The 144179-nt window shown below is 35.8% G+C and overlaps 7 protein-coding genes across 22 annotated transcripts in view; 6 read left to right on the top strand and 1 right to left on the bottom strand.

Annotated features, from left to right (window-relative positions):
• The window catches only part of dlgap4b (discs, large (Drosophila) homolog-associated protein 4b), a 172799-nt gene extending 151467 nt beyond the window's left edge, over window positions 1-21332 (top strand). For all 7 annotated transcript variants that reach the window (XM_058777887.1, XM_058777890.1, XM_058777888.1 and 4 more), the window contains 6 exons: window positions 7993-8381; window positions 9251-9342; window positions 10522-11033; window positions 15083-15174; window positions 15838-15993; window positions 17708-21332. In XM_058777887.1, the coding sequence (XP_058633870.1) occupies window positions 7993-8381; window positions 9251-9342; window positions 10522-11033; window positions 15083-15174; window positions 15838-15993; window positions 17708-17926 (1460 nt within the window). In that variant the 3' untranslated portion in view covers window positions 17927-21332. The remainder of the gene's footprint in view (window positions 1-7992; window positions 8382-9250; window positions 9343-10521; window positions 11034-15082; window positions 15175-15837; window positions 15994-17707) is intronic.
• A 1532-nt stretch (window positions 21333-22864) lies between these two features.
• LOC131541958 (homeobox protein TGIF2) lies at window positions 22865-31452 on the top strand. 6 transcript variants are annotated; one of them, XM_058778053.1, is made up of 3 exons: window positions 22865-22953; window positions 25273-25535; window positions 27855-31452. In XM_058778053.1, the coding sequence occupies exons 2-3, from the start codon at window positions 25314-25316 to the stop codon at window positions 28695-28697; spliced, it is 1065 nt and encodes a 354-aa protein (XP_058634036.1). In that variant the 5' UTR covers window positions 22865-22953; window positions 25273-25313; the 3' UTR covers window positions 28698-31452. The 6 variants fall into 6 exon arrangements, with proteins under 6 accessions (XP_058634036.1, XP_058634033.1, XP_058634037.1 ...); XM_058778050.1 differs by having other exon boundaries at window positions 22877-23176; XM_058778054.1 differs by lacking the exon at window positions 22865-22953 and adding an exon at window positions 23319-23642.
• myl9b (myosin, light chain 9b, regulatory) lies at window positions 30993-40398 on the bottom strand. Its single transcript, XM_058778055.1, has 4 exons — window positions 40245-40398; window positions 35913-36114; window positions 32768-32929; window positions 30993-31783 (listed from the first exon to the last, which is right to left on the bottom strand). Exons 2-4 carry the CDS (start codon window positions 36094-36096, stop codon window positions 31608-31610), a joined length of 522 nt encoding a protein of 173 aa, XP_058634038.1. The 5' UTR covers window positions 36097-36114; window positions 40245-40398; the 3' UTR covers window positions 30993-31607.
• Window positions 40399-45707: 5309 nt separating this feature from the next.
• On the top strand, window positions 45708-66411 carry zgc:123305. The gene is given in 22 exon segments (XM_058778048.1): window positions 45708-45728; window positions 48071-48271; window positions 50346-50441; window positions 50528-50708; window positions 50711-50759; window positions 52439-52546; window positions 52663-52768; window positions 56997-57137; window positions 57237-57759; window positions 57857-57950; window positions 59447-59640; window positions 60368-60461; window positions 60809-60878; window positions 60958-61050; window positions 61223-61296; window positions 61945-62074; window positions 62906-63054; window positions 63139-63225; window positions 64122-64274; window positions 64375-64489; window positions 64579-64682; window positions 65580-66411. Coding segments are annotated over 21 exon segments (2898 nt in total). The 5' UTR covers window positions 45708-45728; window positions 48071-48079; the 3' UTR covers window positions 65725-66411.
• A 4452-nt stretch (window positions 66412-70863) lies between these two features.
• On the top strand, window positions 70864-87065 carry LOC131542736 (transmembrane protein adipocyte-associated 1 homolog). Of its 4 annotated transcripts, XM_058779681.1 has the most exons (12): window positions 70864-70983; window positions 71069-71136; window positions 76681-76858; window positions 79462-79594; window positions 79706-79792; window positions 81619-81691; window positions 82316-82395; window positions 83049-83159; window positions 83254-83314; window positions 83406-83508; window positions 84567-84647; window positions 85943-87065. In XM_058779681.1, exons 3-12 carry the CDS (start codon window positions 76695-76697, stop codon window positions 86184-86186), a joined length of 1137 nt encoding a protein of 378 aa, XP_058635664.1. In that variant the 5' UTR covers window positions 70864-70983; window positions 71069-71136; window positions 76681-76694; the 3' UTR covers window positions 86187-87065. The 4 variants fall into 4 exon arrangements, with proteins under 4 accessions (XP_058635664.1, XP_058635662.1, XP_058635665.1 ...); XM_058779682.1 differs by lacking the exon at window positions 70864-70983 and having other exon boundaries at window positions 70995-71136; XM_058779680.1 differs by lacking the exons at window positions 70864-70983; window positions 71069-71136 and adding an exon at window positions 75597-75927 and having other exon boundaries at window positions 85943-87063.
• Window positions 87066-88544: 1479 nt separating this feature from the next.
• On the top strand, window positions 88545-110014 carry chchd6b (coiled-coil-helix-coiled-coil-helix domain containing 6b). 2 transcript variants are annotated; one of them, XM_058780338.1, is made up of 9 exons: window positions 88545-88772; window positions 89319-89418; window positions 89496-89544; window positions 90004-90130; window positions 91044-91064; window positions 92694-92777; window positions 99682-99752; window positions 100561-100696; window positions 109836-110014. In XM_058780338.1, the coding sequence occupies exons 1-9, from the start codon at window positions 88689-88691 to the stop codon at window positions 109857-109859; spliced, it is 696 nt and encodes a 231-aa protein (XP_058636321.1). In that variant the 5' UTR covers window positions 88545-88688; the 3' UTR covers window positions 109860-110014. The 2 variants fall into 2 exon arrangements, with proteins under 2 accessions (XP_058636321.1, XP_058636322.1); XM_058780339.1 differs by lacking the exon at window positions 91044-91064 and having other exon boundaries at window positions 88546-88772; window positions 109836-110011.
• A 14593-nt stretch (window positions 110015-124607) lies between these two features.
• The window catches only part of plxna1b (plexin A1b), a 134813-nt gene continuing 115241 nt past the window's right edge, over window positions 124608-144179 (top strand). The window contains exon 1 of the mRNA XM_058777992.1: window positions 124608-124817. The gene's annotated coding sequence lies outside the window, so the exon portion shown is untranslated. The remainder of the gene's footprint in view (window positions 124818-144179) is intronic.

The following is a 144179-nucleotide window of genomic DNA, read 5'->3' as shown; positions in this document are numbered from 1 at the left end:
GTCTCAAGAAGCGCTGGGAGGAAAATAAGCTCATTTTAAGGAGTAGTTCACCGCAAAATGAAAATTCTGTCATTATTTGCTCATCCTCATGACCTTCTGAATCCATATACTGCGAAAGGGGAATCTTCACAGCAGCTTTTGTAAAATAAACAAAAACACCGGAAAATAACCTTAAAACTTTTAGTTTTTAGATAAATCAAACTTTTAAAGGGATAGTTCACCCAAAAAATTAAAGTTCTGTCATCATTTACTCTTTTAATCGTTTTTCCAAACCTGTGTGAGTTTCTTTTCTCTGCTGAACATAAAAGAAGATGTTTTGTAGATAATTTGCTGGCAGCTATTATAACTTCCATGGTTTAAAAAAAAAAAATGTAAATACTGTGGAAGTCAAGAAGGAAATTCATACAGTTTTGGATCCACATGAGTGTGATTTTGGTTGTACTATCCCTTCAACCTCTCATAATCTTTTAGTCATAGTATTCTGCTAATATTTAATAGTCGACTAGGTTTTGAAGCTGCTTCTGAGGTGAGGAACACACACATAGATGAACCGTCAGCGCAATAAACAAAGTGTCAGCAGCACAAAGGCCTGTAATTAGGGCTTTTATTAGTTATCAACCTTCATCACACCCAGAATTAGTGAACTAACTAACACACCCATGTCCTAGAATGTGAAATGCCAAAATAATGTGAGATTTCTCAGGTCAGAAGGTTTGGGCTCTCCATCTGCTCATTTTCACTTCAGTTATTGGTAACCTCAAGGAGGTTATAAACGCTTTATGAAAGAGTTTTAAAACACAGAAAGCTGGATGAAGGGCCGTTCCTGTTGCTAATCATTTGACTAGTCCAAATTCTTGCCTGGATTATGGGAATAATTACATTTAATGTGCATTGTGTTTATCAAGTCTTCAATATGTTGCAGCTGAACATATTTAATGAACTCTAACTAAAAAGTACCAAATGATGATTCTTCCTCACTATAAAGTTTCCACATATTAACTCGGAAGGCTTATCTGTTCAAGACTTGAAGATTAGATCAGTGTAGATGTGTAGATGTAGTTTCCTAGAGATTTTGACAAACGTGTTGACAGTTTCTACCATATATCTTTCACTGACCTGTAGTTTGCTTCCTCATATTATCAGATGGGTGTTTTTTTGTGTGTTGCTCTTGTTCCCCCCGAGGCTCATCATCATATATATGATCGTAGTAGAGACAAACATTCCTCATTCCCATTGTGCAAAAATGTGGCGAATTTAAGCACGCAATGTGTTATTTGGGCAAAATAGATGTTAGATGTGAGACTGCTGATGTATTTTGACAGGATGGTGATGACACTTTTTATCTGTCTGATCATCTGACACTCGAGATGTGTGTATTTGTGTAGTAGAGCCAAGGAAGCAAAAGTGAGTAAAAATCTAAATAAATTGGAATGGGTGGACGAAACACCTGTGATTGTGCATCGGTTGAGCTTTATGATGCATTTAATCTACATCTACAACATATCAGCTACAGTTTGGCTCATGAACTGTAGCTTTGCTGTTATTGTGTCATGCAACATTATCAAATTTGTCACATCGCATCTGCTTTATCACGCATTATGCCAAAAAACATCTTAACCATGCTAAATGTTCTAATGGTTTTTGTTCGTCATGGGAAAGTTTCCATATTTTGCACATTTCCCACACTAAAGGCCAAATCCACATAATGACCCAATCCTTACAGATTCCAGTGGCGTTGGTCACCGCACCGCTCCGATTTAGAGCTCATATTCCACCGACGGTTCATTCCACTTGAGTAAGCAACTAAAACAATGACCCTGATTGTCATTTGTACGTTTTTACATCAGTTGCATTTATAAGCATTATTCTACATTAAGCTTCTTATTTCTGTCTTACAGGCTTTGTTGTTTGCTGTATTATTAGTCAGGATTTTTCCTAATGATTTCCAAAGAACAGTAAAAGCATCTAGAATATTATTCAGCCAAACATAACAAGCTCATTTGGAGAGATTGTTTTGAGGAATAGATGTCATAATGCATTGCGGATTAAAATGTTTTTCCCCTCGTAAAGAACATGTTTGATCTAGTTTCTTTGTACAGTAAAATAAAATAATGGAAGTGAACTGAGCTACATCAATGTTTAAAGACTTTCTGATGTGGCATTCAGTTTGCATTGAACAAACCTCAGATTAGAAGCTCTGCGGCTGTTGAGGTTATTAATGCCAAGATGCTGCATTAGCAGTAGATGCTTATTACCACAATACACCTGCCATATTGGAAAGGTCAAGATCCATGAACATGAATTAACAGCAACAGTCCCGTGCATCAGATTTTCATAAGATTTGGTTTGTCATAAACGTCACATATTGAAAATCCATGCGAAATCAAACAAGAGTTGGTGAAACGCTCTAGTAAAATAATATGGGGAAAACCTTGACATCGTAATGAAACAAAGCATGCTTATGAGGTCACATGACTGTCCCAAACATGACCTCTCCAACAATAGGCTCCGTCTAGACCTGGAATGCGACTGAGAGGAATTCTGCAGCATGTATGTCACAGACATGAGCGGAATGTTGGAGTGATGATGTAACAGTGGTGTTTTGTCTTCTGGCGCTACGCAACAGTAAGAATCACCTTCTGAATCACATATTAATACTCTGACACATACTCATACTTTGACAGGATTTATGTAATTACAAGATGACTAACATGAGCTGTTCACATCCTCAGACTCGTTTCTATGGCAATGTTCATCAAAACACTAAAATGAGTCATGTGTGGCTTTATTGATGACAGCGGAACACTTAATCGCTCATTAATACGTCTTAATGCTCTCGCAAAATACTGAAGAAGACGTGCATCAGGTTATTGGCTAATAAACATTTATTTACAAACATATGTACATTATCTATCTATCTATCTATCTATCTATCTATCTATCTATCTACGCTGTAAAAAGTGATGTTGACTTAAAATTAAGTAAATATATATTTTTTTTAAAGTTAAGTGAACTTGACAATTCACTTAACTTATTTTTTTAATTATCATTTACTTAAAAATTTTAAGGCAACAGGTTTACTCAATTTTTTTTAAGTTAAGTCAACTTATCACTTTTTACAGTGTATCTGTCTGCCTATCTATCTATAATTATTTTTTTTGCATTAACATAATTATCATGATAATTAAGCACATTGTTCCAAAAATAAAAAATAAAATCATTAATGCACTTGGATATTTTACTTTTACACTTTTTTGTAATTGTCATTTTTCTCAATGTTTTTATATTCTTATAAAAGTAATATAGTATTTTTACTTAATGCAAAATTGTATTTCTGTAGTTTCAAAATAATGTGTATTTATTGTGATTTTTACAGTTGAAATATGACTTGAGTTGCATTTTCTTAAAAGCGTTGTAAGCCTAAATAGATCTTGGAGACATTTGGTGTCAAATGCAAGGAATTGCAGTTGTTTTTACATGTTAATGGTTAAGTGAGTTTTTCGTTCCTTTTTTTCAACATTTATTTATTTAAAATAATTTTATTTTATTTCATTTTAAAAGTTTGACAAAGATTTATTTCTAGTCTGAAACTTTGACATAACACAGCATAAGAGGAATTAGTAATGGCTAATGGGATCGATCTGCACGTCCTAATTGAAAACTATCATCATAGAGAGCTTTCCATCCGAAGTGATTTCTGCTTAATGTACTTTGCTTCTAGAATAAGGTTTTGAGTTGGGTTTCGCACAAAGAACCGGTCATTAACAAGATCCTCTCTGCTTTAGAGTTGTTCAGTGAGTTATTAACCTTCCCTCATGGCTCAGTAAATGTCTCGTTTCATTCACAATGCAATTCATTCGCGCAAGCAGGCCTCTGCTTTTCAGAAACCCGGGATTTCTAGCCTAATGAATGATTTATGCAGAAGCGTAGAGTCTTTCCACAGGCGATCTAGGATGCTGACACAGACATTACAGCAGCTGCTCCAAACAGACCCGTAAAAATAAACCAGCTGCATCTAATGCGGATTTCATTATGGCCCCCTTACTGTTGAATTCCAGCGAATGAAACCTTTCTGAAATGCTCTTTCAGACAGTCTGTGAAGGCACAGATGTGAATACTGAAGAGAACGAAGGATTATTGCGATCATGGCCACACCTGAATAATAAAGTCATCATTAGTCAGACTGGATGGCTCACACACACCGCACCAGTGTTGACTCAGCTAATGTCACAGTCGCTTCACTATTTCACTATTTAAGATGTGAAGGCATCACTATAAAGAGAGTTTTAGATGTGCGAATGGACACTTCTGAATTGAAATTTGGTGGATTTTAAGGTGTTTGTCTCTAAAAGCTGAAAAGCAAATTTAACCGTCACAACAAAAATGTAGGAATTGACGCTGCTTTGTAACGTCTGGATCATTTGAGACCAGAAAACATCTGATATTGAGTAAGTTTGAGGAATCAAGCTCTTAGATATTAAGGCACGCAAACAGATATTTGTTGGTGGCCTTTAGCTTGTCATGTTACATTCCCGCCTTAATCACAAACACACATCGACCAATCAATGTTTGCAGAAGATCTTTCCACCTGACAATTAATAAATATGATATGTATGTTGAGAAAACACGTCTGTCATTTGCTTTTTGCTTCACGAGATATTTATTGTCCTCTGGTTTTCTATGTCATCAAATGGTCCCGATTCACATATACTGTCCATCCTAAATAGTATTCAAAATTAGAATTAGTGTGTCCCAAATTGTAGTATGTCGAAGTGCAGATCCATGCTAATATTGCCCACAATCTATGAGCAAAAAAATCGCTCGTAGGACGAGGATTCAATTAGAATTACAAACACAAATAAAAAGTGTTAAAAACTACAAATATGGCAGATATGTGAGGCCGATGGTTAAACAGGGGTTTAGATAAAGGGGTTTGAGTAATCAATAATCAGTATCTAAAGTGGCAGTGTAAATGGTGACCGGATGCATTAGGGACAGAGCGGTTCGTTGAAGATGCAATTATGACGAAGTACAGTATCTCCCAAAGCTACTCACTCAGAAGTATGTACTTCTTCCGCACTTTTAGGGCGTAATATAAGTAAGCGAATTGGGATGCAGCAATTGCATTTAACATCATTTTTTCCAACGCAGAGAAAAACAATTGCCAGTCGCAACCCATTTTACCTATGTAATTTGTGTCAGTTCAGAGGAAACAGGAAATTCAATGATAAATAATTTGAAATGTGTTTCATTGGGAAATAATGAACGTGAGCCAGACGGATTGCACATAAGATAATATCTACATTTAATAATTGGCATTTGGTTAAAATGATCCAATAACCCACTAGGCAAAGTTGTTTTAATAATATTAATAATGACAATTTGTTACATTTATATAGCGCTTTTCCGGGTACTCAGAGTGCTTTACATAGAAAGGGGAATCTCCTCAACCACCAGTTTTAGAGAGAGTGTGAGTTATTTTGATTGGAGTTTTTTTAGAAGAACTTGCCCTGATGATTCATTCGCAGAAACACCAAGTTGCATCTCTAAATTTATCCCCTTTAACACAGTAAATAAACAATCTGACCTCAGCAATCGACTAGCCAACCATCTTCCCCTTCATACATTCAGGAACTGATGCTGACTCATCCGTTTTAACATGTAGATCAGCTTTTGTCCGTATGTTTGCGAATGTCTTTGAGAGTTTGCGCTGGGCTTATGAGCTGTCATGAGAGCTCTTTTAACATGTACAGCTGCACTAAATGTGTTTGGAGTCTCAGTATGGCTTTGTCGTTTTAGGAAAGGAAAGTTTTTAAGAATATTATGCTGGATCTGAATTTTTGTGTTTAGTGGCAGCATGTAGTTTCTGCGTAATGTTTGAGTATGAAACATACATATACGGCTCTGACGCTCAGATTTACGACACACAGGATTCCTGTGGGCTTGTTATGTTTGCCATCGTTTCCGTCTGCCAACTCCACCCGAGTGCTGCGGCGCTGTGAACTCACACTGAGACACACACACACACTGGGGTAACAACGGACATATATTGGGCAAAATAAAATCTTTCTCTTCTCTGCATTTCTCCTCTTCTTTAGCTTGCTTCCTAATCTAGTTGTCTGATAAACCAGGCATCGTATATTACGAATATTGTTGGTGGATTGCTTTTGTTACTCTTTTGTAATTCACTTTTTAGAAATGCATCTGCTAAATGCATAATGTAAATGTAATCCACTTTATTTCTCTCTCTGTCTTGATTTATATCCAGTAACCCATTAAAAACGGCTGATAGATTAATGAAGTCAAATACTCTTATGCACTCAAATGCAGCATAATCTGTGCATCAGATATTTTAGTGTGTTTGTGAATCTTTCTTTACTGATATTTTGTTACCTAATGCAGTGACATGCAGAGATTTTAGCGTGGCTTTGGAGTCCAGATACATTTCGGGGCCGCTGTGGGCTGGAAAAACAACTGTGTTGTTGGAAAGAAAGGTCGCAGGCTGTGTTGACGTCAGAGTCACTGCCATCATAAACATGGACAAAACACACACACACACACACACACGGACACATATACACGCTGAGAGCTGTGAGGATGAGACCAGACTACAGCTGAGAATTAGTGCTAGTTGTTAATAGTACATAGATTTATTGTTGTTGTTGCCAACAGCCTTTGATTTTGCTCATCGATCTTTGCCTTTGCAAGTCTGTGTGTTTGAGTCAGCTTTAATATTCAGTTTTATAAATGTATATACTCTTGTCTGAATTTGAATTTATAATTATGAATTTACAGTGAATTGAAATATATTTTTAATCTTTACGTTACTGTTAATAGCACTAGTGAATAATTATTTAACCTTTTACAGGAGCAACTTGCATAGCATCAAAATAAATCTGTTATCATTTAGATAGCAAGACATCAATATTATTTAAAAAAAAAAAAATAATAATAATTGGTTGTATATATTACATTGTAGTTGTTTTTAAGATATTCATGTATATTATGTATTCATTGTTGTAGCCTAACAATCATTTAATTATTGTGTCAAACAGGACTGTGCATATCAATTATGGAAAAAATAATTTGGGGAAAGAAATTCTATTCATATGTGTATTCTGACAATTAATTTGAATTTATTATGATTTTATATGTATTTTAAATTTTCTAAGTCACTTTTAATAGTACTAAATTAATGACCCTTTTATGGAGATTTTGATGCATCAAAACAAAGATGAAAATACATTTGTGAACATTTAAAACAAATTTAAAAGTCATACATATTTAATAATAATTATTAAGTAATGTATTTCAAATATTATTTAAATAATAATAATTATATATGTATTTATATATGCTATGCTGTTATATATTAAGATATAAGATATAATATTTAGTTACATATATTTAATTATAGTTTAGTTATGTTATATTAAGATATAACATATACATACATATATACATATAGATATACATACATACACATATATATATATATATATGTATGTATGTATGTGTGTGTATGTATATGAAGAGTTCATTTGCAAAAACAGATAACTCCGTTTTTAACAATTCTCAAAAATCATGTTTTTTTTTTATTTTGCCTTCCAATTAATCTCAGTGAAACTGCAGTTGGGTTTTTGTGTGTGTGTGTGTTAAGATATATTAAGCTGTATAAGAGGAATATATTCATTATGTATGTTATACATTCATTGCTGTAGTGTAGTCTATTAATCATTAAGTTATTATGATGTTAAACAGGGCAGGGTTGTGCATATAAATTACGGGAAAAATAGTCTCACTGTCTCCAGATATCAGTATCGGTTAAAAAAAATAAATAAATAAAGAGTGTGTGTGTACTTGCATACATTCAAATATACATCACGTCAACCACCGAAGTGATTTCATGTCTTGCATACTAAGTTTGAATGACGTGTCAAATATCTTTTCATCACTCTAATGTTTTATGTTTGTTTTTCTCCGTGTCTGCAGTCTCCACATGTATGACCTCCTGTAAGAAGGTGGCTCCGCCTCCTGTTCCCCCTCGCACCACCTCCAAACCCTTCATCTCCGTCACCGTGCAGAGCAGCACCGAGTCCGCGCAGGACTTCTACCCCGACCACCACGACCGCAAGAGCGAGGCCAACAGCCAATCAGGACGCAGCAACTCCTCCGACAGCCTCGACAGCCTGGCCAAAGGGTCACGACCCCAGCTTCCTGTAGCACCGCCCCGTGAACCCCAGATCCCGGCGGCCGTGGTCATCTCTCCCAACCCGCTCCGAGAGTCCCATCATGAGCAGGTGAAGGGGGAGGCGCTCGCTGCGAACAAACCCCCTGTAGACCCCGTCCCGAGACGGAAACTCTCCTCCATTGGGATTCAAGTGAGTTTATTGAGCTCAGGCTGTCACACTCTTCAATATGAGTGGATTTTAGTGTTGCAGACCTTCTTTAAAGGGGTCAAATGACTAGGGTTGTGTATCGTTTGAATTTTATCGATTCCAATGTGGTTAAATAAGAATTAGATGCATTTAGATATCAAACATATTTATTCTGTGTCTCTTTTTGCAAAACATTTAATTGCTGCTGAATACCATGAACATAAAAATCAGCCGGCTTCATAAAAACTGGGCTCGATTAAGAGCTGTTTGTGTGCAAAATGGAGCTCCATGATTTTGGATAAATTGAGACTTTTTTTTAATGGAGGTTGTAGTTCTCTCACAATTCTGAAGAAAAAAAATATGAGTAAAAATCTCATGGAATTTATTAATAGATTTTCGATTCCCAACCATACTCATGACGATGCTAAAAAAATAACATTATTTAGTGTATTGGTGTAATGCAATGTGTTTACGTGGTTTCAGGTTCAAAAAACACATTATTTTCCACATACCATATATTATTATTGCTCCTCTCTGCAACGCTTTTCTGAAACACACAGCGTCTCCACGACAACAATACTAGAGCGAGAATAAAAGTTATGCCTTCTTTCTTTGCGTGAACATTTGGGTGGTGTTATGCAAATCTTACGTAGACATGTGGGGAGTGTTTGAATGAGCCGTTTTACGAAGGCATGGACGAGTCTTAACTTTTATAAAGAATATCTCTTTGGGTTTCAGACTTTAGTCTTTGCAACTTCACGGATCTTATCTATGCACAAACAGCTCGTAACACTCCGAAGACGAAGGAAAACTTGAAATCGCATCATATGACCCCTTTAAGTTGAGTGCTGATATTTCACTGCTGTTTGCAGGTCGACTGTATTCAGGAAATCCAGGCTAAAGTAGAGACGCCACCGCTGGCCAGATTCCAGTCGATCGGAGTTCAAGTGGAGGACGGCTGGACGTGAGTTTGTTTCACTTCCTGTTTCTTGCTCACTGTATAATAAACCTTGTCTCAGAAACAGAACTCAACTGTAAACAGCCACTTTTTCAGCAGCCTTGGCTTGGTACTGGAAGTATTTTTCCTCATTCAGTTTTTCTAGATTCATCAGTAAAGAGAGTCTTGAACCAAACCAACCAGCTCTGTTTTGAAAAATCAGTTATTATATAGATATGTTTTTTACAAGAAAATAATACTTTTATTCACCAAGGAAGCATTAAATTGACCAGAATGACAGTAAAGACATTTATAATTAAATTATAATATAAACAGAAGTTTTCTATTTCAAATAAATGCTGTTCTTTTGAACTTGCTATTCATCAAAAAATCCTGAAAGAAATGGATCTCAGTTTCCACAAAAATATTAAACAAATGGTGTTTAACAAGCTTTGTCATCACAGAAATAAATTATATTTTAAAATATATTCAAATAGAAAAGAGTTATTTCAAATTGTAATAATACTTCACAATATTACTGATTTTACTGTATTTTTAATCAAATAAATGCTTCTTTTTTTTTCAAAACATTTTTTGAACGATTAAATGATTTTGAACAATATTAAAATAATATTTTCATAACTGCATTTCAAATTATTTTTTTATTGTTACATTTAATTTAATTATCTAAAACATTAATTAAATCATTTTAAATATTTGTTTGTCAAGTTAAAAAGTTTTTTATATTAATAAATTAAATCCTTAATTTTTTAAAGTTTATTTATATTAATAAATGAATTCCTTAATTTTTTAAGTGGCATTCTTAGTGTAGTAGACTGAAAGCATTAGAGAATCAGCTCAACATCTTTTAAAGGAATGCTCTGTCCCGCTTGATTAAACTCTGTCTTTAATTTTGTCTCAGTGTATCGGATGTCAAACACAGATCTGCACGCAGTTCATGCCAACATCACTGGCCTGTGAAGATGCCAGAATCCCGAGCCAAGCTGTACTCGCTCGATAGGGCATATATTTTCATGCTCCAGCTCAAATATGGCCTAGTTTCTGCTTGTTTAGTGCAGCGTTCAACAGAATCTAATGGGAGACTGTGTGTAGTTTAGAATGTCTGGAGTTGGACACGTAATTGATATGATAAGTGACCTAATTTGACTGTGTGTGTGTGTGTGTGTGTGTGTGTGTGTGTGTTAGTTTCAGCCGCTCCAGTAGTATGGCCTCTCGGCAAGAGACGGACTCAGACACACAAGATCTCTCGCTCACGTCACTGACGTTCCTGTCTAACTCCAAACACACCGAGAAGAAAGTCATGGTCAACAGCGCCAGCCAGTCGGTGGACTCACCTCCGCAGCTGTCCCTCGACAACGGTAACCATGACAACGACGTGGCGGTGACGACCAGTGGCCCCTCCCGACAGATCCTGACCAATCGCTCGACCACGCAGAGCAGCTCCTCGTCCTTCTCCGAGAGTCTGGATCCGGCCCTCGACCCGTCATCCCTCCCGCCGCCCGACCCCTGGCTGGAGAGCGGGAACGGGACGGGGAACGGGGGCCCCGCCCAACCGCTGACGGGGGCCACAGGGGCCACGGCGTGCCGGCGGGACGGTCACTGGTTCCTGAAGCTCCTGCAGGCCGAGACGGGTCGGATGGAGGGATGGTGCAATCAGATGGAGAAAGAGACCAAAGAGCACCAGCTCTCAGAGGAGGGTAAGACCGCATATCTGGTCCTTGGTGTGTTCTGATGGACTAGAGATCGTAGGGTGGCCCTCCAAAATTTAAAGACCCTAAATGGTCTCACATATGTGACCCTGGACCACAAAACCAGTCATTAGGGTCATTTTTTTTTAAATTGAGATTTAACAGTCATCTGAAAGCTGAATAAATAAGTTTTCCATTGATGCATGGTTTGTTAGGATCGGACCAAGGATATTATAGTTTTGAATTTTTAAATTAGTTTTTATTTTAATATAGTTTTCAAATTTCCTATAATTTCAGTTTAGTTTTAGTTAGTTTCATTAATGGTTTTGTTAGTTTTAGTTTAGTTTTTATTTTGTGAACACATTTCTATTTAGTTTTATATATTTTAGTTTCAGTTTTAGTTTTAGTAATTATAGTTTAACAGATGGACACTTCCAGTGTAGACCAAACAAGACATATAATTTTAGCAAATTTGAATGTTTGCAGTTTACAGTTAACTCTTGTGCAAACCTCTTAATAATGAAAATAAAATTATTCTTTACAATTCAACAAAAAACAAAAATATGCAATTTATATGTATACAATTTATTAATTCACATTCATGTTCATATTCATTCATATTAAAGATGTAATCTTGTTTAATATGCCAATAGTTTACAAACAACAAGCTAATCAAGGTTTTCAGAGTTACTAGACAGCATCAGGCAGTTGAGGTTTTATCAGGGTTTGAGCTAAATTCTGCAGATTAATGGCCCTCCAGTGCTGGATTTGAGGAAACATGCCCTGCGTCCCAATGTGCATACTATCCACCCTATATGCCCTAAATAGTATTAAAAATGACTAATATCAGATAGACTTTAGCATGGACAGTGTGCACATTGGGACGCAGGCATGTTCTTTGCAATCGTCATTGAAACTCTGTAAACTTAATTTTTGTCCATCTGTGTTTTCAATGCATTAATGTGTTGGATTTTTTGCGCATACGAGCCACCGGTGCACGCTACTGTATGTTCCATCTCCCTCTATGAACGTGCACAATAAGAAGAAACAATCTAAAATGCTTTGAAACCTCATACTACTCAAAAATAAATGCGATCTGGTGATTTAAATGATGTTTGCACTTTACTTTGACAAGCCGATCCAGCACGCACGCGCTTTCAACGCAATCAATCTAAAGCCCCTTTTACACGGCCAGCGGTGGAAACACAGCGCGGCTATCGCTTTCTCTTATTTTGGATGTGTTTTATACAGTCAAGGCGGTGCTCGTGTCATGGATTCAAGGCGGACGTTACCATAGTAATCACAAAGCGTGACAAAATGACTCTTCAAAGCTCATCCAAAACTTTTAATTCTGTGTCTGTTAACTCACTCTCATGTTGTTCTCGCACGTCAAGCATGCTTTTAAACGTTCGTGTGCTGTAAGGTGTGCATTATTATTATAGTTATTTCCCATTTCATAGCCCGCGTCTAGTTTTTTAAATGCAAAAACGCATTCTCTGTGAATAGCCGCTTAGGACGCAGCTCACGCGCATGAAGCGCCATCTGTTTCCCTAAACAACCACAGGTCCGACTTTCAGGCACAGAATGGGAGCTTATTAAATCACGAACACGATTATTTATTTTTGCTAATTATTATTTTATTTTCGTTAGTTTTTCCGTTACTGTTGTTAGTTTCGTTTAGTTTTAGTTTTTCATTTATTTAGAAATTTTAATTTTATTTTAGTTTACGAAAATGTTTTTTGACCAATAGTTTTAGTCTTAGTTTCAGTTTTCGTTTACGAAAATAACCTTGGATCGGACAATATTTTGCCGAGATACAACTATTTGAGAATCTAGAAACTGAGGGTTTAAAATAATCAAAATATTCTGGTAAAATCGACTTTTAAAGTTGTCCAAATGAAGTTCTTAGCAATGCATATTACTAATCAAAAATTAAGTTTTTATATATTTATGGTAGGAAATTTACAAAATATCTTCTTGGAACATAAACTTTACTTAATATCCTAATGATTTTTGTCATAAAAGAAAAATCAATCATTTTGACCCATACAATGTATTGTTGGCTATTGCTGCAAATATACCCCAGCGACTTATGACTGGTTTTGTGCTCAGGGTCACATGTATGTGATGTGTTTCTTTCTGTGTGTGTGTGTGTGTGTGTGTGTGTGTGTGTCATACTGTATATCAAACCAGCAAATAGAAAGGTGTTTATTCCGATGAAGTGCTCTAATCTACATGATTAATACAAATCAGTGTGTTTACATCTGAGAAAGCTGTGAAGATGCACACACATAATCACACACACTGGCCTAGACGCATCCATTTATTCCCATCCTATTGTTTTTATGCTGCGGTAATTATATTTGCTTTATTTAGAAACCTTTTAGATTTTAATTATTTAGTCAGGCATACAGTGCTAATAAAATATAAATATTACATAAAAAAAACGTACAAAACCTGAAAAAAAAAATGAACTAATTAGAAATGTTGCCTTGGCAACTAAATAAATAAAGCTACATATATATATGTAAGGGATGTAACGATATCAAAATCTCACGATACGATTATGTCCACGTTATGATATTTATTGCAATATTAAAAAAAATAAAATAAAAAAAGACAAATGAAGAATGTACATTTTAAAGTTGAATTATTCTATCTAATGCATTTTGAGAGTTCACAATTAAGAGCTCCAACCCATGTTTCTTAACTAAGAAAACTTAAGTCAGAAAAAAAATCAGTGAATTGACTTGTGCCTGAACTTTAAAGGGGACGCAACCCTCTTTTTATTTGTGATATACTGTCTCAGTCTAAATTACATTCACGCCGGTGTTTTAGGAAGCCAAACAAATTAGAATATAATAATAATGACAGTAATAGCCATATATTGTAAAACAACTGCACTGTAAAATAAATGCAAATTAATATTTCATAGGTATATTATTTTTGCTTTACATTACAGTAGTGAAATTACAATACTTTCCTAATTTCTACACTCGAAAGAGACCGTTTGAATTTGCACTGCATTTAAATTCATGCTGTGCTTTTAAGCTTTTATTCTGAAGGAAAACTCCAGCTTCAGTGAAAACGTGCTTACAAAAACCTGTCTCCCACTACAAATCTAGTGAAATGCTGTGATCGTCTGCCGTGAAAATAAAGCCTAACTGGTGGCCGTTGCGTTCACAAACGCATGCTAAACTCACAGCACGTGCAATAAACGAGTTCACTGCATTCATTCAGTGTGAACGGAGCCGTTCTGAGGCTGATCGTTCATGAGCTGATCGTCTACAAAGTGCGCTTCGCTTTAATTCTAATTTAATTCTTATATATATATATATATATATATATATATATATATATATATATATATATATGTATATATGTGTGTGTGTCAAAAGCACAATTAGAATTAAAACTATTATACTAAATATTGTACTGTATTAATATTCTAAATGTTAGATCAAGAACCTAATAAAAATGACAAAAGCACATAACAAAATGAATAAAACTTAAGCTAAAATTAAAAAGGAATGTATTAATATACTAAATATTAGATGAAAACTTAAAAGACTGATTGAAAAATCAGTTTACGTTGAAGTACTATAATTACTAAAACTGAAAAATGAATTCAAGCTAAATAGAAGTATTAAAGAATTAAAATGACTAAAACATAAAAAGACTAAAAATAGAAATAAGAGCTAATTCAAAATATTAACAAATACAATAGCAGCATATAAAATGACTCCAGTAACACTGCTGTGGTGTGTTTTGAGGTGTTTTTGTTAGGGTTAGGGTTAGATCTAATTAGTTAGACCTTTTGAAGTGGCACACAGGCTTTGATTTCTCTAAATGAATGAAACAAAGTGCCTCATTAATTAGGTTAATTACATGTGTTCTGAGCAGCTCTGGTGTTTCCACCATTCTTCACAGTCTCTGTTTGTCTGTTCGCCTGGTTCAGTTCATTAGTTTTCCTCGGCTCTTTCTGCTAAACGCTTACAGATCTCTGCTCTCTCTCTCTCTCTCTGTGTCTCTCTCTCTCTCTCTCTCTCTGTCTGTAGTTTTGGGGAAGGTCCGTAGCGCGGTGGGCTGCGCTCAGCTCCTCATGTCTCAGAAGTTCCAGCAGTTCAGAGGCCTGTGTGAACAAAACCTGGTAGGTCAATCACAGCAGTTCAAGCTCAAAATGCTCCTGTGTTGTTTATTTAGTCAGTGAAACAAAAATGATTTATTTTCAGCGTTTCATTTGCTGAGACAGAAGTACACAGCATACGGAGCAAAATAAATTTGTGTATGTTATTCGCAAAACTGCTGCTATCTTCAGTTTAGTGCAACAATTTATGTAAGAGTGATTTTACACACAATATACACAAATTCATTCTGCTTGTGTTCATTAAAGTGACAGTTCTCCCAAAAATGCAACTTCTGTCATCATTTACTCACCCTAGTTGTTCCAAACCTGTATGAGTTTCTTTCTTCTGTTGAGCATGAAAGAAGACGTTTTGAAGAATGTCGGTACCCCATAGACGTGTATAGTATGAAAAAATAATAAATACTATGAAACTCAACAGGTTGCACACATTCCTCAGAATCTCTCTCGTGAGGCTCTTTGAAAGTGCTGTGTTTTTGTACGTCAACTCAAATACAGCATCCGTTCTGACTGAAGTTCAGCATTAGTTATCAAATCAGCTTCTCAGAATCAGAAAACGCCAAGAGCAACAGAACTACTTTTCTTGAGACGTGTCGCCCCCTTGTGGACAACTGAAGATAAACTTGTGTGAAATGCTATTCCGTATCAATTTTTTCCCTGTCTGTTCAGAATGTGAACGCAAACCCGAGACCCACGGCTCAAGATCTGGCTGGGTTTTGGGATCTTCTTCAGCTCTCAATAGAAGACATCAGCCTCAAGTTTGATGAGCTTTATCATCTCAAATCAAACGACTGGAAGCTGCAAGGAGACTCGCCGGAGAAGCAGGTACAAACACAGCTAATGAAATAAATATAGAAATAAATGCCATGCAGATGATAAATTGTAAATATACTAGACATTCAAATCAGAACAGTATTGTTTATAGTATTTGTTAGTATTTGGAATTAGCTTTTATTTTTATATTTTCAGTTTTTAGACATTTTGTTTTGTTTTTAATATTCCTGTTTAGCTCAAATTCATTGCTTTAGTAATTATAATACGTCAACTTTAACCAAAATAAAAATGCTACTTAAATATAAGTTTAGGTTTTAGTAATTTTGTCCTGTGCTTGTGACTTTTTTATATATATATATAGATATATTTCTGTTTAGCTTTAATTTACTCTAACTGTCAAAAGCTTAGAATCATTAAGATATTTTAATGTTTTTGAAGGAAGTCTCTTCAGCAAGGCTGCATTTATTTGACAAAAAATGCAGCAACAATAATTTAAGTATTATTGTGGAATATTATTGCTATTTAAAAGAATGGTTTTCTACTGTAATGTAGGTTCAAATGTAATTTATTTCTGTGATGCGCAGCTGTATTTTCAGCATCATTACTCCAGTCTTCAGTGTCACATGATCTTCAGAAATCATTCTAATATTCTGATTGACGGTGTAATTATTGTCAATTATTATTGCTACTCAGTTATTAATAATAGTTGTTTTTGCTGCTCGGAAACTATGACGCATTTTATTTTTCAGGATCCTTTGAATAGAAAGTTCAAAAGAACAGTATTTCTTTTGAATAGACATTTTTGTAACATTATAAATGTTATTACAGTCTATTTTGGCCAATTTCATGCATCCTTGCTGAATTTTTTTCTTACTAGTACTTTACTAGTAATTTTAATACTCAAACTTATTTTCAGTTAATTGCCAAGTTTATATTGATAAATATGTTTATATTTGATTTTATTTCCGTTACCAAAAATTATTCTGAATATCTTTTGTTTTAGTAAACAGTAGGGGTGTAACGGTACACGGTTCGGTGCGTACCTCGGTTTTGACGTCACGGTTCGGTATGGTTTCGGTACAGCAGGAGGATATATTATTATTTATTTATTTATTTATTTATTTATTTTTCAAACAATGTTTTAAGTTAGAATTAATATTTTCTTCTAAGTCTAACTCATAAAATAATAATTTAAAAAAAATCTATAAAAATCTTCTTCTGCTCTAAACTATAGGGAGCCCATTTACATTTGGCCTACTAGAAGGCTACAAGTAACAACAGAGCCCAAACTTCAATTTAATTACTATTTATTTAAAAATGAAAAAATTGTATGCAAACATGTAAATTGCACTCATAACTTGTTTCATAAAAGATTTATTTAAATATAGCCTACATTAAATAATTAAGACATCACTAACAGGTAAAGTAAAATATAATGAGTGTATAGTCTAATATTTGGCAAAATGCTCTTCTGTAGACTTCATTTCTCTGGTGAACTAACGAGCTGTGAAACCGATAAATAAAAAGCTACGTGACATTTTGTTTACAAGCCGTTTTAATGCGTGAATAAAAACATGAATGAACACGATGTTCATTCATGTTTATTTCACATTGAAACTAGTAGTAAAGAGGAAGGGATTCACACACCCGTTACACGCCTAGTAAACCGTAACAACACTGACTCCAGAACAGAAATGCATTAAGAGCCAGTTTCTTATGGTTTGTGTCTCTCTGTTTCTGATCTTTCCGGTCATGTGACGTTCAGGAGAACCAGAAACAGGCTCCTCCGGTGCCCAAGAAGCCTGGGAAGAGTAAACCAGCCCTGGGCCGAGAGAAGAGCAACGACACGGTGGACAAACAGAGACAGGAGGCTCGCAAGCGGCTCATGGCGGCCAAGAGAGCTCAGTCCGTCAAGCAGAACTCGGCCACCGAGAGCGCCGACAGCATCGAGATCTACGTGCCCGAGGCGCAGACGCGGCTCTGAGGAGACGCACAGCGAACAAGCTCAAGGGCTCCGGCGTCACACACAACACCAAAAGCAGCTTTTGTCTTTTGTCTTGGTGACGTTTAATAAACAGAGGTGAGAGAGAGGGACGGAAACCACGCAGTGCAAACAGACTGCCAAGGAAAACCTCACAACCAATCTTATTAGTTGCGATTAATAATATTATTATTGATATGATAATTAATATCGGACTGCTGTTGATTATGATTATTGTCCTAAATTCTATCAGATTGTTTTAAATGTTCTAATATTTTGGATAAGAACTCCTGTATCGTCGAAACACGCGCGTCTTTCCCCGCGGGAATCCACGTCTTCCTGTTACACGCTTCGGTTTCTCTTCTTCTTCCTCCACCAGAGATGCTCCTCGTCTTTTGTTAACGGTTCGGATCGATGGAAGCGATAGAAACGTCTGTGAACGTCGCACCAGCTGCTGGTTGATAAACAGATGGCAGGTGGCGCTCTTCCATTTTTCCATGTTTTGATGTTTACAAATCATGCGTTTGTGGTGTATCAAATGAAACCTGTCTCCATCTCAGGTCCCGAAGTCTCACGGTTGTCCAGTGCTCATGAGTTTAAACAGGTTTTCAATCCTAATAGTTCTTGTTATTTCTGCTTTGCTTTAAGGAAAGCAACCTAACCTGATGTTTTATTGAATGAAGTGCCTGTGGATCATTATTGTGGGTAACTTTACGACCCTTGTAGCAATATCAAAGATTATAATATCACAATTTAATCAGCACTCCCTAAAACACGTAGTGTAGACGCTTTGACGGTGTGATAAAACTTAAGAGCTAAATACGATTCTTCGTTCCTTTTCATCGTCCAGTTTCTCTTTCAAACTGCACAAATCTGTACTTGTCGCTCCTCATCATTTCTCCCGTTTTTTTGTCCTGTTAGTTTAAATATAGTATTTGAATATGACAGATTTGACTAGATAAAGCAGACTCTTCTGTAACTGTTGTTCAGGGATGTTGTAAACTCTTGAGAAACTCTTTACTGGGAATTTTCACAAATACAGAGAATTGCAAATACACATTTGATGTGGTTCAATTTGGACTTGGAATTGTTAGAAAATGTTTTTTTTTTTTTTTTAAAGCATTTGATAAAACTGCAAATTAAGAAATCTTAGTTTTATTAATTTCATCCTTTATATATTTAATGTGACTTAATCTGATGTGTCCAATACAAACTTACTGCTTGTTTCTCACTGCTCTTTCCATGCACTACCATTAACAAGTTTGGGGTAGGTTTGATTTTTATGTTTTAAAAGTCTCTTGTCCTCACCAAGGCTGCATTTATTTGATTTAAAAAAAAAAAAACTTAAAAAAAAAAAAAACAATACAATTTTGAAATATTATTACAATTTAAAATAGCTGTCTATGTGAATATCTGTTAAAATGTAATTTATTCCTGTGATCAAAGCTGCATTTTCAGCATCATTACTCCAGTCTTCAGAAATCATTCAAATATTCTGATTTGCAGCTCAAGAAACATTTCTAATTATTATCAATGTTGAAAACAAATATGCTGACAAATATTTTTGTGGAAACCGTGACACACTTTATTTTTCAGGATTCTTTGTTGAACAGAGAGTTCAAAAGAACAGCATTTACTTAAAATGGAAATCTTTTGTGACGTTATAAATGTCTTTACTGTCACTTTTGATCAATTTAATGCATCCTTGCTGAATAAAAATGTTCATTTTTAAAATCTTACTGACCCCAAACTCTTTAACTTTATACTTTACTTTTGATCACATACATTGTCATGAACTGTTGCAGCTCTGCATTCAGTGACAAATGTCCCCAAACTGCCGCTGATTGGCCTCTATTGTGTGTCATTGGGCCGCTGATGGTGTGAATTGCTTCTCTTCAGTTTGCAGCCTCTCCCGGTCGTTCCCTCCATTTGGTGTCGGTCGAGTCGTTGACGCCTGCTGAATGTCTCAGTCCTCTCATATTCAGCCCTGCAAACGTCTGACAGCCACAGATAACCCAGAATAATCATGTGCAGGAGTATCTGAATGCTACTCATATCCTGTGTTTAGTGAACTCGAGGCTCAGATCAGATCACTCCTCTCCTGTGGGAAACCTGATTTATTAATGTTTTACCAGCCTTTGGTACTATTTCCCCAATTAAATCTGCAGAGATAAGCACAAAAATTCTACTACGATGCATTTATAGAACTTAAATAAAAATAATTTGTATATATATTCTATATTTCATGGTGTTTATACATCATGATAGTTATTTCATAATACCTTTAATTTATTTTCAAATAATTTTATTTATTAATTTAAAAAAAAAAAAAGTAAACATCCAAATGCATTAAAGTGACGAATCCGAAAATTGAAAAACAAACGCATGTTCAAAATAAAATAAAATAAAATCATAAAAGGTGACATCCAATATTTTATTTATTTATTTATTTTATTTTCACGAGCAGTTGTTCACCAAATGCATAATTTTGAGTCTTGAATCATCACGTCACTGCATTTTGTGTATATGCACAACATCAATTCTGTTCAGGGATTCAGCAAGCGGATGTTTTATGGTTGTAGTTTGTGATGCTGAAGCGTCTCATATGGAAACAGACATGAATGTTTTAAGCACACTGAGAAACACAGACGAATCAACCAACACCTGTGTTTGCAAAAACACGCATTTTATTTGACTATTCGCTCTATAGATACCATGTTATGATCATTTATTCTTATTGCCTCAATCTTTTTCTATGAAAACATCATTGTATCAGTTGAATGTCTTTAAATGTTCCACCTGACGACCTGTGTTTTTCACTGTCCGGCGTTTCAGTGTTGTCACATCATTCATTTCCCGATCATGTCCGGCTGTATGTTCACATGTGATCTGGATCATGTTTGTGGGCTTCCCCGAGGACATGGATCACGGAAACACCGTTCACCTGGATCTGGAGCAGCAGATGCGTTTCGGAGAAACTCTCATTTGCAACACAGGGATTTGTGTTCAGCGCCTCTCTGTTCAAGCTGCTTGGATACTAGATAAACTCTTTTATACACCTGTTAAGTGACCGAGCAGTGGAGTAAGACGGCAGCGGTCGGGTTATGACCCACGAACCCTCTCTGATCTCCACATCCACCTGACGTGACGCTCTCTCTTTCTTCAGCTGTGTTTTACTAGTTTTTGGGGGTCGTCAGACAATAAATCATCTAAATGCAAGAGTTTGTAGCAACAAGAATTAAGATTATTATTATTATTATAAAGATTGATAATCAATATTTTATGAAACAAGCACATATTTTACTGACTAGGATTTGTTCAATATGTCTAATGCTATATGAAGTTTAGGCTGTGTATGTCAGGGTCTTTTGTTTAGTAAGAAATACAGTAAATCTGAGTTAAGTTCAAATGTGTTTGTGACTCTTTATTCTTTCTCAGCACCCTATATATAGATATAGATATTCCCTCATTTAAATTGTAAAAAACAAAACAAAAAACTACATTTCCAATGGTAGTCTCAGTCTTTTGAAACCCATTTTTCTCCATCTGCAAAGAACGCTACAGGTCAGAATGTGACACACACTCAGCTGTAGCTGCAGAAGTGAAATATGAGCAGCTCTTTTCAGAGTTTAGAGGAATTGTTGTTCTCTGTGACTGTGAACTGCACATTCCTGCATATGAAAGAGTGAGATTTGCCACAGGCGTTGAGAAAATACATCACAAATCTGATCTGCATGCAAGCAAACGCTGAACCATTTCCTACAGATACTGCACTTATCTAAAGAGCTTTTTCTTCCAACGGGCCTTAATGTTCAGACAATGTTGGCAAAGTTAAACATTTTGTTGTTCAGAAACATAATGTTGCATGTCCTGTCATGGTCCATGTATGATGTGAATATATTTGAACTTTAGAACTTTTCGGTTCAACAGGTGTGAAATATACTGGTTATATTGGTTCAGACTCACACAAACACACCAACAGAAATTCATCGATATGAACATTTTCCCTTGTAAGTAGGGTACACAGCTTATTAATGTTGGATAGGAAGATTATTATAATTTTATAACAAAATAAAAAATGTTAAATTAAAATTTCTCTTAAAGCTAACATAATACTAATCAAAGATGGGTGGAAAATAAAGAAAAACAGAAAAATTATTATAAATAGACAATATTTTATTTAAAATGTATATATATATATATATATATATATATATATATATATATAATTGTAAGTTACATTATAGATTTAGATTGCATAAATATTTCATAAAATATATAGTTATTTTATATATTATAAATATAATATAGTTATATAGCTAAAGTTTTTAATCAAGTCAGAAAATACTTTTATTTATATTAAAAACATTTTTAATTTGTATGACAAATATAATCATTTTTATGAAACACTTTCTATTTGCAAAAATGAAATCAATTAAAATAACAATAAATATGTGCATATAAAGTGTCTAATGTTTATAAATATTGTGGTAAGAAGATAATCAAGCAAAATGTATTTTTAAAAGAAAAGCAGCTTCTAAAAATATTTATTAGAATAGCACATGCATAACACATTACTGAAGGAGAAATTCATACAATATATAGGCCTATATATTGTATGAATTTCTCCTTCAATAATGTGTTACGCATGTGTTATTATATATATATATATATATATATATATATATATATATATATATATATATATATTGAATTAAAAGGAAAGTTTAAATGTGATTCGATTTTGAAAAGGTCACTCTAGTGTTGTAGAAAATTAGATGACTTATTTAAAAGTCTGGAAGATTGAAAGGAGTTTCCAAACATGAAAAATCTGCTAAAATGTAGCTCTTAAAATAAACTCTCACAAGTGTTTGAATTGTGAGTTTTGAATGAAAGAGTGATGACACACAGATGTGGGGCCCTTATTGGCCCCTGGAGTGTGGAGGAGGGACCTAGAGCCTGTCATTGAGGGACGGACGGAGGGAGAGAAAGAGAGAGAGAGAGAGTTTGCTGGAGCAGCAGAGCTGCAGGTAAACGGATGTTTGTCAACATTTCCCTCATGAAACACTAATGAGCAGATCCTCTGATTACTGGAGCTTCTCCTCTGGTCGGACTCGGCGCAGCTGCTTGTGTGTGTGTGTGAGGAACACACTCTCCGTTTGACGAGAACCCGCGTCTGCACACCAGCAACTTCCAACATTTTGAGTTTTTTTTTTTTTTCTCCAGCATCCAGGATGAAGCCCAACAAAAGAGGTGAGAATCGCTGAGAGATGCGGGATGCTGCGCGTGTTTCGCGTCGGATCGCGCGCTGTCCGTCTGCACGTCTGTGAGGGAGCGTGGCGTGATTTTCAGTCTGAACGCGTGAAACGCAGATGTGCTTCTGATTCTGGCCTTTCGCAAAGCAGCCGATCCACGCGTTTGCTTTTTACGCGTTCAGACACATTTGCGAAGGGCCTTCGGCGTCAGAAAGCGAATCTTTGCGGCTTTATTGACTTCCACGCGTTACATTGTATCATTGTGATCTGATGACGTCAGCGCGCGTTTGTTTGTTTGGGGAATGGTTATTTTCGCGCGTCTGCGGTCCGGTTTGTTTATTCGCGTCTGCAAACAGACTTTTGTTTGGTAGCTTTTGTATTTTGTTTGAATTGTAAGCGTTTTCTAATAATCAGAGTTGCGGTAAATGACGTTGAAGATGTGGAGGTTTCTCAATCATTTGTTTGTACGTGGCCCTCGTGTTTGTTTGGAACTAAAAATACACTTTTTATGGGTTTCCATTAGCATGCAAAATTAAAATAAGAAAGGGGGAAGTGACGTCTTGAATGTGGACTTCATTCAATCATTTTGTTGCACTGATTTTGTTAGATTATCATGTGCTTGAACTAACTGTTGTGTTGGCTAATCGAGAGAAAAAAACTAAAATCACATGAAATTCAGAATGGAAGATTTTCTTAATATTTTATTCCACTTTTATTAGTTTTACATTTGTCAACGTTTCGTTTTATGTAATAATCTGTAATGCAGCTCTGTGCTGGATCATTCATCCACTACCTCAAGAAACACACAAGTTTTAGCTTACTGCTACAAATGATACAGTTGCAGACTGGAGCATGAATGTCCTGAGGACGGACACACACACACACACACAATCTGCTTTGTTAAAGTGGGTTTCAGGAACTCCCACATTTTTAGCTGCTCTTTAAGGCTTCAGGTTTCAGCAGGAGAAAGAAACTCTGAGCTGTTGAAGTGTGTCTGATTCACTCTGAGTTTAGCTATCACACAAAAACGAATGCATGCTTTTCCCAGAACCACTCCGACTGCCGTTTCTGTCAGAAATGCAGTATTTAGGCCAACACTGTAGTTGTTGCTTTAATAAAAAGATGGAAACTTAGTATTATCCCAGTCAAAAATGCAGGTTCTTGCATAGTTTGGAGGAGATCCTGTAATGCTGTTAACAACAATTGTCATAACTGTTACTTTAATTTAATTTAACATTAGTAGTTAAGGTGCTTGTCCAGAGTTTATTGGCCTTGTCTAAACAGGCCTTGACTTTAGTTTTGGGTTTAAGGGCCTTGAAATGATGCACTTCTCAACTTTTGTAAAAAAAAAAATAATAATAATAATGTTATGCAATCATTCAAATTGGTGGTAATAAATATATGATTCAGAGGTATGTGATCAAATCCTCAAAGGTAAATGTTTTAGAATTGGCTGTTGAAAAAGCATATTCCCCTCAGCGACTGTTACGGTTACATATTGTTAATGGTCGTATTCAGAATCAACTGCATGAATTATACTGTCTGCTTTATCTGGTGATAATGATTATCTTAATCAGCAGTTAATACTTTCATGAAAATGTTCATTGTAAATTTAAAATGCTTGATTGGACCACCTGTGAAGCTCAATAGCACACTAGATAAGCTTAATTTCCCTCTGGTTTGTGAGCGTCAGGATGGGGGTGAGGAGACACTGTAATGGTGAAGGTGTGAATGGAGGAGCAGTTCAGACTCAATAGTGTTTTGATGTGTAAATGGGGTGCAGTCAAGCGGATTTATCTGTGGGACACTTTTAAATGACAGACCGAGACAATTCAGTTGTGAGATAAGACCTGATTCTCTTTCAATTGCATTGATGAAATGGAAGCATTGCATTGTAAGATACAGTGTTGCATGCGGTGTGCTCGCTTATACTACATTTTTCCAAATTTAGAAGATCCTCTAGTTGTTATGCATGCATAGTATACACATTTGTGGCATTTTAAACTTTTTTTGTGACCTAACCTAAATCACTTGCATTCCTCTGTCATGTATGCTGTTTTGAGACCAATAGTTCTGTTGTCGTCTTCATCTCAGCTTTTGAGGAGGACCAGAACGGAGACACTGAGTTTTCTGCCATGTCGGACAGCGACCCTTGTGAAGACGACGGTTACCCTCTCAACCTGTCCACCAGCGGCAGAAGAAGCGGGTCTGCCACCAAACGCCGCCGCCGGGGAAACCTCCCCAAAGAATCCGTTCAGGTTCTGAGAGAATGGCTGTACGAGCATCGCTTCAACGCTTACCCATCAGAGCAGGAGAAACTGAGCCTGTCTGGACAGACGCATCTCTCTGTGTCACAGGTGAGGCATAACAGGATCGTTCAATGTTGCATTAAACATTAGACCTAAATTTGAACAAAATGTCCTTTACTTGCCTTCATGTTTCAAAGCAGTGTGATATTTTCCATGCAATTACAATGAAACTGAAGTTTCAAGCTCTAAAGACAAAATTACCATGGGAGAATGAAATTTAATCTTAGTTGGACTTAAATTTAAAAATAGGCCTTTACTCCCTCCGTGTTGTTTAAGACACGTATGACCATGCAATTACAATAAAGGTAATACTTTGAAGTCTGGATACAAAAGTATCAAACTTAACACTTTTTAAAAAAAATTAGGTGTAAAGTTTATTTCCTTGCCTTCAAGTTTCAAACATGCAATATTTTCCATGCAATTACAATGAAACTGATGTTTTCAAGCTCAAAAGACAACATTTCCATGGAAGTTTCAAATTTAATCTTAGTTAGACTTAAATTTGAACATTTTCTTTTACTTGCCTTCATCATAATTGCATGGAAAATGTTGTACTGGTTTGAAACACGCCGTTTTCCAGCTCTAAAGACAAAATGGTCATATTTTAATCTTATTTGGACTTAAATTTGAAAATAGTCCTTTACTCCCCTCCATGTTTCAAACTCGTATGACCCATTTTCCATGCAATTACAATAAAGGTAAAACTTTGAAGACTTTAGACCTGAATTTAAAAAAAGAAGAAAAGTTACTTAGTTGCCTTAAAGTTTCAAACATGCAATATTTTCCCTGAAATTACAATGAAACTTTAGTTTTTAAGCTCAAAATGCTACATTATCATACATTTTAATCTTATTTTGACTTAAATTTAAAAATTGTTCTTCACTCGCCTCCAAGTTGTTTCAAACTCATACGACAGTTTTCCACACAATTGTAATGAAACTCAATTTTTCAAGCTGTCAAAAGGTGGCAAAATTACCATAAAAGTTTTCTAAATTTTAAATTATTTAGACTTAAATTTGAAAATTGTCCTTCATTTCAAATCAGTACAATATTTTCCATGCAATTACAGTGAAACTGAAGCTTTCAAGCTCAAAAGAATGCAAAATTGCCTTAAAAGTATCATAAATGTAAACTTTAATGTAAACTTTTACATAAAATTTTGGTCTGTACCTCGCAGCTTTTTTATGGTTTCAGAATATAGTACATAGGCCTGTTAATTTGGTTATGAATGTCAGATGTCAGTTTTTTCCAGATTAAGCTACAAAGTGGACCAGAGTCGAAAGTCTTGTTAATCATCAAATTCAGTTTGAGCAATGTTCTCTTTCAGTATTATATTTTTTAAATATCTTTGATCCGTTTTTACATTTGGCTGTAATCTTCAAAGACTAAGAGTTTCCCACACAGTCTACGCTGTGTTTTGTCCTTGACCGAGAGCTGCAGTGTTGTCAGAGCGCAGGAATGCGGGCGGCGAGGCCTGTGCTGCATATTTCCTCTGGTCTCCATTAGAGCCAGCTGTCTGTCTGAAACAGCCTGCAGTTCACTTCTGCGCCGACAGGAGGCACCACTTTAGGATTCAAAAAATGCATGTTCTTTTGTTGTTGTTGTTCTTTTGTTCCTGTATCAAGAAATATTAATTATCTCCAATGCAATACCTCCTTTAAATTGCACTTTTCTTTTAATGTAAATGTAATGTAATGTAAAATCAGTTTATGTAATTTTAAAATTTGTAAAGCATTTGATAATGCTTTTTCTCTTTGTTCCTCTAACAAAATCCTGGAACATTTGGAAATATCAGGAAATTTCAAGTAGGTTTTCCATCCCTGGAAAAATCTGGGGAATTAATAAAATATATTTATAGTCTGTTTCTAGTTAGTTCTGATGTAATTTTTGGGCTAGAAATGAAATCCGTGTGATTTTTGGAAACCCAGGGTTAAATACTAACTAAACTTAAGCATTTAGTCAAGTTTAAATTTCTTTGCATAGTGCTTTCCACAATACACATTGTTTTGCAGCTTAACAAAAAATCGTCATGTTAATGTATGTAATGTCATTCAACAGATTAGTGCTGGGCGATTATATAGTTTACATTTTGCGATGATACAAGCAATCAAGCAGGTTTTTTTTGCAATTTGCTATATTGCATATAATTTAGTATGTATCACCGTACATGAGTATACATGTGGATCAAGTTGGACATACTTGTATACAAAATTTATGTTACGTGATAACATTTTGTGACAATACAAGCAATCAAGCAGTTGAGATTGGCTCTAGTATACTGTATGTATGCGAGTAAGCTTTATATAATGTGATCAGTCCCATGGCATTTTAAGTTTCTAAAACTAAAGTCTTTAATCTTGTTTGTAGATCTGTAACTGGTTCATAAACGCCCGCCGGAGGCTCCTGCCGGACCTGCTCAGGAAAGATGGCAAAGACCCCACTCAGTTTACAATGTCACGGCGCACTAGCAAACCAGACAGATCTGCCTCCCCAGAATGCCCCGCCTCTTCGCCTCGCCCCTCTGTCATCTGCCCCGCCCCCACATTGGACTTGAAGCTGTTGGGTAACACTGCGACGGCAATTTTGACCGGAGCTGGTTGCTTGCCATCATCAGGAAACCAAGACGGCATTCAAGCTCTGATGCAGCTGGACACTCGAGGACTGCTGAGACGGGAAGGTCTAACTGGAGACCAGCACCTGACATCCATCACTTCTGTCCCAACCCTGGGAGCGGTGAGCCCGACTGGGGTCCTGTTCAACACGCCTCCACCTACCCCACCGGAGCTTTGCCCTCAAGATTTCAGCGATCTGAAGCTCCTGGTGGACGCGGCTCTGCAGCGAGCGGCCGAGCAAGAAATCAGCCAGCAGAAAGAACAAACAACGCAACAGCAATCAAGCAGACCTACAAACGAAAGTTCAAGAGCGCTCGTCCAGAATGGCAATTCAGAGACGCCTTCAAGGGACGAATCCGATGCTGCACCGAGCTTGATGGAGAATGCAGTATTACCAGTGTCGGTTCCTGTCATGAGCCATGCTTTTCCAGGCCTCCCCGTCAATCTAAGCTCGGCCGGTGTCTCCGATGCGGAATCTGCAAGCTTTGCGTCTTCTGGGATGTGGAGCGTCCGACAACCCGGTCCACCTGCGAATGTGGTATCGCACGCATGGGTTTCACCGTACACGCATAATACTGTCACGGAAGCGGTTAACTAAATGACCAACTCACTTTAGACTCCATTTGTTTGCTTAATGTTGTTAGAAAACTCTGAGCAGATGTAAACCTGCCTCCCCAAATCGTTGTCATGGATGTCACTTCAAGGGATTCAGGAGTGAAGCTTCTCTACACCACAATGTATTTTTAAGACATTTTAAAAACGTTTTGAACCAAAACCTTTTACCTTTTTAGCTACATGAAGTTTATGGGCATGCATAAAATGCTCTACGAAAAATAATCCAGCATTTCAGACTCTGGGATCTTCGAGACCAGGTGGAGGTCGTTTCACATGGCCATGCAATATTACCATGTGCGAACACCAGCAAACTCCAAGCCTGTGCAACTCAGGTTTACAGCCAAGAGATTTTCATTTAAACGTTTGTAATTGAAGTGGCCTTGCGTTGTTTTCGATAAAGAAGCTCCACATGTAGTTGCTCTTGCCTGTTTGCATCAGTATATCCTCTAGGGTTCGACGTAAATGTGTCATATAGCATGCTTTACTAGAGATCTGTGAATGCAAAGACCAGCATGCATTGTTAAAAAATGATCAGAGATTAGTAACCAAAAATGATCTCTTGGATTTAATACTTTGCTCCGAATTTCCCTGAAAGCCACTGCAGACGAAGCCTCTGCTTCTACAATCTCAGCTTTGAAAGCCTTTCCCAATAGTGTCTGTAATTTGTCATTTTTCCTGCACTTTATAGTCTAATTTCAATTTATGTTATGTCCGGTCTCAGAATAAGGTCCGAGCGCTCTCTCGTGTGCCGTGATGTGCGTCTGTCAGGAATTGATCGTACTGCGGAGATCATCTCTCACGTCTCGTGTCTGTCTGAGATGCGGGAGGGAGGTCGTCTCAAAGACAGAGCCGGCATTGATTTTCTTCACTTCTCATGTAACGTGATCGTAGGGCTGTAGCTTTATTTTTGCTGAAATGATTATTGTTCAGCATAAGTAAATGATCAGCATTAATAATTGTTTTACATATCTCAATGTAGAGGGAGACATCATATGAATGTGTTAGTGAGTATGAGCAAATTTATTGGGAAGACTGAAAGTGTTTTTTGACACTAAAGGAGTTTCGTGCATTTCCAAGATGAATTTAAAGTCTGTTTGTAGCTCTCTGAGATGAACTGAAGTGCTTCTTTCTCTCTCCTAATCTGTGAATGTATCTAGAGAACTAACAAATATTATTTAGAAACAAAAAATAATTTCCAGTGATTTCACGAGCTATTCCCTCAGTCTCTTTCTCTTTTTGGACACTAGAGATCCTAGATGCATTATGATTTTTATGCTTGTAGTTTCCATGAAACTGAGAACATGTCAGATTTGTCTAATGTTTTTAACCTTTTAGTATTTTTATAAAGTGGTTCACGTTATTTCAATTTATTTTCTCACAAACATGCCATAATTCTGATTAGTTTGCTTGGTAAGTTCTCATTGAGGTCAGTGCAAAGGTCAGAGGTCACGTTCTGTAGTACTGTACATGTTTCTTGTTGTTTTTCAGTACATCTCAGGTTTGTTTTCATTCGACCTTTCCTTCTTGGGTTTGAGTCATTTTAATTTCCTCCTTTGACATCACAAAGGGAGTTTTTAATTAAATTCTATAAGGTGCTTCTTTCTTTTTTTAAAGCCGTGTTTGAGCTGATTATGAGTCGTATTGTAGCATCACAAACTGTATTACAGATCTAATTAACTAACACTTCAAAACCACTGTGATCGTTCGGTTAGTTACTGTAACAGTGATAGGTACTGGAAGTAACTCTATATTTTTCATATAATATACTCTATTTTTTTCACCTCTTCAGAACGACCAATATTAATATTCCTGGAACTGTATTAATGATGTTCTTGTTGCAAAAAGGGTCTTTTAGATGACAATGTGAAACATGTAAATATCATTCAGGTTTTTGTCTGGCATAGACCTGCTTTTAATGTGTGTGTGTGTGTGTGTGTGTATATACATCAAATATGTGTAGCGCTCTCCTGTACGACCAAATACATGGATTTTGTTTAATGATCGTGTGTGTGTGTGTATGTATAACTGAGGACAGTAAAACTGGCATTTGTGCCTTACCTGCTTCCTTAGAAAACCTTTGGACTAGTCTGTGCAATATCTGCCTTAAGATTTTATTTGATGTCCTTTTGTACAAGCATTACAGAGAAATAAAGCTTCGTTTTTCATAGATTTGTAGTAATGTTGTGGAGTAATGGAAATTGCGTTATTTTACAGAGCAAATGTCCAGAAATGAGTACTGTTGATTTATGCATGCACAGAAATGATTTTGAGAATTCACTGTAGTTTGAGGCCATCTTTATTTCAGTATAAAATGCGTCATGTTCATATGATGGATGACTTCATGTCTGAGAGCTGCCACATGTAAATACACATTTTATAAGCCAGATATTCACAGGGTTTGATGGGAAAATACAAGTAGCAGTACCACCAAAAAATCAACATATCCCAAAGTCTGTGTCTGAAAAATGGCTATAATGACTTCAAAATACCCATAATGTTTTTGATATCTGATAATATTGCTCTGTGAGGGGGAGATACGGATAATCCTTTTAAATACACATGTAAAAATAACTTTTTCTACAGGTTTATGGCATCTCTAATGTAATAGTTTTATTTCTGCACAGATTCCGAACTCAAAGACGTCCAGCCGCAGCTGCAGAGTACATTGCTTTAATCTACTCAAACATACTGTAGTCCCCCATAAAAAAAAAACACAAAATACACATTGCACAGATTGTTAGTAATGCAATCTGGTTGTATCGAATGCATTTAGAGAAAAAAATACTTCTACAGATCATGGAATATTTATGCCATGAAATGTGATTTTCTTGACTTCTAGATGGTGATGTGTCTGTAATGTGCTGTGCAGCTGCGGCTGGTGCTCTCTGATCGTCTACATGTCGTCTTTGTCTTTGGCCCCGTGTTTGAGAATCCGGGTGAATTCGCCGTAGTTGAAGTTGCCCTTTTTGTCAATGGGAGCCTCTCTGAAGAGCTCGTCCACCTCTTCATCTGTGAAACGATCTCCCATGGTGGTCAGCAGCTCTCGCAGGTGGTCTTCATGAATGAAACCTGTGCAGATGAGAATCAAACGCACAGCTAGAGCAGTTCATTTGTTTAATATGTAGATCAAGCAGGTATGAGATGTGAACTGCCTCTGAATATCGGGGCATAATTTCTGCAGTTTGAGAGAATCTTTTCCATATCTTTTCTTTGCTGAATAAAATTCTAGTTTATAAGCTATATATAGCATTGAAGTAGCTTAAAGGGATAGTTCACCTTCATTTGGTCCCCATTAACTTGCATAGTGTGTTTTTCCATACTGTGGAAGTCAATGGGGACCAGCAACTGAAGGTGAACTACTATACACATTCACAGTGATGCCATAGAAAAACCAGTTTTGGTTTCCCAAAGAACCTTTTAGTGAACAGTTCTTAAAAGAACCAGAACATTTTAATAATCTAAAGAACCTTTTGTGGAATGAAAAGATTCCATGGATGGTAAAGGTTCTTTGTGGAACCATTGATGCCAATAAAGAACCTTTATTTTTAAGAGCTATAAGCATCTAGAATATGTAATTAATATGTAAATTTTTGTTTCTTATTAGTCCTGAATTTATATTTGTTATTATTGTAACTTTTTACATTTTTATATGTATTTATGCGTTCTTTTTATATTTATTTATCAAATAAAATTTTCCTAGATGTCACCCCTCTATTACGGAACAAAACAGCAGAAATTAAAAATAAATTCATGTATTAATAAATATGGAAATAAATGCATGTGGAAAAAATAACTATTGAAAATTAACACACAAATAAATATGAAAAAGAAAGTTCAAATTAAATACAGAAAATAAATGAATGGAAAAGCAAAAATCAATTAAAATTAAAACAAACAAACAATAAATAGTACTTGCTTTATAAAATCATACATTCCTTTATTTATTTTTCTATTATTACATGTATTTATTTATTTTTACTTTTGCAGGTTTGGGCCTTTATACTACTTTCTGTGATGGTCAGACTCTTGATATTAAGGCAGTTTTTGTTTTACCGGATCCTTCCTCGTCGAAGCATGCGAAAGCATTCCTGATGACATCCTCGGGGTCGGTTCCGTTGAGCCGTTCTCCAAACATGGTGAGGAACATGGTGAAGTTGATGGGCCCTGGAGCTTCACTCATCATCCCCTCCAGGTAATCATCAGACGGGTTCTTCCCTGAGCACAGGTAACACACACACACACACACACCGAAGCAAAGGTCAATATTTGATATAGAAGACTATTATAATAGTAATAATAATAATTTTTATTTATATAGCGCCTTTCTAGCACTCAAGGTCACTTTACAAATCAGGCTTAAGGAACAGAGACAGTAGACATCAATTAAAAAAAAAAAAAAAGCTAAGAGTAATATACAGAAACCACTTACAAGATTAGATTACATACAGAAAGAATGAAGATAAACATCCATAACAGGGTACAGTTCACAGTCAATGACTTGAAGAGTAATGGTCAGAAAAAAAAATGGGTTTTTAAGAGGTTTTTAAAGGAGAGAAGGGAGGATGCCTGACGGATGGTTTGGGGAAGAGCTTTCCACAATCTGGGAGCAACAACACTGAAGGCCCTAGCTCCCATTGTCACCAGACGAAACTTAGGGGTGACTAACAATCCCTCACTAGAAGATCATAATGAACGGGCAGGTACATATGGCAGAAGTAAATCAGATAAATAAGAAGGAGCAATGTTATGGTGGGCTTTATAAGTGAGAATTAGTATCTTGAAGTTAATACGCAAGGAAACCGGGAGCCAATGAAGATGATAAAGGATAGGGGTAATGTGATCGTTCTTTCTTGTGTGAGTAATCAAGCGAGCAGCAGAGTTTTGAACATATTGTAGTCGTTTGATATTATTAGCTGAGACGCCACAAAGAAGTGAATTACAATAATCTAATTGGGATGTAGCAAAGGCATGTATAACAGTTTCAACATCCTGCTGACTGAGAGAGGATCGAATACGCAAGATATTACGTAGATGGAAAAAAGCTGTCTTAACCACTTTAACAATATGATCGTTGAATGAAAGAGTAGAATCAATGAGAACACCAAGATTGCAAACTTTAGTGGAGGGCATAATCAGATCACCATCCAGATCCAGCAGTTGACTAGAATGCTTAGATACAACAGCTTAAGAGCCAATCAGAATTATCTCAGTTTTATCAGAGTTAAATCTAAGGTAATTTGCCTCTAGCCAAAGCTTGAGTTACTTGATGCAATTTGTTAATGAAGGCAGAGGAAACACTGAAGTGGAAGGTGTGCTAAAATAAATCTGAATGTCATATGCGTAGCAGTGGAAGTTAAACCCATAGTGCTTAATTATTTGTCCAATTGGTAGCATATAAATGGTGAAGAGGAGAGGGCCCAAAACAGAACCCTGAGGTACACCAGAGCTGATGAATTTGGTAGATGATCTGTGATTCTGGTATATAACAAATTGTTGCCTCCCAGTCAAATAGGAGGAAAACCAATCAAGGGCTGTGCCAGTAATTCCAATTGCTGAAAGTCGTGAAAGGAGTATCTCATGACAAACGGTGTCAAAAGCTGAGCTGAGGTCTAATAGAAGGAGAGTGCTAAGAGCACCAGAATCAGAAGCTAAAAGAAGATCATTGATAACCTTAACCAGGGCTGTTTCCGTACTGTGTAATGGGCGAAAACCAGACTGGAAGTGCTCATAGAGGTTGTGTTCAGTTAAGAAGGTATGTAACTGGGAGGCAACAACTTTTTCTAATATCTTAGAGAGAAAGAATAAGTTAGAAATAGGCCTATAGCTACTTAGGGAAGATGGTTCGAGACCATGCTTTTTAAGAACTGGAGTGACAGCAGCAATTTTAAGCTTGGAAGATACAGTTCCGGATGACATTGACGTATTAATGAAATGAGTGATGGGTATTGACAGGGTAGGCAAGCAATTCTTCAGTAAGAGTGTAGGTGCAGGATCAAGAAGACTAGTAGAGGAGTTAGACAGCCTGATCATCTCATCAACCACTGTGGGGGCGATAGAGTCAAAACTAGGGAGACTATGAGCGTGGCTTGAAGAGAGAAGTTCAGTAGTGGGAGCAGAGGTAGGGTGTAGACAGGTATAAGATGTTTTACTCTGAAAAAAATTCAGAAAAGCGTCACACATTTGATCAGAGCTCTCTAGAGACCGTGAAGGAAGCTGAATTAACTTTTTAATTGAAGTAAATAATGTTCTAGGCCTGTTATTAATAAAAGTGGAGAAATAAGATGAACGGGCTGCATTAAGAGCATTCCTGTACTGCTTAATGTGTTCAGTATAAGCCAAGGAGTGAACAACCAGGCCAGTTTTCTTATAAAGCCTTTCTAGCCGGCGGCCTTTGGTTTTTATTGCCCTAAGCTCAGTATTGAACCAAGGGAAGCAACGCGAGGAAGGGACCTGTCTAAATTTTAAGGGTGCAAAATGATTCAAAATAGTAGAAATACTTTCATCATAGAGATTAACAATGTCTTCAGCACTGGAAAGACTATAGCAACCAGAAAGGGGGTAATCACTAAGTGCAGCAGAGAATGACAGAGGATCAACCAACTTCCAAGCACGATAAACAATCGAAAGATTTAGCAACAGATTTTGGAATATACAAATCACAAGAAAATTCAATCAGTTTATGATCAGAGATACCTATGTCAGAGCCTTTAGAGGCAATAATGTCAATACCTGAAGTCCAGTGTGTGGTCATGTACATGAGTTGGAAAATCAATATGTTGCTGCAGATTAAAACAATCAAGGACAGACATGAATTCAAGGGCATGAACAGTATCAGTATCAACATGAATATTGAAATCCCCTAGCAATAGCATAGCTGTAGATTGGGCAGAAGCAATTGTCAGCAATTCACACAAATCGGATAGAAATTGTATGTTCGTTTTAGGAGGACGATACACCAGTATTATGAGCAGTGAAGTGTGACCAGTGATTTTAAATGCCAAATATTCAAACGATGTCACCTCGTGGAAAGGAGACAGCTCAATATGAAGACTCTGGCGATAGACCACTGCCAAGCCCCCACCCCTTCCTCCGATTCGGGGCTTAGTCAAAATACCGAAACCAGGAGGAGAGAGCAGATTAAGTTCAACAAAGTCATTAGATGCTTGCCATAATGTCAGTTCCTCTCCGTCAGACTCACCCAAAGAGGCCAGCATGTCATGGAGATCCTCTTTATCGATGAATCCGTCTCGGTTCTGGTCGATCATGTTGAAGGCCTCCTTGAACTCCTGGATCTGTGACTGGTCAAACATGGCAAACACGTTTGAAGTGGCTCTCTGTGGCCTCTTCTTAGTGGTCTTTCCCTTTGCTCGCTTGCTGGACATGATGGCGGTGTTTCAGGTCTGGAAAGAGTAGATGTTCATTAATGCTTCTGCAATTACAGGGTCCACAGTAGATGTGTTTGGTCAAGAAAACTTGAAGAAAATGGCAAAATCCAGGATTAAGATTGGGGATGGTGTATTTTTGTAGGCCAAAACCTTGAAAGGAGTTCACATTTTTTGCCTGAAAAAAGGTTTGTGTTTAACATATGTTCAAGTTTTAAAATCCATCAGTAATACACCCTTGTGATTCTTTTAAGCCTTTTACTTGTCTTGTGATGCAGGGTAATTATTCAGAGTTACCCGATCCTTAATGATGTTCTCAAAACATTAACAGTAAAACATTTATGGAATTAGTTTTTCTTTCAGGTGGTTGTTTTTTTTAAATGTTACTATTTGTTTCAGAATGTTCAAGAGATTATTAAATAGTATCGTTCTCATAATCATAAAAATAAATGATCAAATGGGATATTCCCTTAATATATGAATTTTTTGGAAAACATTTTGAATGTTTGTGAAACATTCAGAATTAACATTTTCATAACTTAATGGAAATATTAGTGAACCGTTCATAGAACATATTTTTGTTAGTTGGGATGTTGTTCTATAAGTTTTTTAATTAAGAAAACTGTCCTCAGTGGATAATGTTTTTTTTTGTGTGTGTGTGTGCAGGTTCAACCTGTTTGATTAAAACACACAAATCGGTCCCACTTTATTTTAGGTGTTAATATGTATTTAAATAATAATAAAAGAATTAATTGTTTCTATATGTACCTATTGTGTTCATGTTGAACTGAAAAACACTTTTGCTGCTATTCGGGGCAGGTTTGGTGCTATGGTTATGTTTAAGGGGTAAAGGGAGGGTCAAAAGTGTAATTATAGAGGTAATTAAGACGGTATTTTCAAATGTAAGTGCAATGTAAAACATGTATGCACATAAGAAGTGCATTGTATCAAATTATTAATTTAAATGTAAGTACTTAGTAGTTAAAGACACTTAGTCCCACAAATCAACATTTGAAGATATGCTTCAAATATGAAAATGAGCTTGATGTCCTCATGGAAGATGACTAGATCTTGTGGGGTGACATCCTAAAAACACTGTCACATTCCTCCCACATCTGTCCGACTGGAAGATTCCTCGGCTATTAATGTGTGTGTGTGTGTGTGTGTGTGTGTGTACTGTACACACATTGTCATGCAGGACACATTTAGTTTTGGTTCTTTCAGAACTTGTGTAGTTTTTATTGTCATGTGCATTGTGTTGTTACTAGATGGAGTATATAAACCATCAGCTTCAACCTAACTTTCTTTCTTTGTGTCTCTGTGCTTCTACATGAATGACTTTATTTGGGCGTCAACCAACAAATGTCATTACAGGAAACCATGGGTCTGATATATGACTGTCCAGTTGTATGGAGTCAGCATTATTCATCTGTAAAAATGCATTCATGTTAAATCAGTGAACCACAGATTCTTACAGATTCAGTATAGTAAAAAAAAAAAAATCATTAAATAAATCATTAGTTCAGTGTGATCATGCATAATAACCACTGACAGAGTTCAGAAACTAAAACTACAAAAAACTTTGTTAATAAAATAATCTTTAACTGAAATAATTGTAAAAGCTAGCTACCAAGGCAACTTTTCTTATTTTCATTTAGGTTAACTTGATGTATAAAAATTAATAAAAGGTAGACAAAAAAAGGCAAAAACAACAAAATTACTAAAACTTTAAAATGAAAATGAAAACAAAATATTAAAATAAAAACTTCAAAACATTAATAAAAGCTATAATAACACTTGTCCAAATGCACAGACTTATAGTATCCTATAATATATAGTATTATAGACATAAGATATATTTATATGTCCAGCTCTCCAAAAATAAATAATAATTAATTAATTAATTAATGGACAAAACAACAAAATTACTAAAACCTTGGCTAAAATTAAAATGAAAATATTCAAAATATGAATCAAACCTGTAATAACACTGGTCCAGCTGCTCAGACTCACAGTCTATATCTAGCTCTCAGAGAAGCTCACATAAGCAGCACTAGACAGCCGGCGTTAGAGAGCAGGACTGTAGTGAGGTTTTGATTACAAGGATTTATAGACAGACCGAAAGTCACTTTAAGATGTGCCTCTTACGACTAAGAATTTAGTTAGCAGTCGCTCTTTTCGATTTAAGGATATATTAGTCAGCTTTGATCTAGAAAACATTTTATATCTGTAAACAGATCAGGCTCACCGAAGGCCAGTAAAGCCATGAGCATCAGAGATGATGTTACAGACGGTTTCTGTTTCTGAGTCCAATGTGAACAACACATTTCACAACCATCTGTTTCAAAACACATTAAACATTTATGAATACATCATTCATTATGAATGTGTAATTAATGTTATTCAGTCTCTCTAGATGACCGCAGTCAGCTATGACAGTCATTTTCATATCTGTGTTTTTATTGCTCTTGTATTCATAGTTTCTCAATATCTGCTCAATAAAGTAAGCAAATGCTGTGGAATGATCCGTTTATTCCTTCTATAGCCTTCCTTGTCTGTATGCAAACGTCCTGCTCAGTGTCTTCATATCTTCATACCCTATGCAGCACTAAACTGTCTATTATGAATATGGATAAAATCGTATGCATATCCTACAATTGCTTCCTCATTTTGGTGTATAATGCTGTGTTTTAAACTCTCTGACTGCATTATTCCTGTGCTGTGTGTTTCATGAGTATGAAGCAGGACCAGTATTTATATAACTGATTAACTAACTGCTTATTTTCAGGCTGTGTGTGTGCATGTGTGTGTTTGACCACATCACCAGATCACAATGTCCAGCTCCATCACAGGATTAAATGCACAAATTTAGAAACAGACGGACCGACCGCCTGAAGGACATCAGACGCTCATCATCCTGAAGGACATTTCCATGCACTCATTTATGTGTGTCATAATAACAATAAAACAATATATTAATATAACTTGGGTTTAAATAATGTTTTAATAGTTGATCCATTTTAAACTTCCGTGCAAACTACAATATTTGACGTTTATTTGGATGCATTGGCTTAAACATGTTTAAATATCATTTCAATTGTTGATACTTTATTTATTTTTTGTTAAAAATAAAACAATATTCTTGAAATTTATTTCGATAAATTGGGTTAAACTTGGGTTTGTTGATACACATTTGTATTTCTTTGTCCTCAATGTTACTTTCTATCCTGTTTTCCTGTTCTTGTTTACAGGAAATGACATCATTATGGTGGTAAAACCGGAGCACAGACATCATCAGTAAGTATTATCTATGGATTTGATGAATTCTGCTGTTTTAATTGGTCCTTTTTAAGTAACGCAAACCAACATTGCAAAATTGTGGTTAAAATATGAAAATGAACTTTAAGTGGACATCCTAATGCACTCAAACTTTAGCACTTATGAACAACCTTTAATGACCAAACATGGTCACATTCTCCCACATTTGTTCGTTGCCTCTGAAATTGGTTTGGCAAACACACAGAATTCCTCAATGACTCTTTTCAGAGAGACATTAACAAACTATCCAGTCATTTTGCTAAAACTGCAGTGATGCTTAACGACAGTAAAGTTTCACCTCCTCTGAATGAAAAAGCTAAAACAAAATCACTCTCTCCCTACAGTCGCTCTCTTGACTTCTGTTAATGAGTTGCTTCTACTGTTTTAGGTTGTGTTCTCCAGCCAGTGGTTACGTCACGGGTCTCACCTCCTGACTTTTGACCTCAACCGCACACAAAACAGCCAAGTGCTCTTTTCCAGATGAAGCAGTTAAGGCCAAACTACACGCAAAGAAAAACAAAGCAAAATAGTTTCTTTCATGCTTTGTATCCCTAACTCAGGAGGACACACTCCTATTACAGACATGCATTGAACCGCACTAAAAACAAAGAAAAAACTAAAAGCCCTAAAATGTCCATCAGATCCTTTGCTCGGCATTATGAGCGATGATCCAGGATCAGTTTTAGCTCCATAAGTGGAACATACGTCACCAGCTCCATCCAGATCTTTCCTCAGTGTCCCATATTCATACAAAGCTTCTGTGGAAAACCTTTATAAGACTTTATAGCACATAAAACCAAACCAGAGCACAAGGAGACATCATAACTCACCTCTGCTGCAGCTGATGGATTGTGCTGTCCACTGGACTGTGTCTCTGTGCTGGAAAGTAAGACTGTCTGCTACACTTTCGGGACACAAAAGTTTCTCCAGAGCATCAGCTTGAGAAATGCATCCCTCCCATGTTACTTTCGGCCAATCAGAGGTCTCCGTTCTCCCAAACAGAGCCCGCCCACAGCAGGGATTTAGCCATATAAGGGCAAGGAATGTTGAGCCTGTGTCTGTGTATGACACACAGAGAGTGAGATACTCAGAGGAATCAACATGAAATGACAGGAAAAGAGATAAGCTGCCTTATTTAGAGAAAACTGGCCTCACATCTGTGAGGGATGCATGGATGGGTTTGTGTTCATTCCACAAAACCACAGAAGAGTTTCCTCAGCATACACTCTTGAAAATAAAGGTGCTTCTTCACAGCGATGCCATAGAAGAACCATTTTGGTTCCACAAAGAACCATTCAGTCAAAGGTTCTTTAAAGAATCATCTCTTTCTTACCTTTTTATAATCTGAAGAACCTTCTGTCGCCACAAACGACCTTTTGTGAAACAGAAAGGTTCTTCAGATGTTAAAGGTTTTTTATGGAACCATTTAGACAAAAAAGGTTCTTCTATGGCATCGTGAAGCACCTTTATTTCTAAGAGTGTAATTTAGCAGCACATGGGTTTTCAATCTTATATATTCCATGGACCCCTATGATCCCACATACTGATAAAAAAAATGTCTGCTAAATGCATAAATGTAAATGTAATCCCCTAAACATGAGGGACCCCATCCTAAAATTTAAGTAAAATCTTTTTATGTGTAAAGACCCAGATTATGTTATTATAAAATTAAAATATTATTTTATAATAGGATTTTTATTATTATTATTTCTTATTTTATTTTTTGTTAGTTTTATCAAATATTTATTTATTTATTTACACAGCTTTTTTACTCCAAAGCTTTCCCCTATTCCTAGTTTAATAAACCCTGGTTTAGTATATCTTGGATAGAGAGTTATCTTTAAAAAAGCTACTGAAACTCCATTAATCTTCATAACAGATATCAAGTTTCCTCCTACATTATTAGATAACTCTGTTGATGTTAAATAACTCTCACTTTTGTGAGCACTTTAGTTATTGTCTTCCATGGCCATTAAGTGTGACATGAGCCAGGAACCAAACAAGAGAGAGAGTTATTATTATTGTTATGGAGGTTATTATATTACTGTTCTTGGAATAGGCCTCTATCCATCATTAAAGCTGGAATTGTTTACCGTTTCCAAAGGGTCTCTTTACACAGTGTCTAAACACTAAAAATTATGATAACTGAACATAAGCACAATTTTATTTTTTAAAGTGTTTATTATTATTTTATTATTATTATTATTATTTTATTTAATGCTTGAATAACACATATGCTAGAATGCACATCGTTAACATTCACAGTGATAAATACACAGTCGCTGCAAGGTCATGATTTGATTGGCATAAAGTGTTTTGCCAAATCATTTAAAATTAAAAGTAATTGCTAGTATGTTTCCATATATTATTCCAGAACAATATGCAATTCAGCAGATATCATGCAGAAATAATGTGTGACAGATTAGTATTTTCTATATAAATATATATATATATAATATGGGTTATTTATTTAAAGATTGATTATTTAGTACGTGCTGGATTTTATTTATTTATTTATTTAAGAAATATTATTATTAATTATTAAATAACAAACAAATAAATGCAAAAAAAGAGAGAAAACAATAAATAAACACTACACAGTCTCCCTCTATCGGTGTTTTACTGAAACTTGAGGAACTGAACGCAAACGCACACGTCAACAGAGCCACACGGAAAGAGGGCGTGTCCTGAAGCGAGTCCCAGCTTGTCATTGGTTGTCATATGATTGACGTGCTGACGTGGGCGTGAGCGCTCAGGAAGTTTTTAATGAATCGCTGTTGTGTTCGAGGTAAGAGCAGTCGCATTAACTTCATCATTTCACCTTTTTATGGTTAAATGTGTTTGTTTATCAGTTTTTTTTCAGCTGAAACGAGTGTTTAGTGTTTGTAAAGAGCTGCGTTGTGTTTTTGTTCACTGAAGAGTGTAACTGCATCATTCTTGAGTCTCTGGATTGTTGTTGCTTTAGTGTTTATAATATAAAAACATAAAACGAATAAATCGATTTATGTTTAAACAAACCCTTAAAAAAAGAGGGTTTTGTAGGCAAACTGTTCATACTGTTTGTAAATTGTATGACTTTGATGCTTGACAGTGGACACGTAGTCGGACAAAACAACACATTTGCATTAATGGTCTTTTTACTCTGGAAGTCATTGATTTAAGTTATTTTTACTGTTCAGTTGATTTTTATTAAATCAGCAGAGTTTCCTCTGTTAAACATTTAAAATGGGCTTAAACAGTTTTTTTTTTCTCATGTTTTTATTCTTAGGGACGAAAACATGAGCTCAAATTCCCTAAGGTTTGTAAAAAACGAGGTGTAGTTTATGTTATTCATTGACTCAGAGTGCAGTCATTTCTGCTTTGTTTTACCGAGTAGCCCCTGTCTATTATTTTAGAAGTTGATTTTAGATATTAAAAAGAATGTTTATTATAATATAATTTCAAAATAAATGCTTCTGCTTTGAATTTTCTATTTATCAAAGAATCTTGGGGGAAAAAAGTCTATCGTGGTTTCCACAAAAATATTGTGCAGCACAACTGTTTTCAACATTGATAATAGTCAGGTTTTTTTTTTTTTGAGAGCAAATCAGCATATTAGAATGATTTCTGAAGGATCATGTGACACTGAAGACTGGAGTAATGATGCTGAAAATTCATTTCACAATATATTCACATAGAAAACACATTTTAAATTGTAATAATATTTCCGAATTTTACTGTTTTTGATCAAATAAATGCAGCCTTGTTGAGCAAAAGAGACTTCATCCAAACACAAAAAAAATCTATTGAACGGTAGTGTATTTTCAGTATTAGTCAAACAATTTGACACACTGTACTTACGTTATGCTTAATTAAAAATAGTTTTAAACACAGATAGAAATCACTAGTTGTAAACATGCTGAAAAGACACAGATTTTCAGGTATGTTAATGAATTCTGGCTTGTTTAGAGGTCATTAAGGTCATGAAGATGATTGACAGAGTTACTGTGCTGCGATCTTGCTCACTTACTCGTGTGTGATGGTCAGCGTTGACATCAGTGTTGAGTTGAGTCATCGTCAAGATTAATGTGATGTTGAACAGAAGCTTCATCGACGTGAATTTAGAGCACCGTCCAACAGAATTGGACAGCTGGTTTCGTTCTCTCGCTGTCTCTCTCTCTCTCTCTCTCAAACACACACAATAGCAGATGAAAAGAACGGCTGAGCCTGCTGGCACGGCTTTCATGCTGTGTGTGTGTGTGTTGTTTTCATGTTTAGCTGGTTTAATGTTGGAATAATAGTTTTTAATGCTGTGTGTGCAGTCAGATCACAGTGTGTGTGTGATTTTAGACGTGTGATGTGTTACAGATGTTGTGTAGATGTGTGTGTGAGAGAGAGAGAGAGAGAGAAAGACAGAGAGAGATAACAGTTGAATGTACTGGGTCTCTCTCAAAATCACCAGTATCACCTTCTTTGTTCATTTCGCACTCAACCATCACAGAGAGACACAGAATAAGGGCTTGAATGAAAGTAAAATAGGCTCTGGATGTGGATAGTTTAGTTAGTCCAGATAGTTAACTCAGCTCTAGGATGAAGGAGGTTTTTACGCCTCGATGGCAGCTGAAGGGCGGAGTCTTCCAGGTTTTAAAGGACTTCATCATCGTCATCTGTCACTCTGGGTAGGTGCTCATCGTGGATCATCAGAGCAGGAGAGTTTCCTCTGTTTGAGAAATGATAGTGCACTTTTTAACCCTGTAAAGCCTACTGTATCGTATTTGATACACAAAGGCCTCTAAATCATCATCAGCATGATCAAAACTTTGCTGCTAAACATGCCACACGCAATCTACTCTGTGCCTTCTGGCGTCTAATTTATATTTTAGACTTTTTTTTAGCAAGTAAAAGGTCTTTTAGTTTAATTGTTCAAAAGTCCTCCTTCTGCTTGTGCTTTACGTGTCTTTTTGCCGTCAAATTTTTATCAAGTAAACGTAAGAATAACTTTTAGTAGTATTTCGAGATGAACACGTACTGGACTCAAGAAACTTTGGGTTGCTTGATGATTTTTTTAGAAAAAATATAAATATAAAAAATATGATCATCAGGAACGTTTATTTGTTCATCCCTCAATCAGTGTATTGCATCGCGTTATATGATTTGATCAACAAACTAAGCATTCAAAAAATATCCTCTTACTGAGACATATTATTGCTGATATTGAGCGACGACTGATATTTCTATCATTATATATAAGTTTTTTTCTTTTCTTCCATATTTTCACTATATCAGACTATTTGAGCCATAAAAGCCTGACGTATAAAATATATAATACTCAACAAAAACACTTATGCAAACTTTTGTCTTTAAATTTAGATTTTTGTCTGACTTTTATTTCATATGTCATTTATTTCACATTTACAGGGTTATAATGTGTTTGTGGCACAAGGTGTTAATTATTATAATTATTTGTGACCCTGGACCACAAAACCAGTTTTAAGTGCCAATTTTTCGAAATTGAGATTTATACATCATCTGATAGCTGAATAAATGTTTGTTATGATCGGACAATATTTGGCTGACATACAACTATTTGAAAATCTGGAATCTGAGGGTGCAAAAAAATCTAAATATTGAGAAAATCGCCTTTAAAGTTGTCCAAATGAAGTTCTTAGCAATGCATATTACTAATCAAAAATTAAGTTTTGATATATTTACGGTAAGAAATTTACAAAATGTCTTCAAGGAACATGATCTTTACTTAATATCCTAATGATTTTTGGCATAAAAGAAAAATGGATCATTTTGACCCATACAATGTATTTTTGGCTATTACTACAAATATAATAATAATAATAATAATAATACGTTTAATTTGTATAGTGCCTTTCCCAAGCTCAAAGACACTTCACAATGACAAAACCATATAAGCAATCAGTACATACATAGATGGACAGTAGACATTTGCCACGTCTAGGACATGCGGTTGCAGTTGCAAACCATCGTAATAATACAGATAATCAAATACAGCAAACAATCAGATACAGCATTAAACCATAACAGTTTAAGAGGAAACATAGGACCGATAGTATTGGTTGAACAAATACGTTTTGAGTTTGGACTTAAATTCGTGCAGTGTGGTTATTGACCGGAGACACAGGGGCAATGAATTCCAAAATTTAGGAGCCATAACAGAGAAAGATCTCCCTCCCATAGATGAAAGGCGAGATCTTGGAACACAAAGAAGTTCCCCTCCAGATGATCGAAGTAGACGAGAAGGAGTATATGGAGAAATTAGGTCAGAGAGATAAGTAGGTGCAAGACCGTGAAGTGACTTAAAGGTAAGCAGAAGAATTTTATAAATGATACGAGAAGACACGGGTAGCCAGTGGAGGTTAAAAAGAATAGGAGTGATATGAGCCGACCGCTTGGTGTACTTTAACATTCTTGTTTCAGAGTTTTGAATGTATTGCAAACGGGAGATGGAGCGTGCTGGTAATCCAGAAAAAAGAGTGTTACAGTAGTCAAGCCGAGATGTGATAAATGCATGTACTAGTGATTCAGCATCTTTTGGGCTCATGAAGGAAGGGAGTTTGGCAATACGTTGAAGTTGAAAGAATGCAGCTTTGGAGAGTTTGCTAATATAAGCGTCTAGATTTAGTGAAGAGTCAAAAATGATACCTAAGTTCTTGATGGTGGCAGTTGGAAAAATTGATGTAGCTTCAAGGTAAATTTTAGGGGGGTTAGTTATGTTTTTTGTTAAAGTTGGGGGACCGACAATTAAAACTTCTGCTTTTGTCAAGTTGAAACTGAGAGAGTTGGAGTTAAGCCAGGTTTTTAACTTGTTGACGCATGTCAATAAAGTAGCAGTCTGGTGAATAGAGTCAGGTCAGCAAAAAGTATATATCTGAATATCGTCGGCATAGCAGTGATACTGAAAACCATGGCGGCGAATAATTTGTCCAAGGGGCATAATATAAATGATAAATAATAATGGCCCTAGAACTGAGCCCTGTGGCACACCCTGTTTAAGAGGGACAGTGGGAGATTTGTAATCATGCATGGTGATGTAGTGTTGTCTGTCCGTCAAATAGGAGGAAAACCAGGCTAACGCAGCTCCCGAGATTCCAATCTCTGAGAGGCGCATGAGTAGTAGATTATGAGACACAGTGTCAAAAGCTGAGCTAAGGTCGTGTAATAAGAGTATGGAAAGGTTGCCCAAATCACCAGAAAGAAGGAGGTCATTTGTAACCCTTGCTAAAGCAGTTTCAGTACTGTGTTGCGAATGAAAACCTTACTGAAATGAACTGAAGTGTTTATTGTGAACTAGAAATGACTGCAACTGAGTGGCAACAACCTTTTCCATGATTTTAGAAACAAATGGTAGGTTGGATATTGGACGATAATTAGCGTAGTCAGCTGGGTCCAGAGTTGGCTTTTTAAGCATAGGACTGATAGCAGCAGTTTGAGTGAAACTGGAACAGTAGCAGAAATAAGAGACATGTTTACAAGATGTGAAATAGAACCAGAAATAGCAGAGGTACAGTGTTTCAAAAGGAATGTAGGTGCAGGGTCAGCACGGCACGAAGAAGAGTTGGATTTCAGTATAAATTCATTAATTAAGGTGGGGTTTGTCAAGGAAAAGCTATCAAGCAAAAGCTACCCCAGCGACTTAAGACTGGTTTTGTGGTCCAGGGTCACATTTGTCTTATGATGAAATTGTATTTCATAAGTTTTATTTGTCTTTATATCAACCATCAGACACCCTGATCTCTAAATGGGCTTCAGCTTTTGGAAAATCCAGAACCAAACGCTGAACTGAGTTTGTGTTTGTTCACTTGATTGTCATCCAAAATCTTTTCACAAGTGTCAATTCTGTTTGAATTTGAATTTAATGACTGAATTAATCAAATCGAAAAGGTCAGGTCGGGGCACAGATGTGTCATGGCGATACTGTTTTCTGTTTATTGTTTATATGGTTATTTTTCAAAGTATTTCCAATGCAATGTTTCTCCTTAGGTTGACACATTATAAGGCTAAAGTTACACTTTTTATAAGGCTATAATTTAGACCTTTTAATGCCAGAAATCTCTTTAAGTTGAACTTTAGCATGTTGCTATATATATATATATATATATTTAACCAGCTATGTTGTCCGTGTTAACCGTGATGTAAGACTACTGTGAGCTTGAATGAAAGAGGAGAGGTTTCAACTCGTTAAGTTGTTTCTTAAGTTAAACAATAAATCAAATCATATTTCACACTATTAACCTTCTCCGTAATTCCTGGACTGATCCCATTGTGAATGATTCATCAGTGCAGGTTATTCTAAAGAAAAATAACTAGCTCCACTATTACAGTCCTACACTAAAGAGACGAGGAACAAACACAGTTATTCTAGTCTGTTAACACACCTGACAATATTGCGTAACATGTATTTGTCAGATTTATATTATGTCAGATCCAGTTTTACAAATGTAGGCAATGTAGTTTTTGGCACGACTTCAAATCTGCCAATATGTCATGATGATAAATTTGAGATGTTGCGTTGTCTGACTTTTGCTCTGCGTGCAAAGGTCACAGTTGTACTTTAAGTCTCAGGAACATCTCTGAAGACAGCGAGGGGACTTAAGGAAAAATATGATATAAACTGCACATTGGTTTTCTGTCTCTTGTTCTTCAGTCCCAGACCATGAACTACGTGGGTCAGCTGGCAGAGACGGTGTTTGTGACCGTGAAAGAACTGTATCGCGGTCTGAATCCGGCCACGCTCACCGGCGGCATCGACGTCATCGTGGTTCGCCAGCCTGATGGCAGCTACCAGTGCTCGCCGTTTCACGTGCGCTTCGGGAAACTCGGAGTCCTGCGCTCCAAAGAGAAAGTGGTGAGGTGGACGTTTGTTAAACTCAGGTTACCTACCGTCAGTTACTAGTTATTAGTGCAAGCTTGTTGTTATGTGACAGCTGTGTTCATGTGCTGAACATCTGTCCTGCTCAGATTGAGCAATCGGTTAGTTAAAGCTGTCGTGCTTGTCTGACAGAATGTTCCTCTTTCTCAGAGCTAACCAAACTTAAACACCAGACTATTGCTAGAACATCTTGTTAGCAGGAAATAGTTCTGAGGATGTGCAAGCGTTTTCATAAATGTGTTAAAAACACAGCTAGCACATTTTGTCAGAATGAAAATGACTAACACAAAACATTTTGTTAGACAGTGATGACTGTCATGTTTTCATTTAACAGCAATGGCATTTCATTTATTAAATTCAATTTAACTTTAATTTAATTAATTATTTTACAGCAATGGCAGTCACATTTTCATTTAACAGCAATTTTAACTGAAACTTGACTGTAGTTAATTTGTTTTACAGCAAATATAAAGGTAGTCACATTTTCATTCAACAGCAATTACATTTCACTTAACTTGTAAAATAATATTGCTAAATGAAAGTATGCATTGCATTAAATTTGCTGTCAAATTAAATTAAGTTGTTAAAATTCCACTGCTGTTAAATAAAAATAGGACTGCCAATAAATTTGCTTTAAAATAAAATTTAAAATGGTAAATTAAGTTTAATGAAAGTAAATTTAAGTTATATACAATTCCATTGCTGTTAAATGAAAACTTGACTGCTATTCAATGAATAAAAATACATTTTTTATTTCATATTAATTTAATGGCAGTTATAAACTGTATTTCAACAGCAATTGCATGTCATTTAGCTTAGTTAGATTTAATTAAATTAAACTTAATTTAATTTAACAGCGTAACTCATTAATTTTTTTTAAAGGCTTAGAATTTCATTTAATCATAATTGAACATAATTTAATTTAACATTTTATTGTGCAACAAATTGAATGCAACATTCTACTCCCTCTGATATGTTCTATTAGAATTAGAATTAAACTTTTTTTTTTTTTCTTTTTTTCATCAGTACCTTTAAGCCTTCTTTATGTAACAGACTTCTGTGTACAGAATATGCGTTGATATGTAGATGATGGCATTCATATGTTAACGAGCTCATGGATAATGAATGAGGCTTGAGTACTTCTACATTGCATTAACATTTAAGTTAAATAAAATTCCATTGCTGTTAAATGAAAACTTGACTGCTATTCAATTAATAAAATATATTTTTATTTCATATTAATTTAATGGCAGTTATATTGTCATTCAAGATAACAATATAATTTAATCATAATTGAACATAATTTAATTTAATATTTTATTTTACAACAAATTTAATCCACATTTAATGCAACATTCTACTCTCTCTGACCATTAGAATTAAACTTTTTTTTCTTTTTTCATCAGTACCTTTAAGCCTTCTTTATGTAACAGACTTCTGTGTACAGAATATGCGTTGATATGTAGATGATGGCATTCATATGTTAACGAGCTCATGGATAATGAATGAGGCTTGAGTACTTCTACATTGCATTAACATTTAAGTTAAATAAAATTCCATTGCTGTTAAATGAAAACTTGACTGCTATTCAATTAATAAAATATATTTTTATTTCATATTAATTTAATGGCAGTTATATTGTCATTCAAGATAACAATATAATTTAATCATAATTGAACATAATTTAATTTAATATTTTATTTTACAACAAATTTAATCCACATTTAATGCAACATTCTACTCTCTCTGACCATTAGAATTAAACTTTTTTTTTTTTCTTCTTCTGTACCTTTAAGCCTTCTTTATGTAACAGAGTTCTGTGTACAGAATATGCGTTGATATATAAATGATGGCATTCATACAGTATGTTAAAGAGCTCATGGATAATGAATGAGGCTTGAGTATTTCCACATTCCACATTTTTCTTTCCAATTAGTGAAGAAAATCTTATATCCCTTGGTTTTTAAGAATTCGTATTTCTAAACCAGGAAGCCTAAGACATGCTGGTCCTCGTTCAGCCCATGTAACCGCTGTGTTCGTCCCTCCACAGGTGGATATTGAGATCAATGGAGAGCCTGTGAGCCTGCATATGAAGCTGGGAGATAACGGAGAGGCGTTCTTCGTGGAGGAGAATGAGGATTTTGAGGTCTGTCTGGATGAATGTGAGTTTTCTAATCTCTCCTGTAATGTTCCGCTGTGGTTTTCACGATACTCTCTCTGTGTCCGTCGCAGACGCGGGTTCCCGCTCACCTCTGCACCTCTCCAATCCCGACCGATGTCCCAGAAGTGTCCGAGATGACCGAGTCTCCCTCCAGCATCACGTCGTCCTCCAGCCGCCGCAAAAAACGCCGCAGGAAGCGAGCGCGTTCAGACACGCATCTGCGAGAGGAGGCCAGTTCCTCCTCAGAGAGAAGGAAAGTCTAGATCAAGATGTCCTAAAGGAAGAGTCGCTTTTGGGCGCAAGGTTAGAGGTTTACTAAAGTTATTGTACATTTACTTTTTCTGATCAATGTAAGATTGTTGGCTGCTTATTTCATGAATCTCTAGCTCAAGAGGGCTACACTACTACCAGAAATTATTTTTGCATTGCACCATTAAACCTAGTTGATACATAACCCTGCATATAAACTAAAGATTTACGGACGCCTCCGACTAGGAGTAACGGTTGGATTAAAATAGCAGACTGACTGAATTGTGTTATTAAACTTGTTTTACCTGACAAACTTCAATCCTTTAGACAATCCGTTACACTTATTTACATTTTAAGCAAGAGAATATTATGTGAATAAATGACTTTGTTAGCAATACACAACCAATCTAAGCACCACGCCTCTGTGTGCTTGTCAAATAAAATCAGTCTTAAGAAATAAATGTCATTTTTTTTAATAATTGTTTGGTATCAGTATTTTATTGATCCTTATTGATTTCAAAGACAGTTTTTGAATGCTATTCACATATACAGATATCTGTGTATGTTATTCATGATAAAGTTGTACAGTTAGTTTTTACTGTTAGTTGCATGAGACAAAAGAAGTTAGAATCAAGGAGAAACTCACAACATTTCAAAACGGTTCACTTATTTGAAAGCTGCTATTGTCATCATCATTCATATCATCATTGATGGTAAACATTCTGCATTCAGAACAAATGGTGCAACCAAATTAAATATACACTGTAAAAAATGTGACATTTCATGTGATTTTACATTAAAATGCTGGTAAATGTACAGTCTTAAGATTTACAGTGAAAAACTGTAAATTGACATTCCCAGAAATCTAACTGTTTACATTTGATGGTTTTTCATTGAATTAACTCTTTCTTCTTAGTATGTACACTAGGGTTTTATCCTACGTCTTTTGTTGTTAACTTAATATTTATTGCATTATTTTAGTATTATCTGTTTTATGGTGTTTTGTATTTGTGTGTATGACACCGTATGCACCTTCTGTATATTAATATTTGCCTCAGCTTGTGGAAAAGTTACTCGTGATGCACTTTAATGAAATATACAATTTATTTTACTGTAAATTTAAGTTTAATCTGTAAAACTTGAAAAAATGTTGCTACCATATTTTTTTACAGTAGTTCTGGTAACCATAGCTGCCATTTTTAGCATAAATTCCACAGATTTATTTTTACAGTGTACAGAGTTGATTACAAACTACCTAGAACTTAAAACGCCTGTAATGTGGACGTTACGTTCCTATTTAAAGGGATAGTCCACACACACACACACACACACACACACACACAAAACTTCCGTCATCATTTACTTACCCTCAAGTATTTCCAAACCTGCATGAGTTTCTTTCTTCTGCTGAACACAAAAGAAGATATTTAGACTAATGTGTGCAAGCAAACAGTTTCTGGTCCGCGTTGACTACTATAGTGTGAAAAAATAAAAAATCAAATACTATGGAAATCAATGGCTACTAGCAAGTGTTTGGTTACCTACATTCCTCAAAATATCACCTTCTGTGTTCAACAGAAGAAAGAAACTTGTACAGTTTTGGAATAACGTGAGGGTGAGCAAATGATGACAGAATTTTCGTTTTTGGGTGAACTGTCCCTTTAAAGTAAAAACGTACGGACAGCTGGTGTAACCTAACCCAGGTCACTGATTTGTGTTTTTACTCTCGACAGTAAGTCTGTGTACTACTCGCTGTCAGAGGAACCCTTCGAGGAATCGTCTGGAGCTCAGAGCAGAGACGTTCATCCTCACTCTGATGGAGAGTGTTCTGTTAATGAGAGGTAGTTATATATCCTTAAACGTCTTTGAATGATGTAGTTCGGCCCATATGTTCTCTCTCTATATTATGGATATCTGAATGCAAAGCTCTGCTTACTTGCGCTGTCTCTGTCTGCAGTGTGTTCTTCAGTCGTCCCTCCTCTCCTAAGAGTGATTCAGAGTTATGTAAGCCGCAGGAGTCTCTAGGGCCTCAGATGCAGTGGAACTGGGGTGCTTTTCCCAAGGTACCGTGCTGCATTCAACTACTGCATGCATACAGATTGCATCACAGATGGTCTCTCCAGAATGTCAGAATGTTCCAAAACCAATTAAGGTGCCTACATAGGCAGTATTTTTAGACATCATATGTCCACTCTGAACAAGGCTTTTAAAAAATTAGATTTTCTGAAGAATGTTTGAGTGATGATTGAAAGTTCACTGTCTGGTGGGAAAAAGTCCACCCTCAAGTTTCTGTGATGTTCTGGTCTCTAGATATAGATTGGGTTCCTCATTAAGTTTAAATCTGTTGGAGTTTCTGTATCAATCCCAGAATGCATTGCATTCAGCTCAGTCAAAACAATAACTCATCCAAGATGCTTGAAAGATTTTTTTTTTTTTTTAGTATTTTGTTTATCATTGATAGAAAATAGACTTTTAAAAGTTAAAATATTTTACCCAGTTTTGTGTACAAATAATTTTCTGTGCTTATTAACTTGCTAATGTCAGATTATTTGAGCTCTGTTTGTGTGGCACCTGTGAGTAACCATTAACAGTGCAGTGTTATTTTATACTGTTATAGTTTTTGTTAATATTTTGTATTTAGAATTTATTTTTTTGGTTTGGATTGGTTTACCTGAATTTTGCTGCTCTTCAGCCATATGGAGTGATTTTGATCCAGTTTCTCTCCAGTCTCTCAAAGAAACTCGACCATTTGAAACCTTCTTTTTGCTCTCGTGATGTTCTTCCTCCACATATTTTAAAACAAATTTTCAACTCGGTTGGCCCTAGTTTGGTGTCGTTTCTGAATAAATGTCTAGTTTCGGGGACTATACCTGATGCCAAACCTGATATTGCCAAGTGCAACGTGTTCCTGGGTCAACATCTTTGTTGACCCTGGAACAACATTGTGATTAACCAATCAGATTTCAAGAACCAGTTTATAATTTTTGTGAAGTTTAGGATTATAATCAGTGTTTGGTGCTTGTACATCAGTGTAATTCATCTATCAGTTCCTCAGATTTTAGGGATTACTCATGGGTAAGGTTAGGTTTAGGTGTAGGAATTTGGTTAAGATTATATTTTTGGATTAAAATGTTGTTCCAGGGTCAACAAAGTATGTTGACCCACGAACACGTTGCACTTGGCAATATCAGGTTGTGCATACCTGATAGCCTCAAAGAAGCTACTGTGACTCTTCTTAAGAAACCTTCTCTTGATGCTAGTAATTTTAATAATTTTCGACCCATCTCAAATCTTCAGTTTCAGAAAACTGTGTTTATTCAGATACAGTCTTTCCTTAGTGCAAATCATATTTTTGAAACCTTCCAGTCTGGTTTTAAGACTCTGCATAGCACAGAGTCTGCTTTATTACGGGTCCTTAATGATATTATGTTGGCGACTGACTCTGTTATCCTAATTCTGTTAGACTTAACCTCGGCTTTTGATACAGTAGATCATAAAACTTTTATCTCGACTAGAATATTTTGTGGGGATCCAGGGAACTGTTCTTAGCTGGTTCAAATCATATTTAACAAATAGAAGTTTCTCTGTCAGATTGGGCAATTTTTCTTCATTGCCTGCTAAACTTTCCTGTGGAGTGCTGCAGGGTTCTATTCTCGCACCCATTCTTTTTTCTTTGTATTTACTTCCTTTGGGCTCTTTTTTCAGAAACCATGGTGTATCATTTCACTGCTATGCAGATGATACCCAAATTTATCTACCTCTGAAACAAAATAAACATGCTGCTCTGGAATCTCTTTTTGCATGCCTGGATGAAGTGAAAATGTGGTTCTCTCAAAATGTTCTATGTCTGAATGAATCAAAAACCGAGGTTATAGTCTTTGGCCCTAGTGAAAATTCAGGGAGCAGAAGTATCGATCTGGACTACCTTGCTCCTTTTACTTCTTCCTGTATTAAGAACCTAGGTGTTTTCTGGGATCAGAGTCTTAAATTTGATAAACAAATAAATGCACTTATTAGTTCCTGTTTTTTTCCGCTATGTCTTTTCTCCAAAATTAAATCTTTTCTCTCTGTGAAAACTTTAGAGATTGCTATCCATGCGCTTATTACAACTCGCTTGGATTACTGCAACTCTCTTTATCTCAGTATTTCTAAATCTTCCATCGCTCGTCTACAATTAGTACAAAAAGCCGCAGCTAAATTCCTCAAAGGACACCGTAAATTTGATCACATTACTCCAATTCTGAAATCGTTACATTGGTTACCTATGCATCTTAGAATTGAGTTAAAAATTCTTCTCTATGTTTATAAATCTGTAAATAATCTCGCACTAAGCTATCTATCTGATCAACTTCATCCATACAATCCTACTCTAAATCGGAGGTCTGGTGATCAAAGACTTCTCTCTGTCCCCAGAACACGGTTAAAGCATAGAGGGGATAGAGCCTTTGCGGCTGCTGGCCCTAGGCTGTGGAACAGCTTTCCAGCCTGTATCAGATCGGCACAGTCTTTAACTGTGTTTAAATCATCTCTTAAAACCTATTTCTTTTCTTTGGCTTTTAATTCACTGTGAGTTTATGGTATGAATCTGTGGGTTGTCCTGTGTTTTATGTCTTTATTTGTTCAGCACTTTGGTCAGCCTATATAAATGTGCTATATAAATGAAACAAACTTGAACTTGATTTTTATATTTTCTGGTTTCACATTAATTTTTTGTTTGTGATTTTTATTAGTTTTTGTTTTTAATATGTCTATATAGTTTTTATTTATTAGTTTTAGATATTTTAGTGCAGCAATTTAAACTAAATGACAATAAGAAGTGTTGCCTTGGCATCTAACTGAAGAAAAAATGTACATTTTTAAATATTTAATTTAATTTAACTTTTTCAGTATTTAAAATGCCTTTTTATGGCTTTAGTTTCAGTTAAAGGGGTGGTTAAATGTTTTTTTTTTTTCTAGGCTTGATTGTGTTTATGGGGTGCAGTCTAACATGTGTTAATGCATCGTTTAAAAAAACACATTATTTTTCATATAATTTACCTTTATGTCCCTTCTCTTCTGAACGCTCTGATTTCCTGGTTTTATGAAGTCCCTCCCTCAGAAATACGCGATGGGCTCAGATTGGTTAGCTGGCCCAGTGTGGTATGATTCACTAAACCGCCGAGTGCGTGCTCAGAAACTCACCTCAGCGGCATGTGCTCCGGTTGTATTGTAAACAATGACGTCATAAATATTGCTTATCAATTTGAGCCCGATTGAGACGCAGAGGATATTAGTGAAGGGGATCCTGTGCAAGCACGGCCCTTATAGGATGTTTCAGAATACTATGTTTTTTGTTTGTTGTCTCATACTTTTAGATACGCTGTTATTTGGAAATGCCACTGCTTCTGTTAGCTTCTAATATACGTTTTATCCTGATTAAACTTGTAACATTGATTTTGAAACTTGTGAATCCATTAGAATCATTAGAAGATAGAATCACGAATCATATATGAAAAGATTTTTTTTGTGAACCCCTAGTTTTGACGGCATGGCAACAAGTCCTCTTCTCTAAAGCAGCGCAGCAAGGCCCCGCCCCCTTTGTTGCATGTTCCCGGGGGTTGGGTTTATGTAAATTTCAGGGTTTGTGATGTCACCAACCCTGGAAGTAAACTGCCATAATTTTAAAAGACGATATCTCCATTTGCATTGAACTTTCAGCGTCGTAACGTTGCTGATATTGTTTATGCTCAAACAGCAACATCATTACACACTAACTAATGTTAAAGTGAAATCACAATCAACCACCCCTTTAACTATAATAACATAATAATAAAGTTTAGGGTCAGTAAGATTTCTTTTAAATAAATGAATATTAATGAATTTATGAATAAATTCTATTTATTTAATCAAAGAATACTGGGAAAAAATATATCAGTTTCCACAAAAATACATAACTGTTTTCAGCATTAATAATAATCAGAAATGTTTCTTGAGCAGTAAATCAGCGTATTAGAATGATTTGTGAAGGATCATGTGACACTGAAGACTGGAGTAATGATGCTGAAAATTCAGCTTTGATCACAGGAATCAATTACAGTTGATTCACATAGAAAACTCTTATTTTAAATTGTAATAATATTTCAAAATATTGTTATACTGTGTCTATTAAATGTGGCTTTGGTGAGCAGAAGAGATTTATTTCAAAGTCATTTAAAAAAATCTTAAACAGTAGTGCATGAGGTTTAATTTCATTAGGATGCTGCCTTATAAGGGCACAAAACATTTGACTCGGTGTTTCTTGTGTTTGTGTAGGTGTGTCAGGCAGAGAGGGATGAATCTGATTCGCTGCGTGACCCGTCCATCACGCCCTCTGACCACTCCCACTTCCGCACCATCCATCGACAAGCGTCCATTGACATGGACAGCACTGACTCTACAGCGACGGTGACCGTGGTGAGACCTGAACCTCAGATTGGTACGACCAGCCCTGTTCCATTAGATGACACTTATGCAGTTGTTTCGTCTTCATTTAATACACAACTGGATGTCAAGGTCACCAAAACGCATGTAGTGACCTTTCAGTCCGCAGACGACTCCTTCCCACAGGCCTGGACTGCACTGGAAAACAAAGAGACCAAAGACTTAAACCACAGCACAGACAGTCACACTCAGACCTATAATATAACCAGCTCTATTAACACAATCCACGGGACCAGTGCTGTCAGTAGTGCAGCTAGTTTAGACACTGTGGCTCATGTAGGAAGCCAAGAAACCTGGGATGAGAATAATGCCTCGGTCACATCCGAAATTCAAACCATCACATTCGGTGAGACTGAATCAAATACAGTTTTAGAAGCAGAAACAGAGGTAAACTCAGCAGACACAATCACTGTTTTACCAAAACACCAAAGCTCTGTGGGAGGCTTAGAGGAGGGGGCGGGATTAGAGACTTCACAGACCAATCAGAATGCAGACGGTGCTGGAATGACACCAGCTCTGGAGTCCATCGTCAAATCAGAGGATTCGATGCTTCTTGAGTCCTCGAAAACAGCAGACTCTCAGGACAAGAGGAAAGGTAGTGGATTACATCTGTACTTACTCCAGTGCACTAATTCAGTGATTGAAAATGATTTGAAACATTTCACCTGAACTGCACGTGTTGTTTTTTCTAGTCAAGCGGAGTCATCATTTGGGACCATCTGATATCTATCTAGACGACCTCTCCAGTCTTAACCCTGAAGTTGCTGCCCTCTATTTTCCAAAGAGGTTAGAAGGTTCATTAGCCAACATGCTTAACCGATTTGTTATAAATAATTTATTGGATTTTTTTTTAATTTCTGCTTCTTGACACAATACACAAATGATTGTTAGACTACAACAATAAAAAAAAAAAAAAAAATCTACATAAAATTAGTGCCGTCAAAATGATTAATCGCGATTAATCGCATCCAAAATAAAAGTCTTTGTTTACATAATATATGTGCTGTGTATATTTATGTATATATAAATACACACACATGCATGTATATATTTAAGAAAAATATGTTATGTATATAAATTAAATATATATAATATAAATTAGTTTAATATAAATATATAAATGTAAATATTTTCAAAATATATACTGTATGTGTGTGTATTTATATATACATAATAAATATACACAGTACACACACATATATAAACAAAAACTTATTTTGGATGCAATTAATTGTGATTAATCGTTTGACAGCACTACATAAAATAAATCGATTTTGTTTTGTTTTTGGGTTTTTTACATAAATTATTATAGCACTACAGCAATGAAAATATAATATTCATTGAGTATTATTGTTAATAATAATAGCAGAAATAAAATAAAACTATTATTTGAATTGTTTTATCTTTGATTTTTGATGTAATAAATAAATGATTGTAGGACTACAGCAATAAAATCTATTAAATAAATAAAATAAAATAATTATTATTGTTGTTGTTATGTTTTTTATGTTATATATATATATATTTATGCAAAGTTGTTTTCTGATCTTTATAATCACAAATATTTTTTCATCTTTGTTTTTGCGTTATGATTGTCAGTCCGCATATTTCTCACTTGAGAATGAATGGCTGTAATTATCCAAACAATACATTGAATAAGTTTCTTCACCCAACAGTATTCACAGGTATTGGGGGTCCAAAGTTAGAAGATTAAGAATCATTTACATTTAGTCATTTATCAGACGCTTTTATCCAAAGCGACTTACAAATGAGGACAATGGAAGCAAACAAAATCAACAAAAGAGCAATGATATGCAAGTGCTATAACAAGTCTCAGCTAGCATAATGCAATACACATAGTAAGGTTTTTTTTAATTATTATTATTTAATAAATAAGAAGAAAACCGATAGAATAGAAAAAGAATCGAGCAAGCTAGTGTCAGAGGCCTTTTTTTTGCTTTTTGTTAATTGTATAATAAATAAAAAGAAAACAAATAGATAGAATACAAAAATATTAGAAAAGCTAGTGTTAGTGTTTTTTTTGTTTTGTTACTTTTTTTTTTTAAGTAGTTAGTAAATGAATAGAGTGCACGTCTAAAAGAATCAGTCACTAAAAATGCTGTATTGATCAACTGTGGACAGATCCATGTCTGTGATGGTTCTGCGGTAGTGGCTGATGACTGTACTATCATTTTAAATATGGAAAAGCATGATATTAGGAATGAGTAGGAATGTCCAGATGTTTGACTGGTAGTTTAATTCCTGTCCCTCCATGTTTTCAGTGAGACAGAGTCATCGGATCTGCGCTCGACTCATGGGCCGGATCCGTCTCCTCCCTCGGGTCAGCTGTCTCCTCAGTCCCTGGGCAGCACTAACGCAGACAGCGGCACCGAGTATCTGTCCGACTCTACCACAGACACGCTGGACGTGACCATGTCTCTGTGCGGGAGAGGAGACATCAGTCAGATCAGTAAAGGTAAAGAGTGAGACGAACACCATGTCCTAACCAATAAATCTCAACCGTGTTCAGTCACGACATCAACACTTTTGTTGTATTTTTTAGTTTCTGCTTTTGTCTCAGTGTGCTGTGTAGCTCCGCCCACAGTGAAATCTTATTGGTCTACACTTCTGCTCCAGATATATTCATATATATATTCATATATTTGTAGCAATAGCCAACAATAAATTGTAAGGGTCAAAATGATCAATTTTTCTTTTATGCCAGAAATCATTAGGATGGTAAGTGAAGATCATGTTCCATGAAGATATTTTGTAAATTTCCTACCGTAAATATATAAAAACTTCATTTTTGATTAGTAATATGCATTGCTAAGAACTTCATTTGAACAACTTTAAAGGCGATTTTCTCAATATTTAGATTTCTTGCACCCTCAGATTCCAGATTTTAAAATAGTTGTATCTTGGCTAAATATTGTCCGATCCTAACAAACCATACATCAATGGAAAGATTATTCATTTATTTATTGATGTATAAATCTCAATTTCAAAAAATTGACCCTTATGACTGCTTTTGTGGTCCAGGGTCACATATATTGAACATTAAATATATTATGATTGGGTGTGATTTTGTTTCATGCAGCATTTTATTTTCAGGACAGAAAAATGATTTAGGTTGATATCTGTGGCTCTTCCTGTATTTTTACACTTTTTTTTTTTTTTTTTTTTTTTTGCGTGTGTTGCAGAGAAGTTCATGGAGCATCTTGTCAAGTATCAAGACTTTGTCAACAATCCTGGAATTATTGAAGACCCAAACCTTGTCATCTGCATCAACTCAAAGTCAGCATGTGTAATATTCATTTATTAAAGCAGTAGACAACAAAAACTGTTGGTAACAGCAATCTGTAGTACAACGATGTCCAATAGTAATCACATAAACAGTTCTTGGTAAAATAGTTAGTCTAACTGGAGGTTGGTTACAGTTGCCAACAAACTTGGCACATTAATATTTGATGAAACTGAGATGCAGTTACTGGTGCGAGTGTATCGGCTTCAGATGTGGCTCATCCAATCAGATTTTAGAGCCAGAGCTGTTTACGAGTTTTATAAAGGTCATTTTATCACATATGCACTATGATAACATTATGATATGACTCTTGTTTAGCTTTGTGGTCGTTTTGTTTCAGATATTATAACTGGGCTGTGGCAGCGCCAATGATTCTGTCAGTTCAGGCTTTCCAGAAGACTTTACCAAAGGTAGGTCAGGTCAGAGATCTTTGATTACTGCATCAATGACTAATCGTTCAGAGATAATGACTTGTTTTTTCTGTTTTAGAGCACCATTGAGCAACTAGTCAAAGATAAGATGCCAAAAAAGTCTGGCCGCTGGTGGTTCTCTTGGAGGAGGAAAGATCTGAACAATGTTGCGGTAAAAACTCAATCTGAAACTGAATCTAACAGTACAGAAATAATGTTTAACTCATGAAAGGAGCAACTCTATTGTGCAATTTCCCTTTAAGAGACTGATAAGTGCACTATCTGCTGACTGCGCCTGTATACCTCTAATTCCGCACTGCACATAAAGTTTTTTCTCATTTTAGGGAAGCCAAAAGTCTGACGCAGAGGGGAATCAGCTTGAAGCTTCTGCCGCTATCGCTGGACCCTCTTCACTGAAGTAAGACACGTGTTTGCATGCATGCAAAACATGATGCACTCAGTGTTTTTTCCTAATTATAAAGTTTGACAGAAATAATTCAGAAGGATGTTTGAAAAATCTGTTTAAAACTATTTCAACTCGCATGCACGCTAGTTTGTCACAAGTCATGCACCAGCACAAGCCACCAACAGTGCACAAAAATGGAAATGTCTTGTTTATGTGTGTCATTATATGAGACAAAAAAGGATGCAAAGGAAAAAACAAAAGCCCGATAAGTTTATAACCAAACCTCATGCATCCGCACCAACAGGTGTCAATATAAAGTACAAATCTACTGGAGAAATAAGAGCAAACTAAACAAAAGTAACACTTCGAATTGAATGCATGTGTGCACCACATCTTAAAAGCTTTTTGTTGTCTTTGCACTAAATATCATGCAGCCTGTCAGGGACTTTTTATAACATTGCATACATTTGTAAGCTTGTTATGAAAGCAGCATGTACATATGGGCTTCCTCTCCTTATCAGAGAGCACTTGATCTTTGACGTACTGAGTCATTCTTCAAACATGATGGAATTCAGTATTATCAAGACTGTTGGCTGACTGTGCATTGCTTATTTGATCTTTGACCCAGTAAATCCATTAATTTCTGTTTTGTGTATGCAGGAGTTCTGTTGAACTCTCGAGTGATGAGGATGGCTCTGTCTCCATGAGGAAGAACAGTGAAGAGGTGAACACAGCGCAGTGCATCAGTCAGATGTACCGCAAATCCCTCCGGCTGACCTCTGAACAGATCGTAAGAATCGTATCAACAACATCATCTGTGTGTGTCATAGAGTTTAGTCACGAGCAAGTGGAAGACCTACAATTTGGAAATAAATTGAAAATTGAACTAGACATGTTGTCGACAGTGTTTTTTGTTTCACATGTCTAGTTCAATTTTACCTCAGAATAAATAAATAATTATTTTATTTATTTAATGAAATAGTGTTCATGTTTTATTATTATTATTATTATTTTAAATAATATTTTATATATATATATATATATATATATATATATATATGTGTGTGTGTGTGTGTGTGTGTGTGTTTGGTTTTGTTTGTTTTTATCTCTCAATTCAGACTTTCTTGCAATTGCAGGTTTCACCTTTCTGATTTTTTCCCCTTAGAATTGTGAGACTTAAAAGTCATAATTATCAAATGTATACTCAGAATTGTGAAATTGTGAGAGAAAAACTGTTTTATTTATTTTTTTATTCAATGATGGAAACCGCTTCCATAGTTTTTACAATAATGATAATTTAGGTTGAAAATATGAGTAATGCGAATGTCATTAAAATGTCACAATGCAAATTAAAAAATTAAAAATTAACCACAAAATCAAAAGAAAGAAATAATATTTTGCATTTAGATAATGAAGCTTGATAATATTAATGAAGATTAACATGAATTTTCATTACTATATTGCAGTAGTGAGAATTTTTTGCATCACTCAATGCTCTCAAATATAGGCTGCATTATTGTACTTTTCCTACTGAACAGCTACTTATTGATAATCTAGACATGTGCAATGTCTGATATCTTATATATATATATATATGTATGTGTGTGTGTGTGTATGGCAGGAGAGTCTGAATCTGCGTGAAGGAGCCAATACTGTGGTGTTCAGTGTGACCACACAGTATCAGGGCACCTGCCGCTGTGAAGCCGCCATTTACCTGTGGAACTACGATGACAAAATCATCATCTCAGACATCGATGGGACCATCACCAAGTGAGTCTCTCTGAATCACTGCAGGAATTAAGTTACTATCTGTGACATTAGGCTGACGGTTGTTCACCTTTCTCTCTGTATCAGATCAGATGCTCTGGGGCACATTTTACCGCAGCTGGGGAAAGACTGGACTCATCACGGTATCGCCAAACTATATCACAAAATACATCAGTAAGAGAGACACGCTTTAATTCACAACTTTCTGATTTAATAAAACACTGTAAATGTATGTGCAAGTTTTGGCATACAGAAACCGTTTAAAGCAGCGGCAATACAAATATAGATGTCATATATAGGTGTCATATACCTTTATTATAGTTTTCACCTGAGATGCACTAGAAATAAGGGAATGTCATTTGTTTATTTGTAGTTATTGCTGTTAATTGCGTATATATTTGCTGACAAAGTCCAACATGCAAATAGGCTTATTTGCTTTGTTGCATCACATCTTGCTATTTTATTTTTAATGTGTTAAAACTTAATGCATCTTAAGACATCTGGTCTATTCTGTTCAGGCCTGTTTAGCTGTTTTTGAATATGTTATGTGATAAAATGCATACTTTAATTTATACAGTTGATTTATTGACAGCCCTGTTAATACTTTTATTCATCAAGGATGCATTAAATTGATCAAAAGTGACAGTGAAGACACTATTTTGAACTTTCTATTCATCAAAGAATCCTGAAAAATTAAATGTCAGTTTCCACTAAAATATTAGGCAGTTTTCAACATTGATAATAATCAGAAATGTTTTTTGAGCAGCAAATCAGCCTCTTAGAATGATTTCTGAAGGATCATGTGACTCTGAAGACTGCAGTAATGATGCTGAAAATTCAGCTGCGCATCACAGAAATAAATGACATTTTAACAGATATTCTCCTAGAAAAGATTTGGTTTAATTTGTAATAATATTTAACTGTTTTTACTGTATTTCTGATCAAATAAATGCAGCCTCAGTGACCAGAACAGACTTCTTTCATTTAAAAACATGAACATTTTACTGACCCCAAGCGTTTGAATGGTAGTGTATTTAAGAATCATTTATGATTCTGTTCTTCTCCTGCAGGAATGGTTATAAGTTCCTGTACTGTTCGGCTCGAGCTATAGGTATGGCAGACATCACTAAGGGTTACTTGCAGTGGGTAAATGATCGAGGAACGGTTTTACCCAAAGGACCGGTGCTACTGGCTCCCAGCAGCCTGTTCTCAGCCTTACACAGGTGAACACAAACAGATCATTAATACAGATACATCCGGCCTCCATGACTGACTGTACCGAGGCTGAGACTGCTGTTAATGTGTGTGTGTGTGTGTTCTCAGGGAGGTGATTGAGAAGAAGCCAGAGGTGTTTAAGATCGCCTGTCTCACTGATATCAGAGATCTGTTCAGTCTCGTCAGACAGCCCTTCTACGCCGCCTTCGGCAACAGAACTAACGTGAGCATTCCTTCAGTATTACAAACGTGCAGTTATGCATCTCTTTGGAATTATGGGAAGGCCTGACTGTATTTTGCGTCTGTGTGTAGGATGCATATGCATATAAGCAGGTCGGTGTTCCTGAGACTCACATCTTCACTGTGAACCCCAAAGGAGAACTCATACAAGAAAAGACCAAAGGAAACAAGTCCTCGTAAGTCACAACACGTGCACCATCTGTCAGAGGTTTGGAATAATTCATCAATTTTTTTTTTATGTTTCTGAAAGAAGTCGTCTTCTGCTTATCAAGGCCGCACTTATTTAATCTAAAATACAGTAGAATCAGAAATATTATTACAATTTAAAATAGCTGTTGTGAATATATGTTAAACTTTAATTTATTCCTGTGATCAAAGCTGAATTTTCAGCATCATTGCTCCAGTCTTCAGCGTCACGTGATATGCTGATTTGCTGCTCAAGAAACATTTCTGATTATTATCAATGTTGAAAACAGTTGCACTGCCCAATATTTTTGTTTAAACTGTCATACATTTTTATTTTTCAGGATTCTTTGATTTATAAATATTACAGATGGCTTTACTGTCACTTTTGATCAATTTAATGCATCCTTGATGGAAAAACGTACTGACCCCATACTTATAAAAGATAGTGTATCACATTTTCAGCAAAAAAAGTAAGCAACAAATACAGTTTATTTTTTTTAAACATTGACGATAATCAGACCTGTTTCTGGAGTAATAGCTGATGAAAATTCATCTTCGATCGCTGGAATAAATTACATTTTACAATATATTCACATAGAAAACAGTTATTTTAAATTGTAATTATGTTTCACAACATTACTGTTTTTATTGTATTTTTGGTCAAATAAATGCGGCTTAGGTGAGCAGAAGAGACTTTCAAAAACAAAAAAAACTTAGTTATTCCAAACTTTTGACCAGTAGTGTCTGTACAGTATGTATATACACAATCAAACGGTATATTAAAGGAATAGTTCACCCAAAATTGTCATCATTTACTCGCTTCTATGTTCATTAAAGGAAAAAAAGAAAAGAAATGCAATTGTTTGACTTTGATGTGTGTGTTTCAGTTACTCTCATCTCAGTGAGCTGGTGGATCACTTCTTCCCGTTCATCTGTAAAGATCCAGCCACCTCCTTCGACTGTCCTGAGTTCAGTCATTTCTCGTACTGGAGAGAGCCGTTGCCTCCGCTGGACCTCGCTGACCTGATCTAGACACAGCTACACTCCTCCCACTGCTTCAACTCCACACCAATCATATGTTCAGTTATACCTCTTCCTCAGCATTTCTTCTCATTGTCCTGTACTGTTTATATGAGCCGAATGTGTTTGTGCATTTACAGCCAAACCTGCTGTAGCATCAAAACTGGAGACAAACACGCATGCAAACACACAATCCTATACAAACACATGATACACGCTGGGTGAGGAATGTGCAATGATGATAGCATAACACTACACTGAGCATCTCGTTCTTCATCAGAAATGCTCAGAGAAGCTCTTTTGAGCCACAGATAGAAACAAACACATTAAACCGAGTGCCTTCGTACAAACCTGTGCACTATGACTATAGAACTGGTCCAGGGTTTTTATGAATGCATGTTCATTTCAACTTCTCTGCCAAATAATGGCCTATTACAGTTTCTATGGGGTTTTCTATTATTATTATTATCTGTGTTCTTTTTAAATATTTTTTACAATTGCTTTATTTGAGTGGTTACTGTAAAAGCGTGAGTTTGTTTTTATCAGCAAATACTTTATACAGCCGAATTGTATTTTATTTATTTTGAACATTCAAATTGAGCTAAAACAAAGACAGTCTATATATATTTGGCTTCCATTTATTGTATTTAAAAGAACATTGAAACAATAAAAAAATCACTAAGTGATGCTTTAAATTTCTCCTGACTGGACTTTCAGATGTATAGTTAGTGGTGTTTGCCAAAGTAAGCATCACTTGCTCGTTCATTAAATCCGAATGTTGTGGTCAAAAGTGCCTTACAAAGCAAGCATGATTGGAAAATAGTGTATCATGTAGACTATTTTATCCTGCTGCCCTCAAGAAGTATGATCTGTGACAAATTGTAATCTTGCATGCATACTCTGTCTAAGGAAGGATACGCGATGCATCCAAACGTTGAGCACTGATAAAAACATCCTGGTTAGTTTTATACTTCTCTCTGTACTGTACAGGCACTTCTGATGGCAACCAAACATGCTGCTCAAATAACATATGCTCATATTGTGACCCTGGATCACAAAACCCAGCCATAAGTGTCAATTTTTCAAAATTGGGATTTATGCATCATATGAAAGCTGAATAAATAAGCTTTCCATTGATGTATGGTTTGTTAGGATAGGAAAAATCTGGAATCTGAAGCTGCAAAAAAATCAAAATACTGAGAAAATCACCTTTAAAGTTGTCCAAATGAAGTTCTTAGCAATGCATATTACTAATCAAACATGAAGTTTTGATATGTTGACAGTAGGAAATTTAAAAAATATCTTCATGGAACATGATCTTTGCTTAATGTCCTAATGATTTTTGGCATAAAAGAAAAATCTATAATTTTGACTTATACAATGTATTTTTGGCTATTGCTATAAATATATCCTAGCGACTTAAGACTGGTTTTGTGGTCCAGGGTCACATATTAGTGTTAATTTTAGTTAGGTTCACATCTGACTTTTTGAACAAAATATAATTTAAAGATATTGTAAAATACATGTTATAAATGTATTGTTATATAACATATAGATTTTTTAAAGAGTAGGCTACATTAACCACACCGTTAAAAAAATTCAAGCGGTTTCAACTAATTATTATTTTGTAACTAGTTCCACAGAAATTTTACGTTAAGTCAATTTTCAGACTTCAAAGTGTTATCTGAATTGTTATTTTTTGGTTGGCTCAACCGTTAGTGAACTAGTTTTATAGTCATGTTATATCAATTAAAACTTACTCTGTTTTTTTATGTTAACTCAACTAAGATTTATTATTTGGGCATCATAAGAAATTGCTGGCGAACTACATATTTTTAGAGTTTAACAAAATTATTAAAAATGATTAACTGGTGTTTATCAATCACTAAAAACACAATTTACAACACATAATAGCTTTTATTTAATAACAATCTCCATCCATTTATAACATTTTTCATACAAACTAAACATACAGGAATGAAGAAAAAAAGTCTTGGATGGCCTAAGCGTCAGTAAATTAACAGCAAATTTTCATTTTTGGGTGAACTATCCCTTTAAAGCTCAAGTCGACAAACATTAGATCTGTAATACAACTGCAAAATTCTGTTTAAACTTTATTTAAAGAACTAACAAAAACTAAACAAGCTAAACAAAATGTTAGCAAGCAAACACTTAAAAATATTATTACTGTTCACAATTACATCTTTAATATGAGGCAGAAGTCAAAAAAAAAAAGTATATAAAACAAATCAAGTTGCCTTTTTTATATAGTGCTTTATACAATACTGATCGTGTCAAAGCAGCTTTACAGAGTCAAACAGGAAAATAGTTTGTCATAATGCAAGAGGACATTAACAAGTCATTTTTCCAGTTAAAGTCAGTTCATTGGTGATTCAGTGTTGACATCATCCAGTTCAGATCTCTTCCAATAGTGTCTGTGCAATCAGCCAAGCGTCCTCATATAAGCAAGCCAAAGGCGACAGCAGCAAGGACCCAAAACTCCATCGGTGACAGAAATTGAGAAGAAAACCTTGGGAGAAACCAGGCTCAGTTGGGGGGCAGTTCTCCTCTGGCCAGACGAAACCAGCATGGTGTGGTTTAATTCTAGGCTGCAACACAGGTCAGATTGAGCAGAGGACTCGTCTGGTTCTCGTGGTCTTGTCCCGATGGCCAACGAGGTCTTTAGAGGGATCTGTCTCTGGAGCTCATCTAGCTGACATGGTCTCCGCTGACATTCAGGGCTGTCGAGGTCGTCTCTAGGTTCTGATCCACCATCTGATCTGGATTCAGACTGGATCTGGTGGCTACGGTGACCTCAGAATAAGAAAGAAACAGACTAATATTAGCATAGATGCCACTGAGAACAGTAAAGCACATTATAATTGTAGTAAAAACTCTAAACATTTACACATATTACCTGGAATGAAAACAATAAACTCCTAGTCTTGAAAGTACACACAGTATGTAGTTGCAGTGGAGCGGTCTGGTCACGAGCCAGTGTTTGGTGCCTTGGAAGAACTGACTGGGTTGCATCCATAGACTGTAAAAACAAAAATTGACGTAGTGTCCGTGACGTCACCCGTAGGTTTCTAAAGAGCATTTTTGAAGCTCAAAGTGGGTGGAGACAGCCGTCGCCATCTTGGCATCGTGTCACTCCCGGATAATCGAAAATGGGTAAAAAGGGGGGACGTGGGTGGAGCTGGTTGCTGAAACCACACCCGCCAAGCGCGACAGTGGTGACAGCAGCGGCAATCCACCTGTCATTCAAGTGGCCACGCCCTTAATTATGCAGAACTTTAAGGCTTGATATAATTTAAACGGAAGAGTTATAAAACAAATCACCCCCCTCACAGTTGTCATGAAGGGCAAAATTACCTATATAGACTAAAATAATTTTTTGTACCAGGCTGTAAACATGTTTTTTTCTGCTGTAAAGTTGGGCATCTTAACATGGGGAGTCAATGGGACTGACTCCCTTTTGGAGCCAGCCTCTAGCGGCCAGCCGATGAATTGCAGTTTTAGTCACTTCCGTGTTGGTTTCAAGAGAGAGAGCGGGAGGTTGCTGCTTGGTTGCATCTGAAATCTTGCAATGATGACAAAGCACCAATGAAACCTTTGGCCACACCCTGATGGTTAATCCGCCCCGTTTGAAAAGAGCGACATTTCACCGTGGCTTGTTGTTAGTCACGTTTAATGTCGTCTTTTTACTTCACAGGACAATTGCAAAAGTTTACACACGCAAAAACCCATTCAACACGCCCATGTTAACTTAAAATAAGCGCATTACTGTGGTTTACATTAAATTACACGTTTCGTAGATTTCGGTTAACGTTGGTCGTATTAAGCATAACGGTTTATAAAAGAGAGAAAGACCACGCAATCTCTTCATATCTTTTCACGGCACAGAAGCACAAAAATATCATACAACATGACAAAATTAGCTACAATTCATTATAGTAACACAGTTTTTGACATTAAGTGTTTTATGGATTAAACAAGGTGAAAGACTATTCTCTTCACTTAAATTTCCGTCAGACATAGGCTATACAACGCTTATTCGACGTTTTTATATATGTTGTACGTTTGTGTATAAATATATACGTTTTAAATAAAACATTTACACCTTTTAAATGTACGTTTTGATTCAGTCTAACATTAAGTAACGTACAAACATTTATTCAGTTCCACTTGACTTAACGTTACCTGACGCCTGAAATTGACATACACTGTCTTACATCCACTTTTGTTTTTCTCGTCCAAAAAAATAACATTTATTTACTGGAACTTACCGGACGCGTGAACTTGACAAGATGGCGGCGCTGTTTCTCCCGCGAAATCACTCAGGCTCGTGCACGTGCAGAATGATCTCTGGATTTGTTTTTATTAGTTTAGTCAACATTTAGCATTCTGAATGTTGACTGGATTTGAAAATAACCATTCATTTAATGTTTTTAAAATATATTTGTGCAGACTTAATAAAATATGTCTTCTCAAATAAGTCCAAGCAATAAAATTAGTTGAAAAATTGCCCTTCTAACATTTTGTTAATTGGATTTTTTACAGTGCGTGAAATCATTATAATAATCATTATAACAACAATAACAACCTCCATTAAAGATTCCCACATAACAATTAAAAGTTTTTTTTTTCGACAATAACTGTCCAAAATGTGTTGAAAATATTTTGCTTATATATTATTATTTATGTTTATATTTTTTTATGTGTAATAAAATATTTTAAAGTTGTCTTATATAAAGCAACACATTTTTCTATACTGTTTTGGCAGTTTCCATCTTTAAAACATTTTTGTTAAATGGGAGCTTTTAATAGGCTATTAATGGAGATTGTTGTCGTTTTTATTTTATTAATTTTATACACACATACTGTATGTATGTGTGTGTGTGTGTATATATATATATATATATATATATATATATATATGGGTAGTTGAAGTATCAATGTGTCTTATGGTGTGACGGAAAAAAAATGTAAAAACAAAAAACTAACATTGAAGATAAACCTCCCTCGTGCTATTTGAACTTTTTTTTTTCTACATTTTTGCTATGTCACACCTATAGGACACAGTCTTTTATTTGTCAGCTACCATATATACATATATAGTTTTTTTTCAGATGGTTATAAGTATTGGCTGTTTGTTCATCGTGCGTGATCACGTACATCATCATCACACTTGTTTGTTTGTATGCGAGTGAAGGAGCCGCTGCTGCTGTGGAGCTCCATCAGGAAGCAGCAGAGTTTGTTTAAATAAAGGTGTGTATGGCTGTAAATGCTCCTTCAACTCTAATGACACACTTTCTGTCTGTTAGATGAACAATGACTCTTGTTTTACACGTAGCAAACATCCACCCGCGATATCAGCGGCACCGAATCTCACTGTAAGTGTCATCAGGAGGAAAAGTGCAGGTAAGTGCATTATACAAAGCTTAAACGAGCAGTTTATGAAATATTGTGACGCTAACTGAACCCATAAACAGTCCGAGTCGATCTAGTAATACAGTAATAGAGAGTGATGCAGGAAAACGAAACTCTGCACCGATCATCACTGCAGCGTTATTAACGGCTCTGCGTCGCGTTCGCCTCGATTCACATGAAAACATACTATTGTGTTGCGATTATTATGATTGTAAACGCGCATCTGCGTCGAGTTTCGCAAGACATCCACGTTTTTATGTTGGAAAATGGCTGCACATGAACAGCTAAAAGCGCCCACGTCTTTCTGAAAGGATCTCTACTGTTGTTCTGCACTCGATTAACAGCAGGGCAAGATTTATGGCGTGAAAGTGAGTGGCGTGGCTTAGCGGTTCACTGGGCAGCGAGTTGTTAGAGGAAGGTGTCAAAGTCGAGCCTCGTTTACAGTGACAGGGTTCACGGCTCGCCGCTAGCTGGCAGTCTGAGCACAAGTGTGACCCTGGACCACAAAACCAGTCAGAAGGGTCACTTTTTTGAATTTGAGATTTATACATCATCTCCATTGATGTATGGTTTGTTATGATATGACAATATTTGGCTGAGATACAACTATTTAAAAATCTGGAATCTGAGGGTGCAAAAAAATCTAAATACTGAGAAAATCGCCTTTAAAGTTGTCCAAATTAAGTTCTTAGCAATGCATATTACTAATCAATAATTCAGCTTTGATATATTTACAGTAGGAAATTTACAAAATATATTCATGGAGCATGATCTATCCTAATGATTTTTGGCATACAAGAAAAATTGATAATTTTGACCCATACAATGTATTTTTGGTAGTGCTGGGCAACGATTAATCGCGATTAATCGCATCCAAAATAAAAGTTTTTGTGTACATAATATATGTGTGTGTATTGTGTGTATTTATTATGTATATATGAATACACACCCATGTATGTATATATTTAAGAAAAATGTGTTATGATTATATATTAAATATATTTATATATCATATAAATTATATTAATAAATATATACATGTAAATACATGTAAATCTTTTCAAAATATATACTGTATGTGTGTGTCTTTATATACACATAATAAATATACACAGTACACACAGATATATTATATAAACAAAAACTTTTATTTTGGATGCGATTAATCGCGATTAATCGTTGCCCAGCACTAATTTTTGGCTATTGCTACAAATAAACCCGTGCTATTTATGACTGGTTTAGGGTCACAAATGATGTTTATTTCCAGATACAATTAAGATATCCTTTTGTTTTGAACGCATCATATCAATAAGATTGACGATTATCAATATATATTAAACTCAGTCAGGATGCAGATCATTTCTGAAGCCCATTTCCGCTACAGAAAAAAAAAACATTGTTGTGAGATTTAAAAACAAAACAAACTTATGACATAAAAAGTCGACATTTTTAGAAAACAATTATGACAAAACGATTATGACTATCTAATAACTGTTACTTAGAATCTCAAAATTTCTTCGTTTTGTCATATTTATGAGTTTTTATTTTGGAATTTTATATTAGTTTATATTATTTTGACTTTCTGTCTCATAGTAATAGCTCAGCATGATACTTTAGACATTTTGTTAAGATTGTCTTTTATCTAAAAAAATTTTTTATCTTACAATTATGACTTTATCTTATAATTTTGTGGTGTCATAACTATTTATGTCATAATTACAACTTTTTATCTCATAATTACGACTCACAATTTTGAGAATTATGACATTTTCAAAATTATGAAGTACCAAAAAATGATGCTTAGGTAAATCGTTGTTATGATATAAATTATGACATAAAAAGTCAAAATTGTTATGAAAACTCATAATTATGACATAAAAACAAGTTTTTGACCTTTTTATCTAATAATTGTGACTTTTTATCTCAGAATTTCTAATTTTATGCCACAATTTCGACTAATAATATCATAATTATGACTTTTTATCTCGTAAGACTTTGTCTGGTAATTTTGGCTTAGTTACTATTTGTGATAATTGACACTCTATCTCAAAATTTCAACTTTTGAATCTCATTATTATGATTTAACGTCTCATAATTTTGACTTTTGATGCCATAATTCAGATTCTCCATGTTTTTCCCCCCGTGAGGTGTAAATGGGCTTCTAGGGAATCCTGTTTTTCCACATTTCTCTCCAAACTGGGAGACTTTTTGTCAGTTTGCATTAAAGCCAGAGGAGCATTTATGTAACTGTACTTTTCTCTGTCTGTACTGCACAGTTACCAAAGACAGTCATCATGGCACACGGGTCTCCTGAGGGCTATTTGGAGTCAGAGCTCACCTGTCCCATCTGTCTCCATCTCTTCCTCGACCCGGTCACTCTTCCCTGTGCTCACAGTTTCTGCCTGGTTTGTCTGGAAACACCAGAGAGGGACAAAACTTCTGGATTTGATCAAGTACTTTGTTGCCCAGTGTGTGGACAGGAACATCTCAGCCCAGAGTCCCTGCCGAGAAACATCAAACTAAAACAGATAGTTGAGAGCTACAAAGCCAACAGCATCAGTGCTGAACTTCAATCCGGTGCAGAAGACACGATAATCAATGACCAGCCATCTTCAGAAGACGCTGATGTGTGCACATCCACAGATTCTGGGAAAAGCTCTCTTGTGGAGAATGAAACCAATGAACGGAGTTCTAGACTGAATCCCGTCATAACTAGTCTTCAAGAAAAGCTCACTCTAGTAGATGATCTGGCGAATAAGGAAAAGGCCAGAGAGGCTGCGGTTAAAGCAGCACACGCAGATCTGAGGAGAGATGTGAGCAGCGTATTGGAGGAGATCGCAGAGCTGGTGAAGACCTACAACTCGACTGCTTTGAAGCTTCTGGAGGCCGAGTTGAGACCCAGAGAAGATGCTGTTGGGAAAAGAGTGCGAATGCTGTCTGACCTCCAGAAGCCGCTGAGATCCGCTGAACTTCAGCTCAACACGTTAACGGACGAGACGGACGACGCTTGTTTTATTGACGGAGTCCGAGACGTCGAGAACCAGGTTTCCAGCTTGACCCTGGAGCCTTTGCAGGAGTTCTCAAGCGATCTGGAATTATCCAGCAGTTTGAAGAAAGTCTGCGAGAAGATCGAGCACCAAAACACCCAACTCCGTCTCGGACTTGGATCCGCTCAGCGGGCCTTACGTGTCGTTCTCAACCCATCCGAGGTCACCTTCGACCCCGATACCATCCATCCCAGCCTGGTCTTATCTGAAGACCTTAAAACGGTGTCTTTTAGCGTAGCCAAGCAGCCGTATCCGGCCAGTTCTCAGAGGTTTTCCAGTTTCTTCCAGGCTTTGAGCTCCCAGAGCTTCGTCCGAGGAGAACATCTCTGGAACTTCCAGGCTGAAGGCTGTCCTTGGGTTTTGGCCGTGTGTTACGGCGATCTGCCTAGATCTGGTTCTGGTAGCGGTCTGGAGAGCAGCTCTGGATCCTGGTGCCTCATGTACTGTGATAACCTTCTGCGGGCGTACGAGAAAGGAAAGGACACGCCGCTTAGACGTACGCCGTCTCTGAAGAGAATGGAGATACACCTCAGCTTTAGTAGTGGCACTTTAGCATTTTACAGCATTAGCGATGTGAGTGGAGATAAAACTCATCTGCACACTTTTAAAGTCAGCTTCACGCACCCGGTGTATCTGGCTGTAAGGATGATGTCCGGTCAACCCAAAGCACACATAACTCTCAACTAGCGTTTGAAGAAACCCACTTGTTTCTGCACTGCTTTCACCTTATGCAACAAATTGCTTAAATAATTTCTTAGACCTTATTCATCCGTTCTTATCCTGTTGTCATAATGTTACGACGCAATACGTCATTAATGTTCACTTATGCATTGAATGCAATGATTGTCACTTGCATTCTGTTTGCAGTATTTAATTTGATCATATGCAGTGTTCCTCGGTTCATGTGTTAGGCATGTGATGTTGCATTTAAGCATGTGACATTTGTTTAACTTCAATAATACAAGACCATATTACATTTTAAAACGTTTCTAATTCTGTTTCTATGCTGTGTTTTACTTTTAACATGTGTATTAATACTTGTTTCTGTCTAAATTTAAATAAAACAGTAGAATCGACCTTTTTTCTAAGTACTGCATTATACTGTAATATTTTTTTTTACTAGTTTTTTATTTTAATATTTTTTTTTATTTTGAAGGGTTGCCTACATGGCTGCCATCGACTTCGGAAGGGCGATTAGGCTTTTATTTTGAAGTGTCAAGACTGGTCTTCGGTGTCGTTTTTATTTTATATAAATTACAATTTTAGTGTGCTTTATTATAATCTCAAAAAAAAAAAAACTTTTGTTAATAGTATTTTGGTACTAATAAAACATAGATGTGCATTATTTTTATTAATAATTTTTAAATGTAAGTAATATAAAACAAGTGCAAATCAAAGCAATATCAACACATTTCAAAAGTGAAATGAAATTAAGCTACAGTACAGCATAAGCTATCACTGTAGCAAGTACAGGTACACAAATATGTATTTAGTGGTTTCTTTGAGTCTTTTATTGTGAAAGGTTTCATAGATGGCGGCCATCTTTGATACGATAACGCATTCACGCCGACTTTTATCTGACAAGCGAATCGCGACTGACGCATCAGTTTCATTCCGCCTGTAAACAACAAGCCACAGACACACCGACGAAAGTTATTATGCCTCAACTAATAACTTATGATCACATTAATACTGAAGCGCACCGGCTCTGATCTGAGATCATCAACAGTTAAAGGTGAGCTGTGTTTTTGAGGTTTATCAGCTGATATATCCGCGCGCTGTGTGCGAAATGTGGAATATGATGCATTACAATATAAACATATCGCACTCGTGCAGTAAACATACAGAAGATTCTCGTTCACTGACGCTTTATGCTTGTGTTTGGATCAGTGTGTGTTGTTTTTGATCACATTTTGATGTGAGTGTGTTATGTAACGTCATATCTGTGTAAATACACACACATTCCAGCGGAGAAACTTTGTTACCTTTCGTGCGTTCGAAACATTCCGATCTCTTACAAAATGTAACATTTTTTAAAAATAAATAAATGGATTTGAAAATGTTTGTGATGCCTGATTTAAGCCAGTCAGTGGGGTTGCAATTTTAATATTATTTATATAATATTACAGCGTTTATTAAGTTTTAATTGGTGTTTATTTTATATATTTTTAACTTTAGTAATTATTATTATTAGTTTTTTTTTTTTTTAAACATTTCTGTCTAGCTTTAATTTTTTTATTTCCTTAAACATATTTTTATTTCAGTTAGTTGCCAAGGCAACATTTCTCATTTTTAAATGTTAAAGTTCTTTTCATGTTCAACTATTGTGTTTTTGTGTTATATTGACACGGTTGGGAATCTAATCTTCTGCATTTTTTTTATTGTCAACTCCTATAAATCTGTGCTTTACATGCGAATAAGTTGCTTGTATGTTATATATGTTTGTATATCGTATGAGTGTAAACTGAAGGGGTTGTGTGTTTTGCAGAGGTTTAATCCAGAATGCTGGAGACTGTGACTGATGTAGTAAGTTTGCTCCATTATGCCAACACCAGTGTGTTTCCCACCACGGACAACAGCTCTGAATTCATCCCCGACCATGAGAACAACATCACCAAACCACACAAATGCCTGCAGATCCTGTACGACGACATCGGACACTCCAGGTACGTTTTCCATTGATGTATGGTTTGTTAGGATCGGACAATATTTGGCTGAGATGCAACTATTTGAAAACCTGGAATCTGAGGGTGCAAAAACATCAAAATATTGAGAAAATAGCCTTTAAAGTTGTCCAAATGAAGTTCTTAGCAATGCATATTACTAATCAAAAATGAAGTTTATATATTTGTGGTAGGAAATTTACAAAATATCTTCATGGAACATGATCTTTACTTAATATCCTAATGATTTTTGTCATAAAAGAAAAATCGATAATTTTGACCCATACAATCAATGTATTGCTGGCTATTGCTACAAATCTGTGCTGGTTTTGTGCTCCAGGGTCACATATGTGTCCTTATTACTATTATATGGTATGTGCAATGCATGTCTGATATATGGAGTTGCTGTAAATTTGCAAGTAGTTTTTTCAGTTTATTTAAGCGACGGGTCAAGGATTTGTGATTTCATGTCGTTTTATTTTGCATTTCTGTGTGCTGAAACTGACTGCAGTTTTCATCTGGGCTCTTTGCCATGTTTGAACGCCTGAATGCATTTAGTTTTTGAGCTGATATACTGAAGAGTATTTCTCAGATACAGATGATCTTGTGTTGGATCTAACAGTAGACGCTTGTGTGAGGCGTGAAATGTGATTTTAGCACTGGATGATTTTTACAACATGAGCTTTCAGTTCTGCTTTCGGTTTTGTGCTTGTAGTGACTCTATCAAACGGGACTGTCCTCTGTAATTTTATTAAAAGTCACATCTGGTTCTCCTGGGACAGTTGGGTTTTTGTGTTCCTTTGAGGACGTTTGTGTTGGTGAGCTCAGAATAGTTTTGCGTGTCTTTAAGAGGATGTCATGGCTCTTCAGAGACAGGAGATGTTTTGTGCTTCTCATGACAACTTCCTCTCCTTGTTGTTTTATAATGATAAATCAGCAAATTACGTAGAAAGAAAAACAGTAGGTCTATTGTTTTTGGTTATCTATTGTATGTTGTAAGTGAACTTCAGAGAAAAACATTTTCAGACTTCACCAAAAATGAAACTTTGACAAACTAATATTCTCATTATTACATTTTTTATTTTTATTAAACTATTAAACTTTCAAAAGTTTAGTGTCAGTAAGATTTGTTTAAAAGAAGTCTCTTCTGCTTTCCAAGGCTGCATTTATTTGATCAAAACAAAAACATTAATATTGTGAAATATTGTTATAGTTTATATAATATTTTAAACTGTGATGCGCAGCTGAATTTTCAGCATCATTACTCCAGTCTTCAGTGTCACATGATTCTTCAGAAATCATAATAATATGCTGATTTGCTGCTCAAGAAACATTTCTGATTATTATCAATGTTGAAAACAGTTGTGCTGCATAATATTTCTGTGGAAACCGTGATGCATTTTATTTTTCAGAAATCACAGATGAACACAAAGTTCAAAAGAACAGCATTTATTTGAAATATAAATCTTTTGTTACATTATAAATGTCTTTACATTTTTACAATGCAATGTGTCCTTGCTGAATTTTTTTTTTAATTGTTTATTTCTTTAAAATTTTAAAAAGGTTACTGACCCCAAACTTTTGATTGATAATGTATAAGTTGTCTCAAAACAGGTTGATATACAGAATTAGACATTAGACCGGTTGCAAACATTATATAAACAAATAATTCCCTAATACCTTTCATTAGTGAGTTTGGTTTTATATGTTTATTGGAAGTTCTTCATTAAATAAAGCTTAAAATTGAGCTTCATTGACTGCAGGTGCTACATGTGTATGCTGGTATAAACCTATGAAAGTTACATTTATATCTTTTTGTTTTTATGAAGAGAACTTGTTGAAGAGGAAAATTAGCCTCAAACCTTTTTTTTTTTTTTGTAAGATTTCTTTTAGCTATTTTTTTTATTTTTTTATTAATTTATTTTTTTCATTTCAGTTTTAAGACTTCAGCTTAAACTTTTTGTTTTGGTTCCCAGGAGTTGTTTGTGTGGATAAATAGGTGCTTTCCATCACAGCATGAAAAGTTGAAATTCCAGTTTTAGATGTGTGTGTGTGTGTGTGTGTGTGCTGTTTTTGTGAAAAGTCAGGACATAGATGTGTATAATGACAAAGGTAAGACAGGTATTACAAGGTGAAGGTGACATCTCAGGACATTGACCCATGTCCCCACTTTTCAAAACGCTTATAAATCACACAGAATGAGGTTTTTTTGGGGAAAGTTGAAATGCACAGTCTCCTGTAAGGGGTAGGTTTAGGTGTAGGGTTGGTGTAGGGCAATAGCACATACAGTAAATACAGTATAAAAACCATTACGCCTATGGAGAGTCCCCACTTTTCACAAAAACGAACGTGTGTGTCTGTGTGTGTGTGTCTGTGTCTGTGTCTGTGTGTGTGTCTGTGTCTGTGTGTGTGTGTGTGTGTCTGTGTGTCTGTGTGTGTGTGTGTCTGTGTCTGTGTGTGTGTGTGTGTGTACGGTCTAGTATTGTAGTAATAAACGGCTGGTTTCTGTGCTGTTTAATCTAAACATGTTTAATTAACACCGTGCCACAGTTGTAAAGCTCTGTTTTGGTCTGATTCGTAACTCTTCGTCTCTGTTTCTCCGTCAGGGTTCGGTACTGGGACTTGATGCTGCTCGTCCCAAACGTGGCTTTCCTGGTCTTCCTGATGTGGAAGCTTCCTTCTGCTCGCGCTAAGATCCGTCTGACCTCCAGCCCCATATTCGTGGCGTTTTACATACTGGTAAGCAGCAGCGCGTCCCGTGTGAGCTGAAGATTTGCATGCAGTGGGAGTTTCTGCTGTGCTGTGCTGCTCAGGTTTGCTCTGACAGACTCTTTCTCTCGCGCCGCGCAGGTGTTTGTGGTGGCGGCTGTAGGAATCACACGAGCCATCGTCTCCATGACCGTCAGCACATCCAGCTCCGCCACACTCATAGACAAGGTGAAAACACACAAAACATCTCAGTGAGGACTTCACACTGACTTCTGTGATCTTGAATTAATTGGTAAAATAAGTATTGAAAACGTCACCATTTTTCTCAGTAAATATATTTCTAAAGGTGCTGTTGACATGAAATTTTCACCAGATGTTGGTAACAACCCAAGCAATCCATACATACAAAGACAATAAAACAAATAAGTTCAGAAATGAAGTTAAGTGGAATGACGCAGGGAAAAAGTATTGAACACATGAAGACAGTGAGGTGCAAAAAGGCATGGAAAACCAAGACGCCAGCTGAAATCTATCAGTGATTAGAAAGCAATCCTGCCTTTCGTCAGTGGAAATAAATATTAGCTGCTTCAGTCCCAACACCTACAGTACCAGGATGATGAAGATGAAACAAGGGTGACAATGATCCCAAACACAGCCAAGGTAACTCTCGATTGGTTTCAGAGAAAGAAAATAAAGCTGCTAGAACGGCCAGCCAATCAATCCAATATAAAATAAGAATTAAAGCTCAGAGTTCATAGAAGAGGCCACAGAACCTTCAAGATTTGAAGAATGAGCCAAAATCACACCCGAGCAATGCATGCCACTAGTTTCTCCTACAGGAGACGTCTTGAAGCTGTCATTACCAACAGAGGCTTTTGTACAAAGTATTAAATACATTTCAGTAGTTCAATACTTTTTCTCTGTCGTTCCATTTTATTTCACAGAACTTAATTTCAGAACTTATTTGTATTGATTTCTTTGTATGTATGGATTACTTTAGTTGTTACCGACATCTGGTGAAAATTTCATGACAACAGCACCTTTAGAAATATATTTACAGGGAAACATGGTGATGTGTTCAACACTTATTTTACCCGCTGTATACAAAATCTGCATCTGAAAGCACAACTTTTTATGTTTTAAACATTTTGTGACACCACCAAAAGCTTCTGTAGACATTGCTCTGCATTTTGCTTTGTCTTGCTCTGAAAATAAATTAAGGATTAAAAACATGCAAAACACGACTTCATTATATTCCATTCTACTTATCAAATTACTATAGAAAATATTTATACTGAGAACTTTTGTGCATTAAATTGATCAAAAGTGACAGTAAAAATATTTCTAAAGTTGCAAAAGATTTCTATTTCAAATAAATGCTGTTCTTTTGATTTTTCTATTCATCAAAGAATCTTGAAATATAAAATGCATTACGGTTCCCACAAAAATATTGTGCAGCACAACTGTTTTCAACATTGATAATAATCAGAAATGTTTCTTGAGCAGCAAATCAGCATATTAGAATGATTTCTGAAGGATCATGTGACACTGAAGACTGCAGTAATGATGCTGAAAATTCAGCTGTGCATCACAGAAATAAATTATAATTTACAATATATTCAAATAGAAAACAGCTAATTTAAATTCTAATAATATTTCATACTTTTACTGGTTTTGCTGTGTTTTGATCAAATAAAGGCAGCTTTGGTGAGCAGAAGATACTTCTAAAAACATTAACGAATCTTACCAACATCAAAGTTTTAAACAGTAGTCTATTTATTGAAACGAGATAATCAGTGAGAAGTTAACGTGGAGCAACTTATTATGTTGATGGATTTTAAAAACATTTATAAACAAACATATATTACAATAACGTGACTGATGAATTGCTCATAATAAGAGCAGGAGCATGAATTAAGAAAGTAAGCATAGTCTGTTCTGAAGTCATGTTGGCATGCAGATATATTAGTTTTGCTGACGCTGTAATGAGTGGATTGTGAGAGGGTTGTGCTGTAATTATGATGTGAATTCATCAGTGATTTCTGTGATTACAGGTGCTTTGGGAAATCACGAGGTTCTTTTTATTGGCTATTGAGCTCAGCGTCATCATACTTGGACTGGCTTTTGGTACGTTACTGCATTGTGTTTGTTTCAGATCTCAAATGTGATTCTGTTTCTTATTAAAAAAATCTAATTTTTCAAATGGGTGAAAATTCAATTTCACAATAAAATCACAATATTAACAATTTTTTGTTGTCATTTTAATTTTAAGTTTCACTAATTAAATTATGTACTTTTATTTAATTTTTATTATACGTAATTTTTTTTTAAATTTAGCTTAATTTTAGTTTTTGTAATTGTATTAATTTTAGTGAGTTGAACTCACTAAAATATATATATATATATAAATATAAATATAAACGTTTTTTTTTTTGTCTAATATTTTATATTTTAATTTTATTTCAGCTGTATTTCAATTATTGAAATTTTTGAATTTTTAATGTTATTTTTTTATTTATTTTTTTAAGTTATGCTATAGTTTAGGAATAATGAGAATTGGTCCCTAAAATAAAGTGTAACACTTTTTGTTTTTTTTGCCGTTTTAGTTGACAAAAGCAACACTAGTGACAGTGATTTCCATGTGTTCTAAATGTACCTGTTGCATTGTAACTTGCTGTGCAAACAAAGGGTCTTTTAGTGTGTGCTGCACTTCCTGTTAAAGTGTCGTGTTTGCTGATTGTGTTTGCTCAGGCCATCTGGAGAGCAAGTCCAGCATCAAGCGTGTGTTGGCCATCACTGCGGTCCTGTCTCTGGCTTACTCCATCACACAGGTGTGTTATACAACAGCCGTTCATTACATATTTATACGTGACCCTGGAGCACAAAAGCAGTCATAAATAGCACGGGTTTATTTGTAGCTATAGCCAACAATACATTGTATGGGTCAAAATGATCAATTGTTCTTTTATGCCAGAAATCATTAGGATATTAAGTAAAGATCATGTTCCATGAAGATATTTTGTAAATTTCCTACCGTGAATATATCAAAACTTAATTCTTGATTAGTAATATGCATTGCTAAGAACTTCATTTAGACAACTTTAAAGGCGATTTTCTCAATATTTAGATTTTTTTGCACCCTCAGATTCCAGATTTTCAAATATTGTCCAATCCTAACAAACCATACATCAATGTAAACCTTATTTATTCAGATTTCAGACGATGCATAAATCTCAATTTCAAAACATTTACCCTTACGACTGGTTTTGTGGTGCAGGGTCACATATACATGTATTACAGCAAAAATTGCTGAGTATATATCCTTAACGAAATATCTGTTGAGTTGGATGTTAATTCAGAAACCACTCTGATTAATTCAGACTCATAAATAATGAGTTTTATGTGTCGATGTTTGCAAAAACACACTTAGCTGTGATGCATTCAGTGAGTTATTGTTTTAATGCACCATCTCTTGCTCTCTCAGGGGACTCTGGAGATTCGTTTCCCAGACAAACATCTCTCCGCCAAAGACTTCAACATCTACGGCCACGGCGGGCGCCACTTCTGGTTGGCCAGTTCCTGTTTCTTTTTCCTGGTATCTAGTTAATTACTTCTCCTTTGTTATGAAACCATCTTGTGTTTATATGTTGAATTATTAATTTTTTGTTCTGCGATACAATCTGTTTTAGGTGTATTCCCTGATAGTCATTCTACCTAAAACTCCAGTCAGAGAGAGGATCTCGTTACCATGTGAGTAAGCGCAGTGTTCATCATGATTCATGTAGGAATCATTCAGACGGTTATGAATGATGTGAATGTGTTTCTGGTTCTCGTGCCGCAGCGAAGAGGGGTTTTTACGTGTATGCTGCCATCCTGTCCGTGCTCAATCTGGTTCAGGGTTTGGGAAGCGCGCTGCTCTGTGCCGACATCATTGAAGGCCTGTGGTGAGGATTCATCTCTGTCTGTCAAACCTACCCTAGTGAAAAAAAAAGTATTAAATGTATTCGAAATACACTTATTTTGTGCTAAGTATACTACAAATACATTTATGTATTTAAGTCCTACCCTGAAATTGGTATACTAAACTGGTATACTTAAATTGGAACAACTGATTTTGTGCTGAATGCACTTTAATTGTGCAGAAATAGTGCAACTACAGATATACTGAAGTTTATTTGATTGTGCTGAAGTGGAGCTATTGCAAGTATAGTTGAGGTGCACTTTAAATATCTTGCATTTAAAGACTGATATTAACAGCGATCATACACTCCTTATTAATAGTGATATTAAAACACATTTTAGGCATAATATTAAGAAATGTGCATTGTGCATTAATGAAATACTCCAAATGAAGTTGAATTATAATTTTATATCAGTGAGTTTTAATTGATATGTTAATGGATTTGGAGTATACTTAGTATGAAAAAAATGTATTTGAAATAAATTATGGCATGGTTTGTTTTTTTTGTTTTTTAAACTAGGGTATACTTTTGCACATTAACAGGTAAGCCAGTTAACAAAAATGTTAGTGTTAGATCATTTCCTAATGAAATTTTAAAGTAACATTTTGTAAACTAGTTTCATTTAAAAATTCAGTATGTATCTTTATATACATGTTATATTGAATATTTGGCAATATGTCATGCTCTTTAGACTGAAAGATGCATTTAAATAAAGCCCAAAAGGAAAAAAATTGTATTCTCTTCTAATTTACTTGTTTTTAATATATTATTGTAATGCATATAATAGACATTGTCTTATTTGCATAAAATGTGAGTGGAAATGTTGAGAAATGAATTCGGGAATTTCTTTGGTTTGTCTCGTGATTTGAGAATGCTGCAGTAATATTAGAAATACTAAAATATTTACAAAAAATATTTCTTATTAATTTGATATCATAATATTTATTTGACCTTTTTCAAAATGCTACAAATGAAATTGAAACGGATGCCAGATTATCAGAATGGTTTCAAACTGTATCTGTTCCTCTCTGTGTTTGCAGCTGTGTGGATGTGACCACATTCCTGTACTTTTCCGTCTTTGCTCCTCTGATCTATGTGACGTTCCTCAAAGGATTCTTTGGGTATGTAGATCCACCTGTGATTCAGTCACAGGATATTACAGACGCGTCAGTCGATATAGCCTCTAGACAGACTCATTCCTGCCATATTATCATGCTTTAGTTCTGCATGAGGAACTGTATTCACAGAGCAGACGAATAGGCTGCTGTGGGTTTCAACTTCCTTAAAATGCCATATTCTGTACCCTTGTAGGATTTATTTTTAATTCAGGCTGCAAAAGCATGATTGTCCATGATAAGACTGCACTAAACACCACCTTAAAGACATTACTGCCCTCAGCAAATGTGGCCAACCATCATATTATTATACAAGCTTTTACTCTTTCTGTTGAACGTCTATGGAAGTCCTTTGTGTTTGGATAGTTTTAAACAGAATTTTACAGAAATGACCCAAAAATGTGGCAAAGTTGGAGCACTTCTGATACCAAGAGAGGATAAAAGTGGTTATTTCCCTCTTCCAAACCTTTATAACTAAAAATTTGTAAAAATCCTTTTTTATTGAAGTGCAAAAAGAGACAATCATTGTGGTTTTAGATATTTTTGTACAAAATGATATATCAAATTGATGCACTTTATTTGGATGCCACTAATACTATCTGGTTTTCGTATATCAATAATTCATAGTTAACATACATAAAATCTCCTCAATAACATTAAAAGCATAAAAAGTTTACCATTATGTACTACCATTCAAAAAGTTTGTGGTCACTAAGAGTTTATCTCATTATATTGTAATTGTAATTAGGGAAACCTATTTCTTTCTGCCACATAAAAACATTCTTTGATAAATCATAATTATGACAAGTCCTGATTACGACAAAAGAAACTTTATAACTTATGAGATACAAAGTCATAGTTATGAGTCATAATTACAATACATTTTTTGAATAAGTGGGCTTCCGTAAGAGTCACATGATCCTTCAGAAATCATTCTAATATGTTGTTTTGCATTTCTGATTATTATCAATGTTGAAAAATAAATTTGTGTGGAAACCATCATACATTTTATTTTTCAGCATTCACCGATGAATAGAAAGTTCAGCATTTATCTGAAATAGAAATCTTTTGTAACATTATAAATGTCTTTGCTGCCACTTTTGATCACTTTAATGCATCCTTAATGAATAAAAGCATTAATGTATTTGAATAAACTTTTTAATGGAGGTGTATGTTTAAAAATGTGTTGAATTTTCCACCTGATCTATACGAACATCCTGTCTAAACTGCAACTATTGTAATGCTATGTTCACACACAAGACGCCAGTCATTTTTCATGCTTCCTCCTGGTTTCTCTTCAGTTCCGAGCCCAAAATCCTCTTCTCCTACAAGTCACAAATCGACGAGCCGGAAGACTCGGACGTCCACCTGCCCAACACCTCGTCCTCCGGTCTGGGCCGGAAGGATCTGGATCACGGCTCGTACTCCAGCACGCAGATCGACGGCTCCGGAGCGTATCTGGACGACGTGGTGTCGGGGCCGTTCGGCGGAGCGCACAGCATCAACAGCATCGACAGCGACCGCTGGAGGGCCATCAACGCCTGAGCACGCTTTAACACTGACAACATCTGACTCCAGCTCGTCGTGGACTGCCTTGATCAGAAACGCTTTTCCCAATCAGTGCTGTTATTTAAGATCGATTCCATTTGTATTCCATGAATTCAACATTCCTTGTGTAACACCAGTGCTCTTAATTTTACATTTGTGTGTTCGGATCTGTACTGCAAGCAACTTTATTGGACTTTGTGATGTGCATAATGTAATATATTTCTGCTGAAACCATAATCGATCGCCATTAGATGATTTCATGTTATTCTACTGATGCCAGCGAAAGATCTGCTCATGTTTTGATGCTCATAATTAGGGTTGTTTTGCACTGATTTGGCTCGTTTGCTTGCTAATTTGAAGTCTTAAGAACCCTGTAATCTACCTTGACTCTGTTCATATGCTTCATATGGGCTGAGCGTTCATCTAGAAATTTGTAAAAACATTTATTTCTCAGTGCTATATCATAGTTTTGAAAGAATTTTCTTTGGATTTTTATTTATTTTAGTTATCTGATGAATTTTGTTTTAGCCTGTCATCATTAGACTTGGGTTCAAGTCTTGAAGTGAAAGCTTAAATTGTGATCTTGACCTTTGTTCATCTTTCTAATTGATAATGAAAATGGCACCGGCTCAAGTCAGGCTTGTCTTCATGTCATTCCATGTGAGAGAAGGTGAAGATAAAGGACCATACTGGGAGAGAGAGCATGTGTGACCCACTTTGTTTTATTTGATAAAATACCACTAGTTAACTTTTTTTGGTGCACAGAGAAAAAAAAAATCTTCAATTAAATCTGGCCTGAGTAAAATGCTTGTTTCTTATTGCTTATTTCTCTTTTCTTTTTTTCTTTAAATATGATTTGAGCGTGGAGAGAAGATGTTTTATGATTAAACTGTATCTATTTAGAGATGTGTGTGGACACTCTGCCGTGTATTTTTTGTTTTGTTTTTTGCACAGTGGAATTTAAGGCAATTTAATTTTGAAGTTTTAATATTTGCACTGAAATGCCACTGTAAATGAGTTGTAATATAATCTGAAATTCAGTGCAAATTGTCATATTGCTCATACTCCATGCTTTGCTCTGCCTGTTTATTTATTTATTTTTTATATTGTAGCCTGTTATTGGAAGCATATCTCAAAGCAATCTTCAGCTTCACTGAAATGCTTTGTTAAAGATCAGGGTATTTATTATGTTTAGTCTATAGATTAAATGTTATAAAGCAAGAAATAAGAAACCATTTTAGTCAGATGAACACTGAACCTAAATCCAGCAAAGAGACTTTATTTTGAGCCACACGGACAACCGAGGACTTTTATTTTGGAACACACTTGCAGTGACGTGAGTGAAGTGATTTTCACAAGCCGGAACTCTCGACGTCACCGGATGTGAATAATTTACATTTATTCACTAAAAGAACGCTTTCTTTTATATTTGAAAAGTCTAGATAAATAAATTGTTAACACCTGTAAGAACTAAAAACATAAAATCTGAATAGATAAAATAGATTTAAAAAAAACAATAAGAGAAAAAGAAAAGGCAAAGTAAATAAATAAAATAGTATCACTACGTGCCGACCATTTAATTCAAATGTAATAAAAACATAAAAAAAAAAAAAAAAAATACTAGATTGAAAAACAATATTCAACAACAAAAATGCCATTGGGACTTGATTTTATACATGATGAACAGATTGGATGGTGGAAAAGAGGGACTGATAGTATTTATTTATATTTTAAATTAGCTTTTATTTTTCATTTTCATGCTAGCTTTATTAACTTTATGTGCTTTTTAAAAAATATTTATTTATATATATATTTATTTATTAATATATTTTTGTTTCAGTTTTAGTAATTTTAGTACTTCAACTTAAATCAAAATTAGATGTGTTGCAATAAGTTTTTAAGTTTACATTTAGGTTTTTTATATTTATATTTTATTTCAGTGACCAAAAACAGTTTTTTAAGTTTTATTTGACAACACTGTATCAGATTGTTGAAGTTGTTCCGGAGGCGTAACAAGCTATTTTGTTTCATGTTGACTTTAAAGCCGCTAGCCATATAATCACATGTGAATGAATGAAAAGAAAAGGCAAAATAAATGAAATATTAGAATTACTATTTATATATATATAAAACTACCTTTAAAATTAAAATTTACCTTAAAAATAATAAAATAGTCAAATAAAGTGCATTTGTCAATTTATATTTTGTAATATCTCACTACAAAAAAAGTTTGTTTTCAATATAAGAACTCAAATTAAGCAAGCAAACAAACAATTAAAACATATAAAAAAAGAAATATTTAAAAAAGAAATTATCCCGCGAACTCCATGTAACGTCAGTGTGGTGAATAGAACTACATTTCCCACTGTGCATTTCGCGTGTCACGTGACGCGTGGATGTTTTATGATTTTATCCGCATGTAGCGGGACACAGTGACCCTGAAGTGAATCGGGGTGATTTAATTTGTCTTGTTGGAGTGTTTGGGGTGTTTTTGCGCTGATGGGGGCCGCGGACAGCAGGAGCAGATCTGTGTCTTACGGACTCGATGAGCAGGACAATGTCACGGTCATACACGGAGTAAAGGTGACGGACACCACAACATCTGCACTTCAAATACAGAATAATAATCATGTCCTGTGTGATGCTACTGTAGTGGCATATTCTGTTGTAATTGTGCTTTTATGAACAGAAGCCTGTTGTAACTGTACCTCTGTTGAACTTTAGCGGCTCTGAGAAAATGAAAGTATCAGTTTTTCACTGGTTTCATTGATTCGTATGTGATATAATGATGAAATCTGCTCTTTTAAAGCATTGTTCTCATGTTTATCCTCATGGCTTGTTTGCTGGGATCTAATGTGCTGTGAAATATAAACCTGCACAGTAATTTTATCTGCTCTCACTCAAGGTCAACGACACAAAACAGTTCAATCTGATCTGTGAACAGTGAGAGCTGTGTTATTTAATTTAATTTTTTATTTTATTTTGAGAGCTGTATGTTTATTTGGTTTAATAATTTATTTTGTTTGTTTTTGGTCATTTGTCTGAATTTATATACCCAGATATGCCCCTGAAAAAGGGAATCATAACTCAGTTGATGTTATTTTAATGCGAGTGTATCTGTGCTGTCAGTTGTCTGGTGATGTTCTTCAGCGGATGCGGGAGGCTGGATCATCATCATCATCATCATCATCATCATCACCCAAAGCAGAGAGTGCCAAACCTGAACCAGGTACGACCGCTTGTGCTCCTCTCTTCAGCAGCACTCGTTTATATCTCATATTTGACTGTGTTATGCTGATATTTCAGGGCCGTCCAGACCATCTGCTTCAGAGACACAGGACGAGGTCAGAAGACGGTTAGTGTGTTATATAGTTTCATCAGTATTTCTGAAGACATTCTCTGACATAATAACTACTGCAACTCTGTTAAAATTCAGTAGATTTTGTTGTAAAACTTTTTGTTTTTTGTTTTTCAATTTAAATTTTTTTTTACTTTTTGTTATGTGTTTTTGTCTTTTTTAATAGCTTTAGTTTTAATTAATGATAATAACCTTGGAAAAAGCATTACGTCTAATGCTACTATGATGCATAAATATTTGGCAGTTTTTAAATAGAATAAAATATTTATTTATTGCGATTATTATGCATTATAATGATAAACAAAGAATTGTGAGCCACGTTCACTACAATCAAGGCTAGTTGGCTCAGTCAACATGACCAGTTTTTTAATGTTGTTTAATGGTCATGCAATTAGTGTCTGTCTGTCCCTGTAGCTGATGTGTGTGTGTGTGTGTGTGTGTGTGCGCTGGCTGTAGGTTCGAGCGTGAGCAGGCTCTGGTCCAGGAAGAGTTGGCCCGGATCAGCCGTAGAGAGAGAGAGATGGCGAGAGACGATATAGTGACAGCAAAGACACGGCAGGAACTCGACAAAACACACAATCTGGTGAGAAACACACACACACACACACACACGCTTTCTCTCGTTTCTCTTCTGCTTTCATTATCCTGACACTGTCTGTCCTTCTCTGACATACATGCAGTATGCATTTTAACATGCCTTACTTTGAAAACATGATTCCTCATTTTATAAAAGAATATATTAATAATGAAGAACTTTCAAGCAATAACTCTCACAGATTTTTGTTTGTTTTCTCAAATATTTTTCATGATGATGAGGCATCTATCTTTCTGATCAGTTGACTTCGCAGTCCTCTGACCTCACATTTGCATGCTTCAGTGTTTAATTCAAATATATCTTTAATTTAAGTGATGTTTAAGTCACGCAGACACATGTAATTCAGATGTTCCTGCATCTATTTGAAAAGCAGCAGTATTAATGAGTGTTTTTCAGCAGTAGATGGCAGCAGGAGTGTTTGATGTAATGTTGCTGTTTGAGGTGATGCTCCTCGTTTAATTACAGAGTGTAATTTATAATAACCAGCTTCATTGTTAATTATAATTACCCTGTTTTGCATGTAAATCTTTTAGTGCTCACGATTGCAATCTTTTATTTTGCACGCTCTCTCTCTCTCTCAGTTCATTTTTCCCTCTCAGCTGATGTGTTTCTGATTACGATCAACATGTATATTCCGGCTCATTTAGATGCACAGACGTGTGTTAATACCCAGTTCATTAATTACTATAAACACTAAACGAGTGTAAAAGAACAGCAAACCACTGTAAGAAGCGTGGGATTCCCTACAGAAACAGAGACATTGATTTGGTGCAGTCATTAAAAACTTAAATTAAAATAGGCAGAAATTAAATTCAGTGCATCTGTCTTTCTGTCTTTCTTTCCTGCTCTGACTGAGGTTCATGGGCTGTAATGTTTCCTCATCATTTCTGTCGTTTCTCAGCCGGATGAGTTGAGTGTTCGGGTAAGAAGCAGCAGTCGTTTGCTGTGAATCTGAGTTTTATTGTAGTTTTTATGTGTCGTTGCTTTGTGCTGTGTGTGAATAAGACAACAGATACAGTCAGTCTCTTCATCAGAGCCTTTTTAAAGTCAACATGAAACTGTTCACAACCCATGTTACTAGAGGATGACAATATTTAACAAGAAAGTGTCACTGGGACTTGATTTTATACGCGATGAACTGATTGGATGGTGAAAAGTGTCTCTATAATGACTGATTAAAACTAACTGATTACAATAAGTGCGATTGATGCACTTATTTGAGTATTTTATACAATTATAGTTTTACTAATATTTTTATTATGTTTTTAATAATTTTGTTCAAGTTTAAGTAATTTAGCTTGAATTGTTTTGTATTTTTCTTTCTGGCTTTAATTTTTGTTTTAGAAATGTTAGTATTTCAACTCAAACTTATTGCAACATTTCTAATTTTCATTTAAGTTTAGGTTTTTCAATTAATATTTATATTTTATTTTATTTCATTTACCAAGAACATTTTTAATAGTTTAAGTTAACAGTAACAACATTGTCAAATGTGACCCTGGACCACAAAACCAGTCTTAAGTCGCTGGGGTATATTTGTAGCAATAGCCAAAAATACATTGTATGGGTCAAAATTATCAATTGTTCTTTTATGCCAGAAATCATTAGGATATTAAGTAAAGATCATGTTCCATGAAGATATTTTGTAAATTTCCTACCGTGAATATATCAAAACTTAATTCTTGATTAGTAATATGCATTGCTAAGAACTTCATTTGGACAACTTTAAAGGCGATTTTCTCAATATTTAGATTTTTTTGCACCCTCAGATTCCAGATTTTCAAATAGTTGTATCTCTGCCAAATATTGTCCGATCCTAACAAACCATACATCAATGGGAAGCTTATTTATTCAGCTTTCAGATTATGTATAAATCTCAGTTTTGAAAAATTGACATCCAGGGTCACAAATGTTGCTCCAGAAGTAATTGAGCAATTTTTTACATTTTGAGGAAGATGATAAAAAAAAAAAACAATTGTCATGTTAACTTTAAAGCTGCTAGCCATATAATCACACATCATGTGAATGAATGAAATCTTCATTTATCATTGTGTGTGTGTGTGTTTTGCTACTGTAAGTCTTCCAAATGCTTGTAGTCATATTTATTTCTCCAATTATATTTGTGTTACTGATGTGACAAAATGCACACAAATGCTGACTGAATGTGTATCGTCTGATACATGCATCTGAAGTGTGTCTTTTCATGCCGTCCCATCATACTTAGTTTGTGTTATTGTCCTTCATGTCAGTGTTAAGTCTGTCATCACAGAAAGCTCATTTCTCCCTGGCTAATCTCAGCATTATTCAGTGAGTTGGTGATGATATGAAGGTGTTTCTGTCCTCTTGCATGCTGCTGCGCTCTTTCTGTTGTGGATGGCTGCTTAAACTCCCAGTTTGCATCATATATCAGGTACATCAGAAGACATCAGATCTTCATCGTGTGCTGCTCCTCTCTGCTGCAGTCGAACATCTACCACGTTTGAAAGCCATCATTTTGTTGAATTGCAAATGAACAGATGATGTTGAGCAGGTTATTCTGTGTCTCTGTCAGGCCCGACAGCTGAAGAAGAAAGAAAATGAACTGAAACATCTGGAACAGTTTTACAAGGAGCAACTACATCTGATGGAGAAGAAGGTGTGTGATGCACAAACACTTCCTCACAAACCATTTTTAGATTTGAAGCCTGAATTTGGCCCATTTATGAACCTTTTTTCATTGCTAGAAATAAAACATGTCAGTTTTAACAGGTTTTATTATATTTGTGAGGATATTTACAAAATGTGGCCTTCAGAAGTACAAACGCACATCACTGCCACGTCTCTACAGACCGTCTCGTCTGTGATCTTACTGTAAATGCTTCAGGCTGAAGATAGTTTGTTTTCTCTGATGTGCTCACAGTCGTATTAAATATAGTTGGTGTGTGCATTTATAAATACATCTGTTTGCATAAATGCGATAACGTTGAGGTCAGGATGATTATGTGGCTTCATCTGAACCGCGGCGCTCTCGTGTCGCGTATCAACATCCTTTATGCTTCTTCTGATGAGCGATACGCCACTTTAATGTGTGTGTGACCGATACGGAGAGATGAACTGTGGGTGGAATCCAAATGTGTGATTTTATGCTTTTGAAAGTTGTTTTAGATCATTTATTAACCGCCTGAGGAATGAAAGCGAGAGAGTTTCAGCTTGTGTTTAGTTGATGTGCAGCAGAACACAAACCGTTTCATCACTGCAACAGAAAAATAAATGAATTTTTTGAGAACTCAAATAAAATTATAAAAACTAAGAATATATTTACTTCACATCAAAAGAAATGTTAAAATATGATCTTACAGAAGTCAGACTGGTGCTGTTTATTTTATTTTTAAACTTTATACAACTTTATTCAAATTAACTATATTTATTTTGAACTGTCTGAGCAAACAAGGCATCGCACAGTTGTATATTTTACATTTACGTTTATGCGTTTGGCAGACGTTTTTATCCGAAGCGATTTACATTGCATTCCCTGGGAATCGAACCCTTGACCTACTGGTTGAGCTACAGTCAAGAGGTTGTATGTTCAAAGGTTGCAAACGTTCGAATGTTCAAGACAAAGTCCTATGGGAATGCAACCTTTGAACCTTGGGATATCAACGCCACAATAAAGTTGTGTAAAGTTTAGAAATAAAATGAACTGTAAAACGATCAAAATTCCTGTGAATACAAACCTATGTGAACAGAAGTTGGTGCATAACATGTTCATGAGCTGTTTTTCAGATTAACATCTAGATTTGAAGTTAAATATTACTGTACAAAGGAAAGTGTATAAGTCAAGTGCTTTAAGTGGAATTTTGCACTATTTTTAATCATCATTTTTGTCTTCACACGTTTATTTTAAACTTAAATGAGCCATGTTGTGACAAAGTATAAATAATATGTGATCTTTTAGGTAATTTTAAGCATAAAAATTGAAATGAGCAAAATGTTGTGTTAGATGCAGTATACTGTGTGTCACAAAACAGGACATCAGCTTCTCAAACATATTTCATATTAGCTCATTATATCTGAAGTAGAGCTGAGGCTGTAGATGGATCATTATTCATGCGGTTTGTGCAGTACAGTGTCTGTACAGCTGCTCTCGCTCAGAATAAACAGACTTAGTTACGCTTTAGCTGTGTGTGTGTCTCTAAACAATAATTACACACAAATACACACTGCTCTGTAGTGCTTTCATAATTTGAGCAGAAAGACACTCAATATATTCTCTTCATCTCATTGCATAAAACACACACACAAAAATCATATTTTACCTAAAAGTTAAATAAATGAAAAATATTATATTATATTATATAAGCCTGCTTTTATGAACATTAAGACATTACATTTTTTTTGCATTGTTACAATACTTTTGTGAAATTTTAAAGACCCCCAAACATTCATGAAAACATGCCCAGTCATATTTCACCTCAAAATTAAGTAAATAAACTAGTAAGTAAAAAGTATTATATTATATTGTATTATATTATATTAAGAAAACAATTCAGAAGATAACAATAAGATAAGAGTTTCTGTATTATGACAATTTTAATGACCCACAAAAATGCAAAAATTAATAATAAATAAAAAATATTATATTATTATAATATATTATATTGATCGTAATTATTATTATATTAATCGTAAAAAAATAATTTAACATTTCAAAAAAATCATCTTAATGGTTCTAAAAACAGGTTTCGTTTCTTTTTGCAAAATCTGTTTTCTTGTTGATTTTAGCATGAAACATGAGCCAAAAAAAAAAACTTAATTGGCAAATTCTGAATTTGAGGCAGGATTCTCTGTTTGTCCAACCCATGGCAGACAAAGAAGTGTACAAGGAAACCTGTCTGAAAACAGTCATTATTTGTGCAATTTCATTTGGTGATGCCTGTGCACACTAGTTTTAAACACACACGCACACACAGTGGATGTGATGCTCTGCTTACACAAACACACACTCCTCCATCCCTGAATCTTTTCTCTTTCTCTGTCTCCTGCTCTATTGAGGTGAGACCTTTAATCGGCTCTCGTCTGCCATGTGTGCTTTATACTGCTGCAGTCTGTGTGTGTGATGCTTTAAATGACATTTTTAAGATTCAGCCTACACACACTAATCTGAAACGCTTTGGTTAAGCTCTCAGAGAGGAATCCAGAGCGTGACACAAAGGCATCACTCACACACACACACACACACACACACACAGAGGAACAAAGATCCTGATCCCACTGGCTTTCTCTTCTGCATGTCTATCTTCACTCTTCACACTGTAATGTAATATTCATGTCCCTCATCTTAAAAAGGGTTTTTGCTTTACACTCTGTCAAGCTTTTGCAAGAATAAATCAGACTCAGCTGCTCGTGTTATCAGATGAATCTCTGACGGCCGATCAGACTGATATCTGCTCCAATCTAAAAGAATTTAATTAGACATACAGGTGGAATTTCCTTCATTCTTCTTCATTATTGTTCATACAGTCAGAATACACAAATCTACATCACATTAAATGTGTCCTTTACTTATTTTCTGTTATTTTCCTCTAATGCTGCATGTAACAAACGAAGTAAAAGACACTGTAAAAACCTTTTTTTTTCAAAGTTGTGAATATTACAGATTATCAGTACGTTTTACAAGAAAATACTTTTTCAGTGTTTCTGCTTCAAGATTTCATGTTAATTTAATTAATGTGTTCCTTGCTGTTTCTTTGTAGCTAATTATGAAATTTACTAGCAATTTCAGAGTTTTGTTGTTTCTACACCAATTGTTCCTGTAGATACAATTCACTGCAGTTTCCTGCTGAAATCAACCCTATAGAGGCAGTAAAACACCTATGAATTGTATTCCTTTGTAACAGGAATCATGAATACAGAGGCAGATTTTCCATTAGTAAAGACTTATTTTTGCGTGGTTGCATGCACAACTCTATGTTATAACCTCAAAACACTTTTACCATGATGCATGATTTGTAAACTAATATATTTTGATGTTTGCATCACATAACCCGCACCATATGTATGGCTTTTCTGATGCAGTAAGCTTGCTCGGTAGCGCACCTGGTACATCATTGTGTTTGCAATGCAATGTGATCGGGTACGAGATCCTGTGAAACACGAGTCAAATTAAAAGAGCTCAAAGACTTGTAGAAGCATGATTAAATGGCATGATTGCTTTAGTAAGTGTGTTTTTCTTTCATTTGCTCTTAACACTGTCAGGTTTAGTGTAGGCGATACATTATTTTCAAATGCAATAGAGCATTAATCTTTTAGCACCACTCACCACCGGACATTTCATTTCAATTGTGAGTTTATGTCTCACAAGTCAGACTTTTTTCTTAGTATAAACTTAGAATTGAAACTTAGATATAAACTTGCAAAGAGTTAAAAGGTAAGATAAAAAGTTGCATTTACCTTTTTATTTTTTGTGACATGTAAACTAAAAAAAAAAGTCAAAATTGTGAGATGTAAACTCAAAATTGTAAGTGTGAGAAATATAATTCTGAGTAAAATGTCCCAATTGTGAGATAGAAACTCGCAATTACAGAGAAAAAAGTAAGATTTGTGGGATTGCATGATAGTAATTCGCATTTGCAAGTTACAAAGTCAGAATTGCGAGACACAAACATGCAATTGTAAGGAAATGAATTCATCTCAATTGGACTTTATAACTCGCAATTGCAAGTATATATCTCACAATTCTGAGAAAAGAAGTCAGAATTGTGAGATATCAACTCAATTGTGATTAAAAAAATAGAAAAATAGTCAGAATTGTGAGATAAAAAGTCATTGTTTATTCAGTGGCAGAAACAGGCTTCCATGCATTTCACTTTAAACGTTTTTAAAGCAATATAAATATAATTTTTCAGTGGTTGATTGACAGGCGAGTTGGCGGCGTATTTAAGCCCAGCTGGTGTATGACCGACCTTCAACGCTGAAATGTGCATGAAATAATGTCATGTGTTGTTTCACTGCTGAAAAAACATTGAAAAAATGTAAATGAATGTTAATGAAACGATGCTAAATGGTTGTAAAAAGCTTAACAAAATACCTCTAAATCAACACTGAAACTTTAACAAGCACGGTAAACGACTTTCACAACATGGTTTTTGTTCTGTTCCACCTTTAAATGAATTTGAGAGAGTTTATGCATGTGTTTGTTAAATGACACGTTCCCACCCGAACACATACAACACATCTGCTCCAGCTGTGCTGTCAGTGTATTTCATCAAAGAGACATAAACAATATACAGATGTGAGCACTCTTCACTTTTACTGAGGTAATGCCTCACACACAAAAACAGATCAGAGCAGAAAGACAGAGATGAAAACATCCAGAGACGCTTCAGTAGAGCTGAGAATCAGGTATTAATGAAGCGAGAAACGATAGAACGAGCCGAGAATCAAAAGATGGAGCGATTGCGAGAGAAAGCGTTATCTCTACGACATTATCTGAGCTTTACTTATTTGCTGTTTATCCCATTAGACTCTTACTTCTCTGAGGGAGGAATCATGGGATCTCAGCGGCAGCAAACTGTGAAACCTCACGTCTCTTATTAGAGGTGTTTGATAAGACATTCATTATTACTAGTTAGTGATTTGAACAAACTCCTTAAAGAGAGAGTTCACGAAGTCACAGTTCTGGTAATAATCACTCACATTTCTGATGCTTTTTTTGTCCCTCTTATTTCTCTCTAACTCTTGCATCGGGTAATTGTAGATTTAATAAGATAACGGAGTCTAATTACTCCAGCTGCGTGATGATACAGACTGTGAGATGGTAATTACACTGATAGATTATAATCACTTTCAGGGTATTGTTTTTGTGTCTTGCTGGATTTAACAGCTCAGAGCTGAAGGAACGAGCAGATATTGCACCGATAAAACTCAACAGGCCATATTTCACACTTCTGCAACATTGATTTATTTCCCTGAAGTCCATTTATAATGTCAGTCAAGGTTTCTTATACCAAAACAGTCATAATTTAGGTTTTCATGACTATTTTCACCCCTAAGTATTAAATCTTTTTGAGACTGTACCTTTAAGATGACTTCTCCCATAGTAATTTCTGAACTGTTAAGTGCTATTTGAACACTATTGATTAATATTTTGAATTAGTTCTTATTTTTATATTTTTTTTATAGTTCTATTTTCAGTTTTTTATATATATATATATATATATATATATATATATATATATATATATATATATATATATATATATATATATATATATATATATATATATATATTATTATTATTAATTTTTTTTCAATTCAGTGCAGTCAATTTTGTTGGGTGTTTTTATCATTTTTATCATGTTTTCTCTAATATTTATATATTTTTTTCGTACATCTAATAAAAAAAAAAAATTAAACTTTGCCTTGACAGCTAGCTGAAATAAAGTAAAAATAAAATAACATTTATAATTTTATATTTTATTTAATTTCAGTTAACGTTTATTCTGTTTCAAATAACAAAAGTAATTTTTAATTTTTAACAACCCTGGTTTGAGACTTAATTTCTGAGAAGTGATAGTTTAGTATTATTTAGATACTGTTAATTAATGTCTTTGAATCAGTTTTTATTTTTATATTTTCAGTTTTCGTTTTAGTAATTTTGTTTTGTTTTGTTATTTTTAATAATATTTCTACAGAATTAATGTATTTTTATTTCAGTTTTTAGTCATTTTAGTACTTCAGTTTTTTAGCTTTAAGTTTTTCATCTAATATTAATATTTTATTTTCAGCTTTATTTCAAGTAGTTCCAGTAGTTTTAGTTAACTCTGACAACATTGCAAAATGGTTCATTCAGAAGCAGTTTAGTTTCAATTAAAACTAATGCAGTTTTGCGTTGTGAATGTTAGTTTATATCAGCCGTGTTTATTTAAGAAAAGCAAGCAAATCCTGAGATCCATCATACTAGTATTATTTGATCAGTTGTGAGTAGCAGATCATTTCTCTGGTAAAAGTTTATCTGAGGCAGATGCATTGAGTGAGATGTGATGGTGTCTCATGAATGTGAAGCTGTGAGGGTAATGTTCTGCACTGCTGTGTTTTGTAATTGTGGTAATTGTCGTGTAAATCCCATAAAACTCACCAAATAAAACGTTACGACGTCTCACTCGGTGTCCGCGGGCTGAGAGATGTGCTGACAGAGCTAGAAAATAATGGCACTGCTTTAATTGAACCTGTGAGGATGCTGAAGAGTTCCTCCACACACATTTCTGAGCGTTTATTGCATTGTGGGATTGGTTTAGAGAAGGTAACAGAAGCAGGAGATGGAGAAAAAAAATCATTATTGAACCAAAGCAAAGCAAGAATGAATTATGATATCTTTTTCCCCTCTCCTTTGAATTTTCATGATAAATGTGGCAGAAAATGCGTCCGTTTGGGACTGTAAACATGTGCTTGTTGTAAATGGAGAGTCTGCAGGAAAACAAATACATTATTTCATTGTGTATTTTATGAATGAATGCAGCTTAACGTGAATGAAGTCAGACTCTTTGTGTCTGTTTCTGCAGAACACTGAATACTATCAGCAGACTGCACACATGTACGAGCAGGAGGTGCTTAAAGCAGAGGCCACCGTTAAGTGAGTACAGAAATGACACGGGCCTTATTTCACTATCATACTATAGTTTTTAAAAATTTCAAATTTAATTTATTATTTTCATATTTTACATTTTTGTTTTAAATGTAGTTAAATTTTTAGTAATTTTGTTATGTGTTTTTGTTATTTGTATTCGTTTTTTTGTAGGTTTATTAATTGTTTTAGTATTTTATTAGTCTATATAATTTTTATTATTTTAGTTTTCGATTTAGTTACTTCAGTACATTTAAAAAATAAATGATATTCATATTTATAGTATAAATTAGTATTTAAAAAGTAAAAATAAGAAAACGTTTTATTTATTGTATTTTAGTTTTCATTTGAACTATTATAACCTTGGTTTGACTTAATTTACTAAGATAACATTTGAACCTTTAATGACTCATTTTTTTATGTAAAAGATCAGAAAGCTGTGTCTTTGTCGAGTCACAGACATGTCTACTCGATATCAATGCCAGACTTCATCTCTGAAGGACCTTCATGCTCTCTTTGTCTTACTTTTTGTGAGAAAGAGACAAAATCATGCAAATTCCTCTGCAGTATTTCTGTAGGCCACTAGGTGGCAGGACTGACTATTTTTAGTTTTTTAGTTTCCCTCTAGTCTGGTTCTTAGTTTAGTGTCTATCAGTCTTTGCACCTGTGATCTGTATTGTGTTCTTGAGCTGGTGTTTTCACAGTTTGAAGGCGATTGAGTGATTGAGTGGCATGAAACAGTTTTTTATGTGAATGTGTTGATTGTAGTCAGTGTAACTGTTGATGAAGCCTCTGTCTGTGTGTCTGTGACGCTCAGGCCTCGTCGTGTGAGTCCCGTCTGCCCTGAGCTGCAGTCGCAGGTGTTGAGCTGCTACAGACTGAACCCACAGCAGACGCTGCACTGCTCACAGCTGGCCAAAGACTACATCAGCTGCATCAACACCTCCAAGAAGGTATTACAAAATATTATTATTATTCTTACTGTATATAGCATTAAAGGGACCATGCACAGTCAACCAGTCTTTAATTGGTAAAAAATAAACGCGGATGGTGCAGTATGTACTATTATAGTGTTTATTAATATTCTGAATTTATTAATTTACTTTTAAATTAATTTGCTTTTATCATTTTTAATACTTTTTTTTATACTTCTGTTATTATTTCAGATTGCTAAGGCAACATTTCTAAGATTTTTAATATATTATTATTATTAATATATATATATATATATATATATATATATATATATATTATTTTTATTTCTGATTTATTTTAATCACCAAAAATGATTTTTGGTAGTTTTAGTTAACATTAACAGGTGTGGTGATAACAATTGTAATGTATAGTTGAAAAGATGGATGGCTATTTTGTACTTTTTACATAGAAAAGAGTTTACTGTTTGAAATGTAAGAAACCCGACCTGATGATATTGCAATTTGAGTCTAATCAGACCATTGCTGATAATAAAACAACATGATAATACTGGCCGATAGTGATATTTTATTCATATTTCTCTCCATTGTGTAACGAAGAGCTAGTTCATTTTAAAACATGCCAGAGTAATTTTCTCTGCAGGAAATAAGAAGCAGCGTCCACTGCTGTGTGTCTCGTCTGATGAGTGTGTGTGAATGAGCAGAGCTTCTACCAGACTCATTTTAATACTGGATCATTCATGCATCTCACACACACAGTCAGATTACAACAGCTTTTATTAGAGATGATTTCTGTGTGTGTGTGTGTGTGTGTGTGTGTGTGTGTGTGTGTGTGTGTGTGTGTGAATCTGGCGCAGTGGCCGTATGCCAACTAGAGCGGGCAAACTGCCACACTGCTACTGAAGTGAAACACAGTGCTAATGAAAGACATTTACATTAGAAAGAATGGTCTACAGCTAAAGACTGAGCGGAGCTCTCCATATCACCGGCATACTCTGCTTTAGCTGATATATAGCTGTCTCTTTGTCATTAGTTTAGTATTTAAAAAAAACTACTACTTCATTTTTTTGGCTTGTTTTGAGAAAACCGACATAAGTCCAAATCATGAAATAAAAAATAATTATGGCATAAAAAGTTGAAATTATGACAGTCATAATTATGGCATGTCTCAATTACCAAAAAAATCCTCTACTTTTTATATCATAATTTTGACTTTGTCATAATTAGCCTTTTTTAAAATCTCAATTATTTGTATTTCAACACTTTATCTCAGAATTTATTTTTTATCTCATAATTACGACATCTCATTATGGCTTAGTATCTCATAATTGTCCAAATTTGCCTTTTTGTCATAATTATGGCTTTTTATCTCATTATTTCAACTTTCTTGCCATAATCATGGCTTTTCATCTTATTTATACTTTTTAGCTAAAATTATGGTAACAAATTGTCATAATTTGACTTTTTGTCATAATCATGGCTTTTTATCTCATTATTTCAAGTTGTGTTTTTCTCATTTATTTATCTCAATTTGGACCGTTTATCATAATTATGACTTAAATTAAATTTTGATAAAATTGAGATACTTTTATCTCAAATTTGGCCTTTTATCTCATAATTTTGATTTCATAATATCAACTTTTTATCTCACAATTATATTTATTAATTTCAAGTTTTATCTCATAATGAGTTTTTGTCTCATAATGTCAGCTTATGATTTATGACAATATTATGACTTGCTATCTCGTTTGGACATTTGTCTCATTATGACTTTGTATCGATCAATTTTGACAAACAAAATCATAATTATTTTATAATCTCATATTTTTGGCTTCATTTTATAATTTCAAACATTTACGTAATAGTCTTAACTAAGATTCTATCTCATAATTATGATTTACTGTATTTTATAATTATGATTTATCTCGTTATGACTCAGTATCTCATAATTTTGACTTTTTATGTCATTATTTTCCAAAGCTGGATTTCTTGTTCTTATGTGTTAGACATGGGCTTCCACAGACTCGAGCCAGAGACTTTTCACAGCAGACAGAAAGAGACACACTAGTGAAAGCTCAGAAGACCTTATCAACATCCCCCAAAACATGTTAACATTGTTTTTTTTACTTCAGAAAATTAAAAAATCAACATCGTGTCAGACTGTGGTAAAACCACACAAGCTCATATGATATTCTGCCTCAAACAAGAGATCACTTTCACATCCGGATGTGTCCAGCTGTTTAAGATTGTCATATCAGGTTCAGGGTGATAGACGCTTCAGAAGACGGAGCAGATCAGCTTGAAACAGCCCCGTTAGCGTTAGAGGTCTCGCTGCGCTGGGTGATTGAAAGAGCGCTGATAATGAAGGAAACGCGTGTCAGGACGATCCTGAGATCATGAAAGCGTCTGACATTTCTCATGTGGCGTCCTGCAGCTGTGTGATTGATTCAGATGATGAAGCTGACAGCCATTGTTTGCTCCAGAACTGAGATGGTCGCAGTATCGCGCTCATATCTCTGAGCAGACAGTAGACGTCCTCTGACCTTCATATTTGTAAGGCTTTCACGCTGAACCCGCTGACATCCGAAGCTAAATATGGCACATGAACGTCTCGTTCTGGAAATTTCCTATTGATTGCCGTCAGACACACAGACTGTACCGGAAGAGAAATGCCACATGAATCGAGAGTCTTTGTTGTCATTCTGTCATTCACCATCTTTTCTAGTCTGTGCCACCTCTTCCTGTCTGCCACTTCCTGTTTGCACTCTTTCTTATTCTTTATTCCAGAATATCTGAATGTTGTTTCATCAAGTGTCAAGTCAAGTCACTATTATTTGTACAGCGCTTTTAACAATGCAAATTGTGTCAAAGCAGCTTTACATCAGCTTGATATAAAGCTGGGTGGCTTTACATCAGCTTTACAGTATTTAGACGAAAAAATAGTGTGTCGAAACAGTCTCATTCTCTGTCATTCAAGTGTCTCTTTTCAACTTAAGACAAAACAGTAGTTAAAAGACATACTTGAAGAAGAAAATGAAGTTTTTCAAACCCAACAACAGACCTTTTGTCAGGGGAATATATATATATATATATATAAGAAATTTTATGTGACAATTACTATGTCACAATGTAGTTGGAAATGCAATAAATCAATGCAATGAATAAATATTACTTAAATATTTTACAAATCACATTTTATTTGATTAACGAATTTTATTATTTCTTAAATTATGTATAGTCTCTTTTATATATATATATATATATATATATATATATATATATATATATGTATATATATTTGTATATCTCTTCTGCCCACCAGGATCAAACATACAGTAAAAATAAATAAATAAATAAAAGATCAATAAGTCATGGCAACATGTTTTTTTTCCCCCATTACTTTAACTTAATCAAAATAATTGAACCAATTTCAACTTCATTGTCACATTATACAAGGTTCAACTTAATTTATGTCATTTATTTTACTGACTTAAAGTGCCCCTGTTATGGGTTATGAAAGTTTCATATTTTGGTTGACATGCATGCACTATCAAAAACCACTTTCATTTTCTTATAATATGCATTTATTTTTACCTTATTTGCTCCCAAACGATTCGCTTAACGATTCATTTTTCCAAACCCCTCCTTTGCGTGACACTATAATCTGCTTTGATTGGTCGATTTCATTTAAAGCAGTGTTTGTGAGCGCAGTGCTGCTTTGTGTACAGCGTTACCGGGGAAACGCCTATTTTTACGGCTCCAAAAGCAGCACCTAGTGGCAAAGAATGAATTTGCATTTTCTTTCAGACCAACGCGAAAATCAAGTTTTCCTGGGTCTGCAAGCGCAACAAGTGGGCGGGCAATATGCTAATGTTTCATGTCGACGTCAACATGAAGTGGCTTGGGATTAATTTTAAAAACAACTCGTTTCAATGACTCAGAGTCGACTCTTTCTTTTGAGGTGCGTTCAACTTGAAGCACGGCTACAGACGGCGGTCAACGAGAGTAGCTGGTTACAGTCGGGGGCGGAATTGAAAGCGGAGCCATCAAGTCAAACACTTTCTGCTCCCGATAGTGACTCACGGTGTTTGCATACTCTATCACAGACGGAGAGAATAAAATGCAATATTTGTCAAATACACAGACATTTCAAAAACACTTTTTATATACTGCTTAATACAGCGTCATCTGTTCAAGAATAAAGTTCAACATAATACTTATAAAGTGGTGGTATATATGCTTTTATCAGTGTTTTATGATAAACGTGACTCAATATAACATTGCGACTACAGTTAAAAAAGCATTAACTGTTGTAAAAAACAAAGATTTGTGAGCATTATTGGAATTGAAGATGTTAGAACAAACCCGAAACACGTCATCGTTGTCATGTGATGAGTTTAGCCAATCGTGAAACAGCTGTCATCATCAGCACTCCTGCAGTCGCTCTGGAGAAACTGCGGCGACTGACTGCTCTCGCGGTGCTTTGATGCCACACGTGACAGTCTCGCGGCGTTGGCGCCGTCTCAAGTTGGATAAAATTTTGAACCGGCATGCACTGCTTCAAGTCAGAATTTGATTGATCTGGACAGCGCTGTGTCGTCGAACGCACCTCATAACTTTATACACGGTGCACTTTCAGATTTAAAACCCTGCGGGATGTTTTCATTCAGTTGGAGCTGTGTTACACACTGCATGAAATCTCATTTTCAGAAATCCACAATAGGGGCACTTTAAAATATAATATACTTTAAGTCAGTTTAATATGAAATTAAGTTGAAAGGACTTGAACAGCCAATTTTATTCCACGTATTTTAAGGCAGCAACTACCATGCTGTAATATTGTGAAATATTATTATATTATCTGTGTGAATATATTGTAAAATGTAATGTTATTGCTGTGACACAAAGCTGAATGTTCAGCATCATTACTCCAATCTTCATTCGTCTCATTTCTGTCGTCATACTGTCTGATGTTTTTGGAGCCAGTGTCTCTTATTCCTGTATTGTGTCTAAATATCCTGTGAGTGAGTCCCATCATCTGTGCGGGACAGTAATGATGGTCCATCAGCAGTAATAAAGTAAGCGTCTGGTCGGTCAGCGCAGGTGTGTGTGCGTGTGTGTGTGTGTGTGTGTGTGTGTGTGTGCTGCTCATTGATGAATCTGCGGGTCGGGTCATTAATCTACAGCGGTGTCTGCAGGACGAGGATGAGGACAGGAGGAAGGTGGTTAGTGGTTCCTGATGCCCGCAGCGCTGCTCTGCTCAGGCTGGCATCTTCATTTTACGCTCCTGTGGCTTGATTGGGACGCTGTGTTCCAGCTGTGGCCGTTTCTCTGTGCTGTCGGCTGAGGATCGAAGATGTGCGGCTTTGTTCCAACATCAGTGTCGTACCTCGAGCAGACTGAAGCACAGCGTTAAACTCCAGCCTCACTGTGAAAATCATCTTTCTCGGAGTCATTTATTTATATATATATATATAAAGTTTACTGCATTAATTTATCATGAATATTTATATACTGCATTAATGACATTATTTTCATGATAATGTAATAGCTTTAAATTCATTCAAGTAATACTGTAATGTAACAAACGCTACCTTTGAGTGAAATTAGAAATTCAGTTTGTAAATAAATAAACAAATAATTAATACATACATTAATAATATAAAAATATAATTTAAAACGTAATTATTAATAGCTTCAAAAAATTATTTATAACTTAAAATATAACAACATAAGTTTATAAAATGTGTCTCTAACGTGTTATTTAAGTATCATTGAGATACTATTATAGTTTTTGATAATATATTAAATCCGTTTTTTATTGTTATTCACTGCTTTTATTTTATTTTTAATTCAGTTTTAATAATTTTGTTGTGTCAGTTTTTTTACTACAAGTTAAAATAAAAAGCTGGGTTTAGGTTTTTGTATTTTGTTTTATGTCATTTTTGCATGTGTGTGTGTGTGCACGTGTTTTTGTGACATTTGAGGACACAAATTTGTATAATGAAATGGGTATGACAGGTATTACAAGGAGAAGGTGATTTATGAGGACATTGCCCCATGTCCCCATATATCAAAAGGCTTATAAATCATACAAAATTCGCTTTTTTTTTTTTGTTTTGTTTTTTTTGTTTGTTGAGAAAGTAAAAATGCACAAAGTTTCCTGTAAGTGGTGGGTTTAGGTGTAGGGTTGGTGTAGGCGATGGAAAATACAGTTTGTACAGTATAAAAACCATTAAGCCTATGGGATGTCCCCACTTTTCACAAAAACAAATGTGTGTGTGTGTGTGTGTGTGTGTGTGTGTGTGTGTTGTGGTAAGGGCAATTCTAAAAGTGAAGTTGAGGATCAGGTCACAGTAAGTTCCTCGGGTCGTCAGATAAGAGCGTCGCTCCTCGCTGTGTGTTTGTGTGTTTGATCTCCGTCACGAAGGCATAATCGGTTTCTGAGTGAAGTGCAGGACTGTGTTCGTTTACACGCGAGCAGCTCATGATCCGGTGTTTTCTGCGGCTCGGTTCTCTGTAAATGCTGCACTACATGAACTTCATCTCTGCATCTGCTCTGAGTTTGACTCGCTTTAATGTGCGTTTGACAAAACATGCACCAGATCATCTTTACAAAATTTGTAAACTGGCTGTTGACAGCAAAAGAGAAGCTTGAAAGAATCCCTGCAGTTTTGATGGTTTGATGTTTGAAAATTGAATTAAGAAAGCAATATATACACTGTAAAAAAAGGTTGCCAGAATAATTTTGTAAAAAATACAGAAAAACTGTAAACACATTTACAGTATAAAACTATAATTTACAAACAGGGAAATTTGAATGTAAACCACTAAATTCAACAACACACACTGCTATTAAAATCTGTTTTGTACCTTTAACATACTGACAACCACCATAATAAAAAGAGGTGGTGAAAGAGAAAGCCACATGAAGAATCAAAGCTCAGCACAGGTAGCTTCGCCACAAGCAGAAGTATATACTGATATACAGAAGGTGCACGGAGTCATTCATGCAAACACAAAACACCATCGTGGTAACGCACATGATACTTAAATAATGCAATAAACTTTCATTAAACAACAGAAGATGTAACATAAAGCCCAAATGTACATAACTGATAACAAAAACTATTAAAAAACATGATTATTTAAACAAAATACTTTCAAATGTGGAGTGTCAGGCAGGGAATTCTGGGAATATCAGTTTACAGTTTTTGACTGTAAATTATACAGTGAGGAAAATAAGTATTTGAACACCCTGCTATTTTGCAAGTTCTCCCACTTAGAAATCATGGAGGGGTCTGAAATTGTCATCGTAGGTGCATGTCCACTGTGAGAGACATAATCTAAAAAACAAAATCCAGAAATCACAATGTATGATTTTTTAACTATTTATTTGTATGATACAGCTGCAAATAAGTATTTGAACACCTGTCTATAGCTAGAATTCTGACCCTCAAAGACCTGTTAGTCTGCCTTTAAAATGTCCACCTCCATTCCATTTATTATCCTAAATTAGATGCACCTGTTTGAGGTCGTTAGCTACATAAAGACACCTGTCCACCCCATACAATCAGTAAAAATCCAACTACTAACATGGCCAAGACCAAAGAGCTGTCCAAAGACACTAGAGACAAAATTGTACACCTCCACAAGGCTGGAAAGGGCTACGGGAAATTGCCAAGCAGCTTGGTGAAAAAGGTCCACTGTTGGAGCAATCATTAGAAAATGGAAGAAGCTAAACATGACTGTCAATCTCCCTCGGACTGGGGCTCCATGCAAGATCTCACCTCGTGGGGTCTCAATGATCCTAAGAAAGGTGAGAAATCAGCCCAGAACTACACGGGAGGAGCTGGTCAATGACCTGAAAAGAGCTGGGACCACCGTTTCCAAGGTTACTGTTGGTAATACACTAAGACGTCATGGTTTGAAATCATACATGGCACGGAAGGTTCCCCTGCTTAAACCAGCAACATGTCCAGGCCCGACTTAAGTTTGCCAATGACCATTTGGATGATCCAGAGGAGTCATGGGAGAAAGTCATGTGGTCAGATGAGACCAAAATAGAACTTTTGGTCATAATTCCACTAAACGTGTTTGGAGGAAGAAGAATGATGAGTACCATCCCAAGAACACCATCCCTACTGTGAAGCATGGGGTGGTAGCATCATGCTTTGGGGTGTTTTTCTGCACATGGGACAGGGCGACTGCACTGTATTAAGGAGAGGATGACCGGGGCCATGTATTGCGAGATTTTGGGGAACAACCTCCTTCCCTCAGTTAGAGCATTGAAGATGGGTCGAGGCTGGGTCTTCCAACATGACAATGACCAAGCACACAGCCAGGATAACCAAGGAGTGGCTCTGTAAGAAGCATATCAAGGTTCTGGCGTGGCCTAGCCAGTCTCCAGACCTAAACCCAATAGAGAATCTTTGGAGGAGCTCAAACTCCATGTTTCTCAGCGACAGGCCAGAAACCTGACTGATCTAGAGAAGATCTGTGTGGAGGAGGCCAAAATCCCTCCTGCAGTGTGTGCAAACCTGCTGAAAAACTACAGGAAACGTTTGACCTCTGTAATTGCAAACAAAGGCTACTGTACCAAATATTAACATTGATTTTCTCAGGTGTTCAAATACTTATTTGCAGCTGTATCATACAAATAAATAGTTAAAAAATCATACATTTTGATTTCTGGATTTTTTTTTTTAGATTATGTCTCTCACAGTGGACATGCACCTACGATGACAATTTCAGACCCCTCCATGATTTCTAAGTGGGAGAACTTGCAAAATAGCAGGGTGTTCAAATACATATTTTCCTCACTGTAAATATATATATGTATGTATGTATATAATTATAATTATTTTTATTTTTTTAACTGCAGCCCATGTTTCAACATCAGGAATGACTGTGAATTCTGACAATAACAGGAAAAGCAGAAATGATATAATCATCAGTTTTGTTCAGCTCACTGCAGTTTTCTGTGGTTCATTGTGTGTGTGTGTGTGTGTGTGTGTGTGTGTGTGTGTGTGTGACTATAGCGTGTACTGCTCAAACTAAAGTCAGGAGAAGGTGAGCAACACATGAGCGCTGGAATTGATGAAGGAGGTTTATTATGGAAATCAGCGCTTGTTGACATGACTTTGTTCATTCTCTGCAGAACTTGCTGGTGAACCACGGATGAAGATGATGATGGTTGGTGCTGAAGAAGAGGAGCCGCATTAGAGGATGTTTGTGTGTGTGTGTGTGCGTATCAGGATTGTGTTGGTTTGTTGAGCTGATCTTCATTTACTGTGAGCAAATAAAGTCTCTTCAGCGTCTGTTTCTCTCTTCAGTCTCTCGTTACTCTGTTAGCTTTCCAAACAGTGACAGTGAAGAGTGTTCATCAGTCTGAAACTCTGTTTTCTGACGATCCGCACAGATGAATATGATTAAACTCAACCATTATGGAGGCAAAAAATCGTCTTTGTCCACTGCCGTGTGCTCTGAGAAAATGCATTTTCACTAATATTTCAATAGTTTATGCATTTTTTAACCTATAAATCTCTAATAGTTCAGTGTAGCTTGTGCATTTTTAAATCATTATTATTTCAGTGGAGTTTATGCATTTTGGAACATAAATCAGTAATATTTCAGTGGAGTTTATTAATTTTTAAATCACTAATATTTCAATAGTTTATGCATTTTTGAACATATAAATCAGTAATATTTCAGTGGAGTTTATTAATTTTAAATCACTAATATTTCAATAGTTTATGCATTTTTGAACATATAAATCAGTAATATTTCAGTGGAGTTTATGAATTTTTAAATCACTAATATTTCAATAGTTTATGCATTTTTGAACATATAAATCAGTAATATTTCAGTGGAGTTTATGAATTTTTAAATCACTAATATTTCAATAGTTTATGCATTTTTGAACATATAAATCAGTAATATTTCAGTGGAGTTTATGAATTTTTAAATCACTAATATTTCAATAGTTTATGCATTTTTGAACATATAAATCTCTAATAGTTCAGTGTAGTTTGTGCATTTTTAAATCATTATTATTTCAGTGGAGTTTATGAATTTTTAAATCAATATTTCAGTGTATATGCATTTTTAAATCACTAATATTTCAGTATAGTTGATGCATTTTTGAACATGTAAATCTCTTAATATTTCAGTGTAGTTTATGCATATTTAACAGATAAATCTGTAATATTTCAGTATAACTGATGAATTTTAAATAATATTTGCTTCGGCTGTGTGAGACAATAAAAGATCTACAGGAATTGGCATAAAGATCATTTAACAATCTTTGCATTTGCATTTATATGTTCAAAAATGTAGCAATCAGTGATGTTTTCTCTCTCCATCGGTTGCTTTTTATACTTCGACTGACTTTTTCTGGCCTGTACAAACGCAGGTTTGATTTCTGAGACCGTGAAATACGACACATGCGTGTTCTGTGATAATTGAGTGTTTGATGAAGTTCCTGCGAGAGATCTGTGTGACGTGATTTCCATGCATTGCGTCTCTGGCACAGACTCACTCTTGTGTTCATGAGGAGCGGATGCTCAGGAGAGGACTGGCCTGTGTGCTTGTAGTCATGGTAACGCTGGTGGAGATGGATGAAGATAACAGGTCGGAAAATGGGATCTGGCGTTCCCGATGTGTCATATTGATCTCCAAAATCACAGAACGAGAGTGTTAAACCTTGATTCAAACGTGCAGCTGCAGAAATACAGTTTACTCGTGCGACTGAACATATGACTGCGCTTTATTATGTTTGCTGAGCCCATATTAAAATAATACCAGGATATGAATCTGCTGTCTTCTTTGAAGTAGAATATTATATGATATGAAGATGGTCAGACTTCAGGGTCAGAAACACTCAATAAAAGAAAGATCAGACTCTTTTTCAGGAATTGCTGCCCTTTGCATTACCAGGAAGAAATCAATATTTTCATTGTTTACACTCATTATTTCAACTCCATTATTAAACTATGTAGTCAGCTGACCCCCTAAAATATTTATTTGAAGTTTTTTTCTTTCTGTATTCATTTGAATTTGTTATATTTTTAGTTTTGTTTTGTGCTTTTATCACGTATTTAGTTTTTTAAATATACCTATATAGTTTTTTAAAATTAATTTTCACTTCAGTTTTAGTTATTTTAGTACATCGATTTAAACTAAATAAAAGTGAGAAATGTAAATTAAATTAAATTAGTAAAAATTTTTCTTTCTATCTTTTATTTTATTTAAATGTATTTTATTTCAATTAATTTTATTTCAAGTAACAAATGGTTTTAGTTAATAACCCTGTTAACTCTAATAACACTGATTTTAAGTTCATATTTTAATCATTTATCAACTGGTTAATGGTCACATGACATGCAGTTAATATTTTTAGTAAGTGTTTTATTTTGATTATTTTTATTTTCCAAATATGTATATATTTTTATTTGACTTTTTTTATGGTTTAATTCATTATTAGCCTTTCATCAACCCCAGTTTGGTAAACCCTGATTTATCGCAATGGATTTCAAATGTACTGTAACAAGATTGAGATAATATAATGTTTAATGCTTAATAACAAGTGCTACTTTGCAAGATAAGGTTGTAATTGGAGATGAAAGTCTAAGAATCAGCCTTTGACTGTACTGGTGGACCACTAATGTGAATAACATATTAACACTGGGAATATAAATATACAGTAATGCAAAAATATACAGTGTCAGAGACTCTCACTGACTTTCACCATCATTATGTGTTCATGCATGTAGTTACATATTCATTAAGGTAAACAAACAGAATATGTTACTGATTCACATAGCCTATTATTGGTTCACACAGCATCGGTTTCTTCAAAAATAACCGATGTTCACGTGAAGATCTTATATAGACTGCATCTGCATTCAAATGCCATTTAGATGAAACATGTTGATACGTGATGTGTGACATTTGAGGCAGACTCCAGCTCTGCTGGAAATATTCATATATCACACATTCTTTACCTCATCTGAAATATCACTGGAGCAGCTTTTATTGTATTACAAGTGAAATTGTAATTTCAAAAAGATTTAATTGAATTTACTTTAATATGGAATTTTTATTCTAATCTATTCCACTTTGCATATGTCATGAGGAGAGAATGAGGGTAAAACTTCATTCACAGCCCGAAGCCCAGAAACAGACGCAAAGTGAACAAATGCAAATGAGTTGAATGAAAGTTTCTCCACAGCAGGTGCAAAATGCCTTCAAACCATGAGAAAATGCAAAAACAGAGCTGTTGTGGACACACACACACACACACACACACACACGACACGGCGACAGACGAGTGTCTGTAAATCTGTAAATCTCTCAATAAACTTCTGTCAGAAGGGTTGGTGTGTGTGTGTGTCCTGTATTTGCATTTATAAGCATGCATTCACCATTAGAAAATCAAATTCCTCTGATGGCTTCCAAAAGTCAATGTAGTGATCCAGATTTCCTCCTGAAAGCGAGATTGGCTTTTTACTTTCTTTCAGTCTTCCTTTTAAACACTTTAACACTTTTTTAACGCTGTGTGTGTGATGGAATCTCATTTCACAGCTCATTTAACACTCGTGGAAGCATATTCATGAAAATAAAGCCTCTCCGCCGTCATTTCCTTTGAGCTCCGTGTTCTGCGCTCATTATGACGCTGTTTACTTGCTTTAGTTTAATGTAAAATAATTGGATCCGACTCGTTGCAGTAACGAGTATTTGATGGTGGATAGTTGGGCTGATGCACGACTGGAGGAAAACACAGTTTGAGTCTCGCTGAACTGTAATCTGCAGGAAATATTCGGCTTAATCACAGTTTGCCAGATAATAATGCAGATGCCAGACCGCAACATGCTCTCATGCCAACAAACATTATCTGATTATGATTATTATAGCCGGTCTGTCATTATCTTATTATCTTTCTAACAATTCACTTCGTATAAACTATGAAGCATTGCTCAATAAAGATGCAAAAAAGGAACATTAAAATGCAGTTTAAAATGATGTTTCTGCTCAAGATGAGGACAAATAACAGGTGCGAGAATGAAAGTAAAAGTAAAAGGCTATTAGAATAAATCAATTGTATAAATACATTTGTGCAGCAGCTGCTAACTTCAGGTCAGAATCAGTGGCAAAAGATCACAGAAACATTAATGCACAACAAACACCATTATTCATTTGAAGGTGCCTTGTTACAATAAATCTCAATTCAATCAGATGAACTAAAGCTATGATTATAAAACTGATTGAATGAGCCACAATCAAAGCTGTAAAATGCTTTAAAAATATGTGAAACATTAGTTACAAAACTATATTACTTGGTGCAAAAAAAGTATTCTGATTGCTATTATTTCAGAAATAAACTAGTAATAAAAAAGGATTTGAATAATACATTTGTCACGGCACTCAAGAGTTAAATATGAATTAAAAGCCTTTAATGCATCATGGCTATTAAATCTGAACATCCCAACAGTCATGCTGACTCTCTTTCCATCTGGCGTTGTATATTATATTGTTGGCTCTTTTGACGATTTGCTTTTGTTCTTCTTTTGTAATCAACTAAGGATTAAAGCATCTGCTAAATGCTTAAATGTAAATATTTGCACAAACCAGCCAATCAGATTGAGGCTTATGGGCGGGGTTAACAGAAAGTGAACTGTCAATCTTTATGACATCACCAAATGCTTTATAATGTGTGTGTGTGTGTGTGTGTCTTTCACTCACCACAAATACAAATGAGGTTAAATGCTCTTTACAAATGCTGGCAATTATTCAAAGGCTGCAGACAATAAGGTCAAAGGTCAACAATAGTTTACTATGATGTCACTAATCAATAGAGGTCTTGAACTCCAGCCCACAACATTCAGTTAATGAAAATCTATGGGATTTTTGGGGATTGTTATTTGACTGCTACAGGAAAACCATTCCTGGCTGGGATTTCTAAATGGCCTTAAATGTCCAGGTTTTAACTTTGTTTGTTTTAACAGTCTCTCTAAAGTTTTTTTTCTTTTTTTTGTGATCAACTTTTTATTTACTTTAAATCAACAAAACAGCATCCATTCAAACAAACAAAAGGGAGGGGGGAGCAACAGACACACCATCAACAAATTCACAAAAGGGGAAAAAAAAAAACTTTATATGGTCATTCCTTTATATAGTCCAAAATGTTGGAAGAAAAACATTGCCATGCATCAATGGTACTAGGTTTAGCCTTGTTAATTCATGCATCTCTCTACAAGGGTTGCAAAGGGGTGGAACATTTCTGGTAAATTTCCGGAAACTTTCCAAAAATCCCCGGAATATTCCAAAAAATCCTGGAAAGTTTCCAAAATTTCTGGACTATTTCCGAAATTTACTGGAAATTTTCCACCTTTTTGCCCCTACTCCCTACTGTCTTAATGCTTTATATGAAGACATATTTGCATTGCTTTTACCGCTCTCTGTAGATCCCGCTTTCTCTCATTCCACGATTGGTCGATTATTTCCAATTCCTCCATGCAATTGGTCAAACTACTTTTCAGTCATTACCTTCAGCAAGTATGAAAACAACAGGAAACAAAGCTTGACATTTTAGGCAATTTTGGAATCCTGTGAAAAAGAGGATATATGGCCACCCTAGAAAAAATAAAGCATACTAAATCAGAACAGGCCGTGCAACAAACGTGTGCTAATATTTCATTTGTCACAACTTGAAAGCTCTAAAAGGAAAAGTTTGTACACTGTTTCTTGACAAAACAGCAAAACGGATAAGTAAACAGAAATACACCCTTTATAGCTGAGGTAAAGAAACTTGTGATGTTGCACACGTATATGAAAACACTTCCTGCAGACGTACGGTGGCCTGAGGGCGCCATTTGAGATTGAGTGTCATTTCACATGAAGAGCTGTGAGGAGATGAGAAGCGTGGAAAACAGGTTTACCTGAGACTCCCAGCTGTGTGTGTGTGTGTGTGCGCGTGGTATAAGTAACTAATCACAAAAACATGTTACAGTATATGTTTGCATTGGTGAGTTTGCCTTTATACACACAATATTTGAATATTCCAGTAATAATTGAGCATTTGACATCAGGCCTCAGTGTGTTTGCATTCATGTGGCTCTCTCATGGTCCTGATTGAACCGCCTCAGGACTGTTAAACACAGAAACCAGATCTCCACTATGCTTAGACAGTTATTTGAGGATCGGCTCCACACCTCCAGGTGTAAACAGATGCCGTTCTCAGCTCTGAACCCCAGGTAGAGCTCATCTCGCTGGGGTAAGCAGCCTAAACTTCCCCCTCCTCTGCCGCCCGCGAGGAAATCACTCGCCTCGCCCTGAAATATTCCTCAGAAGAGCCGCTGTGAGGTATAGAAGATCATTAAAAGCGCATGGACAGTGACTGATTGGTGTTAAACGTGTGTGTGTGATGCTGCTCTGTGCTCCTCTCTGTCACTGTTATATGACAGAGATGAATGGCTCTGAGGGTTTGTTTGTGGAGGAGTGCATGCGTGTTTGGAGAAGGCTGAAGTTATGTCACGAGTCACTGGATGTGATGTCTTGGCAAGCAGGAGATAAGTGTTCATGAGCAACCAAAGCTTGTGTGTCATTCATAATAAGAACTGAAAATATAGCCTACAGTACTTGTCAAAAGTTTGGAAACCTTACAATTTTTAAATGTTTTTAATGAAGTCTCTTCTGCTTGCCAGGGCTGCATTTATGTGCTCAAAAATACACTAATATTGTGAAATATTATTACAATTTAAAATAGCTGTTTTCTATCTGAATACATTGTAAAATGTAATATATTCCGGTGATCAAAGCTGAATTTCCAGCATCATTACTTCAGTCTTCAGTGTCACATGATCCTTCAGAAATCATTCTAATTTTAATGAGCTTTTACCAATTTCTCCTAAACACTGTAGGGTTTGATTGGGCACACAATCTTTGACATCAGCAGCAAATGAAATAGGAGCTGAGAAGTGTTCCTCCTGTTTAGAAATTGATACGTCTGTTTATACACTGGTTATACAACACTGGGACAGTGTTTATATCAATCCACGTCTTTGTTCCAGACAGACTGTCAGTGTATCCTGACTCTTCCTGCAGGTTATACAGTTACGCCAGTAGGTGGCGACTTGATGAGTGAGTCAATTGAATCAATATTCATCCGATTCATCCAAAACACTTTTTCATCAGGAAAGAATCAGTGAGTGAGTCATTGAATTTCTCACTCAACCTAGTCATTCAGAAATGCTTGAATGTCCACTTAGACAAGAAAAGACCATTCAACCAACACATAAAGCAACAACACTCACATGGAAAACAATATTCCGATTTTAACACGACTAAGACAATACTCTGATTAAGAATCTACCATGTAAACAGAGATTTTTGATGACCTTAATCCGGCTAAAGTCACACTCAAAGTAAACAAATCGAATTAAGACGTGTGGAGTATTCCTATTTTAGTCGCATTATCGAAGTGCAGTATAGACATGTACACACCTTAATCACACTATTACCGTCGTGTAGGACTTTTTGCAGCATTTTGCGACAGGATACACACACGGCAGCGGACAACCGTTTGACAGCAAACAAAAGAGCATGCTTCAACAATGCCGTCGTCTGCATAGCATGACAAATAATTAACTGCACTTGAAGCTCTCATAAAATTAAAAATGAAACACCTAAAACTGTATATGGCATCATAACGAAGACAAACTACACATTTATACGTGAAATTCTGGAGGGGACGTCAGATGGCGTCGCATGGTGACGTAATGACATGTGCCATTAATCGATCTATGCACTATAACATGTAAAACGGGAACATGAAATTAATATTCTAAAAGCAACTCATAAACACCTTAATCATAATATTGTCTTATTTAGAATAAGGTAAACAATTAGATTACTGATGTCCATGAAAACGTAGTCGCTGTTTTATGTGTCGTTTAGGTCTCAGTAAATCTGAAAATGATGACAGTACAATAACAGATGGAAGTGAAAAACACTTGATATCACAGCAGTCCAGGATATATAGAAACATGACACAAACATTGTCAAATCCAGTGATTAGAAGCCAACAAACGTCCTCCGACTGGTGAGCTCCGTGATGTTCCCTCAGCTGTTTTGAAGTCCCAGCTGTGTGCTCGTTCTCGTGGTGTTAAACATCTGTGGAACTGTGTGCTGAAGTGACATTGAGTTCACACAAACAAACAAACAACTACAGTGCAGCAGATTTTGAAGAGCTGCAGGAAAAGGGTGGCAAAAAAAGAGTTTTAACATTTTTGTGCATAATTTACATACTTCAATTTGTGTTTTTTTATAGGTTTGATGAGGTTAGTTTTTATAAATAAAAAAGGAAAAACTTTTGACTGCTATTGTACATGCGGACCCTTTATTTGTGTTCTTAAGAATCAACAAAAATATTGTCCAGGGCCATAAACACACTTATTAGCATGTGAGTTGAAGATGCTAAGCAATATTCAGCATGTCTAACTGATCCCAGAGCAACTACAAACATCAGCATATCTTTGTTTTCTGTTTAGCATTCACATTTACTGAGAGCAGCTCCTCAGAGATCTGATCCTGAAAACACAAATCCGTCAGAATCAGACCCGCAAGTTCAGAGAATCAACCATCAAACTGTATCCTAAATGAAAAGCTTTAAGGTGTTTTTTTTTTTTTTACCAAAAATACTGCTGTTGTTAGAGGTAAAATGTAATATTTCACTCAGAGAAGTTGAGATCAGGGTCATGTTATATTGAAAACCATCTTTATAGAAGTGCGAGGTCATCTTAGGTTTTTAAAACCTCTTTTCTCTTCTTTTTAAATGTTCATCTAAGTCGACCTCCTGATTTGATTTCTGAAATTAGTTTGTGTATATGAACAGGATTTGACTGTAGCTTTTGCATTTCCACATTGTGTACTTCACAGATCACGTTTTAAATGTGCGGTCATTATAGAAACCACAAGCTTCTGCTTTGCCAGTGCACAGCTTCAGTATCCAATTATGCAAGTAGGCATTTTATAAGACTTTTGAGAGGTTAAGGAATGGTTATTGTCATTTCTGTGATTGGCTGTTCCTGCTTTCAGATCTGCTTTAACAACATGTACATGTTCTTTCAGCTTTCAATATGAGATTTTCACTGTCATCAATTGTCAATGGACTAGTTTGAACAGGACTTGATTGCACATAAAATTATAAGCACCAGACTACAGAAAAATACCTATCATCAGCTGTGGTTTGAATAGCACTGAACATGCCTTCTCCTTTTGCATGACTTTATCTGGTTTTAATTGGCCCTGAAATCTGAGAAAGATCTTTTAATCAGTGAAAATGAACCGCAGTCTGAGGAGAAAAGCTCAGAAATGTTCATTTGTTTCAAAGCACCAGTCGTCTTCTGATCTGCTGTCATGGTCTGGCATACCAAAAGAGGGATAAAATTAGGTTAAAATGGAGTCATATTCAATAATGAGGACTGCTTCATTCAATTATAAATTCTCAAATGCTAGTAATTTTTTCACTGTGGGTTTATGGAAGTAAAGACATCCAGTGAACAAGAACTGTGGCCTCACACAGAGGTCAGGAAAAACAGAAGCTCAATGGGAAAACCCGTCTTCTGCTTGGAAACACTGTGGCATGGGGCACAACAGAATCATTCTGAGAAAAACAGCTGTTTAAAGGAAAAGCAAAAATCATTCTCCTTCAAGATACAGATACAAATATATAAGACTCCAACATCTAAAATATTAACCCTAAACGATACAATTCAGATATGTTACTCGAGAATGCAAGAGTTTGAAACAAAACCTCACACTATGACTCCAAATATAGACTCATGATGAACTTAATATGGGCAGCTGTAGCTGCGATCAAAAGCTCTGTAACTCGAGCGGAGGATGTTGTCTCCTCAGCTGAGCTGATGGAATTAGATGTGATTATAGAGTCTCAAAGGAAGCCATCATAGATGTACAGTACATTCAGCGACTGAGGTTTTGTCTCAGCCTACATAACAGCGATTCAGCAAGAACCACGTGTGTATGGATGTGGCAAATTTTATAAGGCCTTTTATAAGGTATAAGACAATTACACGGTCAAACAAGTGCATTGGACTCTTTAACAAGCTCAACTCCAGCCATAGTGCAAAGACCGTAAACATTAAAGTGTCCAAGGTCAAAGCCAAAATAGTCAATTCGAATTCCAGCGAAGACAAGAGGCTGAATGTAATCTGAAACCAAGAACGCAAGCACAACTACCCTCAAACCAGAAAAGAAGGCTTCATCTGGCAGTGTTTCCATACATGACTTCACGGTGCATAAGAGACATATGCAAAGTATTTAACAGATGAAATCACAAGAAACAGGTGTGTGGAGAACAGGTGAAAAGAGTGTCGCTTTGCTAAAAAAAATGGTGGATTTTCCAAGTTTATTTTATTAAGGATACTTAAGTAAAGTTCAAGTATATTTTTAAGTGTACTTTATTTAGAAAGTATACAAATATCAGTGTACTAATAGTGTACTTGTAAGTGTACCATTTCAATACAACTTGGGACTAAATTGGCCCACTTTCTAGTTATATAAAAGTACACTTTTAAGTATACTTTAAGTATAACAGTAGTAAACTTTGGGCACACAACTAGTTTACCTCTATGTTTTTAGTTTGTACTGCAACTATACTAAAAGTGAACTCATAGGTATACTGATAGATTACAAATTAAATAATTGTAGCATTTTTAGTACACTTTGAAGTATAGTCTCAGTAAACTACTAGTTTAGTAGTTTTATACTGCAAGTATACTCCTACGTTTTCTTTAAGTGAACATTTTTACATCATACTTTAAGTATACTACTATGTCCCTAATTATTAATTTGTATATATTTTGTAATTTGAAAATCTGAACACACTAAACATCAAAAAGAAAGAACAGGATATCTGCTTGTAAACAATAACATTTTATTCTAGCTTCATGTATTCTTTTTTATAAACACTTGAATGTGGGTAAGTTTCATAAATAAATTAAATAAATAAATAAACAACATTTTAAACAAAATGCTGACGAAAAGACGAAAGATGAACTGGATTCAGAATGATAATCAAAATGTATATGGAGTCGATCAACACCCCAAAGCCTGACAATCATTATTACCTCTTCATGGGTCAACATTTTATTCCATAATGTTACACAGTTTTGATGCTGTTTTATGTCTGATGATCGTGTTAGATTACGCGTGGAAGCATCTGTTGTTTTCCGGTTTCTTCTTCGCTTGTGTTTTGGAAATTCTGTACAGAAGATGTGTAAATTCGCCCCTATCGCATATCAATGAAAACATTCTCAGAGCACAAATATAACTCAAATAAATTTAGACTTTTTCTAAGTATAAGTCAAGTATACTTAAATATAATTTTAAGTATATTTCTGAGAAGTACATAAAAAGTAGACAAAGTATACTTTACAATTTTTAGTTTAAAAGAAGTATACTAATAGCCAGTGTTGGGCAGTAACTAGTTACTAGTAATTTAGTTACTGTAATAATATTACTTTTTGCAGTAACTAGTAGTGTAACTAATTACTGTTGCCAGAAAGTAATAAGTAAAGTAACAATATTACTTTTGAAAGGAGTAACTAGTAATGAGTAACATATTACATTCTTCGAGTAACTAGCCCAACACTGCTAATAGCACACTTGAATAAACTTATTTTTCGTAAGGGTAATTCAAATTGTAAACAATTTAACTTGATAACCTCTTGATAACCTCTTTCCAACATTTGTTAGTCCCAGGATTTTGTGCATTCTAAAAAATGAAGCTTCCAAAAGGCGGTTTTCGTAGCAATTCCCCAAAGAACCTTTCAGTGAACGGTTCTTCGTATTCTTCAACAGTTCTAAAGTATCTTAATGGAACCACAGATGCCATTAAAGAACCTTTATTTTTTAAGAGTGTAGATCAGTGCATAAATACATGGATCAGCAGTTAAAAGTCCAGAATGACTGGTTGGTCAAGTGGCAATATTTTTGTTGCTTTGAATGTGAGGGGTTTCGGGTTGCATTCCAGAATATTTTAACTTTTTACATTATACTTAACCAAAATGGCTCTGTATGTGAATCTTAAATTTGCATTTTGTTTTGTAAACAGATGGAATGTATATATATTATATATACAGTGGGTACAGAAAGTATTCAGACCCCCTTACATTTTTCACTCTTTGTTATATTGCAGCCATTTGCTAAAATCATTTAAGTTCATTTTTTTCCCTCAATGTACACACAGCATTGACAGAAAAACACAGAATTGTTGACATTTTTGCAGATTTATTAAAAAAGAAAAACTGAAATATCACATGGTCCTAAGTATTCAGACCCTTTGCTCAGTATTTAGTAGAAGCACCCTTTTGATCTAATACAGCCATGAGTCTTTTTGGGAAAGATGCAACAAGTTTTTCACACCTGGATTTGGGGATCCTCTGCCATTCCTCCTTGCAGATCCTCTCCAGTTCTGTCAGGTTGGATGGTAAACGTTGGTGGACAGCCATTTTTAGGTCTCTCCAGAGATGCTCAATTAGGTTTAAGTCAGGGCTCTGGCTGGGCCATTCAAGAACAGTCACGGAGTTGTTGTGAAGCCACTCCTTCGTTATTTTAGCTGTGTGCTTGGGGTCCTTGTCTTGTTGGAAGGTAAACCTTCGGCCCAGTCTGAGGTCCTGAGCACTCTGGAGAAGGTTTTCGTCCAGGATATCCCTGTACTTGGCCGCATTCATCTTTCGCTCGATTGCAACCAGTCGTCCTGTCCCTGCAGCTGAAAAACACCCCCACAGCATGATGCTGCCACCACCATGCTTCACTGTTGGGACTGTATTGGACAGTTCTTCTTTACCTCTCTCACCAAGGCTCTTCTCCCCGATGGCTCAGTTTGGCCGGACAGCCAGCTCTAGGAAGGGTTCTGGTCGTCCCAAACGTCTTCCATTTAAGGATTATGGAGGCCACTGTGCTCTTAGGAACCTTAAGTGCAGCAGAAATGTTTTTGTAACCTTGGCCAGATCTGTGCCTTGCCACAATTCTGTCTCTGAGCTCTTCAGGCAGTTCCTTTGACCTCATGATTCTCATTTGCTCTGACATGCACTGTGAGCTGTAAGGTCTTATATAGACAGGTGTGTGGCTTTCCTAATCAAGTCCAATCAGTATAATCAAACACAGCTGGACTCAAATGAAGGTGTAGAACCATCTCAAGGATGATCAGAAGAAATGGACAGCACCTCAGTTAAATATATGAGTGTCACAGCAAAGGGTCTGAATACTTAGGACCATGTGATATTTCAGTTTTTCTTTTTTAATAAATCTGCAAAAATGTCAACAATTCTGTGTTTTTCTGTGTCAATATGGGGTGCTGTGTGTACATGAATGAGGAAAAAAAAAAGAACTTAAATGATTTTAGCAAATGGCTGCAATATAACAAAGAGTGAAAAATTTAAGGGGGTCTGAATACTTTCCGTACCCACTGTATATATATATATATATATATATATATATATATATATATATGCTGCTATTGCTGTCTGCAACGACCACTCAGCAAAGCATTAAAACTAATTCCAGTGCTGGATGACCATTCACTGTAACAAACACTAGAAGAACTGAAGATGCTTCCTCTGTATTAGATGTATCCCTGCCTTGAGCTATTTCATAGAGTGGTGGGGATAAAACCGGCCATTGAAACTAAATGGCGCTTGTGCCTCTGGTGGTGTGTGGATGTCTGTATGACACCTGTGCAGAAAACAGAGTTGTTAATCTCCTTATGGCAGCAATCTTTAAGTAGTGGAATGTGGTGGATGGTCGTACTAACGTGGTCTGGTGTGTGTGTGTGTGTGTGTGTGTGTTTTAATAGCTTGTCTAATCTCATCCCAGCAGGGTTGCCAATCCTTGCCATGTGGCTGTTCCTCTAACAGGATTCAGAAGAACAGAGGGTGAACACTTTATTGGGTGATGACCAGTCGGTGAGTGCATGTGCCGAGGTAAATTATATTACAAAATAACTTATTGGTAAATAAAAATGATATTGCACTTGTTGTTGTCATTTATCAAGTGCCCTGAATAAATGAATTCTTGCAGTATACTAATGTTGTTTTATTAAGTGATTATCTAACATGAGCACAATTAGCTAAGAGCCAGATGCTGTCCAGATCTGACCTGTATCCCTGACGTGTCATCAAGTGATTTCCTTTTCCAGGCCAGTACAAACCCTTTGATGTGGTTTGGCGAGTTTTTTTTTTAAAAGACATGAAAGAAAGACATTAATCATATGAAATGCAATATCAGAGCATCTGTTGAGATCTGGCTTTATTGCAGCGCCAGCCTTCTGTAGTATGTTTTGTTTGAATTATTTATATTGACAAATACTTATATTTACATGCTCGCTTGCATTCACACAATGTTTGTGAGTCTGTGGAGTTGGTGTGCGTGAGAGTGAGTGATGTCGCCACCAGCGGATCAATCGACTCTGTGGCCTGAGAGAGCTTTTGTTCTGTATTCAAGTAATCACATGCTCACACAAACACACCAGTCTGTACTTAGTTAACGCCATCACAATTTCAGAGATGTTTTATGTTAATGCTTTCAGCACGAGTTTCCTGTGGGTTTTTTTTTGCCACTGATAATACAGAGGGATCAATTTGATTGCTGCCCTGTAAAGATTTGTGTAAAACCTTTAATTGAAAACGAAGAAGGTTCTGAATTTTTTGACAAATGTGATTTACAGTAATTGTGCTATATTGTGTTTCAGCACTGTTTATTGTGTATTTTACTGTATTGTATATTGAATTTTACGTTGTACTACATTGTCAATGTTGGGATCATTTCCCTACAACAAATTCCACCAAAGTGCAAACTGATTTGGCCAATAAACTCAAGCGTCACAAGAAAGTTTACAGTGTCGTGGATTTACACGCCGCAAGGTGGCGCTCTAGAGCAGTGTCGGGCCGCGCACCTCGCGCGTGATTGATCGTTTCCAGTGCAGTCAGTCCTCGCGCTGCTCAGATCGAGGCTGCTCGCGCTCTGAACGCATTCCAGTCGCGCCACGGAACGGGATATTTTGGCGAGTTTGGGAATTTAACTATGACTAGGACATGCCATCCAAGGACCATTCGAACGTGTAAGTGCCATAAACGAATCACCTGAACTGCCTACGTTAAAATGGTTAGAAATGCGAGTAGAAATCTTCATGGCAGTAGTTTTGAAAGCAGGATCTTGTAGCCCAGCGCTGCGTTGAGACGAGACTTGTGTAGTGTGTAATTTAAGCACTGCTGTGGTGTTCAAGTGTGAAAACCAGCGTTTGACTTTTACACTATCCTAATACCACGGATTATTCTGTACTAAACTTTAAGAACCCGGCGTTCAATTGCTGCCGGAGACTGGATTTTGAGTATTGATCACATTTTGAGACTTTGTAAACACTTGGATGTCTGGTTTGCTGGAACCTGGTAGTTGGAAATGTGTTTTCACACTGTCCTTTTACAAGAGCGTAACCTGGAATGAAAGGTTGGGAATTTATTACCGGTTACATTTCTTCGAACGCTCGGCTGAATGGCAGCGTTAAAGCATTGGTTTCGTTTACTTGATCCGGTTTGTATACTTTCCAAACACGTTGTAGAGTTCAACGAAGTCGGGTCGTGGTTTACTGTGTTGTGTCAAAGCATTTAGATTCCAGAGAAGAACAACAGCAAGCGGCATGGTGATTGTTCTGGTAGGGTTAGGTCAAAGTTACTGAGAACGATAAGAAACTGACATTCCATTGGCGTTTTGAGAAATTCTCACGTAAATAAAAACCTGGACGTTTCAGAAGCGCCGTGTATGAACGCTCCGATTTGAAAATTGTCTCGGAACCATATGTTGTTAAAGGGGCTATTTTTAAACTACCCCTCCTGTTTCTCCATCCAGAGGCACCCTCGTCTGAGAGGACCACATGTTGCTTTGGTAAAAATCGATGGTCTCTAATTGATTTATAAATTATTAGTCACGGTGTGTTGTGTTAAAAGGGCGTTAACAGCAGAACTGGTTATGGAAGCTGTTGTTGCGGCTCATCTGAAGGTTCTGCCTGTCCGTGGGTGTGTGTAAGCGCCTATACATCTACTATTAATTTTCTTGGTCTTCATTGGATCTGCATTTATGTGATCCTGCGCGGAGCATGAAAACCTTATATAAACCATTTGCAAGAAGTTGACAGACATGACCGCATCATTTGCCCCTACATGACCATTGAGCTCGCGCAGGATTATTAATGATCATGGACTGGTGGGGTTTTGGTTACTGGTGGATCTAAAGCGTTTAAGAAATAGACCCTAGTAAAACGATTGGTCTCGACATCTCAGACGACTATTCATGGTCCCTGTCTTTGCCATTGTTATCACGACGTGACGGTTAAGAGCGTGACGGACATTCAGATGGAAATTGGGAATGTGTTTCCTCAGGCGTGAGGGAATCGTTTGTTTAGACTCCTAACATTATCCTAACGGGAATAATCTCACGGTTTGCTTATGGAAGAATAAAAAACGACTTCAGGCCCCATAGGTCAGCGAGTTAAAGCCATCGCACTCTTTTGGACATGTATTATGAATATAATTCAAATCTGTGTAACGTTAACCAAACCAGTTAACGGTCACGTTGCGGTTGATTGACTTTATAACCTCACTATTAGAGTCCTGGTTTCTTAATGTTGTACGTGTGTCAAATAATTTCGATTTGTCAAATGTTTAATAAGGACTTCTAAACGTGTTATTAGGTTGAAACCCCGTCTGTAAGCATTTCCTATAAAACTAGCTAGAGTTCGAGGTCTCTCAGACCCCACACAGTCTAGAATACGAACCTGATGTAGTGTCGAGCAGACTTTACCTCAGAATAAAGACCTGTGCTGTGGCCTTGCGAAGTGTGTTTTTACCGTGAAAAATCCGTTATTCGGATTCGCGCCGGGAGCTTGTGATGTGTGGAGTTTGGAATGCGAACTGGCCCGCGTGCTGCTGTAGAGCGGCAGATGTGCGCATGCGCGGAGGCTTCCCCTCCTCACACTGGCGCGACTGGTTTTACTCAGACCCACAGCACAACTAATGACCAAGATTAGATCCTTTACCAAAATAATTTATCTCAGGAAGACAAAAATGATTGGAAATAAATTGCATGAGCAGGGGAAATAATTACGGAGCGAAGGATACAAGTGCTGCAGTAAATTGGGCACAAAGGGAGAGAATTAGGCTATTGTTTTTGTTATAGATTATTATGAGTGGAGATGTGAAATGAATTTGGCCAAATTAAAGATTAACGAACGTGTGGGGAAGAGAGATAAGATCTTGGCAAACATGCTGCTAAGCGTTACGATGCACTGTACTGTGGTGTTATCAGATGGTAATAGATTTTATATCATGGTATGGTAGCTATATGGTATGTTCTTCCCAAAAACTCATGGCAGTACCGTGGTATATTTGGTACTTTGTTAGTGGCTAGTGTTCAACTACGAGAGTGTCGTCTTTGTGTATTTTGTGCTCCTCTTGTGTTGTCAACATCCCAGGCTGCAGCAAGAGAGCTCATAATTGTGGCATTCTGTGGCCCATAGCTCACCCTCTGTTTGACTTCTATTTATAATCTCTCTCTGCATCTGCTGCCATTCTATCTCTCTGTCTCTCACTCTGTACTGGGTCAACGCCTGTGTGCTGCTTTGCCAATCCATAACGCAAGGGTTTCAGGACCTACAACTTGACTGAAAGGAGTCTTTAGGGCACCTTACGATCTATTGGTCTCTTGTGATCTATTATAAGTTGTGTTAGTGAGCTATGAAAATACTGTCTCTGTTCAGAGGATGAGACTCCAGAGACGTATGAAGGCTCTCAAGCAAATCAAAGTAAATTTTAGTTGTAAAATGCATGGACACCATTATAAGCGCTGCACAGATGCAAACAGATTAACAACCAGCTAGTGAAGTCAACTAGTTCATGTAGTTTTTTAAAATTATTATTTTAGTGTTGATGTTTTTTTAGCTGCGTTTAATTTCCATGCTGTGATTTAGCTGTTAACGTTGTAAAACCAACTCAGAAAAGTGGAAATACAGGACTTTTTCTTTGAAAATGGCTTTTTACATGCATGTAACTCCTGTGTGTTTTAATTTTTTCTCATTTATCTCTCTCTCTCTCTCTCTCACTAATTTTCTAACTTGTCCTAAGGCCAGTGGTGATATTAAAAAGCATTTAAAAGGCCTGGCTGTTACTCTGTTTGTTAAAGAGCAAACAGCGAGAGGTCTTCTTCACACACAGACACTGTTAATTCTGTCCAACCTTCAGGCAGTGACTGCACAGTTTGACCTGCCATGAAATGACACGTTCTCTTGTGTCCATACTAGTGATAGACTGATAAATTATACAATATTTGCCCATTTTGAGATCAACAACATTGGCTGATAACTTTACCCACTTGGCTTTACCCACTGGACTTGTTGATGGATAATGGCCAAATTTGGTTATCAAATATTTTAGTCAATTTTGAGTGAATTTCTGCATGAATGTTTACATCCCAATGGTTATAATGTGCATTTGTGACCTACATCACATACATATTTCCTTTTATTTGACTTTGGCCGCCTCATACTCTAGTTATCAACCCATATAGGTTGGCTACTAGTTAGTCTCAGTCTCAGCCTCAGACGTCACGCCCACTGGCTTAATGTCTGATGCATACGGCACACTTAGCTGGAAACACTTCAGGAGTTTCGAAGTTGTCCTCTGATTGGTTGAAGTGTATAGGATTTCCGGGAGGCCTGACACAAAACCCATCATGGAAGAAGAAAGCTATTGTGTTTACAACGGTGACAATGAGCGCTTATCAGGATCAACTGAACGCTGGATTTTCAAAAGTATGTGAAATATTTCAAGCTCGTGGCATAGAATCTTTCAATTATGTCCAAGAGTTTTATTGTCTGTTTATTGTCAAGAGTCTGTTATTGTGACGACATTTCCACGCCCCTAAACATGACGCGGCACAAAACGAAGCGTGACTGGTTACTTTACCTGTCAGTCATATGGCCTCTTGGGCGGGCCTTGGCCATTCAAAGTGCCCAAAGTTCCCAGACCTTCTGCCATCAGTCTGAAGGTCTGGCTACGCGAGACAAACTACCAGTCAACAAACCATACTAGACTGATATCATGCTTCAAAATGCAGACAAATGCTCCACAAACTTCAGTCAAGATTCTCAATAAGACAGCAGTCATAACAAACATTAATTTTGACCTTTGTGGTCTATTCGGTCTGTTTTTGGAAATTACTCATCAATTTCGAATTCTGTTAATATGGCCTTTGCTTTGAAGTGCATTTGCTTTACTTTTTAAAGTTCTTTGAATCAAAAATGTCACAGTGCTGAAGTTTGGTAGTCATGACAAAATCCGACCCAGAACAAGAAAAGCAAGCATTTCAAAGTTTCTTTAGTTTGAAAATTTTATCACCTTCAGTAAAACTCAGCAACAGAAACTAGCTTTCAGTGGGATGTGTTTTTTCTTTGGATGGCATGTGAACACTTTGAGTTGGCAGTTATACATTATTAATATCCTGCTTTTTCCAGTTTTATTTTCATCCGCTACACTTTTAACTTCTTCAAAGGGCCTCCATTCTCTCTCTCTCTCTCTCTCTCTCTCTCTCTCTTTCTCTTTCTCTTTCTCTCTCCCGTGTGACATCTGTTATTTAGGATGAGTTGTTTCTCAGGAATGGCCGACAATTGCTGCGGTTACACCCTGCAAGCAAACCGTTTTCCTGATTATACTTGAATGCATATAGATGTGAACACATCCGTTGCTTAATACAGAAGCTTGTTGCCCTTTGCACATTTAAAGACTCAGTTTTGTTTGTAATGTTGTCGACTTAATGTTGCACAGTTTACACAGCTAATCGCAGAGTAGGTGTAGGTGAGATCATCCTGCTGTAATTCAGTTCATGCTATTCGTGAGTTGATTCTTAACTATTTCGGCAGACAACTTGGAGGAAGGATATGCAGTTGGTTTTGTACAGAACAAGAAAAAATCATAGTTGAGACAGTGGTTGTCGAGACGTGGGAAGCCGCTCGCTGCCTCTTTGGTTTGTTAATTTGTTTGTTTGTGTTTTAGCTCCTGCTTCCCACTGCTTCACCCTCCTTTCGTGCTCTTTTCGCAATTTCATTGGCTGATTGCTGTTATTTTCCTTGTTGTTGATAGTGTGCACATCTGTAGCATCTGCGATCCCTGGCACATGCAATGAGCTGGCTGCAATTTGGGGTTTTTGTTGCAAACCTAAAGCTAAAGTGTGTGACTTCTCCACCACTAAACGAAATCGCGAAATAATGACTGTTTCAAACAGATATTCTCACCTCAAACTCACACCATTGGTTGCGTCAGACTGGATGGGCGTCTCAAGCATAGGATGGCGCCACAGTGTTTATGCTTTTTCAGTGAAAACAAATCAAATGGTTTACTTTAAATTGTCTCTGTATATTAAGCTGGAATTGAAGTACTGAAAATTTCTTACACTTCAGCTTCAAAACACGAAAGCACCTTTGCTGTGAAGCATTGGCTAGACTTTACAGCTTTGTGTGAAGCACATGCATGTTGTCTTAAACTAGTCCTTTGTTGTCAAGTGTGTTTGCACAGCAAAAATGACACGAGTCCATCCTGGCAGAGAATGAAAAGTGAGCAGAATCTGAATGAATCTTCATGCTGTGAATTTGAGCCGTGTTTGTGACGTAGTGATATGCTCTGTGTTGTTTGGACTGAAGTCAAAGCATTGTACTGGAGTTTACTGCTCTGTGAGTCATTTTTGGGTCGTGCAAATAGTATGTTATTCAGATAGGAAATGGTCATGCATCCATACGGCTGATGCTACATGTTTTTCCTCTCTCTTTGTCAACTTGACTTCTCTCATCACTCCCACTCGCTCTGCTTTTTCTCCCCTTTCCTCTGGTTGTTTTCTTCTGCACTTCTCGCATTGCTCATCTTCTGTGCATGCGCGTGTGTGTGTGTGTGTGTCAGTGTTTGGATGTGTTTCTGGTAAATGGACGTGGTCCAGCCCCGATCTGTGATTTGTTTTTCCTTTAAATGCAGTCAGTGGCTAAAGCAGCAATCAGGATCACTGGCCTCTCCAAGAGTTTTTCTTTTTTACTCAGTATTTTCTGATTGTTTTTACAGTGCAGTGCTTTATAAGTGCAGATTTTTCAAGAGCGCAATTTTTGTTGACTGCAGTTGAGAGGTGAATTTCAATCTGTGACCGATCAGTAGTTCTCAACTAATGTGTTATGACCCAAATATGAGTTGTGGATGGCATAAAACAATTCCTATTTAGCCTATTTCATGTTTAACGGTTTTGTGTATATCGCCTAATCTTGGATTCAATCTTTTTGTCAACTCAAAATTTCTTTAAATTAGAATAGGTTTTGTATTTTCCTTTTGGAACTGATCTGAACTTAAGCTCATTGATTTGAGCTTATGCACCTCAGTTTTTGAGTGAAAAAAGCATTATTTTTGGGTAATTTTGGTAGTATTCACTGAAAAACTGAGATGCATAAGCTCAGATCAGTGAGGCCTACAATCAGTGAGTTCCGGAAAGAAATGCAAAACCTGTGCTAATTGAAAGAAAACAAGTTGATGAAAATATTTTTTGTAATAATACAGCATAATGAGAGATTTACAAGCAATTGTTTGTAGGCTGGTTATTTTTGACCTGAAACACCAACAAGGCGGTGGGGAAAAAATCCTAAAAACATACAAAAGTTATCCAGATTGTTTTGGGAAGTTGTTATATTTTGTTTAAGCAAAGTCAGTAAGTTTTAGCCCAATGTTATATCATTATCTAGCATTTTTGGGAAAAAGACAATCCTCTCTGGGTCAAAATCATCAGAAAACAACATGAACATTAAAGAGGCTTTTGATATTCGATGTATAATCAGGATCCTGAAGCAGAACCAGTTGAAATCCGCTGTGCTACAAGCACCTTCAGAATCACAATCACAGCTCTGTTCTCCCCTGTGATTTCACACAGCGCTGCGGCATTGCATTCTCTGCGTGTTGCACAGACACACACACATGCATTCGCTCAAACACACATTTCTCTTCCCTCAGTATTGTGTGCTGTTCTCCTCCTGCAGTTTTAACCGCACAGCCGTTTAAATAATTCAGCATCTTAAGCTCAGCTTGTAAATAATGCGAGCCCACATATTGCACTGCAGTGGACTCTGTGTTTAATTTAATACAACTCTGCATTCATAATTTCAAAAAGCCTCTTTAATGCAAATGTTTCAATTATAAATGACACATGTACACACACTGCAACACGTAGTTTTAATTATAACGTGCTCCAGCGAGGACTAATGAGATTTATTTCCTTCAGTGAGTAATGGCGTTGCTCAAACAGTTTTCTTCCCATGAGCCAATGCATCTGTGCTCTCTGCTCTGTGTTTGTCTTGTTTGATTGCACTAAGTGGTTGTATATCTAGTGCTGTTTTATTACAGGGCTTGCAAGACAGCACTATATTCAAATTCCCTTTTTGTTTTTTCTGCAATTAATTCAGTCCCAACCGCTCTGCAGTAATTCACCCACAAATGTAAACTCTGTTATCGTTTAGTCATTCCCCATTTTGTTTTCTTTTTCTGAGTAACACAATAGGAGATTTTCGGCAGAATGTCTGAGCTTCTGTTATTCATGCAAGAAAAGTTTGGAGCTGAGCTCCAAAAAAACACTATTACAGTAGTCCATGTTATACTGTACAAGTTTTTTGTGCCTAAAACCTGAACTTGCATAAAATGTAACACTATTCCACTATTGCTGCCTGGCTAGCATGTTACAGTGAGAGCTGAAAGGAGCACTGAGGATTATATATGCATGCAAATTAGTGCATTCATGCTGTTTGCATGTCTGTAGATTTTAGTAGCGCTGTGTATTTGTATATGAGCTACTTTCTCCTCATTTATTTATTGATTTAGCTCTGTTTTACAATCTAGTGAGCTGTCTACTGCCTACATGGGCAGCTACCTTCTAAGAAAGCATCTGAGTTGAAAAATCATAAGTGACTGATTTGAAACACGTTATATTGGCAACAACACTGTGCATTTATAGAAATAACATTCCTCATTGGAAATGCATGCTGGAGAGACTCGATTCAGTGGTTCTAAGAATTTACATTCTACATTTAGATTTACATTTATGCATTTAGCAGATGCTTTTATTCAAAGCAACTTGCAAAACAAGGAACCAATCGATTTGTCAAAGAGCCAACCATTTTTGTGGGGACAAAAATCATTAGAAGCATATTGCTTGCCAAATAATGCAGTTCTCTAGTATAAAAATACATCACACTCATTTTGGGTAAAATTAACTAGTCTATATTATTGGTATTGAATGAATTGTATCTATAATTTCTCCCATTTTGGCCACCATTATGGTTGTTGTTTTTTTCACCACTGATCTCGGCTTCTCCGTGAAGCGTGCATGTGATGCTGGCCTGAAATATGGTATCTTAGAAAGCGGCGTAAATATTCTGCCTACCTTTATGGTGTGTGGCATACTTATAAAGCTTTTAAATGCTGCCTCGAGAGGGTTTTGGAGCAGGGCGTTTGTGTGTGTCTGTGATGGCCAAAAGCTCTCTCAGATTGCAGTATGACATTCATGCCTTTCCTTATAATCCTTCAATGAGCGTATCTGATATCAGAGAGGCTGTTGTGTGCATTGATAGTGTAATCTGTAAATTCTATACTGTGTTAATGTTGTCATTTCACACTTCGCTGCACCTTTTAAGGAGCCTGTTTTCACATTACTAACATTCCAGCAGCGTGAGATGAAGAAACAGGCATTTACGTGTTTTTGACCAAAGTCTGACTCTTTTATCACACCATATTATTTTCATTTCAGATCATGGTTATTGTGTATATATAAAGATATAGTTATATTATTAGCTGGAAATTTCAACCGCAAAATGTTTTACATATTAAACAACCATGGAATAATGCCTACTTTTTAATTAAAAGGCTGTATATCTCATTTAATTATCTTCCTTTCTGTTTGAAACTTGATAGACACAATCCAACAGATAAGGATAAGCAAATGAATACGTCTGATATCAATGCAAAAATGGTGCAGTGTGACGTATCAAAACTAAATATTCATAATCAACAATGCTTTCAATACACCCGTTTCTGATCCATTTTATAGAGGTAGACTCTTAAAAATAAAGGTTTTATTGACATCTTTGGTTCTACAGAGAACTTTTAACATCCATGGAAACTTTGCATTCCACAAAAGGTTCTTTAGATACATAATGTTCTAAAAAAAGTGTTTTTTAAAGGGATAGTTCACTTAAAAAAAAATTAAAATTGTCACTTACTTACACACTCATGGAAACACAAGTTGTTTCAAACCTGTATGCCTTTCTTCTGTTGAACACACAAGAAGATACTGTGAAGAATGTTGGTAACCAAACATTTCTTTTTCCATACTATGAAAGTCAATGGCTACCGTCAGCTGTTTGGTTACCAACATTTTTCAAAATATCATCATCCGTGTTCAACAGAAGAACAAAACTCCTACAGGTTTGGAGCAACATGAAGATGAGTAAATGACGGAATTTAATTTTTGGGGTGAACTTACCCTTTAAGAACGGTTCACTAAAAGTTCTCTGGAAAACCCAAAATGCTTATTCTATGGCATCGCTGTGAAAACAACCTGTGGGAACCTTTATAATTGTAGACTATATTTTTTTCCTGCTTGATATTGGATTTTGATCATTTTGGCCCACACCACTGGTCAAAGTTATAGAACAGTAATATTTTTGAAGTAGTCGCTTCTGTTCACCTAGGCTGCATTCATTTTATCCAAAATACAGCAACATTATTGTGAAATATTTTTACTATTTAAAATAGCTGTTTTCTATGTGAATATATTGTAAAATGTAATTTATTTCTGTGATCAAAGCTGAATTTTCAGCATCATTACTCCAGTCTTCAGTGTCACATGACCCTTCAGATATCATTCTAATATGCTGATTTTCTGCTCAAAAAAAAAAAAAAATATTATCAATGTTGAAAACCATGATTTTTTTGTGGAAACCATGTTGCTTTTTATTTTGAAAAGATCCTTTGATGAATAGAAAGAACAGCATTTAGCTGAAATAGAAATCTTTTGTAACATTATAAAATGTTCACTGTCACTTTTGATCAATTTATCGCATCCTTGCTGAATAAAAGTATTTATTTCTTTAAATAAAAAAACTGAAAATTCTTACTGACCTCAAACTTTTGAACGGTATGTTACAAAAGATTTCTATTTCAGATAAATGCAGTTCTTTTGAACTTTCTATTCATCAAAGAATCCTGAAAAAAATTGTACACAACAGTTTCCAGCATTGATGATAATCAGAAATGTTTCTTCAGCAGCAAATCAGCTCATCAGAATGATTTCTGAAGATCATGTGACACTGAAGACTGGAGCAATGATGCATTCAGCTTTGATCACAGAAATAAATTACATTTTAACAAATATTCACAAAACAGTTATTCTAAATTGTAATAATATTTCACATTTTTACAGTATCAGTATTTCACAGTATTACTGTTATTGTTGTGTTTGGATCAAATAAATGCAGCTTTGGTGAGCAGAAGAGACTCAAAAATCTTTTGAGCAGTAGTTTAAATCACGGTATAAACTGTACAGCAGAATCTCTGCAGCTTCACACATATCTACCGTCATGCCATGTGTGTTTCTATGGCGCTGCTCAGCGATGTGTGAAACGGTGGAGTGTCCCACACAAACACGCCGCCCCTGACCCCTTCAACAGCCCCGCATTCATCCATCTCTGTGCCTCTCATTCTCTCGCTCTCACTCTTTGTCTTCGCTGCTTTTGTGTTGGTCAGAGGTCCGGAGAGTCACTGGTGATGAGGCCGCGGCGCATTGTTTGCTGCGAGTGAAATGCAGCGGAGTTTGCTCTCGGGCCGGAGGGGGAATGTTTATCCCACGCGAGCGGCTGATGCAAATGAACGCGGAGCTCAAACTACAACAACAGCGCTAATTTGAGCTTAACCCGTTGAGCTGTGTGAGAGGCTGTTCATCTTGTCAAAGAAGGTCATGGAGATTTGTTGGTTATTGTGGTTTTTGTAAGAAGTGGGATGTTGGTGGACAGTTGCTCATCGTGTTTGTTGAGGTGCAAAGCTTTTTTTAGATGCACGGTTTTGGGCTAAACGGTTGGGAAAGGTTTTATTTAAAATTTTAATTTTGGATTGTGTAGATTATGTAGACACGGAAGACACGAGTGTTGTGTAAAATGTGAATGTTTTTACATTACACCCTTATTCTGATTGAAAAAGTCCATTAGGAGTTCATCAAGCCATTAAAAGGCTGTGATATTAATAGTTGATATATTTCCCACCCACACAGCCTTGGTTATGTCAGTAGAGAAGTTGATTCAGAAGTGCAGAAAGTTATTACATTTTACATTTACAACAAATAAAATGATGATGACAAACTTTACTTTCTTTATAGTAAAATGCACTGAATCATTCACAATAATACTGGAAACATAAATATTAAAAGAAAAACCATTAGTGGATTGACATGCCAGTGTTTTTCTTAAATACATTTTTAAATTTAATTAAATTTTTAATATTTAATAAAAAATATATAATTTTTATTTAATTGGGTATTAAATACATAATTTAATTGTCATAATTTAGTGTTTGTGCAGTTGTTGAATATAATTTATTTAAATTAAATTATTGCATTTTAAATGCAAGTTATGCTACATTTAAATGTTTAAAAAACACATTTTTCTCCTTTAGACACACAATTCAGGACAGTACCGGTCTCATAAAGTGGGTGTTGAAGAAATTGATGATTACAGTTGAGTTTTGATTGGTCACAGTTGTATTGAATTGTGCGCGCTCCAATTCTTTTATTCCCAGTCATTGATGAGTAATCAAATTTCATTCATGCACATAAAGAGTGTGTGATTGGATGAATGAGCGATACAGGAAGCTTTTCCACCCTGTTGTTTTCTTTCGCTGGTCCTCGAGCGTTTCTCACGGCCGGGGAATGTGGTGCATCTGGTCGGATGATCTGGTGTGGGGTTGTCCCAGTTTACAACGGTGCATATTTCTGTGGCTGTGGCCTGCTCGCTCCCTCCTGCGCCCTGCGGCTCTCATCGGACGGGTTTCTGGCTGGCGTTTGGCTGGCGTGCAGGAGATTGTCCCGGGCCGCTTGGCTCGGCGAGTGGAGGAACGGGTCGTGCCAGCCAGACGCAAACAAAGAAGCAGGCCAGATCTGTCTGTCATTGGCGGCTGCTCTACAAACACACAAACACACCCACAGAAACACTGGCCATGTGGAGAGCTGGGAAACTAGTCCTGGTCAACACTCTGCTGGCTGTTTATATAGGGTGAGACGAGCTTATCATTGATTCTGAATAAACTGACTTGGGCTGCAGTTTTGTAGTAGTCAGACAGAATAACGTTTGGCTGTAGTGCTTAAAGATGACGTTCGTGTTTCTGGTCGTCGGTACCGAAGAGTGAAACACCGACTTAGTTTTCATTTTTAAAACAACTTTGTTTTTAGCGGTTACATATCAACTGCTGATTCAGCCAGTGGCATAAGTTTGGGGCGGGAATGCCTGTTTTTTGACCAATTAAAAATATTCAGGAAATAAAAAAAAGTTTTTGCAGTTCTGTGTGGTGCGGAAATCACTTATATCACCTTTAAAAAGACTCTTTGAAAACAAAATGGGAGTTTTGTGCCTTCATATCAACTTTATTTAAATATAATCATTTATGTCTTATACTTACATTATTTTTATTTACGCATTAGATGCTTTTATCCAAAGCAACTTATATTGCATTCGAAACTACTTGATTTTTATTTTCTTCAAGTTGATGCATTGTGTGGGATTTAAGTCCATAGCTGGCATTATTTTCTACTGCTTTATTGTAAATAAAATAAAATAAAATAACTTTTTTTGTTGTTTTTTTAGTGCTGGGCAACAGTTAATCGCATCCAAAATAAAAGCTTTTGTGTATATAATAAATATACACAGTGCACAGACATATATTATGTAAACAAAAACTGTTATTTTGGATGCGATTAATCGTTGCCCAGCACTACTAATGCATTTATACACTGTCATTCAGAAGTTTGGAGTTTGGAAGATTTTTAAAAAAAGTTTTTGAAAGAAGTCTTGTCTACTCACCAAGGCTTCATTTATTTGATTTAAAAAAAAAAAAAAGAAAAAAAAAAAAAAGAAGTAAAATATTGCAATTTATAATAACTGTTTTCTATGTGAATATATAAAATTAAAAGTATTAATTTAGTAAAAAAAAAAAAAAAACTCACCCAAAATTTATCTTGACCATTTCAGTGGATTTTGGGAGGTTATAGGTTAACTTATATAGCCTACCTATAATAGATGTACTGAAAGTAAATTCGGAAAAGCTTATTATTTAGTGTCTAAGAATTAGAATATCTTGTTAAATGCATCTAACCAGTACTCAATACTCACTATCAGTGTTCTTTTCTGTATAATTAACATCAAATATTGCTCTATACAAATCAATACCGCTGTCAAAGAGAATCAGATAATAATTTGAGTGTTACCACACACCACAGGTTTCTCGATGAACACACACACAGCAGACGCGTCTCACTCGGCTCATGTGTGAGGTGTTGAGCTCAGGATCTGAGTGTCTGAGCGTTTACACCTGCTGGCAGGACTCAGAGATGTGGACGTTGGCAGGAATCGTGTGTTTTTTTCAGCGGTGTGCTTTGAGAGTTTGGCTCCGCTCGTATAGGCTCGCAGGAGAGATAACTGGCAATTTAACCGAACAAAGCCCTGGTGTTTCTCAACACAGCAGAGATGATGGGAGTCCGGAGCGAGGGGTGGAGAATGTGAAGAACTGGTTTAGTGGCTAGTTCTTCCTCAGAAGCCTCATTGTAGTTGTCTAGTACCTTGTTAACACAGCTTTTTCTAAAAGACACATTTGTGACCCTGGAGCACAAAACCAGTCTTAAGTCGCTGGGGTGTATTTGTAGCAATAGCCAAAAATACATTGTATGGGTCAAAATTATCCATTTTTCTTTTATGCCAAAAATCATTAGGATATTAAGTGAAGATCATGTTCCATGAAGATATTTTGTAAATTTCCTACCATAAATATATTAAAACTTAATTTTTGATTGGTAATATGCATTGCTAAGAACTTCATTTGGACAACTTTAAAGAAGTTTTTTTTTTTGCACCCTCAGATTCCAGATTTTCAAATAGTTGTATCTCAGCCAAATATTGTCCGATCATAACAAACTTTCAGATGATGTATAAATCTCAATTTAAAAAAATTGACACTTATGACTGGTTTTGTGGTCCAGGGTCACATTTATGTACGCTGACTCCTCAAAAGACTTCTGTTTATGAGCAAGCACCATGAATGTGCAGTAACTTTAACCCTGTAAAGCCTGACATATAAAATAATAGTCACAAAAAACTTTTTTTTTTTGTTTTTTTGAACCATTAAACAAAATCTAAAAAAAATAACGTTTTCATGTGTGTTTTTGAGTATCATATTTGATCCATTTATGGCTCATATAGTGTGATACAGTGAGACTATGTAGGAAAAAAACAGCTCAGTTTAAAAAATAATATGCAGTTTTATGCAGATGCTGATATTTATATGTAAGATGAAATTATGATGTTTGTAATGCAAATTAATGAAATCTTAAAATATTACTAACAATATCAAAGTTATTCTTACATTTATATACAATTGTGCAAAAAGAGCTTTTACTTGCTAAAAAAATGTTGTGCAGCAATGTTGTGATCATGTTGATAATTTAGAGGCCTTTGCATATGATATAGTAGGCTTTATAGGTTAGTTATTTTTGCAGTGTCCAGTATACTGCTGCACATCTCTGTTTCCCCAGATTGTGCGAGTGCAGTTTCTTTGTATTAGTTGCTTGAGTTTTTATGATCGCAGGGTGCAGCCAATCGCGCCACAACTGTCTTGATTTCACCGCTGGAGGTTGCACCGAGAAATCAGCGTCTTGATTGCACCGGCGTCAGACAGCTGATTGCAGGAGACACGGAGAGCGTCCTGTGCACACGCGTCGCGCCGGGACGCTTTCTGTCTGTCTGTGCTTATGGAAAAATGAGACGCTACAGACTACAGCATAAATGCGTCTGATTGAATCATGTGAGAGGGAAAAAAACCTACATCTTCAAAAAAAAATCTGAAATGTCTTTGTGTGCAATCAAGGTGGTGTGGGTGGAGAATTGTGTTAACCAAAAATATTATATGCATGATCCAATCAAAACCTGATGGATGAAATCAAGTCTGGCTCTGTTATTTATTTCCCGCTGAAAATACATCACACATTATGGAGGTTAAATGAGTTGAATGTCATTTTGTGTTGTGTTTTTGTGTCTTATCAGATTTGAGGTGAGTTTGTTTTCTTAGCACTAGAGCATTTATTTGATCGTCGTCTCAGTAAGATTAGATTTGATGTGTCTGATATGGACAAATACAGCATGTTTTAAATGCTAATTAAGACGTTTATTGAACTGAAGTCGAGCTCTTGTCAGTAGAGGTTACTGGCTTTGTATGAAATGGTACTAGCTTATTTACATACTGCACATTGTGTATTGTGTACAACCTAAATCATTGTGTTGCATCCAGTTATCTTCTCGGAAAAATGTATTTAATCTTTTAACTTTTGGCATTGTGATCAAATCATTTTGGCAACTGCTGGAAGCACCAAAAAAAAAAAAAAAAAGGAAGCACATTGCATTGTTAAAAGTTGTTTTTTCAAAGAAGTCTCTTCTCACCAAAGTTGCATTTATTTGATCAAAATACAGTAAACGCATTAATATTGTGAAATATTATTACAATTTAAAATAACTGTTATCTATGTGAATATATGTTAAACTGTAATTTATTCCTGTGATGCGCAGCTGAATTTTCAGCATCATTACTGCAGTCTTCAGTGTCACATGATCTTCAGAAATCATTCTAATATGCTGATTTGCTGCTCAAGAAACATTTCTGATTATTATCAGTGTTGAAAACCATTGTGCTGACACATAATTGTGTGGAAACCGTGGAGCATTTTATTTTTCAGGAACCTCAAAAGAACAGCATTTATCTGAAGTAGAAATCTTTTGTAACATTATAAATGTCTTTTGATCAATTCAATGCATCCTTGATGAATAAATCTATTAATTTCATTCAAGATTATGACACCTTATGATTTGATACTTCATTGTTTTTGTGTCAGAAAAATACAGCTAGTATCAAATTATAAATTATATCTTTGGATAGTTGTATATATTTGGAAATGCTGTTGCCTGAAATTGCTTTAATGTAGTTAGCGACTTTTTGTTAGTAGTTTATGTATAGTTACCATTTTCATTTTTAAAGAAGTTTGACTGTAGTTTAAATTGAGTAACCTGTGGTTTAAAAAAATAGTTTTAAAGTAGCAAACAAGCAAAAATCCTCATTAATGTATCTCTTATCTTCAGTATACACTCTTAAAAATAAAGGTGCTTCACTATAGAAGGACCTTCTTGTCTAAATGGTTCCATAAAAAAGAAGGTTCTTGAGATTATAAAAAGGTAAGAAAGAGATGATTCTTTAAAGAACCTTTGACTGAATGGCATCTATGGCATCGCTGTGAAGAACCCTTTAAGCACCTTTATTTTTAAGAGTGTGTCCCCCAGCCCTGTCTGTTTACACATGTAACCTGTATCTTATGTAAATGTTGAGGTTTGAGAGGTTAAAACCACACACTGATGTCATGCATGTAAATAAAAACCGTTCCGACTCTCAAGGTGAAGAGTGTGTTTTTTAGCGGTGAAGAAGTGGAGCTGGTCTGTCTGGTTGTGTCATTTGGAGGTTGGTTTATCGCAGATGCTACTTTTGTCTCTGAGCTGCAAGTTGAAGTTTGTTTGAAACGTCATGGATCTGCGGGATATAAACACTCGTTCTCATGCTCTTGCTGCCACACCACTTAATTTCTGTCATTTAATCACCCTCAGACTGTTCCAAATCTGTTTTAGTTTCTTCTTTTGGACACAAAAGATGACGTTTTGAAGAATGTTGGTCCCCATTGACTTCCATAGTATTTTTTTATCTCTCCATACTGTGGAAGTCAATGGCTACCGTCAGCTGTTTGGTTACAAACATTCTTCAAAATATCTTCTTTTACACTGTAAAAAAAAAAAAAAAAAGTTGAGCCAACATGAAATTTTAAGGCAACCAGCTTCAACAGATTTTTGAGTTTTCTCAACTTGTCGTTTTAAGTTTATACAACAAAAATTTTAGAATTTCCCACAAAAATAAGTTGAGCAAACTCAAAAATCTGCTGAAGCTGGTTGCCTTAATTTTAAGTTGACTCAGCTTTTTTTTTCTTTTTTTTTTTTAACAGTGTATGTTCAACAGAAGAAAGACACTCACACAGGTTTGGAAGAACTTGAGGCTGATTCAATGATGATAATTTTCATTTTTGAGTGAACCGTTCCTTTAATATTACAGTACGCTTTCACATGCTGTTCTTCAAGTGAATGGCAGCTGTGTGAATTCAGGTGTTTTCATAATTAATAACAGCAATTTAATATCTTTAAACTTCTCAATCTTCATTTTCCTCTGTTAAAGTTGTAAGCGTCTAATTGTGTGACATCATCACCTTTCGCTGAAGTTGTGATCAGCACCTGTTTTCTACAGAACACACTCACCGTCTCTCTCTCTTTCTGTGTGCTGTGGCACAAATCTGCAATTCAATTTGCAACAGTTTAATTTGTGTTTAAGATGCAAATGTAGCCTTTCTGATAATGAGAATGCTAAACAGAGAGGAGGGAGTCCAGAGCGCTCACACACTCATTCATTAGCTCACAGTAATCGTGTCAACACACACACACACACACACTCTCTCTCGTGCACGACTCCACAGCAAATGAGACGCAGGACAGAATAGAATTATCTGTCTGTAAAGGTCACAAAACGAGAGTTGAGACGGCAAGAAAACAAATCGGATGGAAAATTTCACTCTTCGACTGTTTTAAAGCCCTCTAATGCTGAGAGACGGACAGAAACACACTTGAGAGATATGCAGCATATATATATTTATAATCATATTGTATTTATAGCATAAAGTTAAATCCTTGTTTAGCAGTTCAGTCATTGCACAAGCAGACTCCAGAGGTGTTCACCTGCTCTTCATGCATCTGATTTCATTTGGAGAGCGCATGTAATGCACTACTGCACCGGAAAAACAATCCATCCGTTTCTAAAATTCACTTAATTTGCTTATTTGCATAACACCGTGTGACTGGAATTTAAAGTGCACCATAATCTCTCATAGCAAAACATGGCAATGGATATGATGTAATAATGGTGACAGGTCTGTGCAGCTCGGAGAGAGACAGGTGAGCGAATGCAGCATTCAGCCTGTTTTACTAGTTCATCATTCATTCCCTCTGTGTGTCATGCATATGCATGCATGCAAATGTCCATGCGTTTATGTTATGCACATCATGCTGTGAATGTGAGATTGACTGCTCAGATGCTTCTGTTCTCTCAGATCACACCTCTGCTGTTATGGAAGGTGATGAACCCGTTTGATTTAAAGAACTTGCACAATTTTATCTTGTGTTTTATCTCTCTCTCACACACACAGACACACAGCTGTACATGCTGTACTGTGTTTTACGCTTCACTGACCGTGTGTTGTGGCCAAGTAGGAAACAGGACAGAGAGAAAGACAGACAGTTCACATGTTTTCTTCAGTTCTTCTCGTTTCCTCTGGAATGTTAACAGGCTGAACCCTCACAAGTCATCGACGCAGGGGATTCTGGGTAACGGTCTCGTAATCCCAATAGCTAGGTGATGTAATGGAAGGTTTTCGGTCATCCTGGTCTGTTTTGAAGTAATTTGAGACGATGTGTTCTAGTTTACTCTTTCATAGTCTCCAGTTTGGATGATTTCAATGAGAGAGCATCCCTAAATGCTTTTGATTCACACTCCTAGACGAATCAGTCTGCTGTGAAGGACTGGCATGAAGCCAAAATATTAAATACAGGCTGAGGGATGTTCAACAAACACTCATGCTTTCACAGCCTCATGTCTGTTGAGCGAAACAAGACAGGGTTAAGGTTATGGAGTAAAAAAGTACAGTAAAAAATACAGTTTATTATCGTTCAAGGGGCATGGAGTTATCATGATGACTTATAAACCATTAAAAACGGACCTACTGCAAGCTATGAGGTTGTTAATTGATGGTATAGCCTATGCTTTTGTTGAAACATCAGCCCACATTATTTAAACATATTTTTAAATCGTGTAACAGTGGAATTTCTAGTTAAAAACGCATAATTACACATGATTATGCAAACTAAATCTCTACCAATCAGAAACTGCAACAAACAAATCATGTTAGCCTCTTCTATTCCTGTGAAGCACTGCAAATGACATAATAGAAGTCCCTATGCTCTAAAACTACT

The sequence above is a fragment of the Onychostoma macrolepis genome, chromosome 06, assembly GCF_012432095.1.
Source record: "Onychostoma macrolepis isolate SWU-2019 chromosome 06, ASM1243209v1, whole genome shotgun sequence".
Lineage (NCBI taxonomy): Eukaryota > Metazoa > Chordata > Actinopteri > Cypriniformes > Cyprinidae > Onychostoma > Onychostoma macrolepis.
The sequence above is the reverse complement of the archived record's forward strand: the minus strand, read 5'-3'. Positions and strand labels throughout refer to the sequence as shown.

What these genes read in the sequence shown, in the direction of transcription:
- LOC131541958 (XM_058778049.1), top strand. Translation starts at nt 24,873, where the DNA reads ATGGGGGTGAGGAGACACTGTAATGGTGAAG. An exon ending in GAGACACTGTAATGGTGAAG is followed by an intron (nt 24,904 to 25,272) that starts GTGTGAATGGAG and finishes TCTTCATCTCAG; the next exon opens with CTTTTGAGGAGGACCAGAAC. An exon ending in CGCATCTCTCTGTGTCACAG is followed by an intron (nt 25,536 to 27,854) that starts GTGAGGCATAAC and finishes TCTTGTTTGTAG; the next exon opens with ATCTGTAACTGGTTCATAAA.
- myl9b (XM_058778055.1), bottom strand. Translation starts at nt 36,096, where the DNA reads ATGTCCAGCAAGCGAGCAAAGGGAAAGACCACTAAGAAGAGGCCACAG. An exon ending in TGACATGCTGGCCTCTTTGG is followed by an intron (nt 32,930 to 35,912) that starts GTGAGTCTGACG and finishes ACCTGTGCTCAG; the next exon opens with GGAAGAACCCGTCTGATGAT. An exon ending in CTTCGACGAGGAAGGATCCG is followed by an intron (nt 31,784 to 32,767) that starts GTAAAACAAAAA and finishes TCATCTGCACAG; the next exon opens with GTTTCATTCATGAAGACCAC.
- LOC131542736 (XM_058779679.1), top strand. Translation starts at nt 73,440, where the DNA reads ATGGCACACGGGTCTCCTGAGGGCTATTTGGAGTCAGAGCTCACCTGT.
- chchd6b (XM_058780338.1), top strand. Translation starts at nt 88,689, where the DNA reads ATGGGGGCCGCGGACAGCAGGAGCAGATCTGTGTCTTACGGACTCGAT. An exon ending in CAGGACGAGGTCAGAAGACG is followed by an intron (nt 89,545 to 90,003) that starts GTTAGTGTGTTA and finishes CGCTGGCTGTAG; the next exon opens with GTTCGAGCGTGAGCAGGCTC. An exon ending in GCATCAACACCTCCAAGAAG is followed by an intron (nt 100,697 to 109,835) that starts GTATTACAAAAT and finishes CATTCTCTGCAG; the next exon opens with AACTTGCTGGTGAACCACGG.